The 144,179-nt window shown below is 45.2% G+C and overlaps 1 protein-coding gene across 2 annotated transcripts; it reads right to left on the bottom strand.

Annotated features, from left to right (window-relative positions):
- Window positions 1-62,105: 62,105 nt before the first annotated feature.
- On the bottom strand, window positions 62,106-121,009 carry HK2 (hexokinase 2). Of its 2 annotated transcripts, none has more exons than XM_032177065.2 (18): window positions 120,470-121,009; window positions 99,873-100,035; window positions 85,642-85,790; window positions 80,456-80,575; window positions 79,500-79,595; window positions 78,924-79,023; window positions 78,418-78,601; window positions 75,579-75,734; window positions 73,704-73,937; window positions 72,054-72,358; window positions 70,761-70,909; window positions 70,381-70,500; window positions 67,354-67,449; window positions 66,558-66,657; window positions 66,278-66,461; window positions 64,894-65,049; window positions 63,475-63,708; window positions 62,106-62,457 (listed from the first exon to the last, which is right to left on the bottom strand). In XM_032177065.2, the coding sequence occupies exons 1-18, from the start codon at window positions 120,530-120,532 to the stop codon at window positions 62,313-62,315; spliced, it is 2,754 nt and encodes a 917-aa protein (XP_032032956.1). In that variant the 5' UTR covers window positions 120,533-121,009; the 3' UTR covers window positions 62,106-62,312. The 2 variants fall into 2 exon arrangements, with proteins under 2 accessions (XP_032032956.1, XP_058284324.1); XM_058428341.1 differs by lacking the exon at window positions 120,470-121,009 and adding an exon at window positions 116,111-116,241.
- Between the last annotated feature and the right edge of the window lie 23,170 nt (window positions 121,010-144,179).

The following is a 144,179-nucleotide window of genomic DNA, read 5'->3' as shown; positions in this document are numbered from 1 at the left end:
TAAAGTTCCTAGTTAGAGGTGAGTTGGCAGTGATACAGAATGGCTGGCCTCTCATTTAAACCCCACCATTAAGCCTGGAACTACAACCCTAAGTGAAAACAGCTGACCCATTTTTCTACCTGAATGTTGCCTTTTTGGCCTGCCACACCCCTATCCTGTGCCCATAAAAAAACTTTAACTGGCAGAGCAATACAAGCAGCTGAGCGTCAGGGATACAAGCAGCTGAGCGTCAGGGACACAAACAGCTGAGCATTGAGGATACAAGCGGCTGAGCATCAGGGATACAAATGGCTGAGCAGAGAAGCAACTGAGCATCTGAGACTACAGATAGATGTGGCTAACTTCAGACAGTGCAGCTTCAGGCAAAGATCTCCTTCTTCTCGCACCATCCCCTTTCCAACTCCCCATTCTGCTGACAGGCACTTCCACTACCATCACCCAATAAAATCCTCTGTATACACTACCCTTCAATTCATTCATGTGACCTGATTCTTCCTGGACACTGGACAAGAACCCAAGTGCCAAGAGGACAAGGGCTGGGACACTCGTACGGGGCCCTGCACAGAGACTGCTCCCGCCAGAGAGGAGCAACCGGCCAGTTCCAGCATTAGTTCACTCTGGTTCCGCACTCTTCTTGCTCACATGCTCCCTCTCACGAGGAGTGGCCAGTGGCAGGCTGAATGAAATGAGCTACTCCAGTTCCCTCGCACAAGGTCAAGGAAAAAATTCCATCTCAACAGTTTCTGACTGGTTAAGCTTAAGCTTTGTTATCCTGCAATATGGCTGTTCACGCTGAGTTAGGTTTCAGTTTGGCTGTATAGAAACCCAAGACAGTGGAGCCATCCCAGCCTAATGGCCTCCCAATTATTTATTTTAACAGGGCATCGTTGTATCTATATTTGTGCATGAATCTATATGTGTACATAAATGTATACATATACAGACACATATTTGGAAGGTTAATGATTAAATAAATCATAGGGAAAATAGAGGGCATACTAGGGTAACAAAAAAGAAAAAAAAGTCACCAGACTATTTAAAAGGAAAAAACAAAGAGAACAAAAATAAAGTATCATAAGTTTGTCCATGGAAATCCTGGGATGCAGGAATTACTTAAGCACTTAAAAACTAATTACAAGGGGAAAGCATGTTGAGAAAAAGAAGAGAGAAACAAAAGATACAAAGGAAAATGTTACTCTTAATCAATTCAGTGTTTAAATAAATTCTTTAGACAGCAGTTCTCAAACTTTCTCAACTTTTTTTCCAGGTTTATTATATAGGTAAATTGCACGTCATGGGGGTTTCGTGTACAGATTATTTCATCACGCAGGTAATAATCATAGTACCCAATAGGCAGTTTTTTGATCCTCATGCTCCTCCCACCCTCCACCCTCAAGCAGGCCCCAGTTTCTGTTGTTCCCTTCTTTGTGTCCACGTATATTCAGTGTTTAGCTCCCATTTATAAGTGAGAATATGCAGTATTTGGTTTTCTGTTCCTATGTTAGTTCATTTAGGATAATGGCCTCCAGCTCCATCCACATTATTACAAAAGATATGATCTTGGTCTTTTTATGGCTGCGTTAGTATCCCATGGTGCATATGTACCACATTTTTTTAACCCAGTCCACCTCTGATGGACATCTGGATCGATTCCATGTCTTTGCTATTGTGAGTAGTGCATGCATGTGTCTTTATGATGGAACAATTTAGATTCCTTTGGGTGTATATCCAATAATGCGATTGCTGGGTAGAATTGTAATTCTGTTTAAAGTCCTTTGAGAAATCACAACACTGCTTTCCACATGGCTGAACTAATTTGCGTTCCCACCAGCAGTATATCAGTGTTCCCTATTCTCTGCAGCCTTATGAACATCTGTTATTCTTTAACTTTTTAATAATATCCTTTATGAGTGGTATGAGATGGTATCTCCTTGTAGTTCGATTTGCATTTCATTAATGATTAGTGATGTTGGACATTTTTTCACATGCTTGTTGGCTGTGTGTATGTTTCTTTTGAAAAGTGTCTGTTCATGTTCTTTGCCCACTTTTTAATAAGGTTGTGTGGTTTTTGGTTTAAGTTCCTTATAGATTCTGGATATTAGACCTTTGTCAGATGCACAGTTTGCAAATATTTTCTCCCATTCTGTAAGTTGTCTGTTTGGTTTGTTGATAGTTTCTTTCTCTTTTTATTTATTTTTTTTTTTTTTTAGATAAGAGACTTGCTCTGTCACCCAGGCTGAAGTGCAATGACATGATCTTGACTCACTGCAACCTCTACCTCCTGCGTTCAAGTAATTCTCATGCCCCAGCCACCTGAGTAGCTGGGATTACAGGTGCACGCCACCACACACCAGTTAATTTTTTTTTTTTTTTTTTTAGTGGAGATGGGGTTCAGACTGGACTTGAACTCCTGGCCTCGAACTCCTGGCCTCAAGTGATCCATCTGCCTCGGCCTCCCAAAGTGCTGGGATTACAACCATGAGCCACCATGCCTGGCCGGTAGTTTATTTTGCTGTGCAGTTCTTTCGTTTAATTGATCATTTGTCAATTTTTGGCTTTGTTGCAACTGCTTTTGGCATCTTCGTCATGAAATCTTTACCTGGTCCTATGTCCAGAATGATATTCCCTAGGTTGTCTCCCAGAGTTTTTATAGATTTAGATTTTACATTTAAGTCTTTAATCCATCTTGAGTTGATTTTTGTATATGATTCTGGTATATTGTCTCTTTCTCATTTGTTTCAAAGAACTTCTTGATTTCTGCCTTAATTTCCTTATCTACCCAAAGTCCTTCAGGAGCAGGTTGTTCAATTTCCATGTAATTGTGTGGTTTTGAGTGCATTTCTTAACCCTAAGTTCTAATTTGATTGCTCTATGGTCTGAGAGACTGTTTGTTATGATTTCAGTTCTTTTGCATTTGCTGAGAAGTGTTTCACTCCCAATTATGTGGTCGATTTTGGAATAAGTGTCATGTGGCACAGAGAGAATGTATATTCTGTTGATTTGGGGTGGAAAGTTCTGTAGACGTCTACTAGGTCCACTTGATCCAGAGCTGAGTTCAAGTCCTGAATATCCTTCCTAATTTTCAGTCTCATTGATCTGTCTAATACTGACAGTGGGGTGTTAAAGTTTCCCACTATTATTGTGTGGGAGTCTAAGTCTCCTTGAAGGTCTCTAAGAACTCGTTTTATGAATCTGGGAGCTCCTATATCAGGTGTATATATATTTAGAATAGTTAGCTCTTCTTGTTGAATTGTTCTCTTTACCGTTATGTAATGCCCTTTTTTGTCTTTTTTTATGTTTGTTGGTTTAAAGTCTGTTTTGTCTGAGACTAGGATTGCAACCCCACTTTTTTCTTTGTTTGTTTTGTTTTGTTTGCTTTCCATTTGCTTGGTAAATTTTCCTCCATCTTTTTATTTTGAGCCTATGTGTGTCTTTGCACATAAGATGGGTCTCCTGAATACAGCACACCAATGGGTCTTTACTCTTTATCCAATTTGCCAGTCTATGTCTTTTAATTTGGGTATTTACCCCATTTACATTTAAGGTTGGTATTGTTATGTGTGAATCTGATCCTGTCATTATGATGCTATTTGGTTATTTTACACACTAGTTGATGCAGTTTCTTCATAGTGTCATTGCTCTTTATATTTTGGTGTGTTTTTGCAGTGGCTAGTACTGGTTTTTCCTTAACATATTTAGTACTTCTTTCAGGAGCTCTTGCAGGGCAGGCCTGGTGGTAACGAAATCCCTCAGCATTTGCTTGTCTGGAAAGGATTTTATTTCTCCTTCACTTATGAAGCTTAGTTTACCTGGATATGAAATTCTAGGTAGAAAATTCTTTTCTTTAAGAAAGTTGAATATTGGCCCCCACTCTCTTCTGGCTTATAGAGTTTCTGCTGAGAGGTCTGCTGTTAGTCTGATGGGCTTCCGTTTGTAGGTGACCTGGCCTTTCTCTCTGGCTGCCCTTAACAGTTTTTCCTTCATTTTGACCTCGGAGAATCTGATGATTATGTGTCTTGGGGCTGATCTTCTCGTGGAGTATCTTAATGGTGTTCTCTGTATTTATTGAGTTTGCATGTTGGCCTATCTAGCTAGGTTAGGGAAGTTCTCCTGGATAATATCTTGAGGTGTGTTTTCCAGCTCGTTTCCATTCTCCTCATCTCCTTCTGGTACTCCAATCAATCAATTGCAGGTTCAGTCTTTTTAGGAAGTCCCATATTTCTTGGAGGCTTAGTTCATTCCTTTTCATTCTTTTCTCTATTCTTGTCTGCATGCCTTATTTCTGCAAGGTGGTCTTCAAACTCTGATATCCTTTCTTCTGCTTGGTCAATTCAGCTATCGATACTTGTATATGCTTCATGAGGTTCTCGTGCTGTTTTTCCCAGCTCCATCAGGTCGTTTATGTTCCTCTCTAAACTGGTTATTCTAGTTAGCAATTCTTCTAACCTTTTAGCAAGGCTCTTAGCTTCTTTGCATTGAGTTAGAACATGCCCCTTGAGCTCAGCGTAGTTTTTTATTACCCATCTTCTGAAGCCTACTTCTGTCAAGTCATCCATCTGATGCTCCGTCCAGTTCTGCACCCTTGATGGAGAGACATTGCAATCATTTGGAGGAGAAGAGGCACTCTGTCCTTTTGGGTTTTCAGCTTTTTTTTTACTCTTTCTCATCTTCCTGAATTTGTCTAGTTTCAGTCTTTGAGCCTGCTGACCCTTGGATGGGGTTTTTCTGGGGGCTTTTTGTTGTCATTGTTGATGCTCTTGTTGTTGCTTTCTGCTTGTTTGTTTTTCTTTCAATAGTCAGGTCTCTCTTCTGTAGGGCTGCTGCAGTTTGCTGGGGGTTCACTTCAGGTCCTATTCATCTAATTCACTCCCGTGTTTGGAGATGTCATTTAAGGAGGCTGGAGAACAGCAAAGATGGGTGCCTCCTCCTTCTTCTGAGACCTCTGACCTCGAGGGGCACCAACCTGATGCCAGTAGGATCGTTCCTGTATAGGGTGTCTGACAACCCCTGTTGGAGGGGGCTCCCCCAGTTGGGTGGCACGGGAAACAGCACCCATTTAAAGAAGCATTTTGTCCCTTGGTGGAGGGAGTGTGCTTCACTCGGGGGAAACCCATTCATCTAGCCTGCCCGGATTCCTCAGAACTACCAGGAGGAGAGGATAAGTCTGCTGGTCCACAGAGACTGCAGCCACCTCTTCCCCTAGGGGTTCAGGCCCAGGAAGATTCAGATTCTGTCCTTGAGCCTCTGGCTGGAGTTATTGGTGTTCCTGCAGGAAACCCCCACCTAATGGGGAAGGATGGGTCAGGCAGGGTCAGGCCTGAAGAGATACTCTGGCTGCAAAATACCACATCCAGTGTGTTGGGCTGTGGGGACAAGTCTTGGGATCAAGCCATCCAGCTTCCCTGGCTCTAGCAGGGGAAAAACGCAGACCAGAGCTATAGAAATGGGTTCCACCCTTCCCCCACCCAGGAAGCTTAGCGTATTAGGTAGTTGCCAGTCCCAGTGCTGGCTGCTGCCCCTCCCCCAAGGTGCTCAAACAGTTTAGACAGCAGGCAGCCACAGCCATGGTGCTGGTCACCCCTCCCCCTGGGAGTTTGGTAGGCTTAAGCCGATTCCAGCTGAGAGGTTGTAAGAATCTGCATGTTCTGGGGTTGGAACACTAGGCCCCAGTGGCATGGGTTCGCAAGTGGGATCTTCCAATCCGTAGGTTGCACAGTTCCATGGAAAAAGCAGTTTCCACGGCTGTGTAGCACTCCCACTCACTGCCACCCCTACCCCATGTGGTTCTCAGGTAGGCTGTCACACTGCACTGTTCTTCCCTCTCTCTGTGGGTAACGCCAGCCTTCTAGTAAATTTTGATGAGAGAACCTGGATACCTTGGTTGCCAGTGAAGCATTCACATGCTTATTATGGTTTTTTTCAATGGGAGCCTCGAACACTGCTGTTTCTAGTTGACCATCTTGGCCCCACCACCAGGGGGATTACATTTCAACATGAAATTTGGGTAGGGCAAATATCTAAACTATAACAAAAATCAATATGCAAAAAACAATTCTATTTCTATACAATGGCAATGAACAAGCCAAAAATCACATCAATAAAATAATTCCACTTATAATCACATCCAAAAAGTGAAATACACTTATGGTCAATTGACTTTCAACAAGGGCACCAAAACAATTCAATGGGAAAAGAAGAGTCCTTTCAACAGATTGTGCTAGGGAAACTTAATAGACACACGTGAAAGAACAAAGTTGAACTCACTATCTCACACCATAAATAAAAATTCACTCAAAATGGATCAAAAACCTACAAATAAGGGCAACAATTATAAAACTCAGAAGAAAACACAGAGTTAAATCTTCATGACCTTGGATTGGCAAAGAATTTTTAGATATGAGATCAAAAACATGAGCAACAAAAGAAAAAAAAACAGATAAATTGAACTTCATAAAAAAAATTTTAATAGAGATGAGGTCTCACTATGTTGCACAAGCTGGTCTTTAACTCCTGGCCTCAAGCAATCCTTCTACCTTGGCCTCCCGAAGTGCTGGGGTTACAGGCGTGAGCCACCACACTCAGCCAAACTTCATCAAAATATTTAAATTAATTGTGTCAAAGGACACACTATCAAGAAAGTGAAAAGACAAAGTATTTGCAAATCATACACCTGATAACCAGAATTGTACCTAGAATATATAAAGAACTTTTACAACTCAATAATAGAAAGACAAATGACCCAATTTAATAATAAGCAAAGAATTTGAATCTATATTTCTCCAAAGAAGATATGCAAATGGAAAATAAGCATATGCAAAGTTGCACATCAATATTTGTTAGGAAAATAGAAATACAAAACAAAATCACAATGAAATACCACTTCCCACTAGGATGGCAAATATCAAAACAGCAAAACAAATGTGGGCAAGATGTGGAGAAACTGGAAACTTCATACACTGCTGGTCAGAATGTAAATGATGCGGCGACTTTGGAAAACAGTTTGGCAGCTCCTCAAAAAAATTTAAACATATAATTACCATATGACCCAGAAATTCTGCCCATAGGTACATATCCAAAAGAAATGAAAATATATGTCCACATAAAAACGTGTACACAAATGTTCATAGTAGCAAAGTTCATGGTATCCAAAAAGCCAAGACAACCAAAATATCCATTGACTAATGAATGGATAAACAAAATGTGGTCTATTCATACAATACAATATTATTTGCCCATAAAAAATAATGAAGTGCTGACACATGCTGCCATGTGGCATGTATACTAAATGAAAGAAGTGAGACAAAAAAGGCTACATATGGTATGATTCTGTTTATATGAAGTGTCTAGATTAGACAAACCCATTGAGACAGAAAGGTTAGTGGTTGCCAGGGCCTGGGGAGAGGGAGAAATAGGAAGTGACTGCCAACACATAATGGAATTTCTTTTTGGAGTAATGGAAATATGCTAGAATTAGATAGCGGTGATGGTTGCACAACTTTGTGAATGTATTAAAACCACTGAATTGTACACTTCATTTATTTTGGTTATTTTTCATAAACACTAGATGACCAGGGAGAATTGTACAATTTAAAAGAGTAAATTTGCCAGCACAGTGGCTCACGCCTGTAATCCCAACACTTTGGGAGGCCAACGCGGGTGGATCGCTTGAGCCCAGGAGTTCAAGAGCAGCCTGGGAAACACGGCAAAACCTCATCTCTACAAAAAAAATTTTTTAAAATTAGCTGGTGTGGTGGCACATGCCTGTAGTCCCAGCTACTTGCGAAGCTGAGGTAAGAGGATCAATTGAGCCTGAGAGGTCAGAGCTGCAGTGAGTCATTATCATACCACTGCACTCCAGCCTGGACAACAGAATGAGACCCTATGTCCAAAAAAAAAAAAAAGTGGGGGTAAGTTTTACGGTATGAAAAAGCCTATTTTTAATAGAAGTATTGCTTCTTCCTCCTGTCTCTCCCTCTCTCCTTGCATCTATATACTACTTACTCCAGAAAAAGCTACCTGTCATGTCATAAGGACTCTCAAGTAGCCCTATGAAGTCATGCATGTGGTTAAAAATTGAGGCCTCCCACCAATGAGCAGCAAAGGAACTGAAACTTTCTACTAGCATCCTTGTGAATGAGCCTTCTAAGAAGTGTATCCTCCAACCCCAGTCAAGCCTTCAATGGCTGCAGCCTGATAATATCAGAACCACTTAGCTAAGCCACTCCCAAATTCCTGACCCACAGAAACTGTAAGATAATAAATGTATGTTGTTTTAAGCTGCTAAATTTTGGGGTAATTTGTTATGCAGCAACAAGATAACTAATACTTATAATCAGAAATAGCAGTGGGTCGCTCTTAAAGAATTTGTTGAAAACCCACGTATTCAGGCACTGTATTAGCCACTGGGATCCCTGGTAAATAAAAGTACCTACAACTCTTGGCCTTATATAGCTTAAAATATAGGATATGCATAAATATGTCATTATAAACTATTATAGGTGACAAAAGAAAACTATGGGTTATCATAAGAACATAGAGTAGGAAAACCTCAGATCTCAATTTGTATTCTTATTTTGGAAGGTATTATTCAAAGCCTCTCCATTTTCCAGTTCACTTTTGTTCCACCCATCACTCGCTGATAGTCAGGGAGAATGTATTGAATGGATCCTAAACCTGTAGTATTGCTGCTGCTCATTGAACAGATAGTGCACTTGCACTATCACCCTGTTGTTGCATCTGGAGGAGTCCATTCCACAACATCTGTGGCATCTTTCTGTATATCAGAGAACTCCCACCCTATAGCTGACCAGTACACGGAGGAACTAAAGGCAGCTAAAAGAATCAGTTGATCATCCTCTGGCATTCCAAGACTTACACTGATCACCACTAAGCACTGGGGAGAGCAGATGCTGTTTTTCTGTGTAAATGTAGTATCCATTCATAAAATTGGAAAGTGGCTATCTGAGGCCTCATGAAGTCACAAATGCCATTAATCCCTGGCATTCTCACTCTAATGACATCTGTCTATTTGGATTCACTTTGCCTTTCATCCTTCCTAGATTAACCCTGACCAAGACCTGGCTCTCCATGCCATACATGTGTTTACAGCAATCAAGAAAAGAATTGAAATAAACAGTGAGTGAGAGGGGTAGTAGAAAGAGTGCTGGCCTCCCACTAGCACGATGGTCACTCCAACATTTGGTTGCAATGGAAAGTAACAGTCCTGAAAATCAGTCATGGAATCTTGTTTTCTACCTCAAGAAAACCCTAGAGTACATCTGAACTTACACCTGAGACAACCAGGGAAGCCCCCAGAACAAACTCTTTTAGGGAAAGAGGTCTGGTGCATGAGTCATGCCATTCATCCAGACAGCCCATCCACCAGCCAGACACAGTTGTAGGCAAATTTACTGGGACCTTCACCATGAATACACAGACACACACACACACACACACACACACAGGTTTGTTCCAGTCACACACACATTTCACCTCAGTTCTATGAACCTAAATTTCCAGTTTTCTGCACCTACCCCAATATCTACTTTTACTCTATCAAGTTTTGTCAACACTTAAAACTCTCTCCTGGTTTTCTTAGAACTCAGATATCCCAATATCAGATTTTCAAAATAAAACAAAATTCACCAAGATTGTGACTGAGTAGTAGTTATCCACATTCAGATGATGAACTGGCCCACAAATATCTAACTCATCCCCAGTTTCTTTCCTTGTCTTTCATTAACTGCTTCCATTACCCCAATCCCAGCCTGAAGAGGTGTTATGGCCCAGTTAGCCTGAGACAGAAAGAGTAGACATAAAAGCCTCCCATTAATTCTCTGTCATAGATTTCTTAAGTTTGAATAATGTTTAAAAGATAAAACCTCCCATAAAAATCCTACTGTTGCTCTACATTATTTTTATTGTGTTACTTTAAAATGAACAGATATAAAACTAGATATAAATTTCCCATACATATAGCTCTTAAATTACTTCAAAACTCAAGCAAAGCTGCAAATTAAAAACAAACATGCAAAAGCCACTAGAGTTCATACAGAAAACATCAGTGTGATAAATGATGTTTTGCTGGAACTAAATTGCTGGCGTTGGGTTTAATAGACCTACTATTTGTATGTTTTATGCTTCGCTTTCTGTCCTCTTGATTCTTTTGACTTTGAACAATACTGGAAGCATATCTTAAGTCTTTCTTTAAGTTATTGCAGGATTAATCGTTTTTGGTAAATAAGCTTGTTTTAACTACTAATCCATTAGTTTGAGGGGCTGATAAATTTAATAGTGCACCACAATAAGTACATAATAATAAAAATACTGAAGATTAACATTAAAAATACTATTGAATAAAAATAACTGTATTCTTTCCTGCTATTGAATGACAGTTCAAGTTGGTATGTCTCACAATAACTGTTCTCAACATGATATGCCACTGCTATGACAGAAGGCCTTTTGAGCTAAGGATGTCTGTACTACCTTTGGGCCACAAAATTGATCAATTTTCCCACATCTTTCTCTATTAAAACTTAATGTAAAATCGACATTTCCATAGCATGCCATGATATTATTTGTTTGTCATTTGGCACCAAAGTCAGCCTTCAGCACTAAAAATAATGTAGTAGAACATTTTGATTTTATTTCTTTAAGATTATCTTCAAAACAAAAGCAGAAAATTTGAAAATTCTCATGAAACACTCACTCTCTCAAGAACACATCTACAGACCTACTTTGACAAACAGAGCTTTAATAGCACAACTGAGTTACAGAGGAAATATTTAGTGTTTTACTAATGCCTTAGGAGATATTCAGTGGTGAGAGAACCTTATCGGTCCATCTTTATCTTGAAGCCCCCAACGGGGCTGTCTTTCAGCCTCACCTCAAGTCAGACCTCTTAAGCAGGTCAAGACCCACAACAGAGAGCATTCCCTCTGCTGCTAGCCTGAGGACTGTTTTCCATCCCTTTTCCCATGAAGGGACTCATTACATACGGTCCCTGTGCTGGCCTCCTCCTGTGGTTCACTCTTGTCTCATTACCTGGGGTAAGAACCCTCTTGCCAGCTTTAATTATGAACAAGTTTATAGTCTTCCTAGACCATTAGCTCAAGGATCACAAATATGATTGCCTCCACTAATTGACAGATACAATAGTTCCAGTCCACTAGACCTTCCTCCCACAGCCCTGGGGATACCCTTGTTTTCTACCCACCTCAGACCCCTCCCTTCACCCCCGTGCCCCACCATGTGCCCAGGCCAACCAAAACAAAGATGCTGCAGGAAGTACTGGTAGTTCAGATATCTCCTTGGTCGATGTAGACATTATTTTCCTAGGCCTGAGGATCTACTGAATAACAAAGTCAAGGGGTTTTTGTGGAAGAAAATTCAACTTTGAGAAAAATGAGTGAATTAGTTGGGTTGCTGAAAAGTCCTCTTCAGGGAAAAGGTTTCCTCTTTATTTGGTCAAGGGCCCTCTTCACAATCTTCCCATATGTGGCTCCACTTTGCTGTCCCCTTATATAGTTGTGGTCAAAGCCAGATAAAATATTATGTGGAAATAAATGAAGTTAGTAAAAGGAGCTTACTGAAAATAAAATTACACCATTATCACAACAATAAGATAAAATAGCAGAAAAGAGAATAAGAAGCATGAACACCAAGAATAAATAATATAAAATATGAAAGATTAAAAACCAGGAGTTTAAAAGACAAAATTGGCAAAGAATAACACTAACTACATGAATTTATTAGGAAAACAAAAGAAGAGTCATGCACTAAATGGAAGGAAAAATTAAATATCAAAAATAGTGTGCAAAGGTTAACATCCTCCAATAGGGCAAACTGGGTGAGTCGTTTGAGCTGTGTGTGCTGCAAACTTCCTACTTGACTGACTTGCCAGGGTCAAGCATCATCGCTGCAGGCAGTCCTGAGGGGAGGGTCTGTTCTTAGGGGAGGTCTCCTCAAGTCAGCAAACTTCAGCACAGAGAAGGTCAGGGCAGTGAAGATCTCACCATTCAGCTCAAGCCTCCAGGCACTTTGAGGTAGCTTTCATTCCACGATTAAGAAGCTTTGCCAATAGGCATTAAATTGTTCTAGTTGAATTTCCAACCTAGCCCCTGTGCAAAACCATGGCCAGATTGGATGGTTTCTCCATAATCAGAAAGTGTGCCTTGCAGTATCTATTAATCGTATATTTTATCCTGGGATGCCACGCTAGAAATAAACAGGGTCTTCACGACGTCCTTGTTTATTGCCTCTGCAGTCCACTCTGTTCCGGGCTGATTCACGTTCGACTGGGGCTGCTTAGCTAATTCACAAAGTAGTAGATTCCAGGCCTCTGGTCAAAATACAGGCTTCTGTTGTTTTACTCTACTAATAGAAACAAATATTTGTTTCTATTTGGCACTTAATATATGCTGAAATCCTCACTGCCTACCTGCCCCAGTCTAGGGAGAACTGGCAGAGCTAAAGCCCACAGAAGCAGCCATCCCTGGTCGGAAGCTGTGGGAGGAGCTCTCACCTCTTTGGCTCTATTTTTACATTTTCAGGGTAATATGTTCTCAAGACCATTAAGTCAGTGCTGAAAAGGCTATAAAAATATAAATGGAAGATTCAGCATTCCATGGAGGTAGAAATGGAAGGGTGATTTGTCTTATCATTTTCTCCCCCTAATAATGAAGACTCCATCTCTGTAGCCACTTCCGACCCCTGGACGTACACCGTGTGTTTGAGTGGGTGTGTGTGTGCATGCACGTGTGTGTGTATGGGTGTGTGTGTAGGGAAATCATGAAGGAAGGAAGATGTGCAGAGGTACCAGGCTGTTAACATTTGCTATTACCTCAGGGGGATGGGAAGAGAGATGGTTATAGGAGGCCGAGATTATTAAGTTTTTCTCTGCAGATCTTGGCATTATCTCTCTGATTACAATAATATGCATTGCTCTTGTAATTTAAAAAAGTAATAAAATAAACTTGAAAAAGAGAGGAAATTTTTCCCATCAGAATAAGACTGCAACAAATGAATAAATAGTTTACAAAATGTGGCTGAGGGTGTAAATTTGCATTTGTGTACCTGGTGAATAAATATGCCTACCAAGATCAAAGCCCATAGAGAAGACATATCTCTTCTTCTTCCAGACCAGACTAGGTCCTGCAGGATGTTGATATTTCAAGTCATCACTCTAAGAGCAAATATTCATGCAAGATATGAATGAGGACATAATTACCTTAGCAGGGAGGGGTCTGTACAAACTCCTTTGACTTTAGAGCCCTAAAAATAGGATATGTTGGAGGCAAATTACCTCTACTACCCTTGAAAACACTGCTCTCTAAAACCAAAGTCCACAGTACTGAGTGGATTAGCCACTATAAATTACCTGTGCAGGACTGTATGTATGTGTGTATGTGTGTGTGTGCATATGTGTGTGTGTATGTGTGTGTAGAAATGTTGTGAATAATAAATATATTGAAATAGGAATTCTGTGTGCATTAATTTTGCTTTAATTCTACCTTCTGAAGATATCTCATTAGTAGAGATCATATTTGTCTTTTAAAAATCTCTTTGAAGATGTCCCATGGAAGTGGGGGAATGGATTATTCAAGATGGCCAACATTCTAATAAAAACTGGCTTCACTTTTCTGGCATCATAATCACTACCTCTATCAAAATAGTCTGCAAACAGAGTGTCAGAGTTCGGTCCAGGGACTCAGCCCAAAACCCAAATTTCTGGTAAGAGGGAAGATTCTGAGGGTCCTGATGTCTTATGGGAAAAGAGGACAGGTGCAGCTGATGAAGCTAAAAGTACAGAAGCCCACAGCACCGCCCACAGATACAGTCAGTAAGTGGAGCTGGAGAATGGGAACACAGCCCCTGGCACAGAGGAGCTAGACTTTATCTAGCAGGCCCTGATATTTGTGATTTGGAAAGATTTCCTTTCATGAACATTTGGCTTCCCTGGGAGTTAACCTTGGTGCTTGACTCAGATCCTGGCCTTCGGTAGAACTCAGTAGCTAAGTTCTGCCCTTGTTCCTAGAAAACTTCTTTTTTTTTTTTTTTTTGAGATGATGCCTCGCTCTGTCACCCAGGCTAGAGTGCAGTGGCGCGATCTCTGCTCACTGCAACCTCTGTCTCCTGGGTTGAGGCAATTCTCCTGCCTCAGCCTCCTGAGTAGCTGGGATTACAGGCACGTGCCACCATGCCCAGACAGTTTTTTGTATTTTTAGTAGAGACAGGGTTTCTCCATGTTAGCCAGGCTGGTTTCAAACTCCTGACCTCAAGTGATCCACCTAACTTGGCGTGCCAAAGTGCTGGAATTACAGGCATGAGCCACTGAGCCTGGCCTGGAATAATTTCTTACCAACTCTTTCTAACATTTTGGTTATGGCTCCTGCCTGGGTCATCCATGGCTGGTTACCTTCCGTCACCTGACCTTCACCTGCACAATCAACAATGTGGCTCCTGCCTAAATTCTTGCCCTCACCTGTCTTTCCTCCCAACTTACATCCCCTGCTGACCTGCCTCACTTTTCTGTTTTTTTAAGACATCAGACTTTAATAAGGGAAATCAAACAAACGTAATTAAGGATAAACACATAAATAACTGGTGGACAGGAATGAAATTAGCGGCTCTTTTTTCTTCGTGTCATGTTTCCACTGGCTTCTCCTAGCCATGTGACTTTCCATTCTCTTTCTATTTTTGGAAATCCTAATGGACTACAAGGTCCTAGGTTGTTCCTTGATTGCTTTGTGTATACCACTCAGGTTTTCCCCAAAACACTAAATTCCCTGAGGCAGAGATGATGTCCTATTTCTTTTGTGCTCCCACAGCACCTAACAGATAGATGGCTTCAAAGGAGTTGCTTAAAAAATGCTTACTGGTTGGTCAGTTGATTAATTTAGAATTCAACTGTTGTTTAGTCATTAAGCATGCCCATGGAAAGTGTAAGCTCAGCATTTAAATATCAGTGAGAAGATGCGCAGGAAAAAAACAGTGATATCAACAGGGAGGATTATTTATCAAATTGATGCAGGGTTTTTTTTTGTTTTGTTTTGTTTTGTTTTGTTGTTGTTTTGCCATAGTTAAGGGATGTCTTTTTACCTAAGAAGAGAGAGCAAACAAAATTGAGTACATTTATACTTTACATCAAACTCTAGGATATTACACCTCAATAGACACTAAAGATTTTCCTGATCCAACTCTACCTCCCTGATTTGAAGTGAGAAAGCAGAAGCCTAGGGAGGCGAAGGAATTACCCAATTTCCCAAGAGACAATTATCTCCTAGGTTCTCAAATTTTACTTTTTAGTAAATATTGCTCAATTTTTATTCTTACCACTACATTTACAAACCACTTATTATAATACATTTTTTTTAACTTTTTAGTATGAAAAGTTTCAAACATAGAGAAAAGCTGAAAGAATAGTAAAATAAGGGGAGGGAGAGCATTAGGACAAATACCTAAGGCATGCAAGGCTTAAAACCTAGATGATAGGTTAATAGGTGCAGCAAATCACCATGGCACATGAATACCTATGTAACAAACCTGCATGGTCTGCACATGTATCCCAGAACTTGAAGTAAAATTTTTAAAAAAATAGTAAAATAAATATTCATTTACTCTCCACCTAGATTTGACATTGCTAATATTTTGCCATGTTTACTTCTCTCTGTGTAGATAGATAGACATCGTTTGTTTGTTTTTGGCTGAATCATCTAACACTGAGTTTCAGACATTGTAACTCTTCAACCCTAAACACCCTACCTACATCTCTGGAGCATAGACAGTCCCCTACATTACCATTATTACACCAAATAAAATTAGCAATTGTTCATAATACCACTGAATAACACGTTCATATTTGAATCTCCACCTTTTTCCCAACAATATCTCTTATAGTTGCATTTATATTTTTAACCTGAACCCAATCATGTTTCATGCATTATATTTCATTATGATGACTCTTCACACTTGATCTTAGCCAAAAGGCCAAGAAGCGATGATGACTCTTTTAACAGAACAGTCCCCCCATTCTTTCTTGATACTAACATTTTGAAATATCCAACTGAGTTATCTTTTAGAGTGTCCCAGGTTATGGATCACATTGCCATTTACTCTTGAACAACATGGGTTTGAACTGCGTGGGTTCACTTATACACAGATTTTCTTCTTCCTCTGCTGCCCCTGAGACAGCAAGAACAACCTCTCCTCTTCCTCCTCTTCCTCAGCCTACTCAATGTGAAGACAATGAGGATGAAGATCTTTGTGATTATCTACTTCCACTCAATGAATAGTAAACATATTTTATCTTCCTTATGATTTTCTTAAAAACAGTTTCTTTTCTCTAGCTTATTTTACTGTAAGAATACAGTATATAGTACATATACCATACAAAATTACGTGTTAACCAACTCTGTCATGAGCCAAGCTTCTGGTCAACAGTAGACTACTGGTAGTTAAGTTTTGGAGAAGTCAAAAGTTATACATGGGTTTTCAACTGCATGGGGGGGAATGGCGCTCCTAACTCCTGCATTGTTCCAAGGTCTGTGGTACTCAATGAGCCAATTTCAAAAATCAACAAGTAGTAATTAAGTTGAAGATTATCTACAAATGGAGAAAGTGAGTGATTTGGGCGCAGTACAAAGATGAGACATAGAGTCTCTGGTAAGTGTTCTCAAGTATATCTTTCAAATAAAGTAAGATAGAACTACAAGAAGCCATCTATCTATTTGGCTATTAAGAATTTGGTGAGACCTTTCACAAAAATGAGTAAATTAAAGAAATAAGATTATCCTCTGAGAATTAAGTTCTACACAAAACAGATCAAAACCAACAGATAAAGTCATCTGAAATAGACACAATGTGTCTGAAAGCTTAGCAAGTAAAAAGACTAAAAGAGTCAGTCAAAGCAGGGTTAGTCAGCCATGAAAAGCATAAAAACAGGAGCATGAGGATGGTGAACATCAGCAGAGCCGGTGTAAGAAATGCCCACTAGAGATGGTGCCTCAGCCAATGGCTTTGAATAATCCAATACCTTTGGAAAGGCCGTTCCTACCGTAAACATGGCAGTATCGGCTCTCCTAGCTTAATGCCATTAAATGTTTGAATCGTCTAACTAGCTCGCTTTTTTGGATTCCACTCTCACTAAGCAACCTTCTGATAACTTGCCCTCCTTGGAGATCTGACTTCATTGAAAGAATGTGCAAGCTGTGTAGAGACAAGTGTTCCAGACACAGTGGCAGTTTTATCCCTCCTGTGAATCAATAAATTGACATGCTAGTTTCATGCATCAGCTCTCTGAGCTTAATTAATTAGAGTTGAAGCTGAGAGATGGATCCACACTCAGTGTGCTGACAGATCCAGTTTCTAAACCTGCAGGGCATAGACCAGACCCTGGACCGAGGCAGTGCCACCCTGTGAGGTCTCTCAGGAGACAGCAAATGCTCATGCTTTCATATCCCCACATTGCCTTTGGCAATTAAATGCCTCTAAGCTTTGTGTCTGTCTACCGATTCTGAGGGCATTGATTTACAGGGAGTGAACCAGAAGTGGACTGGCAAATCTCTAATCCCTTTACTGAGAGGACACTAGACTGAAATTGGAACAAATATGACCCTTCTCTTGGATCAGCTAAAGCAATCTTTAGTGTAGTTTGTGTCTGAAGATGTTATTTGATCCTGGCCCACGTTCAGCTAACTTTGGTTAAGGAAATGCCATTTGTGTCCCTAGGTTGTGAGTATTAAGCATCCTTTCATATCTGTCAATTTTCTCCACTTTAAAATGAGGATAATACTACCTATTATGTTATTGATTTACTAATCATTCATTCAACAAATATTTATTGAGTGTCTGCCATGTGAAAGCTACCATGCCAGGTACTGGTGGTATTTGGGAAATGGAGATGCTTGGTTTCTGCATTCTAATGGGGGAAATATAATTTAAATAAATTTCATTAGTCCAGTTGGGCTGCTATAACAAAATATCAGGCCGGGTGCGGTGGCTCATGCCTGTAATCCCAGCACTTTGGGAGGCCAAGGCGGGTGGATCACGAGGTCAGGAGATCGAGACCATCCTGGATAACACGGTGAAACCCCATCTCTACTAAAAATACAAAAAATTAGCCGGGCATGGTGGTGGGCGCCTGTAGTTCCAGCTACTCGGGAGGCTGAGGCAGGAGAACGGCATGAACCCGGGAAGCAGAGCTTGCGGTGAGCCGAGATCGCGCCACTGCACTCCAGCCTGGGCAACAGAGCGAGACTCAGTCTCAAAAAAAAAAAAAAAAACACCAGAGACTGGGTGGCTTAAACAGAAATTAATTTCTCGCAGTTCTGGAGGGGGAAGTCCAAGATCGAGGTGTCAGCCAATTTGATGAGGGTTGTTTTCCTGGCTTGTAGATGGCCACCTTCGGGCTCCATGCTCACATGACCTCTTCTTTGTGCATGTGCAAAAAGGAAGAGAGGAGACAGACAGAAAGAGAGAGAGAGAGAGAGAGAGAGAGCAGGAGCTCTCTGTTGTCTTTCTTATAAGAACACTAATCCTGTGGGATTAATGCCCTACCTGTATATCCTCATTTAACCTTAATTACTTCTGTAATGACCCTATCTCCAAACACAGTCATATTGGGGGTTAAGGCATCCACATATAAATTTAGGGCAGAGGGAGGGTACATAAATATCAACAAAGGCAAGTGATTGATTGATTGATTAATATTACAATATGGTCAGAGATGCAAAGAAGCCACAATAAGAAAAACCCTTTTGGGAGGATTAAATGAGTCACCTACCTGGTTCTTTGCCCCCTCTACTTCTTTCTTCCTATCTATATAACCTTATTTAATCTTTGTCTATGGTCAAAGACTAGAGGGCAAATGGCACAGTCTCCCACCAACTTGTCCAATGTGTCTCTCCTCATTTTCTTTCTTTCCTATGGAACCTAATCCTTCAACCTATCAACGGTGCTCCCCATTGGAATAAAAATTTGTAGCTGTGAAGATTGAAAAAAACATGCAGCATGAGCATCAGCAGAAGATGCTGGGTCTTTTTGACTCCAGAATCCACTATGCCTCTACTGCTGCCCCTGAAAAGGGTAACCTGGGCAACCTTGGCTACTGGAGCTTATATACCCACTGTTCTTGCTGCTGCTGGAAGCTGGCAGAGCACACCTTCAGTGATACACCCGTTTTTCTTTTTATCTTTCTCTTGTCTTGGGACCTTAGAATAAATTCACTCAATACTTGCACTGGATGAACTTCAGCTCTTTTCTACCCTAAAAGGAGTTCTTTATCTACTCAGAAGACTCCCCTCACCGCAGATGAAGGAGGAGGCTTTGATCACCCCTTGTTCTCAGGAATATTAATTCTAGTTTTTATGGGTTGAATGTTGTCTCCACAAAAATTCATGTTGTAGTTCTATCAGTACCTCAGAATGTGAGCTTATTTAGATAGAGGGCCTTTAGAGAGATCATTAAGTTAAAATGAAGTCATTAAGGAGTGAGCCTTAATCCAGTGTGACCGGTGTCCTTATATAAAGGAGAAATAGGGAGACAGACATACATACAGCAGGAATATGATATAAACAAGGAGATAGCCACCAATAAGCCAAGGAGAGAAGCCTGGAATGGATCCTTCCCTCACTGCCCTCAGAAGGAACCAATCCTGCCAATACCTTGACTTCAGAAGTCTAGCCTCCAGAGCTATGAGATAACAAATGTCATTGTTTAATCCACCCAGTTGTGGTATTTTGTTATGGCGGTTCTAGCAAATAAATACACTAGTGTTTAGGGCCCGGCCTCAGTCTCAATATCCTCTCTACCTATTTTATTTATGTCAACAGGACTCCTAAAGACCTGTCCTGATATGCCAGGACCTTGAAGTCCTCATATGGATCAGTCTTTCCCTCCCTCATGGCTGTCACTTCATTGACAATGTAGCCCCTTAGTGTCTTCTATATATGAAAGTCACTTCTTCAGCAATTAAGGATTAAATATGAGTAAGACTCAAAGTTTTGAAAGTCTAATGAAAACTTTTGTTGCTTTTCTTTATTCCTGGACCTGAGATGGTGCCAGGGAAAAGAGTGGGAGAGTGGTCACAGCCCTATCCAGGCCCTCAGCTGGCCTTTGCCTGTCTTTTCATTCCAGGTCCCAGGCCTAAGGAGCAGCCATACTGTGGGACATGTTCTTCTCATGGCAGAGAGCAGAAGCTCAAGAGGGATGAACCAAAATATGCCTTGTCTCATAACCTTGTGCTGAGAACTGGCACTTTGTCGCTTCCACCCATGTTCCATGGATCAGAGCAACAATTAAGGCCAAGCCCCACATCAGTGGAGCAGGGGTGCACATGTCCCTTCAGGGAGAATGGGCAAGTCACACCATGGGCAGGGCTGTGTCACCCTATTACAGGGGGAAACTAGGAGTTGGGAACAACAGTTCTTTCTACCACAGATTTAGAGTGTACTCTTTTGAGGAACTCGATGGCAAAAGTAAACAGTGCAGTAACTAAAGGAAGATAAGAAGCCAACTATGGCTTCCATTTTGTTTTATTTTTCAGGTAGGAGACATTTGAATAAGTTTATATATTACTGGGGAAGGAGACAGAAAGTAGGAGCAATAAAAATACAGAAATGAAAAGAAAGAAGTGATGAACATCACTTCAACAATTCTTCACTTTCAAAACCCAAACTGTATCACTCAGGGTCCAATTAAGACACAGAAACCACACTATAATTTGGTTGGGGAAAGTTTAATATAAAAAAAATTGGCGGCTAAGCAGTAACAAAAGAGAATTGGCTGCTAATGAGGTAACAAGAAGTCTAAAGAATAGAGGACTGACATGTACAGAAAGCGGCCACTATCCCCAGGGCTGAGGCAGAGCATACAAGGATGGAATGACTATGGAAGAGCAGCCCCCACTACCTGAGCTGAGATCCAGACCTTGATGGGAAGTACACAGCCATGACTTACTGGGCAGTGCAGTCACTGAGGGGCCTGCTGGCAGGACTCACTGGAAATTCACCTTCTGGGGTCCTGGGAGAAGATGCCTATGGAAACACATGCTGCTGGTCACTGGCCACTGTGCACTACAAAAGCCTGCCTAAAAAAAAAGAAAAGAAAAGAAAAACATTAAACTAGGAAATACTGTTCATCCTCCGGTGTCCCCTACTGATGAAGCATGTAACATCATACTAGCTAACCAAGGGGAAAGGTTCCAATATCACAAGCAAGCAATGAAGGTGGATTTGGAGCTGAGAGGCAAGAGGTGATAACCAGCACCCCAACCCTGGTGAAATCAAATTCTATGCCTATTCCACACTGGCCCCTATGCAGCTATATGCGGGCAGAGAAAACAACAACAATATCAACAACAACAACCCAACTGATTGGTCCAGCTGGTCTTGTCATTAGGTCTCAAATAGTCATTAGTGTGGCCAGCAATCCTATCACATTTTCGTGCTGCTCACTAATCTGCTCACCTGGATGATTATTTGACACCTTCTCCTCACTCCTCAAACATACAACACCTTTTCCCCAACCCACTCACTCTCTCCGTGTTGAACTTGGTTCCTATTTCACAAAGAAAATAGAAGCATTGGGAACTTTTGCAAGCTCGCACCACCACACCTGCACACCTACCAGTATCTGCACCCACATCCTTTGCCTTTCCACCAGCTGAGTGACTGAGATGTCAGGGCTCCTCTCTAAGGACATCCCCTCTACTTCTCCCATAGGACTCCCATCCCCTCTTGCCTGCTCAAGAAAATCACTGCTTCTCTCTCTTTCTCTCTCTCTCTCTCTCTCCTTTCCCCACAGCATCAATTTCTCCCCTCCACTTGACCATTCCTAACAGAATACATGAATGCATCTAAAAAATACACACACTCTTTACCCCACACCCCTCCAACTTCTGCCTCATTTCTTTGCTGTTATTTATAGAAAAAGTCCTTTTTATTAACTTGTCTATATTCATTGTCTCCAATTTTTCTCTTCTAACTCCCCTTGCACTTACTCCAGTGAGGTATTTATCACCACCAGACCACTGAGACAGTATTTTCAAGGTCACCAGTAACCAGGGCCACCCCTAGTATACAGAGCCCTGAAAAAATATTTTATAGGACCCTTGCCTATCTAAACAATTTAATTTGAAAAGGTATTTCAAAATGTATGGGCCTATGTGAGGTGTTGATATTTGTCAATGAAGATTTAGAATAATCCATAGAGAAGAGGTACTTAAAATGTGTTTATTGTTCTATCACTGCACGTGAGGATTCTTCATAGAGTCCAGATACCAGCTATTCCTGTTCAGGTCCGGGAAATATCTGCCCATGCTCTTTTGGTTAATGTTTTATTTCCTATTGTGAGAAAGAGGCAGCAACATTGTTGTCACTCACAGTGTCATGGCTTTTGGAACCTGTTTGTATTGAAACAACATAGTTTTGGGTTTTGGTTTTGGTTTTTTGCCTCTGTGGTTCTCTGATACCATTTGTCTAATGTTGGTTGCATCTTTACTGATGGTGCTGCGTCATTCATCATGGCACCTGCAAATACTGGCATCCATCCACTCTCTCAGAGGTTGTTTCTGTACTTCATTAATAATGACCAAAATGCAAGCCTTACCCAGAATATTCAGGAAAGTATGAATGATAATTTATTTTTCATTTGGAGTTTTATAGTGTTACCATAAAGTGACACATCTTCCAACCATGTATTCGCTTGAATTCTTCAGGCCATTATAACTACATTCTTAGAACGTGATCCCTTTCAACATTTCCTGCACCTCTGCTTCTGCACACTACCACCAAAAGAGAGGAAAGGCAAGGAGACGTGACTGGAGCAAGAAAAACAGTGTTTTTCACACAAGGATGTCCATTCCTTGTTGGGAATGGCTTAAGACCGACCTGGGAAAGCAAAACATTGCCATATCATTTGGAGACAAGGCACTCGTTGGAAGAGCCTGTTGGTGTGGCAAAGCCAAGGTCTTTAAAGTCCTCAGAGAAGGCAGGCACAGCCACCACTGGAGGACTTCCTGATGTGTGGTACAGAGACTGATGAGGGCATAGGGTGACAACCTTAAGTGCCAGCAGCAAGGGGATGGATATACAGGGTGAAGGAGGCTTGCTGCCATCCTACGCCTTTGAACGCCACAAATCAGAGATGGTAACATGGAGGAACATGGACAGGTGAGAGCTGAGGCATGGGTCCCCACACACAGCCCAAGCCCAGGTGCTAACAGTTGACCATCAGTAGCCCAGTGCCCCGAATTCATCTTGTGCCTGATGTGAGGATCACCCAAAAGCAGTGTGTCAGCACCATTCTGGTGACTCAATATCACACAATGGCACCAGCCAGCAGGAACAATCCAATTGCCAGGCTGCCCTCCTGGACAGGGCCCAAGCCACAGAGCCCTCAGATAACTCCGTTGATGCAAATCTTAGAGTTCCTCAAGGAAACAGGTCAACGCTGCACATGGAGTGGAGGTTCAGAAAGGCCACAAAAAGGAAAAAAACAAGGATCAGGGTCCATGTATGTCCCTGTATGGGGCTGCCATTTGTCCGAACCACCCTGGGGTCTGCCACAGCTGAGCCAGCCCTACTGGAAGAGGATAGTCAAATAACCTCACTTGTATTCTTTTGCCACTTACTGTGTTGCCCTAGCTTCCCTCCAGGGGGTCCTCATTTTGTCCTAGGCTCAATCTTACCTTTGATCACTTTAGGACTCAGGCACAAGATTTCACATTGCTGGGAATCCATTTTCAGTCTTTGAAAAGACCCAGTGATTCTTCAGGAAGTTTGTTATTCCAAAGATGCAACAGAGACAGAACTTCCCAGCTTGAAGGGATTTGAAACATCCATAAAGTTACAGAAATTCATATCTAGAGGAGCCTTAACGGTCATTCAGACCAACGTTTGCTCGGGTATCTATAACATCCAATGCCCTAGTTTCCCTGCTGTCTTTTTTGGCCACTCCTTTTCCATCTCCTTTGCAGGCTACCCTTTACAGGGCTCAGTCTCCACACTCTTTTGTTCTCTCTAGATTTTCCCCTGGTGACCTCACCCAGGCCTACGGCTTTAAATACCATCCATAGGCTGATAATTCTCAAATTTATATTTCCAGTCCCAAGCTCTCCACTGAGTTTCAGGCTCGTACATCCAAATGTCTACTTCTTGCCATCAGTATATCTTACTAACCTCTCAAGTTTGACGTGCCTAGAACAGGACTCTGGATTTTACCTTTTGCCCGTATCAACAAGTTCCTCTCTTAGCCTTCCAATCACAGAAAGGGCTCCCCCATCAAGATGGACACGAGCCTAAAACCCAAGAATTCTTCTTGTTTCCTGCCTTCCTTTCCTTCTCTCACATTCAGTCTCTTGGTAGACTTGTTCATTTACTTCCACCATTTCTATCTACTTCTCTTCATCTCCAGTGCCAACATTCTTGTCCAAGCCATCACTGTCTCTCCCCGAACCACTCCAATAGCATCCTAACTGGTTTTCCCTACTCTTATCTCACCTCGATCCATTCTTTGCATATTAGCTGGAGTGATCCTTTCAAGAAGTGAATACAAACCTTGAATCTTTCAACAGCCCTCACTGCATCCAGAATAAAATCCAAGCGCCTATAACTGCCTAATATGGCTTCTGTCCACCTCTAACCTCAAATCTTACCTTCTGCCCTTGCTGTGCTCAAGCCTCTCTGGCCTTTCATTTCCTTAAACACACGAAGCCTTTCCAGCATCAGAGACTTTACAATTCTTCCTGGAATGCTCTTCCGCTAATTTCTTTAGGTCATAGTTTGTGGTCATTTGAAAACATTTCCACAAACTCTTTTCTATCCTACAAAAAGGGGGAATCCAATTCCCCTCCTCTTGAACATGGACTAGCCTCAGTGGCTTGCTACTAATGAATTAAATGGTATAGAAGTGACTGTGTAACTTCTTAGACTAGGTAACCACAGATGGCACAGCCTCCACCTGGTTCTCTGTCTTGTGAGGCTCACACTTGGAACCCAGCCATCATACTGTGACAAAGCCATGTACCACATGCAGGTGTTTCAGGGAACAGACCTGTCAGAGGTCCTTGCCAACAGCCAACATCAGTCAGCATCAACCACTAGACATGTAAGTGAGGAAGCCTCCAGATGATTCCAGTTCCCACCTTCAGCTGATGTTAGGTGGAGCAGAGACATGCTGTCCCCACCTGCCTAAACTGCAGATTCATGAGTAATGTAATTTCTGTCATTGTTTTAAGCCATTAAGTTTTGGGGCAGTTTGTCACATAGCAATAGATAACTGGAACACAGCTCATATGCCCCTTCTCAGAACTGCCCTCCCTGATCATCCTAAGTGCCCATTGGCATTATCCATAACCTAAAAATTATTATGATTATAAAAATAATGTCCAGCCTGGTGCCTGGCACATACGAGATGCTCAGTGAATATTTGCAGAATGATTGAATACGGGAATGAATCCTCTTGTCACATTTGAAGTTATCAGTCGTCAATAAAATGGGGATTTGTTTCATCGTTTGCAGGGTGATGACATCAAATTCAATTCGGAGAGAGGAAAGGGTAGTTATGAAGCATGCTCCACTGGTGCTGCTGGACAGGGAGGGTGGGCAGACTTGACGACCACCAGTCCGGGACCTAGACAGCCTGAAGACATGGGGGCCTGAAAAGGTAGTTGGGGATGCCCAAAGAATGCTAGTCCTGGTGCCAATGCAGCAGACAGTCACCTTGTCTGTTGTTGAGTAAACAAGTGCCACCTCTTTGGCCTGTGATGCCTGCCAGCACATGTCTTTCTCAGAGCGGGGCATATTCTCTGTTTGGGAAACAATGGGTAGAGGGATTGAAGCAGGAGAAGTTTCAGAGAATCACTCTTGCAAGAGATGCTGCACTCTGGCAGACTCGATAATGACAAATATGTCAAGCAACTGAGTTTCAGCAGGATTCCTTGGGGCCCTGATCACCAACTTGTGGTTTCCGTGGTGACAAGACAGTTGCCGGGTAGATGGCGGCTTTGGGGCCACCTGACTGGCTCTGACGATAACTGGCTTTGACAGCTTTGATTGGAATGAAAAGATTTAGGGTCCCTACTGGCTTTCTTAAATTAAATCCTCCCTCCTGGAGTTAGCTTGTTTATCAACATTATCCTAGATTAGGGGACTTTCCTGTGATGAGGGAGTTCTTTTACCATGATGGTTCACTTGTTGGGGCCACTGGCAGGGTTTCTGAGATCAGGCTCCTTGGAGCAGCACAGCGAGGTAAGGTTACACCCTGATGTGCTTCTCAGGCAATGCCTCCAAGGGGCATGTTAACAGTCAGATCTAGTTGGGAAAGAAAACAGGAAAAGGACCTGTATTTTAACAGAAATAATTTAATCTAGGCAATTGAGTAAGGAGGTATTAGAGGCTGAAAGGCAAAAAGGAAGTATCAAGATAAACACAGGGATGGTAACTCCCAGAGGCAGCTCTACCTCTGGGGCTGAAGAACACAGGGAAGATACTGGGGTTGCAATAATTTAGAAGCTTGGAAGGGGAGACTTGAGGAGCTGGGACTTAGGCTTCCAAGGAGGGGTGACTGCATAGTATCTCTGAGGCTGAAGTTGAGAGTCCAGAAAATGTTAGAGACTGGAACCCATTGCTATTGAGGTAAACTGCCACTGCAAGGTGAAAAGTCATTGTTGGGGTGATGCTCACAAGGACAAGAAGCAATCCCAGGAAGAGGCAAGTCCCTGCTCTGCCAATTTGCCATCCCTCCTTACTGACAGACCCCCACATGGAGCCAGCTGGCCACAGAGCAGTGTGGTTTGCCAAGTCCCAGCCCCAGAATCACAGGGTAGAGTACAGACAGGTGGGTCTGTCCTTAGAGACATCAGCTTCATAACCAGCACAGGGAGTGTGAACAAGATGACAATGGTAGGCCCTGAGATAGAACAGTCAGGCCCAAAACAGCCACACCTACCCTTTCACTGGTAGAAATCACCTAATGCAGGTGGGCGCAGTGGCTCATGCCCATAATCCCAGCACTTTGGAAGACCAAGGCAGGCAGATTGCCTGAGGTCGGGAGTTCAAGACCAGCCTAACCAACATGGAGAGACCTGTCTCTACTAAAAAAAAAAAAAAAATACAGGGCCAGGCGCAGTGGCTCACACCTGTAATCCCAGCACTTTGAGAGGCTGAGGCAGGTGGATCACAAGGTCAGGAGATTGAGACCATCCTGGCCAACATGGTGAAACCCCGTCTCTACTAAAAATACAAAAAATTAGCTGGGCATGGTGATGGGCACCTGTAGTCCCAGCTACTCGGGAGGCTGAGGCAGGAGAATCACTTGAACCTGGGAGGTGGAGGTTGAAGCAAGCTGAGATCACGCCACTGCACTCCAGCCTGGGCAACAGGGTTAGACTCCGTCTCAAAAAAAAAAAAAAAAAAAAAAAAACAAAATTAACTAGGCATGCTGGCACATGCCTGTAATCCCAGCTACTGGGGAGGCAGAGGCAGGAGAATCGCTTGAACCCGGGAGGCAGAGGTTGCGGTGTGCCGAGATTGTGCCATTGCACTCCAGCCTGGGCAACAAGAGCAAAACTCCGTCTCAAAAAAAAAAAAAAAAAAAAAAGAAAGAAAGAAAGAAAAGAAAAGAAATCACCTAATGCATGCTCAGTTCTTTACACTTTACAAAGAGCTTCTTATGTTATCTTACTTAAAGGCAGAAAACCGGCACTGACCACCACGTGAGGAGAACAGGACACTGTCCCAAGCACCCAGCATTGGTGTCCTTTGCTTTCACTTTGTCCCTGAGCTCTTGAGGAACAGCCCTGATGCAGCCCGACCTGGGCATTTCCCGAGATGTGGAAGTTTTCAACTTGTTTCTTGGGCAAAGTAGGCAGGTCACCAAGCAGGACAGTAACCCTGCCCCCAACCCTGTTTTGGCCAGAATATCTCCACTAACATTTGTTTCTCATACTGGGTCTCCAGGTAAGCTTATGTTTGAAGAGGAGGCTCTTCAGTGAACAATAGCTTGGAAACCTTTGCCCTAGAAGGAGAAACCTTCAAGCTGCCAGCCACCAAATAAGCCCACAAGGCTCAATTCCGTTGTCTTCTCCTCTGCAATGCCCTTTGTCCCTACCAGCCTGAGGCAAATATCAGTCCCTATTGTCCCCTTTGGAGGTTAACCCTACCTCCAAAACCTCTTAAGAGTATCCTTTCAAAGCATGTTGGCAGAATGGCCTGCTGAGTGTCCGATTTCCGGTGTGTGGGTTGGGCCTGTTGTTTTGTATGTATAGTTTGGGGTGTTGATTTTTGTTCATTTGTTGGTTGGTGTGTTTTTCTGCAAAAAAAACCTGTTAATCCACCCTACAAGAAAGGAAGGGTAGGGAAAGGGGCGACACAGTTGGAAAAACAATAAAAGGCCCCTAGAGAATTAGATTCAGGAAGTTGTGGAAAGTGCCCACTTAGTTAGAATGGGAAGGAGCCTGCTCGTTGGTTCCTTCTCTACCTTCCGTCTTCTCTCTTGACATCTAGATCCAATCCCTGTACAGTTGAGGACAGCAGCCTCTGTGGGGACCCCTGAAGACAGATTCTCAGTCGTTGTCAACCACACCACCTGGTCCAGGTGACTTTCCCACTGTTGGGAACTCCAGGCTTTCTCCTCCACTCTAGAAAGCCTATGTGAATGCAAGTGAGGCTGCAGGGAATGTTGTCTGGGACTGGGATGGGATGGGATGGAATAGCTAAGGACAACCGTGGTGGCAGTCCACTTGGGAAGGCAGGGAAGACCACAAGTCTGAGACTTCAGGGTAATCAGATAGCCCTGGAAGCTCTGAGAAAGTGGGGGCTTTGGCCCAGCTCTTCAGGAGGCTATGACCCATGCATTCACACAGGCTTCATGCATAGAAAGGCCCTGAACTTGGTTTAACTGCTGTCTACTGTTGTCATCTTGAAATTCTTAAAATTTTTGAACAAGGGCCCCATGTGTTCATTTTATTTATTTGTTTGTTTGTTTTTTTACAGACAATAAAAAGTATGTTGTTAACAGACAGGGTCTCACTCTGTCACCAGGGTGAGAGTGCAGTGGTGCAATCGTAGCTCACTGCAACCTCAACCTCTTGGGCTCAAGCCTTCCTCCCATCCCAGCCTCCCGAGTAGCTGGTGCTACAGCCACGCACCACCATGCCTGGCTAATTTTTTTTTTAATTTTTGGCAGAGACAGGGTCTCACTATGTTGCACAGGCTAGTCTCAAACTCATGGTCTCAAGTGATCTTCCTGAGTTGCCTCTCAAAGTGCTGGGATTATAGATGTGAGTCACTGTGCCTGGCCCCACGTGTTTTTTACACTGGGGCCTGAAAATCATGTTCCCAAAACTGCCCAGCACCAACCTGCCAGCTCTGTGAATTCCTGCAGCATCCCTGAGCACCCCAGGTGAAGAAGTGGAGAAAGGAGGGGGTTTCTGGAGCAGGTGTTTACATGGAGACAGAAAAGTTGAGGGGCCAGCAAGAAAGTGGTTCAAGTGATCATCTAGGATGGGTGGAGTCAGCAAGGGACTGATGTATCAGAAGGAAAGAGTCTGGGATCTGGGGGTCTTACACATAGGCATCACTAGTTGGAGTAGAGGTGGAAGTGTGATTGCACCAGAAGGACAGGGAGCTGGCTAGTCTGGGGCCACAAAAATCAGTTTAGGGGAAGATCAGGCAAGCTGTGGCTGTTGATCATGGGACCAGGCTGAGGATGGGAACGGGTGGGAGGATGAGAGCAGTGTCTAAGCAGCAAGTGGAGCACAGTCCCTGATATTCAGAAATTTAGGCAGGCAGCACCAGAGAAGTGGGCACTAAGGACAAGGGTCCCAGCCACTGTGCAGGGATTCAAGGACAAGACTGGAGTGGGGACTGCCCGAGCCCTAGAGGGACTCGGGCCTGGACAGGTTCTCAGAACCAAGGCTAGAGCACCAGTGTCCCCACGCCTCCCCCAGAAAAGCCCATAACAACAATGGCACACAAGAAAAGGGCCAGGTAGGCTGTCTGGGAAGGCCAGCATCTCCTTTGCCACGGCTCCTCCCATGCATGCCCATTACTGTGTCCATCATTACCGTTTGGCACAACCCTCCCCCCCAACACTTTGTTCTCCCTTGATAGCCTGGAGGCTCCTGAAAGGGAGATACTTTCTCCCCTTTACCTCCTCACCCCCAACACTAAGCAAGGTGTTTGGCACATACTAGGTGCTTAATAAATGGTGTCTGGCTGGCTGAGCGCTGGTCGGCTGGAACACGGATGGTAGCCCTGCTGGACAGTGAGAGGGAGGCAGCGGTGCATAAAAGGGGCATCTGCCGGCGCTGGTATAGACCGCCTGGGTTCTAACCCTGCCTCTGCTACTGCTAAATGGACCATCTCGGCCAAGTTATCCAACCTCTGCGCCTATGTTTCCTCATTATAAAATAGAAATTTTTATTTTGTATTATGTACCTTTGAGTAAATGTGTGCATGGCACTTAGAATAGTGCTGGACAGCACTTTAGGAGGCCGAGGCAGGCGGATCACTAGGTCAGGAGATCGAGACCATCCTGGCCAACACGGTGAAACCCCGTCCCTACTAAAAATACAAAAAATTAGCCGGGCGTGGTGGCGGGCGCCTGTAATCCCAGCTACTTGAGAGGCTGAGGCAGGAGAATCGCTTGAACCCGGGAGGCGGGGGTTGCAGTGAACCCAGATCGCACCATTGCACTCCAGCCTGGGCGACAGAACGAGACTCCGTCTCAAAAAAAAAAAAAAAAAAAGGACTGGACATGCCACGCACTTGCTAACACTATCATTAATATGACAGGTAAATAACATTTTGTTTGTGGCGTGTTGCAGCTGTCACAGCCGCCAGCAGACAGCAGACAGCTTACACCAGTAAGCACCGCGGCTTAGGTGTTGCCCGTCGGGCACCGGAAGGCGGCCCCCTTCTCGCTCCCCAGTGAACATTCCTAAAACATCTGTGGGGTCCAAGAGCACAGGGAGAACAGCGCCTCTGACGCAGGCTGCGCACCCACCCGGAGGAGGCAGCGCGTCAGTCCTGAGGTCACCGCCACCTGCCCCGGGGAACGGCCGCCTGAGGCTGTGCGCTGGGCAGGTGAGGAGGCGACCACCTCCCAGACGCCTGCCGGAGCAGCTGCGCGCCCACTCCCTGCTTTTCCGAGCGGCGAGCGCCACCTGGAGGCTCCCTCTAGATCTGCATTTAGGAGGCGACGGGTCCTTTCGTCGTTCTATTCATTAAACATTTACCGAGGCCTGGAGCGATGGTTCACGCCTGTAATCCCAGCACTTTGGGAGACGGAGGCAGGCGGATCACTTGAGGTCAGGAGTTTGAGACCAGCCTGGCCAACATGGCGAAACCCCATCTCTACTAAAAATACAAAAATTAGCCGGGCATGGTGGCGCACACCTGTATTCCCAGCTACTCACGATGAGGCTGAGGCACAAGAATCGCTTGAACCCGAGAGGCAGAAGTTGCAGTGAGCCGAGATGGAGCCACTGTGTGTTAGGCTCTGGTGACGCGGGGAGAAATAAAGATAATGTCTTGTTTCCCACGGCATTAATAGCGTGATAGGGAAGACAGGCCATCAACAATCTGCAACACTAAGGGCTAGGAAACAGGTGGATACAAGGGAAGGAATAAGGAATGCAGTCATTCCTTAAGGTGTTTATTGGTGCCAGGTACTGTTCAAGGCACCAAAAAGAATGGAACTAAACAGAGGTCCCGCTCCCGAAGCGCTCATAGTGGAAGGACAGCCAGGCAAGCTTACAAGTACGGGACAGGCCTAAGAAGGAGCCAGCCTGGAGACCAGAGGTGTCCGAAGGGAAGTCCAGGAAGTACCTCAGGAAAACGTCATATATTAAATCTTAAAGAATGGGCAGGATTTTGCCAGGCTTGGTGACAAGACATCTTCTATAAAATCGTGGAACTGAAAAGAAAGGATATAGGTTGAAGAAGGGCTAGTTCTGTGTCTGAAATAGAAGGAACATGAAAGAGAAGTGCTGGGACATGGGGCAAAAAAAGGAGTTTGGGGCCAGATCGTGAAGGCCTTGGTTTAACAGGTGAAAAAGTTCAAATTTGATCCAGGTAGCTGGCAGAGTCAGAGGTTCTAAAGCAGAGACCAGCTCTATAGAAATTCACCATGACGTACAGCAGTGATGGTGGATGAAGATACCAACAGCTCAACCTCCTATGTGCCAGTGAAATGCTGAGCACTTAGCACCTGATATTTATCTTAATTCTCTAAATGGGCCTATGGGGTAAGCATATTATTATCCCGATTTTATTGGAATACTTCCCTGCTAGGGCCCCTAAACAGGTAGCCATCAAATGTCTGATAAATTTGAGCTAGCTTTAAATTCTAGTCACTACAGAACAGAGCCCTTCCATCGCACCGAGCTGAAGGAGCCGGATGGGTGTTACAAACAAGACCCACTCAGTAGGTGAAATCAACAGAGCCTAATGACTATCTAGATCTGCAAGATGAAGAATAGGAAAGAGTTGAAGACAAGATTACAATGAAAAGTTTGATTTTGAAATAATACATTTTTAAGAGCTGAGAAAACCTTATCCATCACCCAGAACAACCACCTATTCTACCCACACTCCCAGCACCACATCAGCGCACATGTGTCTGTACTCACCATTCTGCCTTGCCTCCTGCTGACATGGACAAGTGCTGCGTGTTCCTAAGTGCCGCCTTCTGCTTTGCACTGGATCCCATCCTCACGCCCACTCAAGAACATCACTTCATCAATTGGTCCTTCCCTCACATATGAAATTTTTGGTCTTTCTACTGAGTCATTCCCATAAATATACATGTGTACTACAATTTCTCTCATCTTAAAAAATAATAAAAATAAAAATATTTCCTTGACCTCAAATTTCATACCCCCGCCATTCAATTACACCAATCCTCTCCAAAAGAGTTATTTATATTCAAACTCCACTTTCTCTCCTCTCGTTCTTTCTCGAACCCACTTCAATCAGTTTCATTCTCACAACTTCACCACAATTACTCTTCAGGTCCACATTGCAAATCCAATGGTCAGTTGAGAGTCCTCATCTTAGATGACCTGTCAGCAGCCTTCCACACAGTTGAGCCTCTTCACTCGAGTGCCTAAGGCTACGCACATTCTTCTTTACTGACACTTCCTCGTGATCCTGCTTGGCCTCACGTTTACAACTCCGAATGCATTCTTTCCAGCCTGAACTCTCCTCTGAACTTCAGACCCATACATCCCCAACTGCTGACTCAACATCTGCACGTGGATGCCTAATGCGTTCAAATGTACCATGTCCGAAAGCAAATTCCTAATCCTCCCCCTTCAAACCTGTTGCTCCCATTTGCTCCCACAGCCTTTTCTATCTCAATAAATGAAAACTCTAATCTTCCAGTTGTTCAGAATAAATGCTTTCATCATGTTATCTGTATTTGTCAATATAAATTTGGTGATATTTCCATAGCAAAGAACCCCAAAAATCTCAGGGTCTTAACACCACAAATATTCGTGTTTTTGCTGATGTCCAGGCTGAGTTGACAGGAGACTTTACTCATCAGTTTCACTGAGGGACTAAGGCTGATGGAGGCTGTATCTTGACAAAATGTTTTCATGTTTTTTGAGACAGGGGAAGGGGCATGTTGCAGGGTCTTGCACTTGCAGTGAAATGCTTCTGCCCAGAAGCCCCATGCACCTCTTCTGCTTACATTTTATTGTCCAAAACAAGTCATATGGCCACACCTAACTTAAACGAGGGTTGGAAGCACAATCTTACTAAGTGCCCAAAAAAGAAAACAACTGGCAGGGCATGGTGGCTCACGCCTATAATCCCAGCGCTTTGGGAGGCCAAGGCGGGCGGATCACGAGGTCAGGAATTAGAGACCAGCCTGGCCGACATGGTGAAATCCCATCTCTAATAAAAACACAAAAATTAGCTGGGCTTGGTGACGGGCGCCTGTAATACCAGCTACTCTAGAGGCTGAGGCAGAGAATTGTTTGAACCTGGGAGGCAGAGGTTGCAGTGAGCTGAGATTGTGCCACTGCACTTCAACCTGGACGACAGAGCAAGACTCCATCTCAAAAAAAAAAAAAAAAAAACAACCAAAATATTTGTGAACAGCTCTAATGATGACCACATCATGCTCAACTCCTTTTTTGCCCCTCTCCTTGCACATGCAATCCACCAGCATGGTGGATAATTTCCAAAATTATCCAGAAATCTGACCTCTTCTACAGCTCATCCAAAGCACTGTCTTTCTCCTGGGTAATTACAATAGCTTTTATTGGACCCCCAGCTCCTGCCCTTGCATCCTCCCACCCCTACAGCCTGTTGTCCACACAGCACCAGAGCAATTATTTTAAACATGTAACTCCACTTCTCAGACGCCTCTAACATTTCCCATGTGACTGAGTATGAAAGCCAGAGACCTTCCAGTGACACATGATGCTACACAACCTGCCCACTTTGTCCCCACTTCTGGAAACTAATCTCCTGCCAGTTTCCTCTTCGGTCCCCCTTGTCCAGCCACAGAGAGCCCCAGTTCTTCCTGGGACATCAAGCGTGATCAGGCTCAAGGCCTTTGCACCCACCGTTTCTTCTGCCTGGAATGCTGTCCCCAGGTAACCATATGCCTTCCTTCTTCAGGCCTCTTCTCAAATATCTCCTCCTAGAAGCCTTCTCTGATCACCTTATGTAAAATCACACACATGCACACACACACTCCACTCACACCTCCCTGCCCCCTATCCTGTTTTATTTCCCTTCATAGACCTTGTCACTGTCTGGCACATTATATGTTTGATTTAATTTGCTTAATATCTGTTTCCCCACTAGAATATACCTTTTATGCAGGCAGGAATTTTCTTTTGTCACTACTGCATCTCCAATGCTTAGAACAAAAATGTGTCAAACGTGAAGAAGTGAGGCCCAAGGCTGGTCAGTGCAGAGCTTGAAGTAAACTGTAGCTCTCTGGACCCTCTGTCCAGGGCACCTCTCAATGGTGCCATGAGGCATTTGTGAAAGGATGTAGTGACACAGATCGCTTGGGGAATGAAGAGCTGGCGGGTTACCTAAGCCAGAGCTAATACCAGAGTGTGGGAAACTGGAGTGACTGCTCCACACTTTGCACTGAAAGCCCTCCCTGTGGGATGTGGCTGTGCACAGTGGCTGGGGGGAGACCCTCAGAGCTCCGTTCTGTGTGCTGAAGAAACCATATGCAGACAGCTCGGAAGGATGACTCAGTCTAGTGGTGATCCTTGTGATTGGTACCCAGGGGGCTACTAGGCTTATTATTAACATGGTGGAAATTAAATGAGACTTAATGCAGGGAGATGTTTGTGGGAAGAGACATTGTGTTGATCAAGCAACCAGCATTCTCCAGCTGCTCCATCTCAGCACCTGCTCTGCTCCCAGCTCCACCTCAGCCTTGCCTCTGGTCTCATCCTCAGAAAGCAGCATTTCGCCCTCCTGCCCCAGCAGAGCCTGGGCTGAGCACGGGCCCCAACACCAAACGCTGGCCCTTCCCCAGTGTGTGGTCTGCGTTGTCTGGCCTCACCTCACCATTTTGTCCTCAGTGATGGGCAGCCAGCCACAAGAAGTGGCAGAGCAAGAGCACAGGTGGAACTGTTGGGATCCTGCTGGAAACAGCAGGCACATGCTCCTGTTGGAACAAGGAGGCATCAGCTGCTTCTCAGTGCCAGCCAGTGAGTGAAAGGCGAGGGATTTACTAAGAATATGTACAAGTTGACCAAGAAAATGGCTCCAAGCGAGCTCAGCTAGGCTGACACTGCCTGTGCTGGCCTGTGAGCCCAACCCATCCCCTCAATGTGGACACGGATTCAGAATAGCCACATGAGCATCAAGGCTGCATCAGCACCTCCATGTGGTCCCTGGGAAGACCTGGACGTGGTATTCAGGCCTCTGACTGTGAAATATATGTGTCCTGACACCAAATGCATCAGAGTTGACCTTATTACAAACCTGTTTCAGGCCCACTGGGTGATCCAGGACATCTGGCTAGTAATTGTCCCCCTCTCACATCATCACTGATTACTGTTCTCTCTCAATCTCTCGCTCCCTCCCTCTCGCTCTCTCTGTCTCTCTTCTTCTCTCCCTCTACCTTCGTCACTTCCATCAGAATAAAACATGCTGTAATTTCTCTCATCTCTTAAAAAAAAAAAACCCATTGGCATCACATCCCACCCACACCTCTATCTGATTTCTCTGCTGATCTTTATTCTAAACTCCCCTAAAGTCTCAACAATGCTCATGGCTCTCATCTCCATCTCTGCCTTCAGTAATCCACACCAGGGTTTCTCTCCCTCAACTCTCCCAAAACTCCCCTAGTCCAGGTCAACACTTAACTCCTCTCTGCCTAATGCCCTGGTCAGCCCTCAGCTACATCCACTCCACCCTACCCACATTTGACACAGATGGTGGCGCATGCCCCTCTCCTTGATGACATGGTGTCTGACACATCGGTCCCCAGAACACCCCTTTCTTCTCTTCTCCCATTCTAGCTGCATCTGCGTGGCCCCTTTTCTGCCTCCTCTTTCCTACCTCTTAATTTTGGAAATCCCCAAGATTTAGTCGTACTAAATCTCTGTCTCTTACTCATATTCATTTTTAAGGTGATCTCACACACTTCTATGATTTTAATATTTATCAATTTAAGACTCCATAATTTTCAACTCTACCTTAATACTCTCCTGAACTTCAGTCCCTCCATGACTCAACTACCTATGCAACATTTCTGTGTGAACATGAAATTAGCAGCACAAACTTAACACACCCATAAGTTTCTCCTTGCTTTCCTTTCTTCCTCCCTCCTTCCTTTCTTCCTTGCCATCTTTTCTCCATTCCTTCCATCTTCCTATCCTTCCTCCTTTTTTTCCTTTTCCTTTTTTATCCTTTCTCTCTTTTTTTGCTTCTTATAATAGGGAATTTCTAACATCCACAAAAATAGAAAGACAGACTTGTATAGTGAATCCCCACATACCCATGACACATGTTCAGCAATTGCTAACTCATGGTCAATCTTGTCTCTTTTCCCTCCGGCCTGAATTATTTTGAAGCCAGTCCTATAGATGTTGTATCATTTCATCTGTATATATTTCAGTTTGCATCTCAAAAAGATAAGGCCTCGTTTCTAAACATAATTATCATACCATTATTATATTCATTTAAAAAATCTTAACATCTCTAATAAACACAGTGTTCAAATTTCTCATTGTCTCATAATTTTTGTAAGTTTGATTCAGAATCCAAATAAGGCCCACCCAGTGTAATGCATGATATGTCTTTTACATCTCTTTTAATCTATAGGTTCTGTCTCCATCTCTTTTTTCTTTTCAATGTGTTTGTTGAAACAAGGTCCTAGAGACTTTTCCTTACCTTACTTTTGCTGAATGCACCCCATGCTACAGTCTAACATGTCCCACCCCCTGCTCTAGTATCTGCAAATTGGTGTTTGGATTCTAGAGGTGGTGGTGTGGTCTCCCATCAAGAGGCACATATTGTCTGCTTTTCTCTCTTTCTGCCGTATTCTGAGCAGTTTATGTTCACTGCCTGGGCCTGTTACTTCATGAAGATTGCCAGATGGTGACATTCAAAACCTATCATTCTTCTTCATTCATTAACTGGGATCCTTCCATGCAAAGAAATGTCCCCTTATCTACTGCTTGGTTACCCTTAGGTAAAGTTTGTACAGGAAAGGCAGTACAAAATGGTTTTTCTTTCCATTTTTAACTAGTTTTTAAAATAATGAATTGATTCCCTGTCATTTTCCAAAAGATACCAATTACGAGACCAATGTTAATATCGCCATAAATTCATGGACCAAACACATTCGATGATGTTTCCATCCACTGTGGTTTTATCCTTTTGATGCTCACATTATCCCATTTTCAGCAAACGGGAGCCCCTCCTAGTTGGCTACTTAGTCCTGTTGACAGAACCCTAATCATCTTTGATAGTTTCCTTGCTATCTGGTACTTCAAGAAGCTCCAGGACATCTGGTCCATTTTCTGCCCCAGACTATGGATCCGCAAACCTGGCAAATGGCATTCAAGCCCACAATCAGGGTGCTAGAGTCACTGTTGCTCCTGGGTTGGTTCAAAATAAGACTCTTGATTTTCCCCTCAGAACTTGCACCTCTTTCAGTTTTCCCCATGTCTGTAGATGGCAGCTCCATTCTTTCATGGAATGGAGACCAAAAACCTTGGAGTCAGTCTTGAGTCTCTCTTTCCTTCACACATATATCCATTCTATCAGCAAATCTATTGGTTTCATCTTCAAAACACACCCAGACCCTGACCACTTCTTACGGCTGACGTCGCCACTCCCTGGTCTATCATCTCTCACCTGGCCTTCACAATCACCTCATGACTTGTTTTTCTGTGTCTCCCTGTTGTCTCCATAGCAGCTAATGTGCACTTTTTAAAATTTAACTCAGACTTTTGCATTCTTTTGCTCAAAACCATTCCCAGTGGCTTCTCATTTCACTTAAAAATCCAAAAGTCGGCCAGGTACAGTGGCTCACTCCCATAATCCCAGCACTTTAGGAGGTCAAGACAAGCAGATCACTTGAGCCCAGAAGTTCAAGACAAGCTTAGGCAACATGGCAAAACCCCGACTCTACAAAGGACCAAAAGATCAGCTGGGTATGGTTTTGCACGCTTGTAGTCCCAGCTACATGGGAGGCTGGGGCAGGAGGATCACCTCAGCCTGGGAGGTCAAGGCTGTAGTGAGCCATGTTTGCACCACTGCACTACAGCCTAAGCAACAGAGTGAGACCCTGTCTCAAAAAAAAAAACAAAACTCTGAACATGTCCTAGCGGTTTGTAAGGCCTTTCTCTTCCTGCCTATCTTCCTCACTCTCCCATATGCTCACTCTGCCCTGCCACACTGGCCCTTTCTGTTCCTCAACAGGCCTTGCCACTCCCTCTGCCTCAAAAGCTCTCCTCCCCCACAAAGCCACATGGCTCTCCCTCACCTCCTAAGATTTCAGTTCCATTTTCACTTTATCAGAAAGACCTTTCTTCACTCTGTATGAGATAGCCACACTGCCCCACACCATCTAGCCACTTACCTTGCTATATTATTCTTTATAGCGCTAAGCACATGTGACATAACACACGTCACGTGTTCATTCTGTCACTACTAGGATGCAGGGCAGAGGCTTGTGTGTTTTGTTCACTGCTGTATCCCCAGCATCTAAAACAGTGGTCCTAGTAACTGTTCATCCAATGTTTGTTAAATAACTGAATGAATAAGTGGATTCAGGCAAGGGAGAAAAGGGTACACATGGAAAGAAGGTTGAACATCTGGCATAATTTGCTAATAGTGGAGTTCCAGGAGGCACAGGGGAAGGGTTGAGAGGAAGAGAGGAGTAAAAGATTTGGTCCTCCAGGGAGGGGTGCTTGCAGCACTGACTAATAAGTCAGGTGTCATGTGAGGTGAGCTTCCCATTGGCCTTAAATAGAGCAGATACCAGAGCTAAAAGACAAGGGACTGGGCTCTTCTTAAGATGGCCTCTGCCCAGAGACAGTGGACTTTAGGCACCTGGCTTAGGACAGTGAGGGGCCTACAGACCTCTCATTTAGCCTTTGGAGGAGGTGGTGTTGACCCCTGAGTTCACTCTGCCTGGTGAGGTGTCACCAGTGGGAAATATTATGGAACCCTCCCCTGTCCAAGACTCTCCAATTAAAATGTTCCTTCCTAGTCTTCTACAAAAGTATACCTCGTCCAATCTGCAGACAAGCCAGGATTCATCACTAAATCATAAGCAAGAGTATTTATTCCAGAGAGTTGGAAGGGACAATGATAGAAAGATGAAGAAACAATGTAAAGGAGAGCGATAAGCACCCAGGGGCTTCCATAAATACAAGACAAGAGAACCCAGAAGTCTCTGTGTTTGGCTAGATGCCAAGCAAAGCTGAGCAAGGCCTCGGAAGCATCCCAGCGAAAGGTCAGGGATGTCCAGGCGCGTATTTCAGAACATGTGTCTTCACAACCAGCCTAATCTCTGCTGCCACCACAGCATTCAGTGAGAGCTTTTAAATTACTGCTTTACAATAAACCTAAGCAATTGCGGCTTTTCTTTTAGACTGTCCAGTGTGGACTGCTTACCTTGAGAAGTCTGGCCATCTTTTTAAGATAATCAGCTCACTCTGGCTGAAGATTCAGGCATTTGAGGGTGATCTATGCAGAAGGGGGCCCAAAGGCACTGGAGGTGACAGGAGTCAGTGGGTGTGGACAGTACCCTGACAAACCCTGCCTGCTCCTCCCACACCTCATCACCCTCACCTCTGCTTCCAATGCCCACTCTCTGGGATGGACAAGCCTTCCTAGCAACTTCCCCTTCGCCTCCTCCAACTCCTCCGCCCTTGATATGTTGTCTATACCTTAGGAAACAGAGAAAGCACACAGGATTTTAAACTAATCTGTTTGTTTGGAAGGATCTAAATGAAAGAGATCCAGCCAGTGTCTAAGCCTGGAGCAGCCTCCTGTCTTTCAGGGGTATCAGAGGCCCACCTTGGAGTTTTAGGAGAGGATAATCAGGATGTAAACTCCGGGATGGTTCCACACGAGGGCGCCTCTGAGGCGGAGCTGCTGATGACACAGAGATGGTCATTTGCCACGTGCAGTGTCCAGTGCTGCCTCCAGGGGTGCTATCTCTCAGCAGGGTCTGGGTCAGCGTCTGGTGCGAAGTGGGGTGAATACCCGAGCACAGGGGTCGCAGCTGATTGGCAGTTACTGGGAGCCCTCCAAGAGGCCACTTGAGCTCAGAAATCAGGGGACCACAATGGGCTGAAGACTGGAGGCTCTTTCTCAGGTGGCTCTGGCCTGTGTCATCCCCCAGGGACTCTCGCTCCATCCTGGGGAATACCTGATTTGGGACATCTGATCCCCCTGGTGAGGGAGAGCTCAGAACTAGATTTAATCTGATTTCAGTAGTATGACATTTCTTGCATCCCAGTGTTTGTGCAGCAATTTCATACTTGCTTCATGCATAATGTATATAAACTGAATAATAAACATGCACAAACCATTTTCCTGATATTTTCAACCTATGAAGCATAGGAAAATGGCCTTAGGGCAACATCAGGGGCTTAGAAATGTATAGAAAGTTGCCAAAGAAGGGGTCGCCTAATCCTGTTAGAAGTAGAATTCTGCTTATATAGAAGGCGGAGCTGGTTCCCTAGGATGATTCTGGAGCGCCAAGGCGAGTATATTCCTGGCACAACTGAGCTATCAGAGAAGAAAAACACAACTGGAGGCTGAGTGCTGCATCTCCTACTCCAGTCCCAGGGTCAGCAGGCAGCTGCAGGTGGTCCTGACATTTCCCACTGCTTATTAAAAAGGAAAACATTTAATAAAACAAAACACACGCTTGTCGCTCAGCAGGTCCAGGCACTGCCAAGGATACTGATTCCCACTTACTTCAATGCTCTGATTGGCGCTTCTTGTCTGCTTTCCCTGGAAATGGGCTTGCAGCCTGGAAAACAGAGTACAGTGAGAGAAAAAACCATGCTTATCCCAAAATGAAAGAAGGGGAAAGGCCACACCCTCTCCAGATAATACCATGAGAAAGGTCTCACCCCAGCCCCTTCACGCGTGAGATTCTGCACTCCCTCCAGGGATAGGTTTGTGGGATTCCCTGCGATGCCGACACCTGAGAGCCTGGACCACATCCCACAGTCCCAGGATTTTCAGGTATTCATGCCAGCAGCAGATGGAGCTTATAAATAACAGAATACAAATATTCAAGTTGAGTGGGAGCTTAAATATCCTCATTTTTTAATTATTTTTTATTTTTATTTATTTATTTTTTGAGATGGAGTCTCACTCAGTCATCCAGGCTGGAGTGCTGTGGCGTGATCTCAGCCCACTGCAACCTCCGTCTCCTGGGTTTAAGTGATTCTCCTGCCTCAGCCTCCCGAGTAGCTGGGACTACAGACGCATGCCACCAGCTATTTTTTGTATTTTTCGTAGAGATGGGGTTTCACCATGTTGGCCAGGCTGGTCTCAAACTCCTGGCCTCACGTGATCCACCCACCTCGGCCTTCCAAAGTGCTGGGATTACAGGTGTGAGCCACCGCACCCAGCCAAATATCCTCATTTCATGGAACAGGATGGCAGGCCCAGAAGGTCAAGTGAACCACCCAGATGATGGGCAATGGCAAATGTTCCCTCTTGTTCACACCATTGCTCTTACTCACCCACGGCAGTGGGAGGCCTATGAAATCTCTGACATTGTTTTCAAACATATTTGGAATCATAGGCAAGTAAAGACTACTGCTGTCCAAGAAGAAAACAAAGATCACCTGTAATTTTCCCATCCCAGAAATAACTTCTATGAATGCTGTGCAATATATCTGCCTCTGTGCTTGTCTCTCACCCTCACCTTCTAATTCTATGCTCAACGCTAGAGAAAGCACAGTTTTCAAGCACATATATAAGGGTTATGACATTGTCCGTATACCAGTCCACAAAAGATTACTTGATAAATTCCAAAGAATCAATGTCTGAGAACAGATCATGTTCTCAGACCAGAATGCCAAAAAATTAGAAATGAATAAGAGGGATAGTTTATAAAAACATATTACTGGAAACTAAATAATATATTTTAAAAGGCAAAAAAAAAGTATAGCAAATTGCTAGTTACTTAGAGTATCAATGAAATGGCAATGTATCAAAATGTGTAGGACTTACAGCAGCAGATAGAGAGAAATTATAACTTCAAACACAAGTAAAACTGTAAATTCAAGAAGTTGGAATAAGAGCAACAGATCCAAGAAACAAGAAGGAAAAGTCAGTAAAGAAAGGCAAAAATCAAGAAAATGGAGAAGGAAAAAACAGAAAGAAATTACCAAATCAAAAGCTAATTATTTGAAAAGATTAGTGAAATAAAATTCTGGCAAGGCTGATCAAGAAAAAGAGTGAGAAAGGCCAGACACGGTGGCTCACGCCTGTAATCCCAGCACTTTGGGAGACCAAGGCGGGTGGATCACAAGGTCAGGAGTTCAAAACCAGCCTGGCCAATATGGTGAAACCCCGTTTCTACTAAAAATACAAAAATTAGCTGGGCGTGGTTGTGCGTGCCTGTAATCCCAGCTACTCAGGAGGCTGAGCCAGGAGAATCGCTTGAACCTGGGAGGTGGAGGTTGCAGTGAGCCGAGATGACGCTATTACACTCCAGCCTGGGGCAATAGAGTGAGACTCCGTCTCAAAAAAAAAAAGTGAGAAAATGAAATTGCAATGAAAAAGGGGGAGAAACAATTACAGGCACAACAAAGATGAAAGAATAATGTAATTGCAGTAACCCTTCTGAAGTAGCGTTGTCAAAATATCAAACCTAAAGCTGATCATGGATTTGAGATGGGATAGTTCCTTTGACCCCCTTCATGGGCAGGAACTGGAGTGGCTCGTTTCACTCAGCCCGTCACTGGCCACTCCTCGCACGAGGGAGTGTAAGAGCAAGCGGGTGCAGGAACCCGAGCAAATGAACCCCAGAACCCACCTATCTCTCCTCTCTGAAGGGAGCAGGCTCTATGCATGCTACACAGCAGTGTCCATGCCTGTTTCAACCAGCGTTCTTCCAGTTCTGCCGTCCAGGTACGGCCAAGTGCCAACCAGCTCAGTGAAGAGTCAGGGTGGTAGCCCCCGCCCTCTTGGCACCTGAGTTCTCGTTTGGCGTCCAGGAAGAATCAGCTCACACGAACTGTTTGAAAGGTGTTGAATGCGGAAGACTTTATGGAGCGGTGGGTGGCTCTCAGCGGAAAGGGAGGCTGGAAAGGAGATGGGAATGTGATCTTTCTCTGAAACCCGGCAGTCTCCTGCCAGGTCCCTCTCCTAAGCCTCACCGTCTGAAGTTAGCCGCATCTATCCATTGTCTCTGACACTCAGCCGCGTGTATCCTCGCCGCTCAGCCGCGTCTATTACTCTGCCAGCTGAAGTCTTTTATGGGCACAGGATAGCGGCGGGGCAGGCCAAAAAGGAAACATTTGCTTGGAAAAAACAAGATCACCTGTTTTCACTTAGGGCCGTGGTTCCTGGCTTAGGGGTGGGGTTTAGCTGGGAGCCCAGCCCTTCTGTATCAGATTGAGATTTAACTACCAATTTACAGGAATACAGAGGACAAGGGAACGTGTCAAACTAGAGATGCAATCATGGGAAACTCTGGGAGGAAAACAGAAAGCTGAAAAGAAACAGAGGTTATGAGAAATTAAAAGGCAGGTCTGCCAAGTGCAGTGTGTAAACTTTGGATTCTGATTCAAATGACGAAGTTATCTCCCCCGCCAAAAAAAAAAAAAAAAAAAAAATTTGTGAGAAAATTGGAAGTTTAAACACTAATTGGGAGTTTCTTGATGTTGATAAATTATTATCTGGGGAGGACATTGTGAACAGGTTGAAAAAGAGTCTTTGTCTTTTGAAGACTTTTACCGGAGCATTTGCAGGTGTCATTATACAATGTCGGAGACTTACTTCAAAGAATTATGAGGGGATGTGGGTGGGGCTCTAGATGAAACAATATTGGCCATGAATTGATAACTGCTGAAGCACCAGAGGTTTATTAATCCACTTTTGAATGTATTCGAAATTTTCTAAAAAAAAAAAAAAAGTGTTTAGAGTATTATGGACAACCGTATACTAAATAATGTGAAACTTTAGATATTATAGACAACTTTGTGGGGAAATACTAAATGCCAAGATATAGTATACTTGAATAGACTAATAAGCATTAAAGAAATTGAAACGCTAATCATAGCTCCTCTTCCTAAAGCCCAGATAGCTTTACAAATGTGCTCTACCCGACTGTCAAGAGACAGATTTTTTTATCTCACAAATTGTTCCAGCAAGTGAAAAAAGAGAGAAAATTGTCCAGCCTTTTTTATGAAGCTAATGTAATCTTGATTCAAAACTAGATTGGGCCAATACAAAAAAAAAAAATTACAGGCTCATTGTATTTCTGAATAAGTGATACAGTTTGGCTGTGTCCCCACCCAAATCTCAAATTGAATTGTATCTCCCAGAATTCCCACATGTTGTGGGAGGGACCCAGGGAGAGGCAATTAAATCATGGGGGTTGGTCTTTTCTGTGCTATTCTCATGATAGTGAATAAGTCTCACGAGATCCGATGGGCTTATCAGGGGTTTCTGCTTTTGCTTCTTCCTCTTTTTTTTGAGACAGAGTCTTGCTTTGTCACCCAGGCTGGAGTGCAGTGGCTCAATCTTGGCTCACTGCAACCTCCACCTCCCAGGTTCAAGCAATTCTCCTGCCTCAGCCTCCTGAGTAGCTAGGATTACAAGCACCCGCCACCACATCTGGCCGATTTTTGCATTTTTAGTAGAGACAGAATTTCACAATGTTGGCCAGGCTGGTCTCTAACTCCTGACCTCATGATCCACTCGTCGTGGCCTCCCAAAGTGTTGGGATTACAGGCATGAGCCACCATGCCCAGCCACTTTTTCCTCATTTTTTCTTGCCATGTAAGAAGTACCTTTTGCCTCCTGCCATGATTCTGAGGCCTCCCCAGCCATGTGAAACTGTAAGTCTAACTAAACCTCTTTTTCTTCCCAGTGGGTAAGAAATACCAGGAGTGGGGTATTGCTGAAAAGATACCTGAAAATGTGGAAGTGACTTTGGAACTGGGTAACAGGCAGAGATTGGAACAGTTTGAAGGGCTCAGAAGAAGACAAGGAAAAGTGGAAAAGTTTGGAACTTCCTAGAGATGTGTTGAATGGCTTTGCCCAAAATGCTGATAGCGATATGGACAATAAGGTGCAAGCTGAGGTGGTCTCAGATGGAGATGAGGAACTTGTTGGGAATTGGAGTAAAGGCGACTCTTGTTATGTTTTAGCAAAGAGAATGGTGGAATTTTGCCCCTGGCCTAGAGATTTATGAAACTTTTAACTTGAGAAAGATGATTTAGGGTACCTGGTGGGAGAAATTTCTAAGCAGAATTCTAGATGTGACTTGGGTACTGTTAAAGGCATTCAGTTTTATAAGGGAAACAGCATAAGAGTCTGGAAAATTTGCAACCTGACTATGTGATAGAAAAGAAAAACCCATTTTTTCTGGGGAGAAATTCAAACCAGCTGTAGAAATTTGCATAAGTACAGCCATAAAAAATGATGAGTTCGTGTCCTTTGTAGGGACATGGATGAAACTGGAAACCATCATTCTCAGCAAACTATCGCAAGGACAAAAAAATCAAACACCGCATGTTCTCACTCATAGGTGGGAATTGAACAATGAGAACACATGGACACAGGAAGGGGAACATCACACTCTGAGGACTGTTGTGGGGTTGGGGGAGCGGGGAGGGATAGCATTAGGAGATATACCTAATGCTAAATGACGAGTTAATGGGTGCAGCACACCAACATGGCATATGTATACATATGTAACAAACCTGCACATTGTGCACATGTACCCCAAAACTTAAAGTATAATAATAATAAAATTTAAAAAAAAGAATTACTAAGATAAATAAATGTATATATATTAAAAAAAAAAGAAAGAAATTTGCATAAGTAGCAAGGAACCTAATGTTAATCCCCAAGACCATGGAGAGAAATGTCTCCAGGCCATGTCAGAGAACTTCACGGCAGCCCCTCCCACAGGCCCAGAGGCCCTGGAGGAAAAAGTGGTTTCATATACTGGGCCAAGAGTCCCCATACTGTGTGCAGCCTAGGGACTTGGTGCCCTATGTCCCAGCCACTCCAGCTGTGGCTGAAAGTGGCCAACATACAGCTTGGGCTGTGGCTTCAGAAGGTGCAAGCCCCAAGCCTTGGCAGCTTCCATGTGGTGTTGAGCCTGCGGGTGCTCAGAAGTCAAGAATTGAGGTTTAGGAACCTCTGCCTAGATTTCAGACAATGTATGGAAATGCCTGGATACCCAGGCAAAAGTTTGCTGCAGAGGCAGTGCCCTCACGGAGAACCTCTGCTAGGGCAGTGTGGAAGGGAAATGTGGGGTCAGAGCCCTCACACAGAGTCCCTACTGGGGCACTACCTAGTGGAGCTGTGAGAAGAGGGTCACCAACCTCCAGACCCCAGAATAGTAGATGCACCAACAGCTTGCACCATGCACATGGAAAAGCCACAGACACTCAACGCTAGCCCATGAAGGCAGCCAGGAGGGAGGCTGTGCCCTGAAAAGCCACAGGGGTGGAGCTGCCCAAGGCCATGGGAGCCCATCTCTTGCATCGCCATAACCTGGATGTGAGACCTGGAGTCAAAGGAGATCATTTTGGAGCTTTAAAATTTGACTGCCCCACTGGATTTTGGACTTGCATCGGCCCTGTAACCCCTTTGTTTTGGGCAATTTCTCCCATTTGGAAAGGCTGTATTTACCCAATACCTGTACCCCCATTGTATCTAGGAAGTAACTAGCTTGCTTTTGATTTTACAGGCTTATAGGCGGAAGGTACTTGCCTTGTCTCAGATGAGACTTTGGACTGTGGACTTTTGAGTTAAGACTTTGGGGGACTGCTGGGAAGGCATGACTGGTTTTGAAAAGTGAAGACATGGGATTTGGAGGGGCTGGGGACAAAATGATATGGTTTGGCTGCATCCCCACCCAAATCTCAACTTGAGTGGTATCTCCCAGAATTCCCACATGTGGGAGGGACTCAGGGGGAGGTAATTGAATCATGGGGCCAGTCTTTCCCTTGCTATTCTTGTGCTAGTGAATAAGTCTCATGAGATCTGATGGGTTTATCAGGGGTTTCCGCTTTTGCTTCTTCTTCATTTTCTCCTGCTGCCACCATGTAAGAAGTGCCTTTTGCCTCCTGCCGTGATTCTGAGGCCTCCCCAGCCACGTGAAACTGTTAAGTCCAATTAAACCTCCTTTTTCTTCCCAGTCTCAGGTATGTCTTTATCAGCAGTATGAAAACAGACTAATACAAGAAGTCTGCAAAAATAACAAATAAAATATTAACTGAACTAATCCAACAATGTAGTAAACAATAGATATGGTTTATCCCAGCAATATAAGGAAGACTTATCAGAGAATGCATCCATGTTATTCATCACAGTAAAGAGTAAACAAGGAAAAATGTACATTTATTTCAATAAATGCAGAAAAACCATTTAATAAAGTTCAACAGCTATTTTTTATAATTAAAAATCTTAGCAAACCGAGTCCTATAGATTGAATGTTTGTGACCCCCAAAATTCGTAGATTTAAACCTAATTTCCAATGTGATGGTTTTAGGAAGTAGGTTCTTTTGGAGGTGATTAAGTTATGAGGTGAAACCCTCATACATGGGATTAGTGCCCTTATAAGGGGCTGAAAAGACCATAGTTTCTTCATCCAACATGTAAGGATGAAGGGAGAAGATGCCTTCTGTGAACAAGCACCAAATCTGCCAGTGTCTTGATCTTGGATTTCCCAGCCTCCAGAGCTTTGAGAAATAAATTTCTGCCATTTATAAGTCACAGATTTATGGCATTTTGTTGGAGCAGCCTGAACAGACTAAGAAACTAAAAATGGGGAAGAAAACCCTTAAATTGCTACAAAAAAAATCTATAGCAAACATTTTTCATATAGAGAAAATTTAGGCACATTCCCTTTAAGATTGGAAATGGGACCAAAATGCCCTGTGACTTCTATTGTATGACTTGGTACTGGAGATCCTAACCATTACTGTAAGAAAAGAAAATATTTAAAGAATAAAAAGCAGGTTTAGCTACTTGAAGGAAAAGAAGAGATGAAACTGCCATTATGGTAGGATTATCTACATAGAAAAACCAACAGAGCAAAGAACCCATTATAATTAATAATAAAATTCAGCAAGGTTCTCAGGAATAAGATCAACTTATAGAAATGTCTAACATTTCTCTACACCAGTTGTTCTCAACCAGGAATGATTTTCTCCCTCAGGTACAGTTGACATATTTAGTAAATAAAAATATAGGATACCTGGTTAAATTTTAATTTCAGACAAACCATGAGTAATTATTTAGTATAATTTTGTCCCATGCAATATTTGAGACAAAACACTGGGTATCCTGTATTTTATCTGTCAATCCTATGGGAACATTTGGCATCTGAAGACATTTTGTCACAACTAGGTTTGGGGTGCTACTGGTACCTGATGTATATAAGCTAAGGATGCCACTAAATATCCTACCATGCACAGGACAGAACCTCCTTCCCACCCCAACAAAGAATTACCTGGCCTGAAATGTCGATAATACTGAGGTCGAAAAATTGTGTTGTAATCTGCAATAACCAACCAGAAAAAATAATAAAAATCAAAGACCATGCACAGCAGCTATGAACTGTCTGTGTAATAACTTAAATAATTCACAAAACTATAGAGAAAACTTTGAAACTGATAAAAAGGCAGAAAAGATTTTATAATTTTATGCAAGGAGATGTTCTATGCTCTTGCAAATATTGTAAAAGTCAATTCTACCCCCAGATCAGTACATCCATTACATCTCTAATCAAAACTTAAACTGAATTTTTTCAGAGACTAGATAAACTTATTCTAAAATTTACATGGAAGAATAAAGAGCCATGAATAGCAAAAGTCAGATTTGAAAAAGAAGAGGGGAGTCTAGCCCTGCTAGATATTAGGGCACGCTATCAAGCCCTGGTAATACAAACAGTATGTTACTGGCCCAAGAACAAGCAAAACAGATCAATGAGACAGAACAAAACACTCAGGAACAGACCCTTGCAAACTTAGAATATTTAAGAAAAGATGTCCCAGATCAGTAATAAAAAATCTAATAACTTGCTAATCATGTGAAAAAAATAAAATAAAACAAGAACCTACTTAATGTTGCATAAAAAGATGGATTCTCTGAGGGTTTTGTTAATCATTTAATTGATTGGAAACAGGGCCTTTAAGGTAAAAAGTAAACCTACAAATAAAATTAATAGAAGGCCATGTTAGTGGTCTAAGACTGAGAAAAGTCCAAAGTACAAGCCATAAAGCAAAAAAAAACTGGTGGAATTAATTACACCGAAAGAAAGGATTCCTGGTCATTAAATGACACCATGGACAACAGGTTAGGAGAGGATACATGCAATATCTACAGCCAATAAGGGACTAATCTAGATTAAACAAAAAACTCTAACACAACAGGAAGGAAAAAGAAAGAATCCTGGTTGAAAAATTAGCAGTGAATATGAAAAGGCAATTAAGGAAAATCCAAAAGCCTAAGAAACATATGAAGAGATGCTCAAGTTCATAGTAATTAGAGAAACGTAAATTAAAACACCCAAAAGATCTCACTTTCCACTCAACAGATTAACAGCAATTAGAAAGTGGATAATGCCAGTGTTAGTGGAGATTTGCTGCAGGTGGGATTACGGGCTGGGTAGGGCAGCCTTTCAGAAGAGTAATCTGGTAGTTCAGGGTCAAAAGAAACAAATGTACACACTGTGAGCCCCCTTATTGTACCCCTGTGTAGATGCCCAGCGAGATTATCACAAAGACAATTAAGAGAACATGTGCAAAGATGCTTATTACAATGATGTTTGTGTAGCTGGAGTTGAGCCAATGCACATATTTACCACTGAGGGAGTGAATAGAACACACAGTGCATCCAAACAATGGGACATTGTGCAGCAATTGGAAGTAATGGGTTAGATGTACACTGTCAGGCCTCTGAGCCCAAGCTAAGCCATTATATTCCCTGTGACCTGCACGTATACATCCAGATGGCCGGAAGCAACTGGAGATCCACAAAAGTGAAAATAGCCTTAACTGATGATATTCTACCATTTTGATTTGTTTCTGCCCCACCCTAACTGATCAATGTACTTTGTAATCTCCCCCACCCTTAAGAAGGTTCTTTGTAATCTCCTCCACCCTTAAGAAGGTTCTTTGTAATTCTCCCCACCCTTGAGAATGTACTTTGTGAGATCCACTTCCTGCCTCCAAAACATTGCTCCTAACTCCACCGCCTATCCCAAAACCTATAAGAACTAATGATAAGCCCACCACCCTTTGCTGACTCTCTTTTCAGACTCAGCCCACCTGCACCCAGGTGAAATAAACAGCCTTGTTTCTCACACAAAGCCTATTTGATGGCCTCGTCACATGGACGCATGAGACATACACATAGCAGCATCTGTGGATCTTTAAAAGTATGGTGCTTAGTGGATGGAAAAAAGAGACTTTTAGCCAATAGAATTTTGTAAATTTTGTGTGCATGTAAAATTTCATGCACACAATATATGCTTTATAAAAACACATACAAAAATAAGTTGCACATCAAACACAATAACACATTTGTTGATTGTAAGTAGAGAATGCAAAATGAGGATAAAAGGGAATAAGAAAATGAAAAAGCAAGAAAGGTTTATGCAAAGACTAGAAAAGGCTCTGAATAAAGCAGAAATATAAGTAATTTAGCTTTCTGCACCTGAGGCCCAAACTAAAGAAAACAAAGCAGAAAGGAAAGAAAGAAAAGGACCCAACAGGCTTGGAAGAAGGTGGAAAAGCAATTTCCAAGCCACAAACAACTTGGGCGCAGACCACCCATTTCTTTGAAGGTTTAAGATAAAGAGAAAAAGCTTTCCCCTTCACTCTCTGAAGGTTTGCGAAGATGAACTGACAAAAGCCAGATTAATTGGAGATAAAATGCATACAAATTTATTTTAACATGCATAAGCACAGGATAATCACAAGAGTATTACCCAATAACCCAATGAGGTCCAGATGCATATATACCCTTCTTCATAAAGGAAGAAGAGATGGGGAAAATGTGGCAATTTTTTTAAGGGATAGTAAATGGGTATTAGGGAGAATGAGTGGACTCAAAAGACAGAAATTAACTTGTAAATAATTCTCTTTGAAATTGAATGAGCCTAAGAGGCAGACATTATTTTGTGAAAAAGTCTGTCCAGGTGTGGTTGCATTCCCCAGGCTTCTTTTCTGAAATAGATAATGAAATATCAGGGAGAGATTAGAGGACAGTTGTGCTCTCCCAGTTGGGTCCAGTTCTTATGCAGATAAAGGGGTATTAGAGAAAAGCTTCATCCTATGCTTTGGACAGACAGAGGCTTGGGGCGGGATGGGAGTATAGAGAGCTCCTGAAGCTGCTTCTTTATTTGGCATGTCCATGCACCTTATACTGGGGTATTGTTTTCTGAGACCCAACATTCCCTGTCTGAAACTTTCCTAGAAGGTTTATATATTTAAAATTTTGTGAGTAGCTGTGGAGAGAAAAATCAAGTTAGTAGCTGAATGGCAACGGGTCCCATTCAACCAGCCTCACACTCTTGGTAACAGACCAGTTCAATAAATGGTTGGCATTGCAGATGGGATCTCAAAGGTAGGCCTCCATGTATGATTTGGCAAAAAGATCCTTAATAAGAGGCATTTCTATGGAAAAAAGAAAAACAAATGTCTGCAGTAGTCTATAAGCTGGTTTCTTTAGAGTCTAGAAGGCAGTCAGTTAAGAAGATTAGTGGCAATCTGACAGATTTTTTTTTTGTTTGTAGTTTGCATGCACAAAGTTTATCCAAATATAAATGTCAAGAGGCATTTGAACCAGAGCAACTTCATCTTGAATATAGGCTGGGTAAAATAAGGCTGAGACCTACTGGGCTACATTCCTAGGAGGTGAGACATTCTTAGTGACAGGATGAGATAGGAGGTCAGCACAAGATACAGGTCACAAAGACCTTGCTGATAAAACAGCGAGTGGTAAAGAAGCTGGCCAGAACCCACCAAAACCAAGATGGCGATGAAAGTGACCTCTGGTCGTCCTCATTGCTTATTATACGCTAATTATAATGCATTAACATGCTAACAGACACTCCCACCAGTGCCATGACAATTTAAAAATGCCATGGCAACATGAGTAAGTTACCGTATATGTCTAAAAGGAGGAGGAACCTCAGTTCCAGGAATTGCCTACCCCTTTTCTAGAAAACTCATGAATAATCCACCCCTTGTTTAGTATATATCAAGAAATAGGGCCAGGCGCGGTGGCTCACGCCTATAATACCAGCACTTTGGGAGGCCAAGGCGGGTGGATCACCTGAGGTCAGGAGTTCAAGACCAGCCTGACCAATATGGTGAAACCCCGTCTCTACTAAAAATACGAAAATTAGATGGGTATAGTGGCAGGCGCCTGTAATCCCAGCTACTCAATAGGCTGAGGCAGGAGAATTGCTTGAACCCAGGAGGCAGAGGTTACAGTGAGCCGAGATCGCACCATTGTACTCCAGCCTGGGTGACAGAGCAAGACTCTGTCTCAAAAAAAAAAAAAAATTTCAATAAGCAAAAATCTTTACTCTTTAATAGATACTTAGTTTTTCAAGTAATCAAAAGAACTAAGAAAGACAGCATGAGGCATACAGAATCTGTCTCTCTCTTCCCTTTTAAAATTTCTTTTGTACTTTGTGCAAAAGGTGAACAGTCTTTTATTATCTCTTATTGATGCAAGAAAATCTTATTTAAAAGGGAAAAACAAGTTTTACTTTTGTTTCATCAATACTAAAGCTAATTTTAATGAAACCTAATAAATCCGCTCAATCTCAGTTTTGACCACACAAAATAACATTTTCATAAACCTTTTATAATCTCTTACAACTTTTTTATTCTCTTTCTTTCCCCCCACTTTTTATATTCATTTAGTTTTATCTATATCATTTCTTCCTTTATTAATTTATTCTAAAATGAACTTTAAATAATTTCCCCCTAGACAAAAACATTTCTTTCCACAACAAAAAACCTATCTTCATACCTTATAACATCTTACTTTCCTCATATACTCTGTATACAGAATTGTTTCTTATAGATAGTAGTTTTAATTACACATATTAATTATAATTTTAACTCTTGGTAGCCATAATTTCTATTGAAAACTTAGGAAGTAAGTTATTTTGAATGTTTTTTTATTTTTTATTTTATTTTTTTTTTTTGAGATGGAGTCTCGCTCTGTCACCCAGGCTGGAGTGCAGTGGCGCAGTCTCAGCTCACTGCAAGCTCTGCCTCCCAGGTTCACACCATTCTCCTGCCTCAGCCTCCCAAGTAGCTGGGACTACAGGTGCCTGCCACCACGCCCAGCTAATTTTTTGTATTTTTAGTAGAGATGGGGTTTCACCATGTTAGCCAGGATGGTCTAGATCTCCTGACCTTGTGATCTGCCCTCCTCGGCCTCCCAAAGTGCTGGGATTACAGGCGTGAGCCACTGCGCCTGGCCTTGAATTGTTTTATATCAGTATTTGTGGATGAAAAACATTTTGTATTTTTTAGAAATATATGTTCCTGGCCAGACATGGTGGCTGACACCTGTTATCCCATCATTTTGGGAGGCTGAGGCAGGAGGAGTGCTTGAGGCCAGGGGCTTGAGAAATATATGTACCCTCAATTTTTTTTCTGTTGTTTATTAACAGATCCAGATCTGTTTAGCTTTTCTGTACCATGTACAATAATATGTCAAAATGTATAAACATAAATTTATGTTTAATAATTAATATTTCTGTATTTTAACTTACTGAGAAATGAGTGAGATATTTTATGATTATCTACTACTTAATCGAACATGACTTGACTTTAAGATTTTAAGTTACTAAAAGGATTTCTGAAATGATGGCCAGCTTATAAAAGCATTTATCCCATTTACACTTACCTAATTTGCTCATTCTTAACAATTATATTTGAAAATGAAAAAAAAACAATTATATTTGAATTGCTCATGTAAAAGTTAAATTTTATATGTTATTTTTTCTTTTGAAAAAGCAAATCCTGTATTAGCCAATCTCATCTTAACCAAGATCTTTAAGATACTGGACACAGGTACTCTCCTCAATGTGCCCCTCAGCCCCAGTCATCCTTGGTCCCAAATACCAATGTAGTACCCAGAGCAGTTATGAAGGGTAGGGCCTGTGTCCTGGATTTACATAGCAAGTGCAGAGCCCAAGACAGAGAATGGAGCTGTGAAGACAATGCCTGGAGAATCCAATGTCTCCCAGCATGGCCAGGAGGTAGAACTGAGCCAAGGAAGATGTGGTCATATTGGGCTTGGCTCTGCCCTGTGCTGTGCATGCACATATCTCAAGTACTCACCATGGCCACCTATCCAGACCCCAGAATTCAGCCACTCAAAACCAAAGATGTAAGCTTGCAGCAAGATGTGTGTAAGGTTTTGGGGGAGTCCAGAAGCCAGCCCTTACAGCTTTAGCTTACCAACAAAACAAGCAAGTATCAAAAATATCACAGAAGCGTTTTATGACCTTAATACATCTACAGAGACAGCATAAACCTGTCTAACCAGTAGACCCAGGCAAAAATGTCAGAATGAATGTTGAAATGACATTTCAAAATTGTCAACATTAATTCTGACGTTTTTGCCTGGTTAGACAGGTTTATTTTCCCAACAATTTTTGAACTAACTGTATCTACCAAAGATTTATTGAAGTGACATGAACTTGAATAGCATTTGGACTTAAGTAAGTGTAAGAACAGTGTAAGAACTTAGAAGAGCCAGTTTGGGGAGTTTTTAAGTTTCCCAGAAGGCCAATGAAGTTCTAGTTATCAGGGGTCCCAGAAAAAGAGGCCTAGTTGACTAAGAAGTTCCCATAGGAGAAATAGGACCTAAAAGATAACTTTTACAAAAATACCTGAATATCAGCTTTTAATTAAGCTGACTTCTGACTATATAGGTCTTAACAAAAATCCTTTTAAATATACAAGCAGCAAACTTTCTGCCCTGTGAGCAACCGACCTTCCCCGGAGCTGAGGAATGGTGGTAGTTATGGCAATAGTGGCTGTAGGAGCAGTATCTCCCCCTTCTGCCTGGGAGAGGCACCATGCTTGCTCATGGCTTTGGCTGTCCCGCCCAGAAAGTAAAATAAATGGGGTGGTGGCAGCGGGGAGGGGGAGGTGGGGAGTTGCCATCACACTCTAAAGACAAACCAAAGTTTTAAACCAAAGGCATAACTTCAAATGACTCAAAACTGAAACAAATTAACACATATGAGACTAAAACCATGAAGCCCTTTATGGCTTTAACCAAGGTCTCCAAAAGGGGAGCGAAAAGCTGCAACATTTCCAAGATCCAGACTACTCCCAACAACAACTTTAAAAAAGGAAAGTTTCACCAGCAAATGGGGTGCAACTCACACCTCCATCTGGACATATTCTCTAGGGTCCCAACCTCTCCGCTGGTCATCTGCATCAAAGACCCAACAACACATGTGACCCAATGGATGGAAAATAGAAGCAGGAAATCTAATGCTGTTCATGAGGGAAGAAACGATTACAAATGACTGGATACCTCCAAAAGTCAAGAGTCATACAAATGTAAATTCAAGACAAATAATTTAAACTCTCATAAATGCCTTTTTTCCCCCCTCCTGAGTCAAAGGACTTTTATTTCCAAGGAACTGGTTCCCTGACCAGGAATTGAATCTGGACTGGAGCACTGAAAACACTGAATTCTAACCACTAGACCACAGGCTAGAGTGCCTTGCTTATAAAATCCAAAGCAGACAGTTTGAGCATTTGAAGGATTTTAACTTTGTTTTAAACCTAATATCTGTTTTTCTTTTATTCTTGTCAAATAAGTCTCTAAGGCTATATTTCTTTTGTGTCTTTTCATGGGTGCTAAGAAGACAGTCATGGGAACCTAGGACTTGACAAACTGGCAAAACAGTTGTTTAAATACGGCTGATTTATTTATCCCATAAGTGACTCAAACCAATAAGCCTTCTTTATGGAAAGTCCCAAAGGTAACTTTCTAGATTTACAATAACATGGGGCATTCTTTAAATGGGTGCAAAAAATGTAGCCCCCATGATAAAAATATACCATGGTCACTAAACGTGTACAAATGCTTTTCTCCCCACTAACCTGAATTTGGAAAGGAAACAGAGACAGCGATTTTTACCATCTGCTCTATTGGATTCCACAGACCTGGGAATCTGACTGGTGAGAAATTCTTACCCTTTTTGCCAGTTTGTCAGGTCCTAGATTCCCTTGACTGTGGTTTCCAGAAGAGCAGAGTAGATTTGGTTTATCCTGCTCACAGCCTCAAATCTGCAGAAGCAAAGAGAGAAAGCTTCCCCCTCCACCCTCTGAAGGTTTTCTGAAGATGAACTGACAAAAGGCAGATTAATAGGATTGTTCTCCTATTGCAATTTGATTTTGCGTACAAATTTATTTTAACATACATAACATGGAAGAATCACAGAATGACTACCCAATAATGCAGTGAAGTCCAGATGCTTATATACCCTTCTTCATAGGGGAAGGAGAGATAGGGGAAATGTGATGGCTTTTTCAAGGGGCGGTAAATGTTTATTAGAGAGAACGAATGTGCCAGGTAGACAGAAATTAACGTAAATGATTCTCTTTGGAATTTGAATGATATGCTGGAATCCACAAACATTATCTTGTGAAAAAATCCATCCAGCTGTGGTTGAATTCCTCAGTCCTCCCTTCTGCAATAGATAATAAAATTTCAGAGAGAGGATAGAGGACAATTGTGTTCTTCTAGGTCGGTCCGGTCCTTAAGAGATTTCAGGGAAAGGACAGAAGGCAGTTGTGTTCTCCTTGTGAGGAGGGGGTTCAGTCTTTACACAGATCAGGGAATATCAGAGAAAAGCCTTATCCTTTGCTTTGGGAGAAACAGAGTTGAGGGTGGGGCAGGGGATATAAAGACCTTGAGGTTGCCTCTTTATTCAGCATGTCAAAGCACCATTATTTTGCAATATTGTTTTCTGAGTCCCAATAAAAGACATGGCTTTCTCCTGTGGTGAGGAATCCCACAGAGCAGGTGGGAGTTGAGCAGAGAGGCAGCCCAAGGGAAGCCATGAGCATGGGGAATCCAGGGCTTGGAGGGCATTCTAGTGCAAATACCTGTGTTAAATTATACACTAAAAAAAGTGTGTTCATCCATCCTTCCATTGCTACAAAGAACTACCTGAGATTGGGTAATTTATAAGAAAAGAGGTTTAATTGACTAACAGTTCTGCAAGATGCACAGGAAGCATGGCTGGGGAGGCCTCAGGAAACTTACAATCGTGGCAGAAGGTAAGGGGAAGCAAGCACATCTTCACATGGCCAACAAGAGGAAGAGAGAGAAGGGGGAGGTGCTATACAGTTTCAAACAACCAGATCTCCTAAGAACTGTATCATGAGAACAGCAAGGGGGAAGTCCGTCCCCATGATTCTATCACCCCTCAACCAGACCCCTCCTCCAACACTGGGAATTACAATTTGACATGAGATATGGGCAGGAAGAGAGAGCCAAACCATCTCAAAAAGTACCTTCTGAATGTTTTGTCCAGTATTATGGTCTGTGGAGAATGTGTCTATGTCCACTTTGAGCCCCCAGTGGGATATGGGAGTGAAGCTCTTCCCTGAGGCTGTGAAGTGGGGGCAGCAGTGGCCTAGGGAGGGTAGGTGGCACCAAAACTGCACTGAGCAGCAGCCTGGCTAAGGCTGGTGAACACCACCAAGCTGAACTGCAGCACGCAGACTCCCAGAGGGGTGAGTCATTTGAGGGAGAGCTGCTGAGGAAGGGGGCTGAGGCCTCTACCACAGTTCAGCAAGGCAGAGGAGGCACTCAGGGAAACCCATTACAACTCTTATGTCATATATCGTAATTTTTAACAAGTATTTTTTTAACAAAAACAGGATCATAATACACTGTTCTGAAATATTCTATGGCATGAAGCAGCATACTGGCAACGTTTTCTATATTACTAAATATTCTCCTATAACCCTGCTCAATAATATTCTATAAAACCATAGTGGCTTTATAAGTCGCATGCCGGTTACTTTCCTAACTGCCCCATATCACAGGAGGCTCCATTTCCCAGGCTCCCTGTGCCAACACACTCCCTGCTAGGTTCAGCCAATGGAAACACTGCAGAAAATGAGTGGGTGGGAGGGAGAGAAGGCAGAGAATTTCTTCATCTCCCACCCCATTCCACAGTCCCAGTCCTTGCCCCCTTACCCCAGCTTTGGGACTCGGATCCAGCCAGTGGGATTGAAGCTGCTTTTCTTGATGTTGCTAATCCTTGGGTTGCTTCTCTATACTGCTTGGCTTCTCAGCATTGCCATCACCTATGTAACCAAGTCACAGTATTAAAATGTTTACAATGACTGGAATGGATTGTTTTCCTGACTGTACCCTCATAAAGGGTGAGTGGATCTATTATATAGAGACAGTTTCTTTCTTTAGCTATTATAAGCCATATGATAGTCAATATCCTTAAAGTTAAATCTTAGTCTTCAACTGTATTTCCTTAGCACAAATTTCTAGAAAATTACACAAAACCTGCTGTGAGGCGTATTGCCTGTTTTCCCCACAGAAGGGCTATACCAATCATACTTCCACCAACGGTGTATAAGAATGCTCCCATAATCTCACCAATTTGATATCAGAAAAAATAGGGTCTAATTTTAATCTCTCCCTCACCCATTGGCTGTCTCCATTATCCTCTTAGCCGTGGTCATCTTCTTCTCGGCTATTGTCAAACAGGGCCATGTGAATGTTAATGGGTATCACTAGGGACTTTTGATAAATTTACTCCCCAGACCTGTGCTCTGCTTACTGGGGAGAAGGGAAAGCTTGGTAGGGAGAGGACAGAGGCAAGTGCTTTTTGGATGTTCACATAAGAGCTATATATCCTGAATATGAATCACATTTGCCAACCAAGACCAGCCAGAGGCCCTCAGGGCGGTGCTAATTTCAGCCAAGCTATTTAAACAGTAGACCGCAGGACTAGCCATAGCTCTTCAGTGGCTTGAAATCTAAGGGGTCAAAGGCAGTCCAGGAAAAGCTGCCTTCTAGTTCCACTGGGACTGAGTTTCTGGAAAAGCCACATGCCTCTCAAACACACACACTCAAAATCAAGACACCCATAAATTACTCATCGGGCTGGCCAGGAAGTATTGATATGACCGGAAGATGACTACACTCTTAAAAACACTCATGAATCACACATTTGATTATTTTGGAAAATGTTAAAATTTATTAATAATAGTTAACATCACATAGTTAAACTAGTTATGTATTGTACATAATGACAACATCTTCATTAGACTGAGTGCTCAAGGATTTGAGATGATTCGCTATTCATCACACCCTGAAGATTGAGATCCACTGTATTTACACAAAGCAAAGCCATGTCAGCAAGGGACTGTCAACCTGATTCTGAGAACACAAACATTCAAAATTTATTTTCCAGTGTTCCTTTTTGGAAACCAACAACACATCTTTAATACCTACACACACACACATCTCTACCTTTAAAAAAAAAAGTGTAACTTCATAGATAGTACCTAATCATCAAGCTTAAAATTTAAGTTAACATTAATCTCTATTTTGTGGGCACACTTTAGTGAACTAAAATCTACATGAAAGCTTTTGGCTTTTGTGTAGCAGGAAACACCCACATTTTGGGTCAATTAGTGCAGATGGGAGCAGCAGAGGAGCTACACCAGACAGCAAAGTGAGACTACAGCAAACGAGAAGGACCAGCCCCTCGCCCCTCTGTGCTCCCAGGAGGAGCTGGGCCGTTTTCACCTAATTACACCCAACTTTGCTTAAAAGTCGTATAATCAGACACTATTCTCAGCACAAATTTGATAAATATACAAAAACCGGGTGCAATTTCATCATGAGTTTCTTTCCATTCTGATCCTTGTATCCAATTCAATAGTTACATCCCTCTTTATTATATAGTATCCAGGTTTAATGTCTGTGCTTGTGTGTATTTTAGGGCAGAGGCGGGCTTTCAGATTCAGAATCAACTGCACTCTTGAAAAGTAGGGATGGAAGTTTTTAAGCCACTCTCATCCCTCCCAATAGTTTGAAACAAATGTTGTGTATAAAAAAAAGAAAAACACAAAAACAGGTCAGCAGACCAATGCCAGCTCAGCCTAGGGAAGCACATGGACAACAATTCTTGCAAAACATTTAAAATACAAACCCAAGGTGAAACTTGCTGGTAGGGCTCAAATACACCAAAAATGTTGTCCCTGAGGTTTTATTTGGTTGTTTAATTGTTCTGTTTTGGTTTGTTGTTGAGGATTAGATACAATTTAAAAAAAGAAATTTTGGTGACTTCCTTGATCTTGTCAGAAAGCTTTAGAATACTACTGACTGCCCTAAGAATAAAGATTTCTAAGCCATGAGTCCATTTGAAATGATTCCGTTGGCTTCCTTTGCTTAACATCCCATGGAATATTGCCAAGAAAATCTCTGGATGGAGGAGCCAATTGCTGTCTCTGCCTCCATCTCTGTCCCTGCCTTCCACACTCTTCCAAGACCACAGGGGAAGGAGGAGCCAGAAGCAACCGCTTTGCCATTCACTCACCCTGAAGAGGCTTCCCTTCTCTTCCCACAGGGGAATGAGGTATTTCTATGACTAGTCAGTATCTTCCCCTTCTGCCCTTTAACTACACTGAGGCCAATTCTGACAAGACTTGCCTATCTATATACATAACAAATTAACATATAAATACATTACGTACAACTGACCATTACATGTCAAGATGAAGAAGCGGAACTACTTCAAGGACTAAATAAAATTTCAAATATAAATTAAAATGAAAATACAGTGTTTCCACTTTTGCAGGAAAAATCTGTAAAACAAACTAAAAACTCCCCCTTCCCCAAAGGTCCATTGCTCGTGGATAACATGTGCACCCCGCTGAGATGCGACGGCTGACCCGACTGCAGGATGCGTCAATTCCTGGCTTTGGTTTCATTGCCCAGACTCAGGATTCCTTGATTCCAGGAATAGCAAATGCTGGAATCCACAGGGCAAATGCTTGTAGATGAGGTTAAAGAGGGGCTGCTGCATGGATATCCATGGATTTCCCTCCACTGTCGCCCCTCCACCCTCCCCACGTCTGCCTGTAGGACAATCAGGCTAGAATCCTCAGTGGAGACCTCCCAGATCTCTGACAGGAGAATCAATAACAACATCAGTGCTGGGGGATGCACCCCACCTAGAAATGTCATGTTCAGGATCCAAGGTGAAGCAACCATATCTTCATTAGTGTCCCCATCCTGTAGAATTATACAGGGACATGGAATTTGGCAAGGGGGATTACTAAGGGTGACAATTTTCATGTCTTAAGAGAAGCAATGGGAATGGTTGTGATGCATGTGAACAAATCCTTATTTGGAACTGTATTTATTTAATAGGGCCAAGCTCAGCCACCAAGTTCTAAGATGAGATGCAGAGACAAAACCCAGTCCAGTGGGGTCCTCTCTGCCAAGGAAAAGCCAAGGGGTCTGTCTCTGACACAAAGGGATGACATCTTATAATTTAAAACAGGGAAGAGGGAGAGAAAGAGGAAGTCCCTTCCAATTTCAGGGGTTCTATCGCTGTCCAGCCTCACGGATGCGGCAGGCCACAGCAGTGATGAGCGCCGCCCCCTTCCCGCTGCCATCCTCTGACTGCAGGAAAGACACATCACATTTCGGAGCCAGGTCCTTCACTGTCTCATGCATGACTTTGGCAAAGCTGGAAAAGGTGGGAGGAAGACACAGGAAAAACCATCTTAGTCATGATTGGTTTGTATTTCCACTTAGAAATGAAAGCTAAGAAGTGATGCTGGAAACACAGAAATAATTAAGAAGAGGAGAAGGATGACAGCTATAATGTATTAAACATTTACTATATATTATTAAGCACCAGAAAACCGTGGCTTGGAGATACTAGTACTATGCCCAATTTCCACATCACATCAGCCATTAGGAGAGCTAGGATTCAATTCTGGGACAAATGTCTGAGATCCTGGCAAATTGTGTTCTTAAAACTAATAGTCAGTAAAAGAGAAGTTCAACAACCATGGAAGCCACAAGTGTGCCTAACAGAGGAGCACAACCTGTTCACAAACTCTGGAGGGGGCACCAGGACTCATGAATGTGATTTTCTATTTTCCAGGCACATAGCCTCATATCAGAGCCACATCTGCTTCAAAATGTCATTGGAGGCAAAAGAAGCAGACTTAGAGTCACTGCTAGGATATCGCAGTGATCACAGATCCTTCCTATATGGACCAGAGAAAGAGAGAGTTGTGATCTGCCCCAGTACAGCAGGGTCAGGACACCCTCCCCATCTACAAAGCTGAGGATGCCATGTCCCAAACACTGTGTGAGAAAAGCCAGCCACAGAAGAGATACCATGTGATTCTATTTGTCGCAGGTTCAAAAATAAGTAAAACTAAACAACATGGATGCATACCTAGATATATGAGGGCGGAAAAGAAAAGCAAGGGACTGAGTCAGCACAACACTTACCCCTGGCAAGGGAGAGTGAGGACACAATTGTGGAGGGGCTCAGAGGGGGCTTCCCACAGTGGGGGGTGAAACACAAGCCTACTTCTGATTATGAATCTTTAAACTATAATACATGTATTATATACACTATTTGGGATGGCTGATAATTCACTATAAAGTAACAAAGGAAAGAGAGAAAGAAAAGGGAAAGAACAAAGAGAAAGAAGGTAGGCAGGGAGGGTTGGGGTCAGGCACTCACTGAGGATGTAGCTTGTAGAGGGTCCCATCCACACCCACTGTCACTTTGAGAGCATCCAGCCCACGGTTTTCTCGTATCTTGTCCACCACAGCGGCCATGCCTGCGCCACAGAGCTGGGCTGCCCGCCGGGCCACCACGGTGCACACCTCCTTAACAATGATGCTGTCATCACAGGTGCTCTCAAGCCCTAAGTGTTGCAGGATGGCTCGGACTTGCAGCAGGGCCAGGCAGTCACTGGGGTGGGAGGGAGACAGCAAGTGTTCAGTCATGCACCAAGAAGGCTGGTAGCCTACCACACCAGGGCCTGAGTCCTTATAGGGGAGGCTCTGTGGGGATCTAGCTCTCCAGGAGATGGCCCCTCGAGGTGGTTCCCATTCCTAAATTCAGACCACTGCTCATCCTACTGGACTACACTGATTCTTCCTGAGGGTGACAGGAATACAAACAGTTCCTCATTCCACTCTCCTTACTCCAGGTAGACCATTATTACTACAAAGTAGATACTCAAAACAAAGCAAATTCACTGTTTATCACAGTGGTCAGTTACAAAGCTCTTTCATGTCCATTCTCTCGCTGCTGTTCATGGGTTTGCAGGGCAGGAACTAACCAAGCAGCACTAGACTCGTGCTTTATTTCTGCTCTGCTGCTCTGGGTGGTCTGAACTGTATTTATATGCTATTTACGAAGGAAGTGTAAATAAAGTTATAGAAAGAAAATAAACCCTCCTAAAGAACACTATTTTAGAAGCCTGGAATCACCTCCCTGAACATAACAGACCTATTAGCTAGAACATATCTTTCTATTCACTGGTGCAGATGCCCGGGGGTCTACTCACATCAGTTGTCTAGTTCCTGTTCTTCTCTGCCCTGAGAGTAATGGCACAGCACTAATTTTTAAAGGGCTCTGAAATTCATTGTTCTCATTTGGAGCAGATTTTCCACCATTTGGCTGTAGGAGGGAGGCTTTGCTCTAATGAGCCACTGTGTGGCATGTGTCTGCGCTGCCTGAGGTTCCAACCTTTACTCAATCCTGGCTGCCTGATTACTGCAGCCAGCAGTTAGGAAGGGCTTTCAAGCCAAGTGCGGATGATTTAATAGGTTATCTTCCTCTGTGCGTTTCAATTTACATGCTACGAGCAGGTATCTTTCTACCTCTGATACATGGTCTAAAACCCAACAATATCACTTTGCATGACCTCAGGCCAGGCTTAGCACAAACTTTCATGAGAATGTTCTATATTTGCCCTTAAAATGACAACCGTCCATAATGTGCTTTTAGTAAACACTATAGACATGAATGTGTTTGCCACTAAACTGATTTTTGTATGAGTCATGCCCTGAGCTGTGGAAATCCTTCAGTTTGTCTGCCAGTGAGAAAAAAGGACATGGCCCCCGGCTACCCTGAGCCCTAAGCTCTCACCTCTCAATCTGAGATAAGAACTTGGTTTCAAAGATGCCCCTTGTCTTGAGCCGCTCTGAGATGCGGCCTCGGAAGAGCAGCCCACGCTTGGTGAAATCGATGAGAATGTTACGGACAATCTCACCCAGGTACATTCCACTGATCATTTTCTCGAACCTGCAATGCGAGTAACATTCATGGAGGTTAAGTAGGAAGGTGGAGGGATGTGTTGAGACAGGACAGGCCAGCTTAGTCACCCCCAGTGCATCGGAAGTGGCAGACAGGCAGACTCCCCTGATGGGAAAGGAATTGCTACTTGATTCACTTGGGCTGGATCCCTGGTGTCTTTGCATGCTAATTCACAACCTTCAGCAACACTGACCACAGTGCCGAGGCCTGTGGGGCTCCTGGGGAAAATAAGCCTTGGAAAGGAACCCACAGGGAAAGGAACTCATTTCCTTTCCAAGGCTTATTTGGAAACTTCAAGAAGCAACTCAAGAAGGAACACACCATAACCCCACTGGACTTCTCGGAGCAGGGGAGAATGCTGAGTCTTAATCTTTAACCTCACTAGGCATTCAGCATACATTCTCTTGGACCTAATCATCATTACTTAAGTAACTACTGCCAGCTGTAGGGCCCCCGTCCTGGCCACTGGAACTAAACATGATTATACAGTGGCTTGAGGGTCTTTTGGTCCTGAATCCTGCCTTGAAAAAAAATCGAGGTCCCTAGTTTCAACCAATACCCCATCACCACCCCATCTTGTCTTGGCCCAGCCTGCTTCCTTCATTAATGTTGCCTGCCTGGCCCCTAGAGGCATTTTAGTCTGTAACTTCTACTCTAAACACATGTTTTGCAAAGTGTATTCTGCAGAACTAGGGTGTTTGATTAATCTAGTTAGGAAACACTTCAGACAACATCTTAATGAGAAGTGTGTTAGATCTTAAGCTATTGTCTCTCAGCTCAGACCCCGCTCCCCTACCATGCACAGCGCCTTGTGACACTAGGGCTGGCCCCTTGCTCAATTCTGACAGTAGGTGGTGCTCGGCACTGGAAGATGGAGGAGGGAGAGGATTTGCTCCTGTCTGCATCACCCAAGAGATGCTCTTCAGCCTGGCAGCAGCAGGTGCTTCAACTTTCTACTTGTTTCTCCTTAGAGTGCCAGACCTAGGTTCTAGTATTCTCCCACCTGTTCTCCTAGGCTTTCGGGTGGGAGATGCTTCTTACATTTACTAACTCAGAACTTTCCAGGTGCATTTGACAAGAAACCCTTTCCAAGGAAACCTCCTTTATTAACACCTCACAAGAACGAGCATCCTGGGAGATGCCATTGTGGAAGCTCTGATCACTTGTTGCCAGCCAGTCCTGGAGACACTTAACAGGGCCCCAGCTGGGTGCCTACCTCTGCTTGCCAGGGTTGAGTGAAAGCTCATCCACAGCCACATCAAATTCTGTGCGGAAGTCATCTAGGCATCCATTGTCCCCGAAGGCCCCCCATTCCATGTTCACACACATCCGCCCCTCTTCTCCTTCCACCAGTTCCACATTGCGCATCTCCTCCATGTAGCAGGCATTGCTGCCCGTGCCTGCCAATCACAGGATACCAGGGCCTCACTCAGCACCATCCCCCCCACACCCGAGGCTATGCATCCCCATGTGGAAAGGACAGCCTGGGTCCTTACCAACGATGAGGCCAACTTCACAGTGAGGGTCTTCAAAGCCACAGGTCATCATAGTTCCAACTGTGTCGTTCACCACAGCAACCACATCCAGGTCAAACTCCTGAGAGGGCAGAAGCAGATGCCCAGTTCACAGGTGAACCCCAATATTCTCCTTTCAGACATTTGCATGGGAGATTTATAGGTATATAAAATATATCTCATACACCATGGCTGACCCTGATTCCATTCAGGTCTGTGCTTAAATGTCACCTCTTTGGCGAGACCCTCCCAAGTTGTGCTATTTAACAGTGCCCCTTTCCAGCACACTTGCTCCATCTGCTCTCCTCACCCCACTTCACTCCTTTTCTTTCTTTTTTTTTTTTTTAACTCTATATGGCCTAAAAAGGGAAGGCATGTATAATACACCCTTTGTTTAGCATATAATCAAGAAATAACCATAAAAATGGGCAACCAGCAGCCCTCATGGCTGCTCTGCTTATGGAGTAGCCGTTCTTTTATTCCTTTGTGTGTGTGTGTGTGTGTGTGTGTGTGTGTGTGTGTGTGTGTGTGTTTTACAGATCTTAACAGCACCTGCCACTAGGTCATGGGCTTATTTGTTTATAGAACAAAGCTTTGCTGTGGTCACTCCTAAATCGCCAGTGCTGACACACAGTGCACACTCAACAATTGCTGAATGACTTAATCTTCCTCCCAACCCATGCAGCCACACTTACTGTTGCCCTCACTTTCTGAACACACAGACCAGGTCAATCAACAAGGAGCTGATACATCGGGCCTCGTGCCATGTGTCTCCTACCTCTCGCCGGTGGATCGCTTCCTTCAGCAGGGTCACCACATCCTCGCCCTCGCAGCCAGATGCCTTGAAGCCTTTTGTCCACTTGAGGAGGATGCTCTAAAAATCACACACGAGCATGGAGAGGACATCAGGGAAGGGCTCCCGGGTCAGACGGATCCCACAAATTAAACTGTTCCTAAGGTACTTACTTGGATTTATAGAGCACCTACTGTGTAGCAAGTACTGGGCTAAGCATAGATCATGCATTACACCATTTAATCCTCACAGCACCCTTGTGGAACATCTATCATGTTTATGGCCACTTTATAAGAAACTGAGGCTCTGGAGTGACTTGCTCAAGGCCTACAGCTTGGAAGAGAGAAGCAGGATGCACTTCTAGGCCCTCCAACCCCAGTGAATGGGCTCATAAGCACCATGCAGCTGCCCCTGCTGTGCAACTTCTTCCTATGTGCTTGGTTCGCTCACTGGGCAAAGCAGTTTGCTCTGTCCCTACCGTTTACATGGGAAGGGTCAGTGTATGTCTCCTAATTTTCAAACTCCAGCATCTGGCAAACAAGTGCTTTGCCCACAGCTGGGTGACAGCTAGGCTTCACCACCACCCCACGTCTTTCAGTGAGGAAAACAACTCCGGGCTCCTCCTCAGCACCCTCAGTGGCCCCTTGCCTTCAATGTGGTTCTCTGGGAGCAGATGCATGATGGCTTTGAACCTGGGAGAAATGCTTTGGGTTTTATTCCCTGATGCCCTCTCTGCTGCCACAGCCCACCAGGAAACAAGCCTCAGGGCTTCAGACTCCTTACCCAAGAGCTCGGCTTCCATAAATGAGCTGTGTGCTCATAACCCACCCACTTGCATGATTTCTCCAGGCCTTGCTCAGGGATTCATGCCCATCAGCTTGGCATTTCACTCACATCAACCTGGAGGTGTCACACTGTGTTCAGACCCCAGGAGATTCAGAAAAACAAAGCACATACCCTCAGAGAGCTGGCTGACGAGTGTGTGCTGATCTCTACCCAGCTCTCTACAAGTTAGCTTCCCATCGCTGATGCAAGTTTGTGTTTACGGGATGTTCAAATAACATAATTTCAGGTGATCATTATTTCAGGTGATCCTTACGGATAAGGCAAGTGGAGGCCCCACAGCTGGGAAACACGGCTGGGGGCCACTGAGCCCCGGGGCCTCTAACCCCAGGGGCCTCTGCACTGGCAGGATTTCCCCATCACAGGAGGATCTTGCCAGAGCCCACAGGAATAAATGACTTCTGCTTTATTTGCTCCTCACAGAAACCTGGAACACAGAATAAAACCTAATCCAATGGCCTGGAATCTCACAATTCAGACAGAAACAGTTAACATACCTTCTGGTTTCCCTGGCAAATATATAAATACATAACCTGTTGGCATGAAAAGATAGTATCTACTTGAAAATATTTTGGTAGGAAGTCTAGAAGAAGGATATACAGTGGAGTGTTACGTTTTTATCATCCCGTTAGTTGTATTTTATATTTTTCTATAAAGAGATTACGATTTCTAAAGAAAAAGTTTTAAAACTTTTTAGTCATACCACCAGTATTTTTTCATGTGATTAAAATTTATTACAAATAACTAGTGGCTGATACTAGCTAATAAGTGGGTCATAATTTATTTAACTATTATCTCACTATTGAACAAGTTTGTTTCTAATATCTTTGTTATAATAAGTAATGGTCCATTAAATAGTACGTAAGTATTTGTCCACATGAGGCATAAAGCAATGCTGGTCTGGTTAACACTAGATGAATGTTAATAGGTGTTGAGAAATATCAGACTAAGCTGAGTTTTTATTGCAGAACTTCCAAAAACCTTAATTATACTAGTGCACATGGGGAATTCTCTCAGATAAGGAGGAGAAGGCGGCATTTACAAAACTCAGTGAAGCAAGTTGAGGGCCACTGTTGCAGGGACCCTGTGGGAAATGCTGGTCTTTCCTTGTCACTGGGGTAGGCTCTTCTGTGCTGGCCCAGGTCTTTCTGTCACTTGCTCCCATCTACATGCCCCTCTCCACACTGGGCAGCCTGCTCACCTTTCTCTCCCATCAACTCATTCTTCTGACTTGTTCCAAGTCCTCCTGACATCCCCCAGGTATGCACTCGGATTAACATCTGTCTCACTACCTGTCCTGGGGGCTTCAGTATCCATCTCATTAGGGCCACATTCCAAACAGCAGCTCTTCCTTTTCTGAGCTTGCTTCATCAGCCCAGCTTGTTTGTAAGCATCTAAAGGTAGGAGCCATGCCTTTTATACCTAGCAGTGGCATCTGCAACATACCACACACCAGCAGCGTGCACATGCGCTCCTACATGACTGGGACAGAGACACAACTGCTTAAAAACAGTCTCCAGATACCTAATGCTTAGGGCTACCAGTCATCAGCAGATCCAGCACTGCCTTACTCAGTTCTCCTCCACTTCTCGGGGCACTCATGTCCAGAACATCCGGAAGTGCCTCACGCACCTACTTCATTCACCCAAGGTAAGTTGAAGAGGAGTGAGAAGCAAGCAAGATGAGACCAGAGAAGAGCCAGGGCATCCAAACAACAGGAGATGGCATGAAACTGCCCTGAGCCCATAACAAGGGCCTCAGGAGCCCCACAGCATAACTGACAGCACGGGCTCAGGCATCAGGAACCGAGAATCCAAATCTTGGCTTGGCCAGTCCCAAGCTATTATGACCTGGAGCAAGATACCCAGCACCTCTGTGGGGCTTATTTTCCTTTCTGTAGAATGGGTATTCAAACACATTTCTTATATGGTTGCTGTGAGGGTTAAACGAGATAATGCACATAAGAAACCTAACATACCTGTAAGTGCTTAACCTACTTAACCTCCACCAGCCTCAACTTACTCATTTCCATCAAGGGGACCTTCCCCACTACTGGTCACTCACGTCGTTCTTTCCTTAATCTTAGCTCAACTTTCTCCCCTGCTCCATGCCTGGCTGGTTTAGAGTCAATAAAGCCCACAGGAGAGCCCTCCAGGAAGGTGTTGTTACCTCGTTCAGGCTGTTCTGCTGGCAAGGGAAGGAGAAGGTAAAACCCAGAGGCAGGGACACGCCCTTCATGCCCATGTACTCGAGGAAGTCTGCGATGCACTGGACAATGTGGTCAAAGAGCTGCAGGGAGAAGTTAGGACACTGAGGGAGGGGCCCTGTGCAGGGCAGGCTGCCCCCAGTAGGGCCTGCGCATGACATCAATGTTTCTTTCCACCCAGAAGAAATGCAAGCTCAGGCACAAACCTGAGTCAAGACCAGGCTGGAGCCCTGGGTCCAGCTAGCCCTCCCCAGGGTCACAGATGAGCAGAGAAAGCACTATCCTCGAAGGCAAGAGGTGACATCCACCAGGGGCTCCCTCCGGGAGGCGCCACCCTGCTCACCTCGTCCCCGGTACCGTGCATGACCTCCTGCGGGATGGCGTAGATCTTGTTGTGCATCTCCACTCCACCCCACTTCCCATTCCGAACACGGACCAGCAGGACCCGGAAATTTGTTCCTCCAAGGTCCAAGGCCAAGAAGTCCCCTTTCTCTGGAAAATAAGGCCAGGGAAGTGTTAAGTTGGGGCAGAACATGGGGAATGCGGAGACAGTACACTTAAAACTATCCAAATACACCATTCCTGTTCCATCAAATGCCATCTTATATTACATTCTAGAACACAGAAGGAACAGAAGAGTCCAGCTCCCTGAAGGAAGCTGAAGGGAAATCTTTTAAAATGAGAAAACCCTCCCTTGTTGGACAATTACAGTGTGCCACGTGCCTCACACACAGTCCTCGTTCAACCCCTAGGCAGCCCTGCGAGGGAGACACTGCATTCCTCTCTTAAGGATGATTGGGATCTGGCTGATAGTTAAATCACTTGCCCAGGGCCATACAACCAGGACAGGGTAGGGCAGGGACCAAATCCCAGTCTCTGTCTCTGGAACCTGTAACAACTGTGCTACGCAGGCCCGCTCATCGATTGTCTTCTCTGAATTGGAATAAGACCACCATTTCTGAGGTTACAAGACTTACGGCAGGGGTCAGAAATCTTTTTCTGTAAAGGCCCAGACAGCAAACATTTTAGGCTCTGTGGGTCATGCAGTCTTTGCTGCCACCACTCATCTTTGCCAAGACAGTGCAAAACAACCATAAGCAATGTGCAGACGCATGGGCATGGCTGTGTAATAATAAAACCTTATGTACAAAAACAGGTGGTGGGCCAGATTCAGCCCATGGGCCATAGTTTGCCAACCCTGACTCAGACCAATGTGGTGATTGCCAAGAGCAGATTCTAGAACCTGAATTCCTGGGTTTGAACCCCAGCTCTGACATTTTCTAGTTGTGTGAATTTAGGCAGGTGTCTTAACTTCTCTGCGCCTCAGTTTTCTGTCAAACATAGGTTAATACATAAAATTAACTGCTAATATTTTTTAACAGTTAACAAAGATTAAATGAATTCATACACATAAAGTGCCTTGACACACAGTAAGCATTCAATTATGTGTTGACCATTATTACTGTTTGCAGAGGAGCACATTGAGTTTATCAAATACTAGAACTCCCTAGTAATACAGCTGAAGAAACGTGTTCTGGTTCAAATGCCCAATGCTAATGCTAAGGGAGCCCTCCCAGGGCATCAACACCAGGACAAAGGCCCACCATGTGAGCCAGGTGGCAACCCTGCCACGTACCTGTGCCATCAGGGGTGGCACACACATAGGTGGGCAGCATCTTGACGGGGGCACTGGAGTGAGTCTCCTTGCTCAGACCTCGCTCCATTTCTATCTTCATCCTCCTCTTGACCTCCAACAGCTGGTCATGGCTCAGCTGCAGAGGCTCTAGTGTCTTCTGGCGGGCACGGTGTTGATCGGCCAGCCGGTAAGCCACTGCTGTCACCATGGCTGCACCTTTGCCACTGCCATCTTCGGAGCGGAGGAAGCGGACATCGCAGTCGGGCACCAGCCGCCGCACGGTCTTATGTAGACGCTTGGCAAAACTGCAGTTCCCCAGGGCGGGTAAGAGACAGGTGTCCATGGTTAGGGTCAGTGGTGCAAATGGTTACACAGTTGCCCACCGCCTTAACCCAAATGCCAAAAGGCACCTGCAGGAGTGGGTACTGCCCTAAACATCCTCTCTCCACTCTCCCAAGTTAGGAACCACTTCAAGAACCATATCAACTATGACCACCCAGGATTGGTTCACCCCTACCACTGAAAGGAAAAGATCTTCTAATAAGCCACTGTCCCCTACATGCAGTCACACAAGACCTCCTCTTCCTCACTGAAGAAGGCCCCCTGGCCACTGCTCCTCTGCGCAACATGGTACCATCAGCCTCTCTTTGCTGGAGCAGCCCTGTGGTATTAGGTGGTTCTGATGCCACCTACCTGTCTTGTTCCATCACACACTTTACTAGCTGCTGTCTGGGAAAGACCCAAAATTAAAAGCTAGAGATGCTCTTCTGGACTCTAGCCTCTCTTTTGCCAGTTTCTGCCAATGATCCCAAAGGTGTCTGCACAGCTAAAGAGAACGTGTTCAGCCAGGAACTCTCTGGGTAGTGGCCACTTGGAGCCATGGTGTCCAGGGCCTTCCTACTCCAAGTGTAGGAGTAGGCTTCAGCCTACTGGGGGCTGTTAGAGATGCGGGATCTCAGGCTCACCCCAGACCTTCCGATCAGAATCTGCCTCTCAACAAGATCCCCATGTGATTCACGTGCACACTCAAGTTTTTGCATCACTGGGTAGGAACAGGGAATCTCAGGGCTGAGGCCTCCTGCGCCGAACAGTTAAGAAAACAAAGGCACATTGACCTGGCATTCTTATTAGGTGAAAATGATGGGGAAATAAGTAGGCACAATAAAGAGACATCTTCCAGGTCTCAGCTGAAATGTGAACATTCTGGTACCTATGACCTGAGGGATCAAAATGTGGACAGGGCAGGATCAATTTAATACCAAGGTCAGCCAGAGAAGCTGGTAACTCCCACTGGGCTGGGGTGGCCCCTGGCAGAGGACATAGCACCTGCAGGAATCACCAAGAATTCTAAGAGTAAAGACAGGAATAATAACGCATACAAGAGGGTGGCAAAGACAGTGTCCAGCAGCCAGAGGAGCTCTGCGGAGAGCCCGAGTCATTGGTAGCCTTCAGAAATCACCTCCACCCACGCCAGATATGACTTCCTCCCATTCCCCCTTGCCCAGGTGGGAACTTTTATTCCACCAACACCCTCAGCTCTATGGTCCCTCCACACCACCCCTGAAATGCAAAATGGAGCTGGCATGAGGAGTCACTCAGCCCCAGGTACTCCAGGAACACCGCGTCTCCAGGCCATGCACACTGACTCACTGGGGGTGTTTCTTGTAGACGGAGCCGTCGACCCCAACAGTAGAGCGCAGCCGCTCTTCGCCTTTGTTCTCCTTGATGCGCTGCAGCACGGCGGCCAGGGTGGCTGCGCACAGGCTGGCGGAGCGTGTGGACACGATCTGGCAGATCCGGTGAGTGGCCACGCAGTCCTCCTGAGTCGGGTCCAGGCCCAACCGCATCAGGACCTCACGGGCCTTCCGGATGCCATCCTTCTCCCTGGGAAACAGAAAGACAGCATGTGGGCCCGTGTCTGACCCACTATGGCCAGTGTGTGTGTCGGGGGGTGGCCAGGAAGCCCTTTAGCTCCAGCAAATTCACTGCCCAGTGGGGACAGAATCCCTCTTCATTGCTCAGTCCACCTGTGCGGGGGCAGGAGGAGGAGGAAGGGGGTGCAAAATATAGCACAGCCACCCTGAGGCTCCTCTCCTAGACACCCCACACACACGCATGCACACACACACATACACACACACACGGAGACACGGAGTTGAGAAAAACAAGTATTTCTTATGCATGTGCTATGTAAAAACAAGGCCCTGTTCTTGGTGCTTTACCACCAAGTTGTGTGTGTGAGAGTTTGTGTTACATCTGCTTGTGTTAGGGAAGACAGACAATGTCTCTGCTGTCAGCCACTCTCAACATGTGAACCCTGCGGTGATGCCCACCTGGTTTCTCTCTCTAAAGCAGTAGGAGTCTATTGCATTTCACCATGGACTTGGCACTGCTTTAGCTTGTGTCTAAAGACGGTTGGTAAGGGGCTAGTGCTATAACCTTAGCACCCTTCTCAAGGGAACTAAATCTTGCATCACCTTGGGGTATAGCAACAAGTAGGCCCCAACCTTCAAGAGTTTCCCCTTAAAACAAAGTCATTTGCACTGTTCCACTGCTCCATTTGGCTCCGAAGACACCTCCTCTCCACCATCTGGTCCCTGAAACACCAGGACTTGTTTTTTTTTTTTTTTTTTGAGACGGAGTCTTGCTCTGTCGCCCAGGCTGGAGTGCAGTGGCACAATCTCGGCTTACTGCAAGCTCCGCCTCCCGTGTTCATGCCATTCTCCTGCCTCAGCCTCTCCGAGTAGCTGGGACTACAGGCGCCCGCCACCACGCCCGGCTAATTTTTTTTTGTATTTTTAGTAGAGACGGGGTTTCACCATGGTCTCGATCTCCTGACCTCGTGATCCGCCCGCCTTGGCCTACCAAGTGCTGGGATTACACGCGTGAGCCACCGTGCCCGGCAACACCAGGACTTCTTCAATCTACAAGTGGAAATCTCAAGAACAGCAAACGAGGCCCGCCTGACTCTTGGGATATTGTTAACAACAACAACAACAAAAAAAATCAATCCATCCTCACTCTTGCCCCTGCTGAGCTGTGAAAATGCAGGCCCCAGCTCTGCTTATTAGAATTAATTGGGTAGCTATATCTCTGGCCAATCCAAAGACCTAGCTTTCTATTATGAAGCAGGGGTCATGATAGAGTCCTTTTTGAGAATCGCCAATAGGGAGTTAGATGTCAGAGCTTCAGGAGAAGGAAAAGGAGACAGATACAGGTAAGTCTTTCAGAGGCCCTCTAGGATCCTCCAGCTTTAAACCCAGTGCAACAGCCCAAGTCCCTGCATACGGAGGCCAACCACTGTTCCCAGTACCATGAGTCACTGGTAGCAATCACACTCGAAATCGACAAGAGTGGAGACTGGTAAGTGAAGTGAAGCCACAGGCCCGCCATGGTCCACATCGTGTGAGACCCTCTTGCAGTCTATACTTGAAGAGTCAAAAGGTACAGCCCCCTCCTCATTCCCCAACTACCCGTCTACTCGTGTGGTGATCCAGCGAATAGGGGGACTGGCCAGAAGCTCACCCTTCAATGTCTGAGATGTCTTTGGTCTCAAAGCGACCGGTGTTGAGAAGCTCTGGGCTGAGCTTCCCCCCAAAGAGCAGCTCCTCCTTGGCCATCTTCACCAGGATAAGCCTCACCAGCTCCCCCATGTACATCCCACTGATCATCTTCTCAAACCTGCCGGAAGACACAAACCAAAAACATAAAGTCCCCACTGTCCATGTACTCACAGCTTCCCTGTTGAAGCAAGATGCGCACACATGCAACTTCACAACTAAGGGTTAATGTGTGCAGCACGGCCCAGAAGTAAGATACGTGGAGAGGTGACAGCTCAGAGGGGCTGGCTTGGGCTGTCCCTGCAGGCTGGTGGGCCTTGACCTATGGAGAAGAATAAATGAACCTTAAGCAGCCAAATGAAACACACAGGGAGTATGGAACATTCTGGAACAGCCTGTATTTTAGGTAAAGTTATGCATAGGGTGGTAATCTTTAAAATTCTTCTCTAGCCAGGAAATCATTTTTAAAATTAAAATCTTACATAGCCCAATATTTACTTACAAGAGAAAAAGGTGATCTAATTAAATATGTAGCACAGGCCTAGAAACTCATAAACTCATACTGTCCGCCCCTGCAAGCCATTCATGGGCTCCAGAGAAAATGGTGTGAAAACTACCTGGGACAGGGGATGATGGCGCAACATTATAAAGGCAGGTTGGGATAGAGGAATCCGCATTGGGCTCTGAGCTCTAAATGACAGGTCTCAGGGGTCTGGGAGTGAAACAGGCTTCTGAGCAGGCAGGTGACAAGATGTTTCAGAAAGGCAGGGGACGGCCGGCCCCCAAACCGGCAGTGCAGTCCGGTGATTTAATTTTTCAACACTAGGGGGCACTGTTTTCTTTGGTAATTGGTCTTTCTGGCTAGAACTGAGAGGAAACCAAGCCCTGCTGATGATTCTTTTTGACAAAAGGCCCATTTCTGGGTGTTTGAGAAAGAACCTGTGTCTTAGAGGAGGCACCTGGGCCTGCTGCCACTAACTAGGATGAGCCCCAGTGAGGAGGAGGCCCAGGACTGAGATGTGGAAGGGATTCCAAGGTTACCTTTCCAAGAGGGAAACCCAGGCCTCTAGGAAGCAGCCTGCTCAAGACCCAGGGCCAAGTACAGCAGCATCAGGGCTAACTGAGAGCTGGCAAAATTGTGAAGATGACAGTGCGCATTTTAAATGTTAGTGCACCCACACAGGCAGAGCTTCAGGAGAAGGAAACCAGCGTGGATGCGAGCCTGGCTTCAACAGTAAGGAACTCCGTGTTGCTAAGTTTTTATTCTAGTTTTTAAAAACACTTTGTTCCAGTCAACATTTGGAAGATACTTACTTGGAAATATATTAGAGGGGACAAAAATTGTCTATAGTGACTTCAGGGCTACCATGGATGACAATTTGGTGGGTGTCTAAGGATAAGCCGGGGGTGTGTTGTCATGGTCTGGCTGGCAAATTTGTCTTTTGACACTTGAAAGGGCCTTAGTTCCTCGGAATGACTTGGGTGTGCCTCATTCATGGAGGCAGACACTAAGTGACTTTTCAGCTCATAAACCTCTCATCAGCCATGGCAGACACAACCAGTACGATCCTCAGAAAGTTCAAGTAAAGGACCCATTTCAACATGTGAAACAAGCTTGTGACTTAGATAAATAAACCATGCTTTGGCAAAGCAAGGACTCTCAGGCCGGGCGCGGTGGCTCACGCCTGTAATCCCAGCACTTTGGGAGGCCGAGGCGGGCGGACCGCCTGAGGTCGGGAGTTTGAGACCAGTCTGGCCAGCATGGTGAAACCCTGTCTCTAATAAAAATACAAAAATTAGCCAGGCGTGGTGGCAGGCACCTGTAATCCCAGCTACTCAGGAAGCTGAGGCAGGAGAATCGCTTGAACCCGGGAGGCAGAGGTTGCGGTGAGCCGAGATCGCACCATTGCACACCAGCCTGGGCAACAGAGCGAGACTCTGTCTCAAAAAAAAAAAAAGAAAGCAAGGACTCTCCTGGAAAGAAAAAGGTTACCCACCACTGACTTGATTTATAGGGTTCAATTTTCCTCTCCAAGTAGAGATCTGCACGAAAAGCTTTTCTACAAGTCACAAGACCAGAGATGATCTGTATTGCTCAAAATATTTTGCAACTGCTTCAGACCTTGAAGCAATCCCTGTTTCAAGATCTTTCACACACACATTTGGCAAATGTTTGTGAGGGTGAAATAAGGTTTTGTAAGAGATAAAAGCAACTAAAAACAAAGGCAGGCCAGGCTGGAGAATACAATATTCCGGATCCAAAATGCTAGACGCCCCTCCTTCAATCCATCCCAGGACATAGTTAGGCCAAGGTCCAAGTGAAGGAGGCCAAGGAAACTCCTCAGCCAATGTCTCCAGAGGTCATGGGTCTGCCTGCAGCTGCGGCAGCTGTCAGCCTGTCCTCTGGGTGGTGATGGAGTTGGAGCTATGAAACGAGCTTTCAGAGACCCCAATCTTGGCCACCTCAATACAACTTTTCTTAGGTGGCTCACAGTTCCCACAGACAATTTACAAATAGAAGGCGGAACGAAAGAGCAGGGCCACCCACTTACACTAAGAATAGAAGCTTCCAACATGACTCCTGTGAAGGAAACACATTATTAGCTATAATCTGGTGTGTCCGCTTGCTCTCTGTTTTAGATCCTCTCAGCAATTTATAGTCACAGACATTCCTATGACCAGTGGCCACCTGGGCAACCTTTGGGGATTTAAGTCTGTAAAGAAACAACCTCCTGGCCCCGACCAGACCCAGACTTAGCTCCAGGCCCCCTCCAAGCCCATTCACACAGGAATGGCCTACTCACAGTTGCTTCCCCGGGTTCAGTGAGCCCATGTCAATCTCCTGGTCAAACTCAGTGCGAATGTCATTGAGCGAGCCATCGTCCCCGAAGGCCCCCCACTCCATATTGATACACATCCGCCCCTCATCGCCTTCCACCATGTCGATGTGGCGCATCTCTTCCATGTAGCAGGCGTTGCTGCCCGTGCCTGCCAAAACAAGGGACGGTTATGCACATGCCTGCTCCGGCCCCTTCCCACCCCTCTTCCCTCTTATATTACTGTCCCGAGACTGCCTGGCCAGGGTGGCTGGGATTTCTCACTGCAGACTCTGGGGGCATCGCAATACATGGTCTAATCTTCTGCCACCCCCAACTCCATGAGTCCCTCCTCGGCTCTCCAAAGTGACTGGACCATTATCGTCTAATATGAACTACAAAGGAACACCCAGCCCGTGGGCCCCTTCTCCCTTTCCAGCCCACACCCCCATCCCTTGGCCAGCATGGGCCCTTCATGCACGGTGTTCACTCACCCACAATGAGACCAATCTCACAGTTGTGGTCATCATAACCACAGGTCATCATGGTCCCAACTGTGTCATTCACCACAGCCACAATGTCGATATCAAAGTCCTGTGGAGACAAACGGGAGGGCTCTGACCTTCATCATCACAGAGGGTGACTTTCCTAACACCAGCTGTACATCCCTCCTCCTCCTCCTCCTTCTTCTCTCTCTCTCTCTCTTCCCCCTCCCTCCCCATAACTCCTCCTGTGATAGACTTTTAATTCATTCTCTCTCTGAGCCTTTCCACTCCCATGTCAACATCATTCCAACTTTCTTACTTGAAAATCACATTCAAGTCTTCTTCAGGTTAAGAACTAAAAGAGTTTTTCTTGTGCCAAGGCTAAGATTATTTATCGATTGTGATAATCTAAAAACCCCCAGAGCAGTGGATCACATACAAAATTATTGAGTACATGTGTCAGAGAAAAGAGAACTCTCCTTAAGCTCCACACAAGCAAACCATGATGAGTCAAGGACACTCAGGGAGTCTTCAGGGTGGGCCCGGAAAAGCCCACAGACCCCAAGCTCCTGCCACCCCACTCACCCCTCTCCTCTGGATAGCCTTCCGGATCAGAGTCACAACATCTCTGCCTTCCACTCCACTGGACTTGAATCCCTTGGTCCATGAGACCAGGAAACTCTGGAAAAGGACCAAGAAGTGAATACTGATTTCCCACTAAAACTGAAACTTACACCACACCCCTCAAACCTCCGTCATTAGCAGAGACCTCTGCCACTGGGGTAGTCATGATTGAATTTGTGTATTACTTCCTGGCTAGCCTAGGCAAAAGAAACTCAGGACAACTGTCACTATAAGACACAGTCATGTTGCTGCATAACAATGTTTCAGTCAATGGCAGATTGTGTATACTGCGGTGGTAACAAGATTATAATAGAGCTGAAAAGTTCCTATTGCCTAGTTTAGATACACAGATATCACTGTGTTACAATTGCCTACAGCATTCAGTACAGTAACATGCTATACAGATTTATGGCCTAGCAGGAACAGGCTTTCCCATACAGCCTAGGTGTGTAGTAGTCTATACCATCTAGGTTTGTGTTAAGTACACTCTCCCATGTTTATACATAAGTGAAATCACCTAATAAAGCATTTCTCGGAAAATATCCCCATTGTTAAGCAATACATGACTGAACTTGTGTCCTTACATCATTAACTCTCCAAGCATCTTTCTTCCAAGGGTCTTTATCACAACACTTTAGACTGGGGAGTTCCTGATTTCTCATTCCTGTTTCCGTGGATGGGATAAGGATACTGTGCAATGTGTGTGGGAGACAGGGTGAAAAAGAGCACTCCCAACCCCCCAGATATTTCTTCACCAGCCCCCACATCGACATACACAGTCACCCAGAAAGGCAGAACTTCATCTCCACAATCCTCCAGTGCTACCACCAACACCACAGCAGGTGGCTCAGAAGTCCCTCTCAGCCCTCCCAGCCCCAAGAGTGAAGCAATAAAAGTGTCTGAAGAGCCCATCTTACCTCGTCTAGTTTAGTCTGGTGGCAGGGGAATGAGAAGGTAAAACCCAATGGGAGCTTCTTGTCTTTGATTTGTAGCTTATCCATGAAGTTAGCCAGGCATTCGGCAATGTGGTCAAACAGCTGAGGACACATGACACAGGGTGGTGAGCAGAGAGTTCGAACAGCATAGAGACTAAGGGCATGCACTTCTGGCTCAGCACGTAACTAGCTGAATGTGTGCAAAACCCGTATCTCCTCTGATACCTTCATTTGCTCATCTACAAAAAGGGAATTATAACTGGACCTGTCCTCATGGAGTTATGAAAAGGAGTACATGAGTCACTACATACAAAGGCTTAACATTAGTTTTTGCCCACTAAATATTGTCGTCTACTTAAGCCATTTCTCTATACTGCTGTCAAGATAACCCTGTGAGGTAGGGCAAATCATGGCCAACATTAATCAGAAAGTTGCTTCATGCCCGGGGAACAGAACATTCCTTGGTGGCCCTGTCAGAAACCCATTGACATGGAAGCCCAGTTGACAATCATACCAGAAAGGCCAGCCCATCTTGCTGCCAAGAAGTAATTTAGTATCCCTGTCTCTGGTGATGGGGTGGGAGGTGGTTTGCAGGGACAGCATTCTCTGTTGGCATTCTATGAACCAACTTAACAAAAACAAGTAATTTTTATATTTTTTTCTCCATTCTAGAAAACTAATCTCCTGAGGGCAATTCAAAGAAGTTATCTTTGTTTTCTAACTTTCTAAACAGAACATCCAGTAAGTCCATGAAGGGCACTGAGAAATAAATAGCATTTTGTGGGTGAGCAGCCTCACAAACGTGACCACACACACTCACTGTGCAGGACCCAGAGCTCCTAAGCCTTAGAAAAACTGTATTCTTAAGAAGCCAGGCTTTCGATCCCTTTCAGCCCCAAAGCCCACAATCCCCTGGCTTCCTTCTTGCCCCACCGTACACCCTCAAAGAGAAGCCGCTGATCCTTTAAGTGAAGGCTGAGACCAGAGGCATTCTGGTGTAAAAAGTAAGCAGAGGCCAAAGAGGCTAGGCAGATTCCAAGGGCCAGGTTGACTAAGTGGCAAAATCTAAGAGCCAAGGTGGGTAAGAGGTCAACTATCCTTTTCCTATCCAGGAAGGTGCAAGAAGATTCGACTAAACCATGGCTTTTCAAAGTGTGCTCCTGGAGCAGCAACCTCAGCCCCATCACCTGGGAACATGTTAGAAATGTACATTCTAGGGTCTAGGGCCCCCCTAGACCGACTATAGCAGAAACTCTGGGGGTGGGGCCCAGCCATCTGTTAGCAAGGCTTCCGCCCTCCAGGTGATCCTGGAGCAGTAGTTTGAGAACCACTATGCCAAACCACAGAAAGTATTTACATTTATAAAGGAACCGAGAGGTTGGGAGAGGGAAGTTGACAGACCTGTTGGATCTCCTGATGACTTGAGTCAGGAGATCCCTTCCAGGAGGGACCCAGGAAGACAAGGCACCCCAATCTGGAAGATGGCCAGATCTAACTAAACTTCCCACATCCATTCTGTCTGTCCCTCTGTCTGATCCCATGCAAAGTTAACAACAGCTGAGGCTGAACCTTCGACCTCCAAACCAAAACATTTTCAAGAGCAAAGGCTGCAGAGGACAAGGCTCTCTTGCCATGGGGATCACCAGTGCAGGTGAGCCAGCTCCCTTGAACAGAGTTCAAGTATTTTAACATGAAAATAGGGAAATATTCAGCAAATTCTGTTCTGTCGGGAAGGTGACTAGAGATGAATTATATGATACGTATATTAAACAAATTCCCAGCACCTTCTTCCTGGTACTCTAGTCAAAATGATCTTTGGTACAAATAGTTTTTATCCAGAAAAAAAAAAAAAAAAAAGTTGCAGAAGTTGTGCAAAGAGATAAGGCCAGTCATCAAAGACTGGAGTGGGGGTTAGAAGGGGGGAAAGCAAAATGGTTTCTCCCCGCCCAGCTCTGATCACTGCTTTCTTTCCAGTTGCACTCTTAACATAGGAAGGCAGAGAAAAATAGACTGTGAGGAAGCATTAAATACTGCCCTGCCCAATACAGTAGCCACTGGCCATCTGTGGCTATGCCAATTAATTAGAATTTTTAAAAACAGGCCGGTGCAGTGGCTCCTGCCTGTAATCCCAGCACTTTGGGAGGCCAAGGCGGGCAGATCACTTGAGGTCAGAAGCTCAAAGCCAACATGGTGATTCAAAAAATTAGCTGTCTCTACTAAAAATTCAAAAAATTAGCCAGGCCTGGTGGTGCACACCTGTAGTCCCAGCTACTCGGGAGCCTGAGGAAGGAGAATCGCTTGAACCTGGGGGGCGGAAATTGCAGTGAGCTGGGATGGTGCCACTGCACTCCAGCTTGGGTGACAGAGTGAGACTGTCTCAAAAAAAGAAAAAGAAAGAAAAAAGAAAAGACCTTAAAAATTCAGTTCCTCAGTCACACCAGCCACACTTCAAGGGCTCAATGCCACAGGGTCAGTGCCTATCGTATTGCACAGGGAAGATAGGAGACACCTCCATTGCTGCAAGAAGTTCCACTGGCTAGTGCTGGGTTCAAAGAACCTACATCTTTTCTCAAGTGGGAAGAGGAGACCTTCTGCTTCCTTGAATTGGAAGGCTATCTCGTTCTCTTTGAGGAGGATCTATGGGTAAGATGCAGAGAAAGAGCTAACACCTAGCTGTCATAAAAAGGCTCAAAGGGCATCGTTTTATGAAGTTAAAATGGTTTCCTTTTCCTTACTGGTCTGAAAATCTGCTCACTTCCCTTTCCACGAGATATACTTTTAAAATCTTAAGTGGCTGCTATTCAGGTTTGCAACCCACTGCTCTTCAGGAGAAGTTAACGTGCCGGAAGACAGACTTTGTATCGAAAGAGCCCCGTTGCCCAGGTTCACAATTCTTCAAAAACCTTTGCAAGTTTGGGATTTCAAGATTTGTTCTTAATTAAATTGTATTTTTACAATCCATTTGTTTTCCTTTAAGTAAAATACTGATACCGAATACCAAAAAAGGGGGAAAATATGGAGAAAACAGCATGAATGAACTTCCTTTCAGCCTTTTTTCCAAGTGTTTTCTGTTGCTTTTAGGTACACAGTAGTCTTTCTATTCCTCACGATCAAAGATACCTATATTTTCTTCTAGTTTTCTTTCTGTTTCATTTTTAAATAGCATTTTTCCACTTACTTAAAATCTTTCTAATATCCCAACAGTCTTAATGTTCTTCAAGGTGAGTCTCATAGTTGGTTTTTTTTTTTAATCTGGACTATAATGTTTTTCTTCTATATTGCATGGAGAGTAGATTTTCTTGATACCCTCTAACTAGGTGGTCTGAGCGATTTTAAGGTTTTTTCAAGAAAAACTTCACTCACATCTTGAATGTTTAAAATGGATTCTTTTTCTCAACTGGCAGAGACGCACTTCATAGTCCTTGCCAGGCTCTAGGGATGATGCCGCACGGACTGCAAGGGGCCTGGGCCCTGCATGTTGTCAGGTTACAAGCAACAGGGAGGGTGTTGTTGTAAAACTTAAAGATCCACCTAACACATCACCATCACGTTACAAGTCTTTTACATAATCAGGGCCAAACTCTAGATGTTATTTTGTTTGTTTTGTTTTATTTTGTTTACTTGGTTCTTTTTTTTTCCTCTGAATATTTTATTCAGAAAAAAACACAAAAAGAAACAAAAATCCCAAAAGATGACATTCCAGAAGAAGACCAAGGAAATGTAAAACAATGTGAAATCAATTGTGTAAAGAAATTTCAGAGTTTCTGCCGGGCGCAGTGGCTCACGCCTGTAATCCCAGCACTTTGGGAGGCCGAGGCGGACGGATCACAAGGTCAGGAGGTCGAGACCATCCTGGCTAATACGATGAAACCCCGTCTCTACTAAAAATACAAAAAAATTAGCCGGGCGTGATGGCGGGCGCCTGTAGTTCCAGCTACTAGGAGAGGCTGAGACAGGAGAATGGCGTGAACCCGGGAGGCGGAGCTTGCAGTGAGCCGAGATTGTGCCACTGCACTCCAGCCTGGGCGACAGAGCGAGACTCCGTCTCAAAAAAAAAAAGAAAAGAAATTTCAGAGCTTCCAAGACCACAAACTTAAAATAAGTAAAGAAGACAGTAAAATTCTTTAAAAGGCTCAGAAAGATGGATTTTTGCATGAGACGCTTCTGGACAGGAGAGCCAAATTGAAAGCCGACAGATACTGCAAGTGACTGGGATTTTTACTTGGTTCTTAAATATTTATCATCTGGGGAATGTGGCCCAAGGCAGGAGATTGAGGCAATGGGAAGAAAAGGCAACCACATCCCCCACAACAGGGAACAATGCAATTACTAGCCACAGAAAGTGACAGCACAAGAAGCAATTAGATAAACAGACAAAAGCTCCTGTGAAAAAAAACAGTAAGAGTACTAGATTATGCACCAGCACTATGCCAAATACTTAACAGGTATCATCTCTAATTTACACCACAACCTGTATACTATCATCCCTTTTTACAGATGAAGCCCTAGCACTTGCTCAGAATCACATAGCTAGAGTGCCTGAATACAGGGCCCAACCTCTTTAATACCTCAGCTTGGTGCAGGCATAGGAGTGGCAGTGGAAGGGCGTCTACCCTCTGTGTCCCTCCTGACGTTATACTGGAGCCACGTGACAACTTCGGTAAAGCTCAAATGCCCACAGCCCTAGGGATGCAGCCTCCCTTCTCCAACCCCAGCATGATAACAAGGAAAGCAGATTTACCTCAAGGCCACCCCAAAGACAAATAATGAGTCTAAAAATATCTCCCCAGCGTGTTCTACTCATGGTCAGAAATTCCTTTCCCAGGAGGGAGCCTTGTGTGGGAGAGAGAACAGCAGACCGGGAATCAGAGGGCTTGACCTCTTCCAAGCCCTGAGGCCCGAGATGTGACAACACTGAACAGCGTCTTACTTGGATTTCATACTTCTTCTCTAGTCACTCCTTTTAATACTGAGTACATGTTGGGTATAAAATACAACCAGAACAGCCTGAGCTCCGGCCGAGAGGGAGCCCTTACAGCTGTGCTGGCATCCATGAGTGTCTTGGATGACTGCCTATCCACACGCTGGGAGCGGCTGAAGAAAGTACAGAAAGAACATGCCAAGGAAGTTTTTTGTCACCAGGGGCCGCCCTGAGAGATGGGTCATACCTGGGTGCCACTGCCTCGCATGATGTCCTCAGGGATGGCATAGATCTGATTCTCCATCTCCACCTTCTGGAGCCCATTGTCCGTTACTTTCACCCAAAGCACACGGAAGTTGGTCCCTCCAAGGTCCAGAGCCAGGAACTCTCCGTGTTCTGCAGAGAAAGGAAGGGCCACTATTAATTTTGGACAAAACTCTTCCAGGAACCAACCGAGACTTAAAACTCCAAGTCCCTCCAGGAATATCTGTGGGTAAGGGGTGGCCAGTGGGATTCACTTCTCTACAGACATTACATATAGTCTAATTTCATGCTATACACCTTTACATTATTTTTTTAATTCTCAGAGCTTTATTAAAACTGGAAACTCACAGGGTTGTTTTTTTTTAATCCCTCACTCACTTCCTATCCTTTCCTGTGAGTCTCCAAAGTCCACTGTATTATTCTTATGCTTTTGCATCCTCACAGCTTAGTTCCCAATTATGAGTGAGAACATACGATGTTTGGTTTTCCATTCCAGAGTTACCTCACTTAGAATAATGGTCTCCAATCCCATCCAGGTTGCTAGGAATGCCATTAATTTGTTCCTTTTTATGGCTGAGTAGTATTCCATCGCATATACATTACTTTTATAATTCAATCAACAGTAAGACAGTTTCGCATCCAACAATGTGCTCACCCCCTCCTGAGAGCCGACTACCTCCTCAGTGCTTTCAGCAAGCCCCATGCCAGGGGTCCATGCCTCCATCCTTTTCCTCATACCCCCAGAACACCAAATTGCAAGCACAGTATTAAATTTACTTTCTAATGTTTGCATATTATGTTTGTGTATTGCAATTGCAGTACTAAATTTACTTTCTAATGTTTGCATATTATGAGGGCCATGTCCTGCAGCAAGATCAGAGGGGTCATGTGATGGAGTGGAATGAGGTCCAACTCATTGAGGCCTGGTGAATAAGCCAAGCAGGTGCCCCCTCAAAGGATCTCAGGCTTATCAGAATGCAAGAGAATGCTGACCCCAGAGCGTGTATGTACAACAAGAGTCAGGCCACTCAAGCCACAGAAAAGCTGTGAGGGAGCAGGAGAGAGGATGAGTGAGACTCCAGAAAGGAGCCACAGACACAGATGGGTGAAGACTGTCATGTGTCACTGGGAAGGTGCAGTTCCTACCCTCCAGGAAACAGCAGTGTAGACAGGAAACATCCAGATCCTGGATGATAATACCACCGACTATGGGGAAGGGCCCCATTATGTGACACAGAATGAAAGTGCTGAAGAGGCACGGAGCCTGCAGTGGGGCAGGGGCTCGCGGAGCAGGCAAGGCGCATCCGCAGGTGACCGCCCCAACCGCGAGCAGCACCACCAGTCTTCTGCTGCCCTGCCACAACCTTCTCAAACAATACAAGGATACAAGGCAATTTCCTGGGGGGTTCACTTATTGGCATGTTTGTCAACACTCAACCCCTTTCCCAGTGGGAGAACAGCACTCAAGTGAAGCGGAATGGGTCAGAGGTCAGGGAGATGCTCTGACTCGATAACCCAAGAATGTTTGTTTTACACCCAGGTCCACTCAGCACCTCCAGCACTTAGGCCCTGAGAAAAGTCACATCTGCCCAGCTCCCTCAGAGCACCACCCACAGTCCCTAGGGTCCCAAGGGGGAAAACGGTAGACATCATCCACCAGAGACCACACAACCAGAAGTGTGTCAGGCAATGTGACACACGGAGACTGGCTCTGGAGCCCACATGACCTGCTCCAGAACCCCGGCCACTTTTTAGCGGAAGCAAGTTCCTGAGCCTCTGAGCCTCAGCTGCTTCATCTCTAAAATGGGAACATTGCATCTCATTGGGTTGCTGTGAGGGGAAAAATTAGACACACAAGTGTGGTGAGGGACCAAGAACTCAGGACACACTCACTAAGTACTAGGTACTCTCTCTCCGGGCTCTAGGCAGACCCTGTCCCACAGCCTTACTTGACTCTCCCAGGCCAATGAAAGCAGAAGGGATTGCAGAAACCTGTCCAAGAAAAGTCACTGGAACTGGCTCCAGTGACGGCAGCATTCCTCCTTAGGGGCACTAATTTTCCATTTCCTGCCCAGTGACTAGAGGTGGCCCCACCACTAGCTACAGCTGCGGGCTAGCTACAGCAACATCGCCCTCATCTGGGGTTAGCCTGCCTGCCTCATGGCCATGGGTGGCTTTCCCAGACAATCCAGCTCTGAGCCTTCCCTGGTAGTGGGAACCCAGCCAAATTCTAGGAAACAAAACGTGGTGGCTGTCATGAGGGATGAAAGGGATATCAAAGATGAACTGCCTCATCAGCACTCTCAAGTCCAGGATACATGCGGTCCGCTGAATCAGTGACCACAGGGGACTGAGGTGGCAAGGCTGCCCCTGGTGGGTCATCATCCGAGGCCAGCCCAGCTGGACTCACCAGAGGCCACAGCTCCACCAAGAACGGGTGGTGTGCAGGATTTTCTGATGGACTGAAGGGAAAACGCAAATAATAAAGTACTGCTGATGACCCTATTCCCAGGAAGGAGGTCCTCTCTTGCTTTGCTTACAGGACTCCTCTGGAACACACACTCCCTGACATCCCTCCTCCCTGCGGCCCTCCTCCACACACATAGGAAGCCACAACCACCATAGCCAATGACTGCATTCCTTCCAAGTCCGGAATCTGAGGCAGGCCTAGCACTGTAACTCAGCAATCCTGAGACGGCCCCTCTCCTAATGCCCACGCATGAGAGGCCCCCGCAGAGCAGTGGTTAGGCACTGGACCTCAGACAGGTGGGCAGGCCTCATTGTGAATTCCAGCTCAGCGGCTTCGCTACCTGTGTGGTGTGGGCACATCACAGAGCTCTCTGAGCATGTCACCTCGCCTGTAGAACAGGATTCATAATGCCGACATCTCCCAGCGGTTGTGATGCTTACGTGAAACATGGACTATGTTGTATGCGAACATATAGAAACACACAGGCTGGGTGTGGTGGCTCATGCTTGTAATCCCAGCACTTTGGGAGGCCAAGGCGGGCAGATTACTTGAGCTCAGGAGTTTGAGACCAGCCTGGTCAACATGGTGAAATCCTGTCTCTACTAATACAAAAATTTGCCGGGCATGGTGGCGTAGCCCTGTAATCCCAGTTACTCGGGAGGCTGAGGCAAGAGAATCACTTGAACCCAGGAGGTGGAGGTTGCAGTGAACTGAAATCTCGCCTCTATACCCCAGCCTGGGCAACAGAGCCAGACTCTGTCTCAAAAAAAACAACAACAACAACAAAGAAGAAACACAGTAAATTATTCCTCCGTTAATAGATCCTATCAAGGTACTTGTTCCCTTTCTCCCTGTCAAGGCCATGGAGGTTTGTGGCACGCTCTGGTGTCCAGTAAGGCAGGACAGAGGTTTGGTATAACTACAAGTTAGCACTACTTTGTGGGTGCCAAAAAATGGCATGTCCAGAGTAGCTACAACATAGGGCTCAAGTGACATGGCTATAAACACACAGCAAATACCATTGCCAAGGACTTTCTTTTGTTCTTAAGAAGATCAGATCTGTTTCCAAAAGGGCTCTAGTGGCTCTAATGGCACTGTGGAGGGCAGGGATAGCACAAGGAGGCAGCTCAAGGGCTGCTGCCATAGTTGAGCTGAGCAGCAGTGAGGGCATCAGCTCCAGGGCCATGTAGGGTGGCCAACCATCCCAGTTTGCCCAGGATGGAGGGGTTTCCTATGACATGGGACTTTCAATGCCAAAACTGGGAGAGGCTCAGGCAAATCAGAACACTGGACTGTATTTGATCCAACCTTAGAGCCTCTGGCTCTTCCTTGTCACTCAATGCCTGAGGCATGCAGCCGTAAACTTGGAGGTGGGTCAAAGACACACACGCATACTTTCACATTCGGTTCCTGAACCAGCCCTACATTTATAACTTAATGCCCCTAAAGGGACCTGCCCTTTCTGCCCTACAATATCATTTCCAGTGGCTCCAGGTAACTGCACTGAACATTCCAATCATCCTCTATGGGGTGACTCTGGGTTGAGGGGATCTTGTTTTTTTCCTTTAGTTTTCAAGCACCTGCTAGCACACAACAGTGGACTGCTCTGAGAATGTATGGCATATACTCCAAATGAAATGAGAACCGAAAAGATACATCTCCAAGTCCTAAGCAGGTAATGTGGCAAGACACAGGTCTCAAGGCACGTATTTTCCATGTACCCGGAATCGCCATGATCACTACCACACCTGGCAGCCTCTTTTTAAACCCCAGGATTCCAACTACTCCATTACAATGCAATGCTGGCCATCATTCAAGAGCTCAGCCATACAGAAGTATTCAATACTCCGTGTCATTAAAGGCATTGAATCACAGTTAATGCTGGTGTCTGGTACACACTAGGAATGGAGTGATCTGATCTTCTACATCATTTGTTTTCAAACCATTTTAAGCAACAGAATGCTTATTTCCAAATAAAGTTGGTGGGCCAAATGCCACAACGTAAAATAGAGAAAAACAGAGCTGCTCCAACTGAAGGGAGGGATGTGGAACACGTAAAACACATGACTGGCACCCTAAAGCTCCTAGGACACCTCTTGGAAAGCACCACTCTGGTGCTCTTTTTACCCAGGAAGTGTTTCTTTTTCTTTTTCTTTTTTTTTTATTAATTTTTTTTGCACACAAAACAATAAACATTTTCTAAAAATACATACAAACAAAAAGATGCGTATCAAACATATTAGGAAGGTTGCACATGGGAAGATGGGGAATAGAAATGGGGAGTGGGAATTAAAGAAAATAAATGAGAGAGGGACTTTATATGGATCAGTGATAATAACTCAATCCTCTATTTGACAAAGAAGAAGGAGAAGGAAGAGGAAGAAAAAGAAAGTGGGATAAAGGATCAGAAAGGGAGGAAAATAGAAAAAATTAGAGTATGGCTCCAGGGTAGACCTGTTTTGTTGTCACTGGGTTGGTTGCTTGGTTTGTCTGTTGTATTTTTCATATGTTTTGACATGTTGGCCAGACTGGTCTCGAACCCCTAGCCTGAAGTGATCAACCCGCCTAGGCCTCCCAGAGTGCTGGGACTACAGGCGTGAGCCACCACGTCCAGCCCCCACATTGCTTCTGGCCTCCGTGGTAGACCTCCCAGACGGGGTGGTCGGGCAGAGGCGCTCCCCACATCCCAGACGGGGCGGCCAGGCAGAGGCGCTCCTCACTTCCCAGACAGGGTGGCCGGGCAGACGCGCTCCTCACTTCTTCCCAGACGGGGCGGCCGGGCAGAGGCGCTCCTCACTTCTTCCCAGACAGGGTGTTTCTTAAGCTCAAAATACGTGCCAGTCACAGAGAGGTGTAATTAGCCCTACAGATGTGAAACCACTCTTCAAAGGGTGAAAACATGATTATGTTTCAATATTGTGTAGGCTTTGAGCATGTTCAGCTTTTCAGGCAGGCAGACCTGGGTTCAAATCCCACTCTAACATGCATTAGCCATGTGGCTTTGGGCAATTTATTAGAAATTTGACACTCAGATTTCATCATCTGTTTTAAAAGGGTAACGATAACCTCCTTCTAGTCAGCACCTCCCTCCACAACCCAGAACAAGAACACAGGAAAACACACACATATACATGCACACATACACACACGCACCTTGTCAAGATTCAGTGCAAGGAAGTATAAGGCGTTTGGCACAACGCCTGACAATGTAAGTGCCATCTGCTGTACCAAGGCTATCTATCTGTACAATCTTCAATTTATATTGCCTGGACTACGTAAGTCCACTAATTAGCTTGCTGTGTGCTAGCTCTGGATGTATGTCTCCACTGCACAGTTGTTAATATAATGCAGAGCAACCAAGATAAGGGCTTCCTTCGGGTTTAACCAGCTTCCATGCAACGTATCACCAGCCTGGTCTCCCTTTATCATATCATGTGCTTGCATTATATGGCCCAATATCTCTAATTGTTTTGTCTACATGGGCCTTATCTCCCCAGCACAACTTTCACTCTTCAAAGGCAGGGCACGAGGCAGCTTAGCACACTGCTGCTGCACGGAGGACCAAGCCTCGGAGAGGACTGTTCAATGAACTGAACAGCTAGGCCTGGGTTAGTAAGAGAAGAATCCACACATTATGCTAGCAGCGTGGAAGGTACATAAACATAAAATGTGCCACTGGTGGTGTGCTTAAAAGCCCAGGTACTACCAATTCGGCTGGCCAAGTTCCAATCCTGATGCTGCCACTTGCTCACTATGTGACTTTGGGCAAGTTGCCTAATTGCTTCAAATCTATTTTCTTTTTCTGTAAAGTGAAGTTCAGCGTACCTACCATTGGATGACTGTAAGAAATGATGAGATAGCTCAAACACAGCGTTTAGCACAGTACCTGGCACAAAAGATGTCTACAATTTTTATCATCATCATCATCATCACCGTCACCATCAGCATCATGGTTCCCTCCTCTCTAGAGGGGTTAAGTCTGGCTAGAGGATGGAGGTATACTTACCTGTGAAAATAATTCACAATTCAGAGGTGAAGAAGAGTCAAATGATTGATTTGACACTGCCTTACCCTCACTCTCTCATAAGGCATAGTTAAATCCAAATGGTCTTGCCAAGACAAGGGTGATAAAGACACCACAAAGTTACTTCATTTCTAAGTTAGAACATGCAGCTGGCACATTTTCAGTTGGGTTGTACTTGAGCTTCTTATTTTAATGATACAAAGCCAAGTCATATCTAGGATCCATTTAAAAAGATAATCATCTGATTTTCCCTAGAAACTTTTGTTCAGCAGTACAAGCCAATGTAAACTGTGAATCTTATGGCCATGGAGTCAGGACTATCTATGCTTATACCCCCAGCTGTCACCATCTGACCACAGGTGACCTTGGCAACCATCAATCCTTTTTTAGCCTCAGTTGCCTCATTTTTAAAGTGAGAATGACTCTCTTGTAAAGTTTTTGTGGAGAGTAAAACAGATTTATGTAAATGACCTAGTACAGACACCATGGGTGCTCATTAAATGCTATCAATTCTTCCTGAATTCCCTCTTTTTTTTTTTTTTCGGAGTCTCATTCTGTCGCCTAGGCTGGAGTGCAGCAGCATGATCTCAGCTCACTGCAACCTCTGCCTCCCAGATTCAAGCGATTCTCCTGTCTCAGCCCCCCAGTAGCTGGGATTACAGGCCCACTCCACCACACCCGGCTAATTTTTTGTATTTTTAGTAGAGGTGGGATTTCACCATGTTGGCCAGGCTGGTCCTGACCTCAAGTGATCCACCCACCTTGGCCTCCCAAAGTGCTAGGATTACAGGCGTAAGCCACCGTGCCCGACCCCTGCATTCCCTTTTAAGATGGAACTGTCCTCTGAAAGCCAGGCCCCTATGTGTGGCCCCTATGTGTGTGGTGGGGCCCCTGACAGAACTGTGTTAGGGCTGGTACCACAGTCACACGCAGGGTTGTGGCACAGATTAGGGCTGCCTACAGAGAGGTCAAGATGGTGTGATTCCTGGCAAATACAAATGAATGCTTTCTTTAATCAACTCTCCACTGAAAAAAAAGAAACAAGGGCATACAGACAACAAATGCTGTTGAGGATACGGAGCAGGCAGAGCTCTCATACATTATTGGTGGGAGTATAAATGGTTTAGCAATTTGGGGGAAATGTCTGGCAGTTTCTAAAAATTAAACATATATCAAACTCTATGAATGACCCAGTAATTCCAGTCCTAGTTGTTTATACAAGGAACTAAAAACATGTCCAAAAAAGGGCTTGTGCAGTAATGTTCGTAGCAGCTTTACTCAAATAGCCAAAAACTGGAAACTGCCCAGGTGTCCATCAATATTCATATCAGATTCTAATCATACCATGGAATCAGCAACCAAAAGGAACGAGACACTGATAGACACAACACAGATAAATCCCACATTATGACAAATAAAATAAGACTTGCATAAAAAACAAATACTGTATGAGTTGATTTATATGTGAAGTTCTGGAACAGGCAAAACTCACATATGTGGAAAACAGTAGAATGTGATTGCCTCTCGGGGGGTCAGGTACAGGGATTGACTGGGAAGGGGCTCAAAGTGATGGTAATATTCTGTATCTTGATGGAAGATTTTTTTTAGTTGTATAAATTTATAAGGTATAAATGTAATTTTGTTACGTGGATATACTGCACAATGGTGAAGTCAGGGCTTTTAGTGTATCCAACACCCACTATATCCGTGAAGTAATTTCTCATCATCCACACCACCCCCCACCCTCCTACCCTCACCCTTCCAAGTCTCCATGGTCTATCATTCCACTTTCTATGTCCATGTGGACACATTTTTTAGCTCCCACTTATAAGTGAAAACATGCAGTATTTGTCTGTTTTGGAGCTGTTTCACTTAAAATAACAGCCTCCAGTTCCATCCATGATGCTGCAAAATACATTATTTCATTCTATTTTAAGACTGAACGGTATTCTATTATGTATATATACCACAGTTTCTTTATCCAATCATCTGTCCATTGATGGGCATCGACTCCACATCTTTGCTATTGTGAATAGTGCTGTGATAAACATACAAGTGCAGGCATCTTTTTGGTATGATTTCTTTTCCTTTGGATAGATACTCAATAGCGAGATTGCTGGATGGAATAGTAGTTCTATTTTTAGTTCTTTGAGAAATCTCCATACTGTTTTCCATAGAGGCTGTACTTATTTACATTCCCACCAACAGTGTATAAGCATTCCCTTTTCTGATGGAGGTTGTGCTAAATAGGTGTATTTGTCAATTCATCAGATAATACTCTTTTTTTTTTTTTTTTTTTGAGATGGGGGTCTCGCTCTGTGGCCCAGGCTGGAATGCAGTGGCGCAATCTTGGCTCACTGCAAGCTCTGCCTCCCAGGTTCACACCATTCTTCCTGCTTCAGCCGCCCGCCAGCACGCCTGGCTAATTTTTTGTATTTTTAGTAGAGACAGGGTTTCACCGTGTTAGCCAGGATGATCTCGATCTCCTGACCTCGTGATCCGCCCGCCTCAGCCTCCCAAAGTGCTGGGATTGCAGGCGTGAGCCACCATGCCCGGCCTTCTATTTATTTTTTTATCAGATAATACTCTTAAGATTTATTTCACTTCATCTAGATCTTACATCAAAAGAAAATACAGCAAATGTTGAACTCTAGTTACTATGTAAGTATATGTCTGAACCCTAAAACTTCAGCATACATAGTAACTAGAGTTCAGTATTAGTATTTACTTACTTTCTCAGCAATTTATGTTTTGTAATGCATCAATTATAACAAGATGGACTGATGGATAGAAGGATGGGGGGTTGATAAAGCAAACCGCGTAAAATATAGATGACCACTATAGAATTCTTTCAACTTCTTAAAACTGTTTGGGAAAGAAGCAAAACAACAAATAGAGACCATTTTTTATATATTCTGGCTGACACCAAATTCAGTCATTAAGACATTCCTGGACCATTTTTGTCTATTGCACTTTTAATTATGCCAACTGTGTTTCTTCACACTGTGTAGGCCACACAACCTATGAAGCACAGGTACTTCACGATTTACCTTGAACATTTCACCCCTACAGGGTTCAGTGGCTACTGACATTCCCTGCCTTCTCACACAAGAGCCCATAAGCCATGATGGGGAGGCCTCCACCACAAATGGCCTGAAAACTTTCTGGTTTCTCTACATTTTCTAAAAGGACTTTGATTACAATTAGATAATTGGAGCTGGTATAAGAGCTGGGGCCTGGTCTTCACTCCAAAATGCAGGGCCCCTGGTGATGGGGATGAACCCTCACACCTGCTCCCTTAAAGCCAGTCTCTTCCAAAATTAAAACCTGGGAGTCTCGCACACCTTTTCTTAGTAAATTTGGCAATGAGAGTGCCTTTTGCAGTGGTGGTTTGCGGCTGCAGGAGTGTTTGTAGCACATGTGAGAAAGTCACATATCTGATTCTCCCTTAATTCTCAGAAAACCGATCCCCCTGAAGTTTCCCCTTTTCACAAATGAGGAAATAGAGGATCACAGCATAAATTGCTCTGAAGCACACAGCTTGAATTCAAACCCATTTGAACCTATAATTCTGATTCTCACCTCTCACCCTACACTGTCCTGAAACTACATATCATGCCAAGCCAGCGAGAAATGAAATGCTCATCTAGAACCAAACTGGGCCAAGGATCATTTAAGGCAGTGGCTTTCAAACTGCAAGGTGAAAAACATTTAGTAGGTTCTGACTAGCAACTTTCTTGAAGAATAGAAGACAAACCCAACTTCATCATGTTTAAGAACAAATTCTGGCCCCCAAATTTATTTCGTTTCATATAAATACTTCTATGCATGTGTTTCTTGTTGTGAAGATACAGTCCAGAAAAGTTAGAAAGCTATGGATTTAAAGATTGGCTCCCTCTAGATCTGGGGTTTGGTTTCTCAGATTTGAAAAGAATACTAGCCATGAACGGTCTGAGAAACGAATGTTCTGAGAAAGGTGGCACTGAACAGGTGCCCCTGGAGCAAAGGCCTCGAGCCTTCTGTGGGAGAGGGATGCAGCTTCACCCCCAGCAGCAGCAGCAGGCACCCAGGCTGTGTGCGACCACATGGGGGGAATCGCTAACACAACTTCACCTCGGCCTTTCCTCGCAGTACTTCACTGAGGTGCTGACAACAGAGAATTTTCATTTTTGATAGTCTGTATCAAATTAGGAGTCACCTATTTTCACTGCCATATTCCATAACTCATACCCCTAACTGACAAAACAAAACTTGAAAGCCCTGATGCTGACCACTTTATTTTTTTTTAATTTATCTATTTTTGTTTGTTTTTTGAGACAGAGTCTCATTCTGTCACCCAGGCTGGAGTGCAGTTGCGCAATTTCGGCTCACTGCAACCTCCATCTCCCAGGTTCAGGTGAGTCTCTCTGCCTCGGCCTCCTGAGTAGCTGGGATTATAGGTGCGATTATAGTAGGTGGGATTATAGTAGAGATGGGGTCTCACTATGTGAAACCGGGTGTGGTGGTGGGTGCCTGTAATCCCAGTTACTCGGGAGGCTGAGACAGGAGAATCGATTGAACCTGGACAGAGGTTGCAGTGAGCTGAGATCACACCACTGAGTGACAGAGCAAAACTCCATCTTAAAAAAAAAAAAAAAACAAACTCCAATCCACTGCCATTATAAGCAACACTGTAATGAACATTATTCGGCCATGTCTCCTTGGATTCATACAGGAGTCTGTTCAGGGCATACAGTTGGAAGTGGAATTGCTGAGTTGTCATATATACATATGTTCCACTTTACAGCAACACAAAAATGAACTAAGACACCATCCAATGAACACCAAGGGTTTATCTCCCATTACAGGATCTCAGAAGTGTTTGTGTGAATAGACTAGCACAATAGTTCTAGTAGATGTGCAGAACAGACTGAAACTGCTGGGTCCAACCTCTTTACTTTACAAAAGCAAAGGCTGAGTCCCAGAGAGTATGGAGGTGAGGAGCTAACTTATGGACCCCCTGCAAATGGGGAGGGAGGGATTAGGTGTGGGTTTCCTGCAATCTGGTCTCCATTATTCCAGGGGCCACTTCCTTTGTTTCAGTGAGTAAGACATTCCAGTATGTGCTGCAAACAGTGCAAGCTTCAAGGTGCATGGGAGGTCTTGGAGCCTCCAGCTTCAGGAAAGCAATGAGAATTCTGAAAACTTGCCCCATAATTAGTTCTCCCCAAAAAACTTAATTCACCTGCCTATAATATAGTCCAAACAATCAGTCCCAACTCCATTCCAAAAAAATTTTAGTTGAGCATTTGCAGTGTGCTCCAGCGCCAAGTGCACAGGCTAACACATACATGAACACATAGAAACACATCACGTGCAGTACCGATGCCTGAACTTCGGCTTACGCAAGCTTGATTCCTAACTCAGCCTCTCACTGGCTGTATGATTTTGGACAATTTGTTTGACATTCGAGCCTCGAATTCCTCATCTAAAAATTGTGGATAAAATTTGTACTTACCATAGAGGTTTTTGAAAAGTAAATGAGTTAATACATTGAGGTGCCCAAAAGAGTCCTTAGCCCATATGTATTTAGAAAAGATTTAGGGTACTTACTTAGTGCTAGTGCTGGGTGAAATAAAGACAAGGCCCTGGCCTTCAGGAGTGTGTACATTTATCCGAATGTCAAATAAAAATCTCAGAAATGGGTGTGGTTTCCAGTCAGAGGGAGTGGTAGGTAAACACGCCAATCTAGAGGACATGGAAGAGATAAGAGGCCCCTCACCTCGAGGGGCTCTTTGAAGGGCCAAGAAACACACTCAGGAAACAATCCTAAGCAAGGTCATACCCTCAGCACTGGGTCCAGGCTGGGTCCCAAGGCTTCAGCAAACACTTATTTTGGGAATGATACAGTCTCATTAGATGAACCAGGTCCCTAGAGGCACTTAGGGAGCTGAGCCTCAAGGACACACATGTGCTGGAAATAGCACAGGCACGTGGCATTAACAAGCCCTGACCCACACCCTGCCCCTACTCCCCTCCCAACAACGCCCCTGTAGATGCCTCACCAGCGACCTGCCAGCTTCCTGGAGATCTCGTCTCCCTTAGATTCTTGGACACTGTGCCTCCTGGTTCTTCCTCTGCCCTGGCAGCTGCCCGTTGGGCTCTCTCTCCTGTCCTCTAGACGTGAGTACCTACCCCCCACCCACCACCCCTCATGGGCCTCACAAGTACCTCATCTCTAAAATGGAGGCACCTATTATGAGGATTAAATAAAAGCTCTGATACAACTTTGTTCTGTCTGCTTCTCTGGGATGTTGCCATTCCCAGGCAGCTGGGCTCAACAGCCGGGCCCCACCCTTGAATCCTCTTTTTGCCCACCCACCACCCACCAGGGCCATGTCTTGTGCTCTACCAGCCAGGCCTCACTCCCCCTCCACTCTGCCTATACTGCCAATGACGTAACATTACCAAGACACCCCTCAAAACCTTGCATTTACTCCCCAATGCTACTGCAGAGACTAAATGTTTTAGGCTTGCATTCAAGGCCTTCAGTGACCTAGCCCTAATCCACTGGACTTTTCCAACTTGAATCTGAACCATGATCCTTTTTCCTCTACCTGATTAAATCACTTGCTGGGTGGTGCACCATAAAACAAAGATTCTGGGCCCGGTGCAGTAGCCCACACCTGTAATCCCAGCACTTTGGGAGGCCGAGGTGGGCGGATACGAGGTCAGGAGATCGAGACCATTCTGGCTAATGGAGATGGCGCCACTGCGCTCCAGCCTGGGTGACAGAGCGAGACTCCGTCTCAAAAAAAAGGATTCTGTATCCTAATAAGATGATTAAACAAAGCTCAATAGGTTCGTATTGCAGGACTTCTGAGCCTTTCCTTAATATGCACTGTGGCAGCGGGCGCAGTGGCTGTAATCCTGGCACTTTGGGAGGCTGAGGCGGGCGGATCACCTGAGGTCGGGAGTTCGAGACCAGCCTGACCAACATGGAGAAACCCCATCTCTACTAAAAATACAAAATTAGCCGGGCGTGGTGGCACATGCCTTTAATCCCAGCTACTCTGGAGGGTGAGACAGGAGAATCGCTTGAACCCAGGAGGCGGAGGCTGTGGTGAGCCAAGATCACATTATTGCCCTCCAGCCTGGGCAACAAGAGTGAAACTCTGTCTCAAAAAATATATATATATGCACTGTGGCTCTCCATACTTTCCCCAAGTCTATTTGGATTTCTAGTACTTTTTACATGGGGCTCAAGAAAAAAATCTAGGTCAATCTGCACTACACTGTCCCTCCCACATGCCTACACGGCGTCCGGCGTCCCAGTTACAGCATGCACAGGTGAGCCAGAGAGCGGCTCCCATGTCCTACAGTTGTGGCCACGTGAGGTACGTTTGTTGTAGTTCATCACCATCACTGCATGCAATCTCAGTGGTACCGTAAAATGCCAAACTGAGCCAAGCAGCCTTCCTCAGCACACAGGTGGAAAACAAATGGCCAACAGTGATGCCACAGTAGGGGTGACAAAGGCGCCCTCCCTTGACTGCCAGGACTGCCAGCTTTTCCCAAGCTTCCTGTCCATCCGTCACACAGCCTTCCATTCAATTCCCTGGATGCTTCCCTTAGCCAGGGTTGGTTTCTGAGGCTTTTGAGTTATTTGGGTCCCTGAGCAAAGCCAACTAAATCAACCCCGAATAGCGCAGCAGCCAGAGCCATCCCCCAGATGCAGTACCTGTCCCATCTGGAGTGGACCTCACAAAGGTGGGCAGCATCTTCACTGCTGCAGTGGGGTGAGTGGTGGCTCCAAGCCCTTTCTCCATCTCCTTGCGGAACCGCTTAGAGATCTCCAAGAGGGTCTCATCAGAGAGGCGCATGTGGTAGAGATACTGGTCAACCTGAAAAAGGAGGAAGACAAGAGCAGAGACCACTGGTTAAATAAATTATGGCATAGGTGTATGTCATGGAACACCACTCAGCCCTTCAAAAGAACAAAATCTGTTATGTACAGAAAGTTATTATTAAAGACCATTAGTAGGAACCGATTTGACAGGACTTTGTCTTAAAAAAAAAAAATTAAAATTATAAAAATAGACCTAATTTTTGGAGAACTGGTGCATACCTGAGGAAAGGCCTATTAGGACAGAGGAGAGTACTTTTCAGAATGGTTGAGTCGGAAGGCCTGTGACAACATCACTGGAGCCAGGGTTCATTACCCTCATATCTCTTGTTCTCCCAGCACCTGACACAGCCAGTCACATCAATCCCATTGCCCCTCACCCTAGGCCAGGTAGCCATTACCTTTTTCCTGGACTCCTACAATCCCCAGTTCCTCTTTTACCTCTTCCATACACTTTCCACACCCAGCCAGACTCCGCTGATCCCCGGCTTTCAGGGCTTTCCATTGGAACAAAGCTCAAAATCCTTTCAGGGCCCCACATGATTGGGCCTCTAGCCGCCTCCTAATCTTTTTACCTTTTTTTTTTTTTTTGACAGTGTATCGCTCCGGTTGTCCAGGCTGGAGTGCAGTGATGAGATCTCAGCCAGCCTCAGGTGATCCTCCCACCTCAGCCTCCTGAGTAGCTGGGACTTTCAGGCACGTGCCACCATGTCTGGCTAATTTTGTTGTTGTTGCTGTGTGTTGTTGTTGCTGTGTGTTTTTTGTTGTTGTTGTTGTTGTTGTTGTTTTGAGGCTGAGTCTCACCCTGTCGCCCAGGCTGGAGTAGAGTGGCGCAATCTCAGCTCACTGCAACCTCTGCCTCCCGGGTTCAAGCAATTCTAGTGCCTCAGCCTCCCTAGTAGCTGGGACTACAGCGGTGCACCACCACACCCAGCTAATTTTTGTATTTTAGCAGAGGCAGGGTTTCACCATGTTTTCTAGGCTGGTTCTCAAACTCCCGGACTCAAGCTATCCCCCAACCTTGGCCTCTCAAAGTGCTGGGATTAAAGGAGAGCCACTGCACCTGGCCCCACCTCCTAATCTTATGGTAAGGTCTGCACTCTTTGTGTAGATTCTCTCCCTGGTTCAGTTCCCCAACTTCCCCAACTTGCCCATCCCTGCCTTAGCTCTCACGCACACAGGCCCTCCAGGTATATGCCCTGCCAATCTGCTACCACTCCTTCAGGCCTCTCTCCGTAGAGGCCTCTTCTCCTCCTCCAGATCACAACAGTCAGGCCTCCCTGTTATTCTAAGAACTTGAGCTTTTCCCTTCACAACACTTTCCACAATTTGGAACTAAATATTTATTAGGGTCCAAATCATAAGCACCAAAGGCTAGAAGAACAATGTCTACTTGTTCACCTTTGCATACCTGGAGGCTGGCACAGTGCCTGGCACAATGGAGAGGCTCTATGTAAATGATAATGCAGCCTCCGTGCTCATGTGGAGGCAACTCTCCCTAGTTCTTTCACTGATCCTGTTTCCCACATAAATTCACACGAACTTTTCCCAGACTTAATACCAGGAGAATGAGAAGCATCAGATAACTCTCAATTGTTTTTTGGTTTTTTTTTTTAATCTTTTATTTATTATTTTTGAGACAGTCTTGCTATATTGCCCAGCTTGTTTCCAACTCCTGGAATCTACCTCAGCCTCCAGGGCTGTGGGACACTAGCCCCCCACCCTCCATCCCACAAGCTGGGTCTCTGACCTCTAGTTCCTACAATATCTGGGAGCCAAGGTGCTCCTGAGGAGGGCTGGGCCTCCCCCACAAGGACATTTGAGGCTCCCTAGGAGGAAAAAGGGTGCAGCTTCAGCCTGACACTAGACAAGCCCCCTTTCTTTTCAGTGAAGTGTAAGACAAGTCTCTAGCCACCTCCAGTGACCCTAGTTCAAGGGTAACTGTGACCACCCCGGAGGCTTCCCACTCCAGATCCAATGACACATTACCTGGCCCAGGAATGCTACGTCACAACTTTCACATCTCAGGGCTAATGTACAAAGTCTGGGGCTACCCAGACCAGAAGCCAATGCGAGGCCACATCCAGGAAAAGCCTGAGATGCCCTCATGGGCAACTGTAATAATGGCAAGCCCTCACGTGGCTCCTGCTTTGTGCCAGATCCTATTCTCCGGGTTTGCTCCCATTGGTTCATTTCATCCTTAGAACAGCCCTCTGAGGTAGGAAGTGCCAGCACCTCTATTCTACAGAGAGGGCAAGTCACACAGACATGAGGGGCCATGTTTGGCTTGATAGAGAAGCCTGGCTGGTCTGTGCTCTTGTCCACTCTACTAGATGACTGCCCCCGCCTGCCTGGATACAGCAGGGTCTATACAGGTCAAACAGAATTGCAGGGAATGCAGGCTGGCCAGATCCATTAAAAGGCCATCTTCTATTCCAGTCACCTCCCAATGCAGACATGAACGGCACACAGTGGAGAGTGAGGCCCACAGAGGTGACTGAGCAGGTCTGGGGCAGCAGACATGTCTCTGAACATTGTCATGAGGGTGACACCTGACAAAGACACTCCCACCTCACTACTTTCCCAAAGAGAAGAGAGGCCCAGAAGCTTCACTGATGCCCCCGCCTCCACCCCACCTCCACTCTCTATAAGGCTTCAGGTGTTTGCAAAGGGCACAGGAATTCCTGCACTGAGGAACTGAGCCTGTTCCACCTCATTAAATGGTCCTATCATCATGTCCAGAAGCATGAGGTTATGCACACAAAAGAGCAAATTCTACAGCAGCCAATCCTCGTTTATCTTCGATGTTTAAACTGCTTCAAGACTTGTTGGAAATCCAGTCAGACACTTCTCATCCTCAACCCTTGAAGAATCGAGTTAAAACAGTCACCCTTTATCCACGTTGCCTTTTGCCCCATAGATAAGCATCTTCCACATGTTCAGTGACAGATGAAAACAGTAGTGGGGTGATAGTTACAGCGGCTAAGCATTCCTCAAGCATTTCTCACCTGTCAGGCACATCCGGCTTTCCTGATCTGTTCTCTGTTGTCTTTGTAAAACTTCTGCACCTCTGTTTTATAGATCACTTGGGTAATGAGGGGCAGAGACAGGATTCCACAGAGGTCTGACTGGCCCCATTGCCAGGCTGTCAGGACAGCCACCCTCACCTGTCCTGATGGATGGGCACTCCCTGCCTGCCCTGTGGTTTCTTGGATGACCCCGGGACCTTACTTTCCTCTCCATCACATAAGGAGACTAAGAGAGAGGACGTGAAACAGCTATGGATATGAAACAGTGAAAAATGTCCAGGCCAGAAGCTTGGCCCAAACTTTCCCTCTTTCACATCGGAGCTTTTTGAACTCTCAAAACTTGAGAATAGATGGCACCAGGGCATGACGATGTGTCCACTCAGCTTATTAGGGCCACTCAGGAAGGGATAATTAATAATTAATCACTTAATGCCACAGTTTCCTAAACACACCAGTGGAGCCCACCCAGCCCTGGTGGGCAGTGCTGTGTTGGTGGGCACTGCTGTGTTGGTAGCCAAAGGAAGCGGAAGTCAGAAACAAGAAGCAGCCACCATACAAAGATGATTTTCCTGGATTGAGAAGGAGATGAATGCAATTTTCAGAATCTTGCCAACTTTCACCCACCGTGCCATCAGTGGGAGGGAGCACCAGGCCCAAAGTCAAGGGAGAAAGCCAAGCAGGTGACAGCAGATGTACACACAGCAGTGGGACTGCAGCTGAAAAGTATTCACCCTTAGAAAGAAAGGCCCTTAGGGTAACTAGTTCAAAAATCCCACTAAACATAGTATTCAAGTTTATCTAGTTTGTCTCTCTCCACCCAATTGATAGTCATGTGGCCTAGGTTTGAATACTTCCAAGCCCGAGAGGCTCACTATTTCTCTAAATTCCATTATTGAACAGCTCTACTTGTTTCAAAGAGTTTCCTCAATCAAAGATAAATCTGCTTTCTGATACTTCTGCCTAATCTCCATTCTGTCACTTGTGATAAGAGTTTCCAAACTTGCTGCACATCAGAATCACATGAGGAGCTTTTAAAAAAACAGTAAGAATTCCAAGGATCCATTCCAGACTAACCAAATGACACCTCTAGGGCTGGGGCTCAAACACCTTCCCCTCTCCTCTGGCAGGTTTCCAATATGCCAATAACGTGATCGTGGTTGGCCGTGTTCTGATCGACACTGCATACCACTTTTCTGCCTGGGATATTTGAGAGTGGGTGGTTAAGATATTAGGCCAGGTGTGACCCTGTGAAGTAATCCTGTGTGGATCCAGCCTGCTGAGAGTTGGGAAGACAAACTCTGCATGTGTTGTTAAGACATGTAAGTTTCTGGATACTATCAAAGCAGACTCAATCAGGTCAACCCTTGATTTGTGGCTGGTGGTGGTGAAGGGAGTGCTCTGGCATCAGAAACAACAGTATGCAAATCCTAGTGGTAGCATTCGTACAGGTGTGCGACATTAGAGGACTCTTCATCTGAACCCCAGCTTCCTCGCTGCAAAACAGGATGAATAGCCCCACGTGACAGAGTCATTAGCATAACTGTGGGGACAAAAGAGTTCTCTATCACCCCCCCTTTCCTTCCACCCCTTCTTTCTTCTAAGGCTTCTCTCCACCCAGGGGCACTTTCAGGCAATCACAGACATTTCTCAACCCTCCTTAGTCACAACGCAGGGCTGTTTCCCCAAACTGTTCCTTCTCTTTGTGTGATGGGCGTGGATGAGGCTGTTTCTCTTTAAATCTCTATCTGGGAGAGGAGGAAAGGAGGAGGGGGCATTCCAGGCTGGGGAATCAGAGGCAGGCCAGAGCAAAGCCTGGCTGAGGAACAGGTTACCTTCCCGTCTGCCTGCCAAGCTGCCAGCCCAGGAAGTGAGGGTGTGTTAGACAGAAAGAGATAGCACTGTTAGTTGATATCTCTTCAGCAAGGGTTAGATTAGAGCTTCCTCACTGCATAATTTTGGTCAGTTTCAGTTTTTCCCATAACATACCAGTCTGACATGCCCACTTCCTCTACAGAATTGAGGTTGGTGTCAGGGGAAGCCCTAAAGACAAATTAACCCCATACTCTCTAGGAAATAAGATAATACCCAAAATGGGAAGCCATTAACACCCATCCCCTTAAGTACCTGCATTTTCCTCCAGACCAGCACTTTAAAAAGGAGAGGAAATTGTGTCACTGTCACAAAGCAACAAATGGAGAGAACAAAAGGGGACACTCATGGAGGCTCCACTTCGAAGTATGCAGTGTGCAGGGTGGGCCATACACAGTCCTGGCCAGGTATGGGGAAGCCCAGGAAGGAAAAGCCTGGAGGTGAGTGTAAGAAAGGGATCTCAGAGAAACCAAGGCCCATTGGGGAGCAGCCTCGACCCAGGTCACACATTTGAAACTAGAATCTGGATCACCCAGATGAATGTCAACCCTTCTGGTCCAGAAGCGCCCATCTCATTCTGCAGGCCCAATGCAACTGAAAGACTGGTGCCACTGCCTGGATCCTGAGCCCACCCCATCTGGTCCCTGTGGGAACCTGGCCTTGATCAAATTATTTACATCCAGAAGACAGCAATATTCCAATTTTGACAGTTTTCATATGAAGTACTACAGATCCTACCTTGAGTAAGGTACTCAAGGGGTTTAAAAGGGAAGTGTAGAGGAAACGAAACCTTAAATTTCAATGTCTGAGTCTGTAAGATCCATATCATTCAATCCCTGAATCCTGACTACTGCTGCAACCCCAGCATCTTCCATGTTATGGCATTTATGGAACAGTTATTATATACAAAGCACTAGTGTACAGAAACATAATTTTATAAGAAATTAATTCTGGAAATGAATAGTGGTGGTAGTTGCACAGCAATGTGAATAATACACTTAATGCCACTAAATTGTACACTTAAAATGGTTAAAATGGTAAATTTTGTGATTAATATTTTATTACAATTTTTAAAAATTTTAAGAAATCAATAGCCCTGCTCTCTAGGACTTTATATCAAAGAAGCTGGCTCATATTATAGACCAATGAGTGTCTCTAGAATGCGTGGAGAGATGAATCTTGTCTAATAAGAATGTTGGGCACAATACAAGGCAGCTCATGGGAAGTGTCACAGATTTAAGTGGCCTGAGAGACTGGCAATCAAAGGGGATACTTTTGGAGCTCAGCCATCTCAGCAGATAAATGCTCACCTAGAGACAGCAGTGTGAAAAGGCTCAGGAGGTGTGGGCAAGCCCCCCAAGACCCTAGGAAATTACCAATTCCAGGAACAGAAAGCTCCTCACCTTCACAACCTTACATTAGCTCCCCATGAAATGCTTCATAGGTTTAATTCTATCATTTTTAATCAAGGGCTCACAGGAAAGACTATAAAGACCACCGCACTATGTAAAGCTGCTGTGTCTTTCACTAATGCTTCCCTAGCCATTCAGCCCCCAGTAGGGTTTAGTGTCAGGAGAAAGTCTGGCTGCCCAGACACACTGTGCTACCTGTTATAGGCGGATGGGATGAAAACGACTGACTCAAAGAGAACTAACTATCCTTTTTGCCTTGACTGTCAGGAAGCTTGGAGCTCCGTCAAGTTTGTTTAACTTTTTTTTTTTTTTTTTTTTTTTTTGAGACGGAGTCTCCCTCTGTCACCCAGGCTGGAGTGCAGTGGCGCGATCTCAGCTCACTGCAAGCTCCGCCTCCCGGGTTCACGCCATTCTCCTGCCTCAGCCTCTCCGAGTAGCTAGGACTACAGGCGCCTGCCACCATGCCTGGCTAATTTTTTTTTGTATTTTTAGTAGAGACGGGGTTTCACCATGGTCTCGATCTCCTGACCTGGTGATCCGCCCGCCTCAGCCTCCCAAAGTGCTGGGATTACAAGCGTGAGCCACCGCGCCCGGCCTAAGTTTGTTTAACTTTAGAGACAGAGTCTTGCTCTGTTGCCCAGGCTGGATTGCAGTGACATAATCATGGTTCACTGCAGCCTCAAACTCCTAGGCTGCAGCCTTAAACTCCTGGGCTCGTGATCCTTCCACTGCAGCCTCCCAAGTAGCCAAGACTATAGGTACGCACCCTCATACCCAGCTGATTTTTTTAATTTTATTTTTTCTGTAGAGACAGAGTCTCACTGTGTTGTCCAGACTGGTCTCAAACTCCTAGCCTTAAGCAATCCTTCCATCTTGGCCTCCCAAAGTGCTGGGATCACAAGCATGAGCCACCACACCTGGCCTGTCAAGTTTTTCAGTAATCATCTCGCCAGTCTGATGACTCTTGTTCTAGAAATCTTTTTATGAAAGCTGAACCAAATCACCAAATCCTTTTAGTAAGCAAGCAGAAAATACATAATACATGAATAAGCAAATATTCATCACTTGTGTCTGCAGGGCACACCCTCCTGGTAGAGGGCTGAATTCAAGTAATCAAATAGGATAAGAAAGTTACTCCACATGCATAGAAGCATCAAAGCAAAGGATGCAGGATGCCTGTGGCACAGCTGAACTTTGTCTCTCCAGTCTTGTGATATTTCTAATTGATTATCTAGAACCGTCTCTCCAGGCGCCCTAGATGACCACGCTAAAAATCCTACCTTTTAGTTTCTAGACCCTAGAAGACCAACTGATTGAACTTCACCTTTCTTAACATGCATGTTCTTGTCCTGAAGATACAATCAGGTCATCTATATATTAGGTCAACACTCCTATTTGGCCCCTTTGACAGAAACTTAGAAAGGACCGTACCTTCTGGAAGTCAGGGACCTTATTATGACTACTTTTGTCTGCTTTAAATCAACCACAGTCAAAACAGGGTGGTGGGATGGGCACAGTAGCTCACACCAGTAATCCTAATACTTTGGGAGGCTGAGGAGGGAGGATCATTTGAAGCCAGGAGGTCAAAGCTGTAGTGAGCCATGATCACACTGCTGCACTCAGCCTGGGCAACAGTGCAAGACCCTGTCTCTTAAAAACAAACAAACAAGCCAGAGTGGTGCAAGAGATAGTATACAGCAACAAGAATGCACCACCTACCACCACATGCAACCACATAGGTGAATCTCAAAATACAGTAAACCACTGGGTGAAAAATGCCAGACACAAAAGGCGTCTTTTATATCCTGTATGAGTCTATTTATATCAAGTACAAAAACAGACCTATGCTGTTAGTCAGGACGGTGATTACACTTGATGGTGGTGGTGGGTAGGAGAACATGGATGGGGCTGGTTCAGGTAATCATCTGTTACTGGATCTGGATGGTGGTTACCTGCTGCTTTCAGTTTCCCATGTGCATTATACTTCAATTCAAAAGACGCTGGGGGAAAAAAGGCAGGTGGCACTGACTTGGCCCAAGTTTACCCACTATACACGGTCAAGGAGCCAAAGAAGATTAAAGAGGTCAAAAGAGGCCAAACAAAGAGAGATCCATCATTTAAATCTGGCCACACAAAGCCTTCCAGTGACTCTGTGCTGACACATGCTTGTAACTTAATTTCAAAAGAATTTCATATTTTTGCATTATTCCTTTGCCAGTGTTTTACCACAAATCTCTGACAAGGAAACCAAGGCTTGGAGAAGCCTCCCCAAATCACAGGCCTAGTCCCTGAAGGCCGATAGCATCCAGTGACCAGCCGAGTGCCCTAACCTAGGGCACAGGTGTGCCCATCCTGGGAAAGCCAAGCAACTGCTGTCAGTGACCTCATCAATAATAATGCCCTCACAGACTCCTCCTGGGAAGGCTGAGGCTGTACAAACAGCAGCAAGTTTATTCTACAAAGTTGCCAGGGCAGGGCCAGATGTTTCTGATATAAGGAAAAAAGATGAGCCGGGGGAAAGATACACAGCAGAACATGGATTCTGTAAGTCTCCTGTCCTCTGAAAGCCCACGGACCAAAACTGACAGATCTCCTATGCCACTTCTTCAGATGGGACAAGGAACTTGTCCTCGCCAGGGCAGCCATGCCACCTCAGGCCAATGCCAGCTCTGACACACTGCAGACTCACAAACCCGAGGCGGTGGGTAAGCGCAGAGCTGACCAGGGAGGCATACGGGCCACTCCTCCAGGATCCTGTTGCAGCGTTGTGAGTCACAGGGCTTCCTGTTCTTCCAGTTCTCACTCTCAGCTGCATCAAGTTACAGCCAGACAGACCTTAGACAGCAGCACCTGTCCAGGGTCCAGGAGATGAGCATTTGGGACACCCGGCCCGGGGTCCTCCTGTCCTCAGACATTCTGTTCTGACTGCGGAGCAGCAGTGCAAAGGGGGATTATGTCCCAGATGCACGTGACCCTGGCACAGTTCACCTGCCAACAGATACTGACTGAGTGCCAAGTTAAGTGTGCCAGGGCTGGGCACTGAGGATACTGGGATAAAGGAGACACCAGCCTCTGCCAGGAAGGGGCTCAGTCTATTGGCAGAAGACATCTGATATATTAACAAGTAATTACAAACTGACGGGAAGGGCCGAACAGTGGGCAGTTTCTTTTACATTAATAAAATATGGATTTACAATCACTGAAATCACATACATCAACGTGAATCTGAGGAGTTTGTCTTGAAATGGTTAGAAATGTGTATGTGTTGGCCTCACTGCCCAGAATGTCCCCTCCCCTTGTCTAACAAACTCCCACTGACCCTCCATACCCAGCACAACTGGCCTCTCTGCAGTCATAGCAGCAGCTAGCTCAATACTAGGATATAATAGGTGCTCAAGAAACCTTTGTTATAGTTATACACAAGGGGCTATGGGAACACCAAAGAGAAAAGCTGGACAAGTAACTTGGTGAAGGGGAAGAGCTGGCTACTCCCGACTGACCAGGTGCTCTATGTCAGACCTTGCTCTTCAGGCCTGCACCCACATTGCATGGGATCCCCGCAGCAGCATGGTTTCCTCTCAGTCTACCTGTCTGCCCCCCTAAGATGCTAGGTCCCTAGAAGTCAGACTCTGCCTACCCCTCGACAGCCCCACGCCAGGGACCAGAATCTGCCTCTGAGCCTCTTGCCTCACAGTGGCATCTGAACTCCCCACTCCTGTCTGCTGCCAGCGGTCCACTTGCTGGATCAAATACCTCTGGGTCTGTCCCAGTCTGCTCCATCCACCCCAAGATCACACCCACCACAGGCAAGGCACCCACACTTCCCTGCTTACCCAAGACAATCTCAGTTAACACCTGTGGTCATGGCATAACTACTGATAGTGCTTTCTTCCATTCTCAAAAGGGCCTAGTTTGGACAATTAGGGCATCCCCCTAGATACAGCTAAGTAAATCCTGCCTTTGATCTTGGGAAACTGACACCTAAAATGATAAGAGTTCATGCTGCACAAATGGTGTTTTAAAAAAACATGACGGGGGCCAGGCGCGGTGGCTCACGCCTGTAATCCCAGCACTTTGGGAGGCCGAGACGGGTGGATCATGAGGTCAGGAGATCAAGACCATCCTGGCTAACACAGTGAAACCCCGTCTCTACTAAAAATACAAAAAATTAGCCGGGCATGGTGACACGTGCCTGTAGTCCCAGCTACTCGGGAGGCTGAGGCAGGAGAATGGCGTGAACCTAGGAGGCGGAGCTTGCAGTGAGCTGAGATCGCACCACTGCACTCCAACCTGGGGGACACAGCAAGACTCCATCTCAAAAAAAAAAAAAAAAAAAATGATGGGGATCAAGAAACTGGGTTCCAGATCTGGGGCTTATCCTATGTGAGCTTGGGCTGGTCCCTTAGTACACAACATCTGGTTTCCTTAACTGTAAAATGAAGAGTTTGTTTAGACTACATGGTCCCAAAGGTCCCTTCCCAGCTGATACCTGACTCATAACCCCATGAAACTGAAACATAGTTGTCCCAGCAGCTTTGTGCTAGGGGTTAAGGGCACTGGCTCTGGAGTCACATTGCCTAGGTCTGGATTCTGGCTTGCCCTGAGGCAAGGTACTATCCTATTCTGTGCCTGGTCTCTTCATTTGAATAATAGATAATAACAGGACCTACCTGGAGGGCAGCTGGAGGGTGGCCTGAGTTACTACACATAGAGCTGATGGGAAGAGGCTACAGGACTTCGTGGAGGGGACTGAGACAGAAAAGTTTGGGAGGAAACAGGAAGCAGGAAGAGGAAGTCCCTCAAATGGCAAAGAGGGAAAAGTGGCAGCTTCAAATGCCCTCATTTAACCATAATTAAAGCTGTCAGATGGTTCATCTGGCTTTATTCCTTCAGACAATATGGAGATGCCAGAAGGAAGGGATTGGGAAAAAGGCCTTTTAAGAACATGGACCACCTCCAAGCATCCAGGGCAGAAATGGTGGAAAGGCAGGAAGGCTGAGTGGGCGGGAGGTGGGTGGGCCCCAAGGGCTTCCAGAGCCAGTTTCTCCGAGCCTGACTCACTCTCCTGGTTAACGCTGAGATAAGATTTAACCAAGGCAGGAAAGAATGTCCGGGAAATGCTTAGAGATCCATCTGCAAACAAAATGAGTAACCACCCCTAAAAGAGGGCAGCATTTTAGGGGAAATGAGATTCTCTGTTCACAGGAACAGGGCCAAGACTCCTGACTCCTGACGTGGATAAGGCAACGGCTGTTCAAGAGGTGGGATAGAGGGTATGGGTTCCACATGCAGAATCCCCCTGGGCTTCGTGAAGAACCCAGGGCACCCCGGGCTCAGCAGGAGGGAACACACTCAACAGCCCAGGGTCTGTATATGAGGGGCAAAGAGCTGTCTGCCAAAGCCCAGGATGTCCAGGGAACCTCACCCAATCTGCCAAAAGAATGTGAGAATGGCCATTCCCTTCTGTGAAATTCCAGGGGTCGGTGGGGCCAAACCTATCATGGCGGGTCCTGTGACTCTTCAGCACAGGGCACTGCAAATGATTTCCCCTGTGGAAAGCCAGGGTCTGGGAGACATGTGAGGATGAGTGAGCAAGTATTTAACTGACAAACTCCACAGCAGAAGACTATGAAATCCCAAGTAAGCAGCCTCCGCAATGCCCTCTGAAGCCTCTGCTCTTCTCTGGGTTAGTTACTGGGGAGAGAGAGGTTAGGCTTCTCCAGGGAAAAGGAGCTGGAACTAACCCTGTGATCATTCAGCACAGCTATGTCTCCTGCGGCATCACAAGGATGCTTCAACCTGAAGTGCACTAATGTTCCAGGCATCCCAGAAACCTCGAATCGGGGAGCCACCTCTGTAGAGGACCAGAAGAAACGCAATTTAGAGGAAGAGCTTAAGGATGGATCTCCTACGCCCAGGAAAGAGAAGGTTTTAGAAGCAAGGTGGACGCATCCTTCCCTGGCTTCAGGAACTTTCCATCCTTCTGACTTCTCTGTCCCCCGATTCAATCCAATGTCACAGAGAGACACAAATGGACCTGAAACCACTTATTCTAAAAGAAGCTCTTGGGAATTATCCAGGGTAAAGCAGGGCCTCTTTTTGCTCCTGTCCAGGCGGACGGTGCAGTGGGACATCTAAGACTGTGTCTCTCCCTATGTACAGATGCTCCGACTTACAATGAGGTTATGTTCCGATTAGTAAGTCAAAAATGCATTTCATACACCTAACCTACCATCAAACACAAAGCCTATTTTACAATAAAGTGTTGAATATCTCATGTAATTTATTGAATACTGTACTGAAAGTGCAAAACATAATGGTTATATGAATACTGAAACTACAGGTTCTACTGAACGCGTATCACTTTTACACCATTGTGAAGTCAAAAAAAATCATTAAGTTGAACCATTGTTAAGTACCAATACTTAATACATAAAGCATTGACTATATGTCAGGCACAGTTCTCAGAGCTTCACACCTGTTAACCCTCTTTCTCTTTCATTCTTAAAACTACTCAGTTAAAGTGTTATCCAATCTTTGCATTTTATAAGGAAAAGAAACTGAGGCCTAGACAGGTAGAATAACTGACCCAAGCTCACACTGCGTGTTATGCAGAAAGCCAGAGTTCAACCCCAGGGAGCCTGACTCCAGCTCATCAAACAGCCTCTCCCAGTAACTGTCAGGCTGTCCCTCAGTGGATGTCACTGGCCTATCTCCTCTGCTCCCCAGCTCAAGTGCCTTCTGAGCTCCCATTACACCAGCTCACATGCCTGCCTTGTTGGGAAGCCTGGCTCACGCCCGGCCTCCATGGAAACTACGGCAGCACCAGGGTGAGCATCTTCCAAGGACAACTGAGTAAACTTCTCCTGCTGGCTTTCTGGAGCACTTGTATTGCCCACATTTCTCTGGTTGAGAATACAGAAACAGCAACTAGCTCCCGTCCCCTGGAAATCTGCCCCCCAGCAAGGGACTGTGGGCATCTGCAGACTGCTGTGAACTGTAGACCTCATCTTAAGTTCATCTTTTGTAGAAGCCCATTTCAAACTATGATGGTCCCATGACATGGCACACTGTTGAGAACTCAGGCCTCTGGTCCCAACTAGGGCTACTAACTTGCTGTATGACCATCAGTAATACACCTGAAAACTGAAGGGGTGGGGGGATGGACCATGTTCTTCTAAAGCAGTTTCTCAAACTTGACACTGTAGACATTTTGGGTCAGGTAATTTTTTGTTGTGGGGAGCTATCTTGTGCATGGTGGAATATTCAGCAACATTCCTAGCCTCTGCTTACCAGATATCAGTAACACACGCTCACCCAAACCTGCCTCTGCTTACTAGATGTCAGTAACACACACTCACTCAAACCTTTGTGACAACTAAAAATGTCTCCAGACATTGCCAAAGTCCACTGGGGGGCAAAATCACTCCTAGTTGAAAACTACTGCTCTAAATGAAGAATTTTAAAAAGATAGGCTTTGTCACTGGAAATTTGAGTAAGGTGGAAATTCTTGCTCTTTATGATAGGCTGGGATAGCCCCTCACAAAAAACATATCTGTCCCAAAATGTCAATAGCACCAAGGCTGAGAAAACTGCTTTAAAGATAAGCACAAAGAGCCACTCCAGCACAAGGAAGCGTGGTGCGTGATCCACAGAGTGTGATATGAAGATGTGTCCAGTGAGCTGTGGGATTTAATTTGCCACATCCCAACCCCTACAGCTGTTTTTTTTTTTTTTTGAGATGGAGTCTTGCTCTGTTGCCCAGGCTGGAGTGCAGTGGCGCGATCTCAGCTCACTGCAAGCTCCACTTCCCAGGTTCAACTGATTCTCCTGCCTCAGCCTCCCAAGTAGCTGGGACTACAGGCGCCTGCCACCACGCCCGGCTAATTTTTTTTTTTTTTTTTTTTTTTTGTATTTTTAGTAGAGACGGGGTTTCACCGTGTTAGCCAGGATGGTCTCGATCTTCTGACCTCGTGATCCGCCCGCCTCGGCCTCCCAAAGTGCTGGGATTACAGGCGTGAGCCACCGCGCCCGGTGTAACCCCCACAGCTTTGAAAAGGCAAAGACAGACAACATACAGTGTTGGAAAACAAACCAAACCTGCTGACTTCAAAGCTCAACGATGATAATGAGGAACCTCTTATCAAGATCTGGTCTTTTAAACCAGAAGTATCTGAACAAAGGAAGACAGTTTTCTGGGGCTCCAAGTTCTTTCAGTTCATCAGATCTCCTTACTCCCACTGCCAACTGTGGTTTGTGCTGCTCTGATTCCCCCCGGAAAAGGACCTCCAATTGCCCCAAACTCCCCAGAGTACTGGAAAAGTTCAACTTTGAAAAGGAATGTTTAAAAAAAGAAAAGGCCTGGCGCGGTGGCTCATGCCTGTAATCCCAGTACTTTGGGAGGCCGAGGCGGGCAGATCATGAGGTCAGGAGATCAAGACCATCCTGGCTAACACAGTGAAAAACCCCATCTCTACTAAAATTATAAAAAAATTAACCGGACGTGGTGGCGGGCACCTGTAGTCCCAGCTACTCGGGAGGCTGAGGCAGGAGAACCACATGAACCTGGGAGGCAGAGGTTGCAGTGAGCTGAGATCACAACACTGCACTCCAGCCTGGGCAACCAAGTGAGACTCTGTCTCAAAAAAAAAAAGGTCAGGTGCAGTGGCTCACACCTGTAATCCCAGCACTTTGGGAGGCCAACGTGGGCAGATCACGAGGTCAAAAGACCGAGATCATCCTGGTCAACATGGTGAAACCCCGTCTCTACCAAAAATACAAAAATTAGCTGGGCATGGTGGTGCGCACCTATAGTCCCAGCTACTCGGGAGACTGAGGTAGGAGAAGCACTTGAACCCAGGAGGCGGAGGTTGCAGTGAGCCAAGATTGTGCCACTGCACTCCAGCCTGTTTGTTTCACAAAATAAATAAATAAATAAATGGCTTTGGCTGAGCTCAGGGGAGTTAATTCATTTAAAGGTAGAGGAGAAAGTGCTTCTTAGCTCTCTCTGAAATATAAGTTTGGCAATGTAAAACAAACGGATGGTTAACAAAAGCTACAAAGTATTCCTACTACCATCAGTTGTCTTCTGAGCAGAGAAAGGGACAGAGTTAGGTTACCAAGATGTTACAAATTGAACAAATGGAGTGAATTGTACCTGTCAATGTCAGTTTGCCCAATCAAAATTAACACAGACAAAAATAATATTATTAAGGTTTCAATCAGCAATTTACTCTTGATACTGTAATCCCGTATGTGTGGACTAATGGCACACGGTAGGTGTCCAAAATGTGCCAAGGTTCCTTGAGGCCTCTAACTCCAGCCCCACCCATGGTAATTCACTCTTTTGACTTAGTGGCCATAAATTATCTCTTCCTGGAGCCTTCTCTCTCTAGACAACTGAAAAGTGTCTGGGTTTCTGTCTCCCACATCACACTCAGAGGGCCTTGCACTCACTGTAGGTTCTTAAAAAAACATTAAAATTCTTGGCTTTCTTGACTCTTGGGGTCTCTGTTCAATCTTTTCACTTCCAAGATATTCCTCCCAAGCCCAGCATTGAAGGTCACCCCTTGCTCATACAACAAGGAATCTACACGAGCTATGTCTATTACAGGATTCCAGTGCAAATGTCACCAGTCTATGTGTATTAAAACAATTTGGTCAATGGCCAGAGGAAGGACAATATACTTCATTTTATCTCTATGGTTAACCCTGATTCTCCATTCTTAAAAGACAAAATCCTGCATCTTGTATACTAACTTACCTCAATTAATAGAATCAGCCGGGCGCGGTGGCTCACGCCTGTAATCCCACCACTTTGGGAGGCATGGGGATCACGAGGTCAGGAGATTAAGACCATCCTGGATAACACGATGAAACCCCGTCTCTACTAAAAATACAAAAAAAAATAGCCGGGTGTGGTGGCAGGCACACTCCAGCCTGGGCGACAGAGCGAGACTCTGTCTCAAAAAAAAAAAAAAAAATAGAAAGAATCTTCTATCTCTCCATAGGCAGGACACACAGTCTTGATTGCTGAAGGACAGGAAACTCTCCTCTCTTTCTCTCTCCCTCCTCAGGACTGGCCTCAGGTCATGCTTTGGATGAAGAGATAACTGAGAACTGCCCCTTCCTCTAATCGTCCACCCATATACCATCCCTTTAGCCTACGACTAGCTGCCCCTGCCCAGCTCCTCCACTTCCTGCAGCCCTGGTTTAGCTTCTTTCTCCAGAAAGTTCTCCTCCTTTACTCTTGTACTCACTGAGCACCTCACCAGTGGCCAAGAACTGCAGCGACAAACCTAACAGCCAAGATTCTCCCTGCCCTGAGGAAGGAACCCAAACTAAAACCATCAACTCTAACAGATGGTGGAATGAAACAAATGTCATGCAAGGTTCAAACACACTAATGTTGGCACACAGGACGGAGAGAAGGAGGCAGAAAGAAAATTAAGAGCGTAAACCGCATTTGAGCTGGAAGGGGTTAAGTGGAAAGAAGCCAAGCAGAGTTCAGGACCACAAAAATGGCAAGGGCAGGCCGGGCGCGGTGGCTCACGCCTGTAATCCCAGCACTACGGGAGGCTGAGGCAGGCGGATCACAAGGTCAGGAGATGGAGACCATCCTGGCCAACATGATGAAACTCTGTCTCTACTAAAAATACAAAAAATAACTGGGCATGGTGGTGCATGCCTGTAGTCCCAGCTACTCGGGAGGCTGAGGCAGGAGAATCACTTGAATCTGGGAGACAGAGTTTGCACTAACCCAAGATAGCGCCACTGCACTCCAGCCTGGTGACAGAGTGAGACTGTGTCTCAAAAAAAAAAAAAGGCAAGGGCAAAAGGACCTAGTGTGAACAGGCAGGACAGAGGAATGAAAGGATGGGGAGAAAGATGAGGCTAAGCTGGGGGGTAGAAGCAGGAGGCAATTAAGAGCTGTAGAGAGCTCCTGAAATGATCCAGTCTGGCTCCAGAAAGAGTTTTAGGGACACCCTTAGCAGGCCTCCAAAGTAACGCAGAGACCAGTTGACAAAGTTAGAGAGTTGATGAAAATGAATCCAGAGCCGGGCGCGGTAGCTCACGCTTGTAATCCCAGCACTTTGGGAGGCTGAGGCGGGCGGATCACGAGGTCAGGAGATCGAGACCACGGTGAAACCCCGTCTCTACTAAAAATACAAAAAATTAGCCGGGCGTGGTGGCGGGCGCCTGTAGTCCCAGCTACTCAGAGAGGCTGAGGCAGAATGGCGTGAACCCAGGAGGCGGAGCTTGCAGTAAGCCGAGATTGCGCCACTGCACTCCAGCCTGGGCGACAGAGCGAGACTCCGTCTCAAAAAAAAAAAAAATGAATCCAGGACTCCCAGCTGGAATAGCCAGAGGGTACTGGTGCCACTGATCAAACCAACAGAAGAGCTAGTTCCATCTGTGGTCATGATGGGTGGGGGTGCTACCAGCAGCCAGGAGTGGGCACAGGCCCAGGCCAGAAGCCTGCTCACGTTCCCCAGAAACAGGCGAGTATGTGCTCAAGAGCGTGGTGCTCTAAAGCCAAATGCATAGCTTCGATTCCCAGCTCGTACAGAAAAGCTGGTGACCTTGGGCAAGTTACCCCTGGGCCTCAGTTAAACAAGGATGCTAATAACAATCAGTCTTCATCTCACGGGATTGATTTGAATGTTAATATGCTGACATACCTAAAGAGCTTAGAACAGTGCCAGGTACACAGTAGGTGCTCTGCAGTCACTCCTGAGTTCCAAAGTGTCAACTGGCAAAAGTGAGCAAATAACCCTTATTCCCAAAACACTGGGCTTGTCCATCAGGAGACGACAACTGACCTCACTGGGCAGGTCACTTCCTTGTCCTTCCATGTCCTCAGACTACAACCCAGAATATGTAAGATTATCTTATCACAAGGGGATTTCAGAAGGGTCCAAATCAAAAGGTCTTTTCAAAAGACTCTAAAGTTATACTAAATTTTCATTCTTCTCTCTTAATTCTTCTCTCCAGTGGCAGCTCAGAAAGATGGTTCCAAGATACTCTCTGAGTCTTTCTCTGCTTTCTATGTAACTGCCACTGGAATCAAACAGCTTTGCTCACCTAAGCTGGGAGTCAAATCCCAGGTTCTGACAACTGAGTTAAAGGCCTGATTCAATTCTGCCCCTATTGGTAGTTTAGAGGAAATACACCCAAGCGTCCTCAGGGACACTTCTCAAACTGACAGGTGGCTGCAAGGGTAAAGAAAAGAAGCCTACAGGAATGACAGTTGCACACTGCAGTGCTTAATCATCGCAACTCCATAAAGTGGACAAGCCTACTGTTATTATTGCATTTTACAAAAAGAAATGGGCTGTCCAAAGAGGCTCAGGGTGCTATGGTTAATAAACCACAATTCAGGGATTACAACTCATTTCCAGATACTCTGGTTAATTCCCGTTCCATTCTGGGGGCAGAGAGATGACCCCCATTCCAAGATTGAGAGTGGTATTAACTCCAACGGGGTTCCAACCCTAGTGCCCTCCTCTGGATTGAGGAAGAGTAAATTTATGCAAGGATTCAAATGTCCTGGGGTAATACCCAAAGGAGAAGAACTCCCTGAGATTAACGATGCTCCACTGTGTATTTTAGGACTTGCCAAGAGATGATAGCCTTCCCCAAGAGTTCTTAGAAATTTAGAAGTTACCAAGATCCTGCCAGCTCAAAGGCACGTTTTTAAGTAAACTGAATCAAGGTACATAGCCACATCCTAGGAATTAGAGAATAACCGCCATTTACAAACAGTAAAACCCAAGTAAACCAACCGCCTCTGCTCGCTCCTCCAGACTTGAGGCTGGGTAACTCCTGCTTTTCTTGGAGGTTCACGCGCCATCACTACATTAATATGTCTCCTATGCCCTCGGGACCGCCAGAATGGGAATATGAGCAGGTTGTCGCACAGAACGGTAATGGCAAGACATTTTCCCAAAAATGTGTTCCCAACAGATATTGAAATTCCAAGTATGTAATTGAACAACGCTCAGTTGCCTCACAGCTCTAAAACAACCTCCCTCCCGCTAATCCCTTCCCAACTTGTCCCCTACCTCAAATCGTAGCCCAGGCCTGGGCCAAGGAGCCAATCCCCTAATCCCGGGCATTTCAGAACTCAATTCTGAGTGTGCCCCTGGCCCTGCCCGGCCCCATCCCCACCCCCATACCCCGAGGCGGGGAATGAGAGACTCCCGGCTTGGCCCGAGGCTCTTTCTTATGTAAATGACCCGGCCGCGGTGAGCGTTCAGCCGTAGGGAGCTGCGGAGAGCGAGGTGGGGACAGGTCGAGGCTTAAGGGAAAAAAAGCTCGTTTTCGGAAGGGCATAAATCTCAAGAATCTCAAGTAATCCAGAAACGCGGCGGGTTGTCCCTCTCCGAGTAACTTTTGGGGCAAACCAGAAAGTAACAACCAAAGTCCTCCCCTTACTCGGAGGCAGACCCTGAGGACACGAGGCTGGGCGTTCCCGAGGCTGATTTGGAGGGGCGGGGGTTAATGGGGGACGCCCCTCGCCGAGCCTCAGTTCCGGGCGCCACAGTTCCGGGAAGGGGGCGCGGCGGGCGGAGTTCCTCTGCCCCTTTCCTACTCCTTCCCGGGTCAGCTTCTCCCCGAGCCCACCCCCGCAAGGCCGCGGGGAAGGAGAAGGGAACCGCTCGTCTCCTACGCGCGGTCCGCGAGCGCGGACGGCCCCCGGCGGCCCCACGCGGCAGCGGAGCAGCCTCCCGCAGCCACGATTCTCTCCACGTGCTCTCGCCGGAACTCGCGCTGCAGAAGGGGGCTCCCTCCCACGTGGGTGCAGCAATCCCCGACTACCTGCGGGGTGACCTGCCACTCCAGTAACAGGGAAAAAGGGGCTGGGAGAGACAGCGTGAGCGCGTGCCGGAGCTCAGGGAGGGAGGGCGCCAGGCGGAGCGCGACCTCGGCTCCCCGCCCGCGCGCACTCGCCGGCTGTGCCTAGCGGACGTGGCTCCTGGCGCCCGGCTGCCCAAACTTTTTCCGCGTCCCAGGCCCCGAGTAGGGAGGAAGCGGGTCCCCGCAGGGTCGAGGAAGAGACTGCTGGAGGCCACGCCACTTTGCCAGAGCCCAGCCTGCCGCCCCGCCCGCGCTGACTTACCTTCTGCACTTGGTCATGGTTGAGCTCCGTGAAGAAGTAGGCAAGCAGATGCGAGGCAATCATCCTGCCGCGGCCCGACGGCGCAGAGTTGGGAAACCGAGGCGGGGGCGCGAGCGGGGAGGCGAGCGGCGCGGTCCGACTGCTTTGTGCTGGGGCTCGGCTGCCCGGCCGGGAGCTGGGAGTCCGGACGGCGCACAAAGAAGGCTACCGGCGAGAGTGCGCCCGGCTGGCGGAGGGCGCGGGTCTCCAGAGACGTGATTTTGGCGTCACAACTGCTAGAAGGCGCCTCAGTTCTCTCCTGGCGACGTGTCCGGTTGTCCCACGTCAAGGCGCTAACTTCGGCCACAGGATCACTGAGGCTCAACTTGAGAAGAATCTCAGCCCGGCTCCACTCGGGCAGTGGGACCTCTCCGATTCACAGGGCGTGGCTCCGGCCCGCGGATTTTCTTAGCTGGGTGACACGATGTTGCCAGCGGCAGCCCGGGACTCCTGCGCCGGAGTTTCATGCAACAATGTGGCTTATTGAGGGGCTGCCGGCCCGCGGGCCTCCGGGCCAGTGACGTGCGTACGCCCATTGGCTGCGCGGGGAGGGTGTGTGCGCCCGCGGGCCGCCCGCCGCGGCGGCGCAGCCAATCATCGCTCACGGCTCGCGGGCGCGGCCGCTCAGACACCGGAGCCGGCAGCCTGGGGAGGCGCGCCGGAGGCGGGGGCGGGGGCGGGGGAGGGGCGGGGCGCCTGAGATGGGACGTGTGGTCCGTGGCTAAAGGCTGGGACGGAAAGGCGCATGAGCCACCGCCGCGTCAGGCTCGGCTATGGGTAGGGGGAGCGTGATCGCGGACCCGGGGTGTGGGGCGACTGGAAAAACGGGCCAGTGGACCAGCACACACCCTGTGCGGAGAGACACCGTCTGGCATCTCGGGATCACGTGAGGAGCTCCCACTGCCCAGTCACACGTCTAAAGCATCCTAGTTCTTACCTATTGTAGCACGTCCAGAAAGTGAGCCGCCTTAGCTGCTGGTTGTACTAGAGCAGGCAGTACAAGAGTCGGCCCATCCTTCACACCACTGATAGGATGTGAGTTTAACTAACCCCGTTTTACAGATGAGGAAATTGAGGCAAGGCCAGGGCTCACAGCTGTAATCCCAGCACTTTGGGAGCCCAAGGTTGGAGGGTTGCTGGAGACCAGGAGTTCATGACCAGCCTGGGCGACATAGTGAGACCCCCATCTTCCCAAATAAAAATAACTAAATCAGCCGGGCATAGTGACGTGTGCCTGTAGGCCCTGCTGCTCAGAAGGCTAAGGTGGAAGGATAGCTTGATCCCAGGAGTTCGAGGCTGCAGTGAGCTATGATCATACCACTGTACTCCAGCCTAGGTGACAGAGGGAGACCCTGTCTCAAAAAGAGACTTTCACGAGGTCACATAGCTAATAAGTGGCAGATAGGGAAGAGAACCCCTGTCCCTCTACTTTAAGGCCCTATTCGCTTGCCCCATTATCCCATGCTGCCTCTCTAAGAGCCAGAGAAGTAGGAGGTAGAAAAAGAGCAGCTCTGGGACTGATGATGTGAATGAACTGGGTAGATGGTAAGTGTGTAACTGGATGATTGAACATGGGATGGGGTGGGTGAGGGGGCTTACCAATGCTGAGAGGAGTGGAAGCCCCAACCCCAGCTAATGCTAGACACCAGACTCCAAATTTAAACACACAGTGGAAACTGGCAAGAATGAAATACTGATTTTAAGAGACATGACATTAGCGCTGGTGGCGAATGGCAAGCCTAAGGTTGGAAAAGGTTCAGGGAAGGAATATGAAGGTCTGCCATGTTCTACTGAGGAGGAGTTTTTCTCTCAAACAGTGGAGTGCTGTCTGCAATGTGTACAGGCTTAAAATTATTATATAAGTAATCAATACTCATTGTTGAAAAATAATATATGGATAAACAGGAAAAATAAAAATCATGATCCATCTAGCCTCTCAGCTAAACTTCCTTTTTTTTTTTTTTTTTAAAGCAAGGACTCGATATGTTGCTCAGGCTGGTCTTGAACTCCTGGGCTCAAGCAGTCCTCCCACTTCAGCGTCCCAAATAGCTGGGGTTACAGATGTGCTCAGCAAAACTTCTTGAGAACTATGTACCCTTCAAAATGCACGTCCTCAACCCTCCTTCCCTATACTCCAGACAGAATTGAGCTCAAACTGCTTTTGTCATAGTCATCGTAATGACCTACATGTTGCCAAATCTTGCATTCTCTTCTCTTCCCTGCCCTTGTGTTACTCCTCCTCTCGGGATGTTGAGGACAGTTAATCACATCCTCCATCTGGACACACCTTCCTCGCTCAGTAAGAGCACCAGTTCTCCACTCTGCTGGTTTCCGGCTAACCTCACTCCCCAGGCTCCGGCTCCTGAGTCTCTGTTTGCTCTATTGGTAAATGCTGGGGTATTCGGGGCTTCCCTCCACCCTCTTCTCTGAACTAGTTACAGTTTCAAACTCCCTGAGGAGAAACTAACTTCCTAGCCCCATGACTGTTATATCATCTGCATGCTGATGACTCACAATAGTAAATCTACAGTGAGGACCTCTCCTGGAGTTGCAGGCTTATTTCTCCAGCTTGCCATTTGTCATCTCCACTGAAGTAACTAGCATATCACACTTAACATGTCCAAAGCTGAACTCAACGTTTTTTCCCAAATCTTTTTCTTTCCCAGTTGTCTCAGCAAATGGCATCGCCATCCACCCTAACTCATCTTCGATTCCTTCTTGCCACTCACCCTCACAGCCAGTCAATCTATCAGCAAGCAGTTAATTCCACCTATAAAACAGACCCTGCATCTGACCACTTCTCTCCATGCCCTTAGACACCTCCTGAGATCTTCCCACAGAACACTGCTTGGCATTCACACTAGCATGCTTTCCTCAAAAATGCAAACTCTTTCTCACCCAAGGGTCTTTGCTCTTCCTTTTCCTTCTATCTAGAATATTCTTCTCCAGGCCTATCTCCAACTCATTCTTCCACCTCATTGAGGTTCCACTCAGATACCTCCTCGTGATGCAGGGCAGGCAGGCCCCAAAATTTGGACTTAGCCTGGGAAGATTCTTGGCTTCACCCAGTAAAGAATTCAACGGAAGCCGGGCGCGGTGGCTCACGCCTGTAATCCCAGCACTTTGGGAGGCCAAGGCAGACGGATCACGAGGTCAGGAGATCAAGACCATCCTAGCTAACACGGTGAAACACCGTCTCTACTAAAAAAAATACAAAAAATTTGCCAGGCGTGGTGGCGGGCTCCTGTAGTTCCAGCTACTCGGGAGGCTGAGGCAGGAGAATGGCGTGAACCCAGGAGGCAGAGCTTGCAGTGAGCCAAGATCGCACCACTGCACTCCAGCCTGGGCAACAGAAAGAGACTCCACCTCAAAAAAAAAAAAAAAAAATTAAAGGGCAAGCGGGTGGCATTAGACAGCAGCTTATATTGAAGTGGCAGTGTACATCAGGAGCAGAGGCACTGGTCTTTGCAGAGCAGGGCTACCCCATAGGCCGTGTGCCCAGAGTAGCAGCTCAGAGGCAGTTCTGCACTCATATGTCTACCCACTTTTAGTTAACATGCAAATTAAGGGGCAGTTTATACAGAAATTTCTAGAAAAAGGTTGGTAATGGGTTGTTGAGTCATTGCCATGGAAAGGGGCAGTGACTTCCAGGTGTTAAATCTGGAACTCTAATCTAGAGTCTGGTCCCGAGTCTTAGCCCCCACCTCCAGAGTCAAGTCCCCACCTTCTACCTCATCAGAAGGCTTTCCTTGACCAGTTTATCTCAAATAGTTCCCCCAAGTCACTATCACTTGGCCCTAGTTGATTTCCTATTTATTTCCGCTATGTTCTTCCTCTCCTCAATAGATGATAAGCTAAAAGATGGCAGGGTCTGTGTCTATGTCATTCCTTCATGTTTGCAGTGCCTAAAATGGTGCCTGATGCATGGCAGACATGCAATAAACATTTATTGAATGAATTCATAGAAGAATCTTAGAGATGACTACTGTTCACATGTTGTGTAACAACACACACACACATAGAGTTTATAGTTTTATATATTACTTCCCAAATCTTTTCCCATTTCTCTCTCTACCGTAGATCATACACCCAATATCTCTCACCTGACTGGAACAGCCTCATAACTGGGCTTCCCTCTTCAGATATAGACACACCATAAATATATAGACTTAGATATTTAACAAAGATTCTTTGTTTGTTTGTTGTTTGTTGTTTGTTTTTTTTAGATGGGGTCTTGCTCTATCGCCCAGGCTGGGGTGCAGTGGCACAATCTCGGCTCACTGCCACCTCCGCCTCCTGGGTTCAAGCAATTCTCCTGCCTCAGCCTCCCAAGTAGCTGAAATTACAGGCACTCACCATCATGCCCAGCTAATTTTTATATTTTTAGTAGAGACAGGTTTTGCCATGTTGGCCAGGCTGGTCTCAAACTCCTGACCTCAAATGATCGCCCATCTCAGCTTCCCAAAGTGCTGGGATTATAGACATGAGCCACCACACCCGGCCCAAAGATTCTCAAAGCAGGAAATTATACAATTGCGTTTGCTTTTTCAGGGCCATAACTGCCCTCCATGTGGATGGGGAGGGAAAGGGGTCAGAGACCAAAGGCAGAAAGAGGCAGAAGCTATAAGGTAAGACTAGGACCTAAGCCAAGATGAGAGTGGGGCAGGGAGGAAGGTTATGGGTTTAGGTATTGTGAAGTCAGAGGTAGAACTGATGGCTTTGGCTGGGATGGGTGGAGGGAAATGAAGAGGAAGATGCCTGCTGCCTAAAATTAGATGAAAATTCAATAGCCTGGTGCTACGAAATGCATTGTCTCCAGGCAGGTAGAACCAAAGCCAGTGGAGTTGGGTCAGCTATGATCCTTTCTTCACACACTAATTTTAATGCCTCTTCTCCACTCCCCTCTGTGGTCCCATTTCATGTGAACCAGATAATAATCATAAAGAACTTTAAGTACATGTTATCTCTTACAAAGTTCCCAGGAATCCTGGGAGGTGGTTGGAATAAGTATTGTTATAGGCCAGGCACAGTGGCTCACGCCTGTAATCCCAGCACTTTGGGAGGCCGTGGCGGGCGGATCATGAGGTCAGGAGATCAAGACCATCCTGGCTAACACGGTGAAACCCCATCTCTACTAAAAATACAAAAAAATTAGCCGGGCATGGTGGTGGGCGCCCGTAGTCACAGCTACTCAGGAGGCTGAGGCAGGAGAATGGCGTGAACCCGGGAGGCGGAGCTTGCAGTGAGCCGAGATCACACCACTGCACTTCAGCCTAGGGCACAGAGCGAGACAGGTCTCAAAAAAATATATATATATTGTTATAAACCCCAGTTGATACACGACAAACTGAGGGGAGGCTACCCACATAAGGCTGACTTGTTTCTGTGGTTCTTCTGCCTCCAAACTCCATTCCTCAAGTTTATTATTTATTGAATCTCATATCTCTCTCTCTCTCTCTCTCTCTCACATACATACATGCACGTGTATACACATGCACACACAGAGATGTTGAAAATTGAAGAGATAGACGGTCATGTAATTTATATTCCACAGCCCTAGGAAGGAAGTCAATCAGCAAAGATTAGTAAACCCTTACAGTGTTCAGGATACTCTCCTCAAAGTGAAATACAAAAAGAAACACAAAATGTGGGTCTTGCACCTGAGGGATTAACTGTTTAGTCAGAGATATAAATGAACACATGAAACAAATATTACAGAATAGAAAAGCCTATCATTAGGAGCCAAACATGTATCTGTCTTTATACATGGTGGAGTTCTGAAGGAGGAAGATACACAGCCACAGGCTAGAGTTGGCCAAGGGTGGTCTGACAGATGCAAATGCAGCTTCCTGATCTTACACAAGGCTACTGCTGGTGCTGGTTCCACACATGACTGACCTGAGCCTAGCCATCAGGCTTCAGGGAGCTATGTCCTGGGAAGAGACCACTTAGGATTTATCAAGTTTGCAGCATATCATAAGTGATGGTATTAAGTAGAAAATTTTAAGACTGAGGGTGGGCCTGCCCTGCATGTAAATACTCATGAGTCTATGCATCCTATTACATTTAATACTGTGCCCTATGTTTCATGGTTCAGCTATAATGTATGTATTTGAGGGATTGGGAAAGAAAGACTTTGGAAAGCAGTTAAAATAGAAAAGTGGAAGCCACATAGATACACAACACCCCACTTTATCTGTCACAGTTGCAGACAAAACCCATTCAAGCTAATTTATACTGAAAATGAGTTTACTGAAGAATATTTAAGTCCCTTGCAGGCTCTTCAGGAGGGCCAGAGGATCAGGCTCAGAGGCTAACTGAGCCAAGAGTGATGCTCGAGTTATACCACTAAACTCTGCCAGGGGAGATGCTATTGCTATGGCTACTGGGCTAGCATCTCTGCCCACACTCGTGACACTGAACATGGGATGCTATTTAGCCTGGAGGTGCCACAGCCACCTTTGACAGCTGAATATCTGTCTCTCAGCACCCTTGATAAAAGGAATTCTGCATGGCACCTCCTTTTTTATGGTATTTATTTCCAAATTGGCACTTTACAGCTGGTTGGCAGAGCTTGGATCACATTCCCAGGCCCTCGCTGCAGGAGAATCTGGGAAAATGGGCTCAGGGGGTGAGGAGCCATAATGCAGAAAAGTTCCAAAACATAAGAAAGATGTTCAAAGGGGCTGGCCAGTCCCAAAGCCTGACAAACCTCCACCACTCACAACAGTCACTGAATGTGCTAAGTTTAAAATGCCCTTAGACAAACTGGCTTTATGGCATCCAAAATATATCAGAAAGATTAAAAAATAAGACATCTGTACTTGATTGAAGTTAAATTCAGGGGAAAAGTAGTCAGGAGGCAAATCAGCACCAGGAAATCTGACTATAAATCAGTTGACACGGAGCTGGATGATTTATCCTCTCCACACACAAGGTGTAATCCAGCACCTGTTCACAGATGCCGTCAGTGTCACAGAAGATAAGGAAAAGGCCACTGTGAAATATTTCCAGGGGGTCCCATCCAAGGCCATCCCAAACGTGAGGGCTGTCATGCCTGATCTTCTCATCCTAATGGACATAGAGCCATAGGTATACCCCTCCAACAATCTGCATGAGAAGGGCATGGTGGCATGCTGAGGCTGGCATGGAAACACTGTGGTCTTGGGCTTTTCTGTGCCCTAGTTTCCTCATCAGCACAGTGAATATCATGATGTAGAACGGGCAAAATCTTTAGTTCAGAGCCTGGTACCTAGTAGATCCTGAATCTAGTTTTCTAAACACACTGCTTGTAATATCAAGTCCCCTATTCTATAAGAACTCAGTGATTAAAAGCCCAGGTGTCTGGATCACTTGAGGTCAGGAGTTCAAGACCAGCCTGGCCAACATGGTGTAACGCCATCTCTACTAAAAATACAAAAATTAGCCAGGCATGGTGGTGGGTGCCTGTAATCCCAGCTCCTTGGGAGGCTGAGGCAGAAGAATTGCTTGAGCCCAGGAGGCAGAAGTTGCAGTGAGCTGAGATCACGCCACTGCATTCTAGCCTGAGCAACAGAGGGAGACTCTGTCTCAAAAAAAATAGAAGAAAAAAAAGTCCAGGTGTCAAGACTAGCAAATGTGGAGTCTCAGGTACATGGGAGAGACCGGTTTGTTCCAAATGGAAATGCAGTGCTCTGGTCTAGAGAGATAATTTTAGTGGGGAATGGCAGGAAGGATGCTGGGCAAGTAGACAGGGCTCAGCTGAAAGGATGGGAGGTAATAGAATCCCATCAGTGCTTAAAGACACAGTATCTTGGCTGGAAGCAATGTGGAAGATAGATTAGTAGAGAGTGAAACCAGAGTCCTGCAAAAAGATGCTGGAGGCCTCTACTAGACTCATGGCAGAAGGACAGAGAAGAGGGGAAAGAAGTGAAGAAAATGTAAGAGGTAGCCTGAACAGGACACATGAAGTGATTGAATGTGGAGAGACGTGGGAGAGAGTTGGAAGACTCCAAGACAATGCTTTTCAACCTTGACTGCTCTTTGGAACAGGCTGTACCAAGGGGAGTGAGTGGTTGGCCCTGGGTACAGGCAATGATGGGTGCCTTGCTGCAGAGAATTTATAAACAATAATAAAATCTTTACCCTGTCTGGTTTTTTTAATTATCACCATAGGCTGGCAATTTTAAACAATATCAGTGACAAAATACTTCTTCCTGGATTACAGCCAGCTGACCCAGAGTATCCCTCACTTCCTTTTTTTTTTTTTTTTTTTGTGACAGAGTCTCACTCTGTCACCCAGGCTGGAGTGCAGTGGCGCGATCTCGGCTCACTGCAAGCTCCGCCTCCCAGGTTCATGCCATTCTCCTGCCTCAGCCTCCCGAGTAGCTGGGATTACAGGTGCCTGCCACCACGCCCAGCTAATTTTTTGTTTTTTTGGTATTTTTAGTAGAGACGGGGTTTCACCATGTTAGCCAGGATGGTCTTGATCTCCTGACCTTGTGATCCACCCGCCTCGGCCTCCCAAAGTGCTGGGATTACAGGCTTGAGCCACCACGGCCAGCTTATCCCTCCCTTCCTGCTCCTTGTCCACTCACTGTATCAGAATCACCTGAAGAGCTTTTAATAATCCTGATGCCAAATTAATAATCAAAAGATGTTAATGAGGGCTGGGTGCAGTTGCTCATGTTTACAATCTCAGCATTTTGGGAGGCCGAGGTGGGAGGACAACTTGAGGCCAATTGTTCAAGATCAGCCTGGACAACATAGCAATACTCCCATCTCTACACAAAATTTAAAAATTAGCCAGGCATGGCGGTGTGCATCTGTAGTCCCAGCTACTCTAGAGGCTGAGGCCTCTGGGAGGATCGCGTGAGCCCAGGAGTTCAAGGCTGCAGTGAGCTATGATGGAGGCGCTGCACACCAGACTGGGTGCTAGAGTGAGACCCTGTCTTTAAAAAAAAATTTTTTTTCAGACGTTAATGGCATCTTTTCTCCTATTATAATAGTGGGAAAAAAATATTAAATTCCTGGGGACTTCAACTGTGCAATGAACTCAGAAGAAAACTAGGACAAATAGGGAGTCCCAACAGTACTTCATGAATTTCACCTCCTCTTAGGTTAATCTGTAAATTTTAAATGCAATCCACGTAAAAATAATGAACTTAAAAAGAAACCAGGCTGATTATCATGTTCCTATGGAAAAGTAAACAAGTAGGACTACCCCCAAAATTTCTGCAAACCATAGCAAGAAGCTTGTTCATTTGCTTTTTAAATATTATTTTATCAAAAAAATAATAAATAATTGGCCGGGCGCGGTGGCTCACGCCTGTAATCCCAGCACTTTGGGAGGCCGAGGCGGGTGGATCACGAGGTCAGGAGATGGAGACCATCCTGGCTATCACGGTGAAACCCCGTCTCTACTAAAAATACAAAAAATTAACTGGGTGTGGTGGTGGGCGCCTGTAGTCCCAGCTACTCGGAGAGGCTGAGGCAGGAGAATGGTGTGAACCTGGGAGGTGGAGCTTGCAGTGAGCCGAGATTGCGCCATTGCACTCCACCCTGGGTGACACAGTGAGACTCCGTCTCAAAAAAAATAATAATAATAAATAAATAAAAAATATTAGACTGGTGAAGCCATTTCTAAGACTAAAAACCTAAGTGTCATAAAAGACCCACAAAAGAGTCTCTATTAAGCAATGTCAAAAAACAACCTAGACAGAAATATATATCAGAAACAAAAGGCTCATTTTCCTGCTATATAAAAGAGCTTTTTCAAATTACTAAGAAAAAGAAATCCAACCCTTAAGTAAGGGACACATTACAGAGTTAACAGGAAAGGAACAAATGACTATTTGATATATGAAAAGATAATTAACATCACCCAGAATAATGATGAATGCAAATTTAAACCATATTGACTTACCATTTTTTGCCCATCAGCTGAACAAAAATCAAATAATGACAACATACCTTACCACAGGGAAACAGGCACTCTTTAAAGTAAACAGATTTCCCTAAGAGGAAATGAAATTCGCGAAGCACTGTTAACCTTCTCTACTTATTCTAGCCTTCTGAGTTCCTTGTACAGTTTAAGTTCCCAAGCATTGTGTCTTGTTCACTATTATAATGGAAGAATACATTGTAGGTGGGAGAACACAGCCTCCATGAGGTCAGTTTGACACTATCAATTACAAGTACACCTGCCCTTTGACCCAGCAATCCCATTTTTCTTTCTTCTTTTTCTTTTTTTTTTTTTTTTAGACAGAATTTTGCTCTTATTGCCCAGGCTGGAGTATAGTGGGGCAATCTTGGCTCACTGTAACCTTTGCCTTCCAGGTTCAAGCAATTCTCCTGCCTCAGCCTCCCTAGTAGCTAGGATTACAGGCATGTGCCACCACGCCCGGCTAATTTTTTATTTTTAGTAAAGATGGGGTTTCACCAGGTTGGCCAGGCTGGTCTTGAACTCCTGACCTCAGGTGATCCACCTGCCTCGGCCTCCCAAAGTGCTGGGATTACAGGCATGAGCCACCGTGCCCGGCCAAATAAGAGAATTTATTTTGTAGACTCTTGTGCACTTGAACCTCAGAAGCTTCTTCTTTTTTTTTTTTTTTTTTCTTGAGACAGAGTCTCGCTCTGTCACCTAGGCTGGAGTGCAGTGGCGCGATCTTGGTTCACTGCAAGCTCCGCCTCCCGGGTTCACACCATTCTCCTGCCTCAGTCTCCCGAGTAGCTGGGACTACAGGCGCCCACCACCACACCTGGCTAATTTTTTTATATTTTTAGTAGAGACAAGGTTTCACCGTGTTAGCCAGGATGGTCTCGATCTCCTGACCTCGTGATCTGCCTGCCTTGGCCTCCCAAAGTGCTGGGATTACAGGCATGAGCCACTGCGCCCGGCCTCCATTTTTCTTATGGGTACACCCATACATGCTGTGTAAGGTTATTCATTGCAACATCCTTTGCCATAGAAAGACTGAGACCATGCTAAATGCTATCATTTGGGGACTGGTTAGATAGCTTACAGCATACTCACAAAATTAACTTGCCATCACATTAAATAAAAAGAAGCTCTCAAAATATTAATATAGAATGATCTATAAAATACAGTTAAGTTTAAAAAGGGGATGTAGAACAATGTGCATAGGAAGTCACCATTGGTATATACAGAGTAACTGAAAATAAAATAAACATATACCTGTGTATAGTCATAAACTATCTTCTAGGTGGAAGAATTAGGGGACTGGGAGACAGGCATGGGAGAGAGATCTTATCGTATAGTCTTGTACGAGTCACAAGTATTATCTCTTCACGTACACACACACAAAATTGAAGTAAATTAAGAAAAGGACCTACTGGTGTGAAGACAGCACAATTGAGTAGAAAGGACAAGAGTAGTAGAGACATCTGAATCCACAAAAAATTATAATTTAAAAATTAAAAACATTATATCCAGGCCACACCCCAGTCCAATACATAAGTAACTCTGTGGGTGGGACCAAGGCGTCAATATTTTTAAAGCTCACCAGGCAATTCCAAAGTGCAGCCAGTGGTAAAAACCAGGACTCTCACATGACTGCGAGTGTTTTGGTTTCAGAGTTTGGGAGATCTGTTGAGTTAGTGTCAGTCTTAGCATCTAAATCTGACTCCTCCACCCCCTAAGCACTAGTTTGATCCCTTTGCATTTCTCTGAGCTGGTATCTCTTCCTGCATAAGTAGCATCTGCTTCTTATCTTCGTAGCTGCCTCATTCCTCCCCTCCAGACAGTGGGAGCTCAGTTTCCTTCTTATGAACTTGCCAAAACCCAAGTTAATTTCCTAACCTCCTGTCACTTTAGAGATGAGCAATGTATTGCTTCTAATTAGGAAGGCACTTGTCCCACCAGGAATGAGCCAGGGCCCTGTTTCTGGCAGCTCCAGCAGGACCGCTCTCTGTGACACTTCTTTTCAATGACTTCAGTTAGAATGTCAATTCTCATGCAAGTAACAGGACACTCTGCCTCTAACAATAAGGATATTTGTTGTTTTAAATAAAAAACTGCCCAGCAGTGGGCCAGGCTCCAGGCCAGGCTCCAGGCTGGTGCATCAGAGCTCTGGCCCTGCTTCTCGGAGAATCTCTTGGCTCTGCCTCCCTCTGAGTTGGCTTAATCTTCAAACTGGTGCTAAGGTGACTGTAGTGTGACCAGGTTTCGAATGTAAACAACAAGATCCAGAGAAAGAGAAGGACACCATCTCCTCCTGAGTCTGTTTCTTATAAGGAAAAAAAAAAATGTTTCCTGAAACCCCTCAGCAGCTTTCTTTCCCCTTAATCTCATTAGCCAAATTGTCACATACCCATTTTTAAACCAGTTACCTGGAAAGAGGAAAAGGATTACCATGGTGGGCTTATACCATGGCTCTCAACTGGGTGAGAGTTTGACTCCTAGGAACATTTGACAATATCTGGAGGCATTTGGGGCTGTTAAACTGCACTGGGGCATGCCCCTGGCAGGGATGCTATTAAACATCCTCTAATAACCTACTATAGCCCCCACAACAAAGAATTATCCAGCTCAGAATGTCAACAGTGCTGAGACTGAAACACCCTGGCTTAGACTAATCAGGACCTACCCCGAGAGCTGAGGATGGGGTCACCTTCCCCTTAGTGATCTGATGGATCCCAAACAATATTAGGGTTTTTAGAGAGAAGAAGAGGTGTAGTAGACAGCCAGCAATGTCCCCCATGTCAGTGCTTCACAGTTACTGAGGTTCAGCATCTGCCTCCTTCAGGGTAACCCAGACAGACAATTTAGAAATTGGTGGTTAATTACAATAGATTATATGGCTCTATCATCCCAGAACCCAGTGAGGCTAGCATTCTTTATTTAATATTTATACTTCTGCAGAACCAGAAGGCTGTCACTCAAAATGGCCTTGAGACACTTACTTATTGGCCAGTCTGAGAACATTACAAAATTGCTTCTCTAAATCTTATCAGAGAGCAAAGCATGACATCACTATTGGTAGAATTTAGCCAGCAAGGAAAATGTGGGGTTGGCTGCTCCCATTTGCGACATTGTTTGGTATCCCAAGGGGACATGGGAGCTCAGGGAGTTAAGATTAAAGTATCAGCTGAAACACCCAAAAGAACAATATGTCCCTGTTTTTTTTTTTTTTCTGCAACAGTTACTTATCCACTATCTCTTTAGACTGAAAACAAAATCATTTATTATAGAAACCAGCTTTTTAGGGCAAAGATCAGGGTTGACATGCCATCCCAGGAATTGTGTACGCATGTGTGTATTACTGATTGCTAAGCCTTGGCGAGGCCTTGAGGACTAACTCATGCCTATAGAACAGGTACAGACAGCTGGTGTCACCAGGACTCAACCACTCCCCAGTGGACATCAGCTGATTCTGAGCCAACATGACTTCATCCCAGAGTTCTGTCCTAACAGTTAAAGTCAGGTTAATTCACCCTATGTCTCATATCCCTAAAAGCTATAGTCACTACCTGTAGTAATCATTAGTTCTAGTTCTATTCACCAAATATTTCTAGTCTTCTGTCTAAGTTCATGGTAGGATTGCATAATCATATCCCTTTATAGTTAGATACAGGCATGTGACTTGCTTTGGCCAATGAAAAATTGAGCAAGTGCACACAAAAAGCTGAGCTTTGGCTATCGTGGAAGCACAGAGACAGAGCCTTTGTCATCCTGGATCCCTAAGTGAGGACAACATGGAAGAGAGTCCCCATCCACCTGCAATGGACAAGTAGCAAGAATCCCTTTTAATTTTAAGCCACTGAGATTTGAGGTCATTTGTTAACTCAGTATAACCTATTTTATCCTGACTGATACAATACCTGAAATGCTGGTTCTCCTCCAGCCATCTGCCTCCTCCTACATCTCCTCCCTGTATTGCCCCATTTTTGCTCTCCTCTATCTAATTTCCTACTTCTCTTTTCATATCCCAACATTTGGAGTTTTACGTTTTGACTTTCAATTTTTTAAAAGTCCTCGGAGGTAAGTGGTTCACTATTCTTTAATGCATAGCACACTGTCATCTGCCCAGGGAGGGCCTCTCTATTTGTAGTTTATTTCTTTTCTTTTTTTTTCTTTTTACCCTTCAACCCTGATACCTGTACCCTTTTCTCTTCCTAGCCCTTGTCATAGGCTAGAATTCTAATATGTTTCAAGTAGGTCTTTAAATAGACATCTATTCAGGCTGGGTGCAGTGGCTCACACCTGTAACCCCAGCACTTTGGGAGGGTGAGGTAGGTAGATTGCTTGAGCCCAGGCTAGTTTCAGACATAGAAAGATCCTATTTCTACAAAAAATACAAAAATTGGCAGGACATGGTGGTGCATGCCTGTAATCCCAGCTACTCAGGAGGCTGAGGTGGGAGGACCACTTGAGCCAGGGAGGTTGAGGCTGCAGAGAGAAGTGATCACACCACTGCACTCCAGCCTGGGTGAGAGCCAGACTCTGTCTCAAAATTGTGTTCAAGGCTGGGCACGTCGGCTCATGCCTGTAATCCCAGCACTTTGGGAGGCCAAGGCGAGCAGATCACTTGAGGCCAAAAGTTCGAGACCAGCCTGGCCAACATGGTGAAACCCCGTCTCTGCTAAAAATACACAAATTAACTGGGTGTGGTGGTGCGTGCCTGTAATCTCAGCTACTCGGAAGGCTGAGGCAGGAGAATAGCTTGAACCTAGGAGGCAGAAGTTGCAGTGAGCCAAGATCAGGCCACTGCACTCCAGCCTGAGAGACAGAGGAAGATTCCATCTCAAAAAACAAACAAACAAAAAAACTGTATTCAAGTATTCAAGCTCATAAAATAAAAATAAATAAATAAATAAATAAATAAATAAATAAAAGAGAGACATTCCTGTGAGGTCTTGTGACATGGCTTCTAATGAAATGGCTGAGATTCATGTCTCCCATATACACATATCAGTATAATATCTCTTAGTATTTGAACCAGCCTCAGTGAGTCTGTTTCTTGAAACTAAAATAATCCAAAGAACACACTACCTCATAGGATGGTTGTGGGGCTTAACTGAGAGCAGGATGTGGTGTCTAGACATCTCAGACCAGTGTTCCTTAAAAGTATCAGGACCTGTTTTATAGTAGTTGGCAATGAGCTGAATGAAGAGTTATTTAGGCCAGAATTAAGGATTCAGTCTCCATATAGCCCCCTGTTAGCTTTGCCAGATACCAATACCACCCCCAACGCTAGCCTAAAAACTGTTGTAACCCGTTTGACATAATAATAGAGGTTAAAGAGTTTAAAACATGACACCAGACATGATTAGACAGACTAGTGGACAGAATAAAAAGCCCAGAGCCATGTAGTGGCTTAGTATATGATAAAGTTTTGGTTTTTCAAGTCATCAGGGAAAAGATGGATTAACCAGTAAATGGTGTTGGAACATCAGGGTGTTGGAACATTAGGAACATCAGGGAGACCATCTGGGAAGAAAAATTTATTTTGGATTCCTATCTTATTGGTTACAACAAGATAAATTACAGATGGAGCAAAGATTTATGTGTAAAAAGTCAAATTATTAGAAAAAATCATGGGAGAATGTATGTAATACCCTCCAATTAAAGCTTTCCTAAGTATCACACAAAAACCCAGATGCCTTAAAAGAAAGCTGAATTGAATTACATTACAATTTTTTTAATTACTCAAGTCCACCATAAACAAATTTCCTGAAAATATAAATAACTTCTACAAATCAATAAGGAAAAAATTATTGTTCCATTTGAAAAAATAGGCAGAATATGAAGTGTTCATAGAAAAGGAAATATAAATGCTCAGAATCAATCTTGTCCAACTCACGGCTCACAAGCCACATGCAGCCTAGGACAGCTTTAAATGTGGTCCAACACAAATTCATAAACTGTCTTAGAACATTATGAGATTTTTTTGTGATTTTTGTTTTGTTTTGTTTTTCAGTTCCTCAGCTATTGTTGGTGTTAGCGTATTTTCTGTGTGGCCCAAGACAATTCTTCTTCCAATGTGGCCCAGGGAAGCCAAAAGATTGGACAACCCTGCTTTAAACATACAAATATATGCTTGAAGTCAAATAAGAAAATGCAGCCGGGTGCAGTGGCTCATGCCTGTAATACCAGCACTTTGGGAGGCCGAGGTGGGAGGATCACAAAGTCAGGAGATCGAGACCATCCTGGCTAACACAATGAAACCCCGTCTCTACTAAAAATACAAAAAAAAATTAGCCTGGTGTGGTGGCAGTTGCCTGTAGTCCCAGCTACTCAGGAGGCTGAGGTAGGAGAATGGCATGAACCCAGAAGGCAGAGCTTGCAGTGAGCTGAGATCACGCCACTGCACTCCAGCCTGGGAGACAGAGCCAGACTCCATCTCAAAAAAAAAAAGAAAAGAAAATGCAAATTAAAATTATAATAACTGCATTTTTCAGCTCACAGATTAGCCAAATAGAAAAATTTTGTAAACTATACTGACAAAGATGTATAGAACAGGCATGGTCATAAATTACTCCAGATGGCAATTCAACAATCTCTATCAATTAAAAATGAATGTATTTATACCCCTTGATTTTGAGGAATTTATTCATAAATATATTGTAATATATGTGTGAAATTTCATGCCATTTTCTTAATGTAAATTATGATTTGTCCAAAAAATGAAATACTATGTAGCTATAAAAAGTTAGAACAGGCCGGGCGCGGTGGCTCACGCTTGTAATCCCAGCACTTTGGGAGGCCGAGGCGGGCGGATCACGAGGTCAGGAGATCGAGACCACGGTGAAACCCCGTCTCTACTAAAAATACAAAAAATTAGCCGGGCGCGGTGGCGGGCGCCTGTAGTCCCAGCTACTCGGAGAGGCTGAGGCAGGAGAATGGCGTGAACCCGGGAGGCGGAGCTTGCAGTGAGCCGAGATTGCGCCACTGCACTCCAGCCTGGGTGACAGAGCGAGACTCCGTCTCAAAAAAAAAAAAAAAAAAAAAAAAAAAAAAAAAAAAAAAAAAGTTAGAACACTTTTTTGAGGCCGGGCACAGTGGCTCAGTCCTGTAATCCCAGCACTTTGGGAGGCTGAGGCAGGCAGATCACTTGAGGCCAGGAGTTCGAGACCAGCCTGGCCAACATGGTGAAACTTCATCTCTACTAAAAATACAAAAATTAGCTGGGCATGGTGGCACGTGCCCATAGTTCCAGCTACTCAAGAGGCTGAGGCAGGAGAATCGCTTGGACCCGGGAGGCAGAGGTTGCAGTAAACCGAGATTGAGCCACTGCACTCTAGCCTGGGTGACAGAGAAAGACTCCATCTTTAAAAAAAAAAAAAAGTTAGAACACTTTTGGATTCCTGATGCAGAACATATTGTTCAGAGAACAGAGCAAGGTGCAGAACAATGGAAGAGTGGGAGGAGGGGAAGGAAAGTGCAGCTATATGCATGTTTGTAAATGCACAGGGATCTTCAGAATGTTATGCAAGAAACTTGCTAAGGGGAAGTGGGGCAGTGTGGACACAGAAGGGAAATTTAACATTTCATGTCTACCTTTCACACCCATTGAAGTTTATAGTATGTGCATCATGATAACATGTAATGACATTTTCAATAAAAGTATATACACATAATGCTACCAGTAGTTTTTCCAATAGTAACTTGATATCCACTGACCTATGGTTTTAATTTCTTTTTTTTTTTTTTTTTTTTTTTTTGAGACGGAGTCTGGCTCTGTCGCCCAGGCTGGAGTGCAGTGGCACAATCTCGGCTCACTGCAAGCTCCGCCTCCTGGGTTCACGCCATTCTCCTGACTCAGCCTCTCCGAGTAGCTGGGACTACAGGCGCCCGCCACCACGCCCGGCTAACTTTTTGTATTTTTAGTAGAGACGGGGTTTCACCGTGGTCTCGATCTCCTGACCTCGTGATCTGCCCGCCTCGGCCTCCCAAAGTGCTGGGATTACAAGTGTGAGCCACCGCGCCCGGCCTATGGTTTTAATTTCTGTTGACTATATGTACAACCAAAAAAAGAGAAGTTTAAAAAGGAAGCAGAAAGAGACCACAGAGAAAGGGATCTGTTTTTATTCTGGGCTATGGTTTTTCTGGGCACTTTGTGATAAAGTAATGCCTGCCTTTTTAAATCACAGGAGTATGAGAAATGGCTTTCCCTCCCTCTCGAGAGAGAAGTACGTGCAGCCTCAGAGAGTGAGGATCAGGGAGCAAAGATAACAGACTGATCGGTGGGAGCCTGTGCTTGTCAGCAGGGGCAGGCAGGTGGCTGGGGCTCTCTAGCCAAGACTGCCCGAAAGACCAGAAGGAAAGACATGAGAATGGGGCGGTTGATTCAGCAGTGGTGACCCAAGTCAAGGGCCACAATGCTTGAGATCCCTCTGGAATACAGGGGCCAAAAAGAAAGGGCAGCCTCCTGGGCATGGAGAAAGGAGAAGCAAAAGAATAAATAAAATAGTGAAGGCAGAGCACAGAAGCTTGAAAGGGCAAAGAATACCAGAATATGGAGTGGAAGTGTGGGAGGAGGGAGAGAAGCAGAGAATACTGATCTCTCTTCATTTGTGTCTGGTGATCGTAGCAAGAGATAAGGCCTTTAACTCGGACCACATAAGTTGAGTTCACAGTTGGGGTAATCCTGGTGTGTTAATATTTACCCTCACTTAAAGAGCTATCAGCACACAGTTCTAAGAGACTTGGCAGATGGGACTCTCAGAGAAGCACCAGCATGCCATGCCCTCAAGCCTAGAGTTTGCTCGGTATTGGTGTCATATTGTTGCTTAATTCACTCTCACCCAGCCCTGTTAGACCCTGTTCCCCTTGCCCTGTGGGTTTTCCTTCCTTCATTCATTCCACAAGAATTTACAGAACACCGATTTACACCAAGCACTGTATCAAGCCCACAGATATACAGTGGTTAACATATCAAGTGTGATCCTTACCTGAAGGAGGCTTACAGTCTAAGGAGGCATGAGAGATTTAAAAAGTAAATACCCAAATAAATATGTATTACAAGTTGTGTTACAGGCTATGAGGGGAAAAAAAATGTAGTGCTCTGAGAGTGAGAAGCTGGCAGCTGATTTTAGGTTGTGTGGTCAGGAAAGAGGGCTGCCTTGATGGACAGCTCTAAGGGACATTGCTCATGAAAATACAACGTGCATGACATGCCTCAGTGCCAGGCAGAGTGGGGGCCAAAAAGCCTTGCAGGAGAGGGAACCACATGCTCACAGCCACTGGAGCAGGAAAGATCTTGGCAAGAACATGCCGCTGGGAGAAGTGGAGTGGGGCCAGCACAGATGAAGGGGGCGTGAGACGAACCTCAGCTCCAGGGAGAATCTGAAAGGCTATGAGAGGAAGGTGGGATTTTTCTTCTAAGTTCAATGGGAAGCCTCTAAATGGTACTAAGCAGGTCAGTGGCATGGTTCAGTGTGTGTGTGTGTGTGTGTGTGTGTGTATACATGTCATGTGCCACATAATGATATTTCAGTCAACAGTAGACCGCATATACAACAGCAGTCTCATAAGATTATAATATCATATTTTTACTGTACCTTGTCTATGTTTAGATATACAAATACTACTGTACTCCAATTGCCTACAGTATTCAATAGAGTACCATGCTGTACAGGTTTGTAGCCTAGGAGCAATAGGCTATACCATACGGCCTAGGTGTGTAGTAGGCTCTACCATCTAGGTTTGTGTAAGAACACTCAATGATGGTCCCGTAATGACAAAATCACCTAATGACACATTTCTCAGGACATATTTTCATTGTTAGGAGCCACGTTGACTGTGTATATATACAGCATTCCTAGGTATCTTCAAGGAATTGTTTCCAGAACTCCCCAGGGACACCAAAATACTCAAATTCGTGATATAAAATGGCATATTTTGGCATATAACCTACACACATCTTCCTATATACTTTAAATCATCCCTAGATTACTCCTAATACCTAATACAATGTAAATGCTATGCAAACAGTTGTACTATATTGGTTTTTAAATTTGCATTATTTTTATTGTCATATTTTTATTTTTAATTTTTTTCAAATATTTCTGATCCGCAGTTGGTTGAATTTCTGAATGCAGAATCTGCAGATACAGAGGGGTGATATTTTAATCACTCAGGCTGTTGTCTGGAACATGGATTGGGAAAGAGCAGAAGGGGAACTGGTCAACCAGTTAGGAGGCCACTGAGCCAACCAGGCAAAAGATGATTGTGGTCTGGCAAAGGACGATGGCTATAGAGAGGGAGAAATGCGGGTGGAGTCAAGACATGTTTTGGAGATAGAACTGACAGCACTTGCTGGTGGATTGGATATGAAGGATGAGGAGCGACTCTAGGTTCCTGACTTAAGCAAGTGGGAAGTACCATTTATTAAGACAGAAATACGGGGAAGAATGGATTTGATGGGTAGATCCGGAGTTCCATTTCGGACATGCTAAACTGAAATGCCTGTGATAACTCAGGTGGAGATCACAAGTGGACAGTTACATGAGTTTCTGTTCATATCAGAAATCTGGCTGCAGGTAAAATTTGGGAGTTGTCAAGTTAACTTATATTTAGAGGCATGGGAAGGGATGTGATCCTCTATTGAGGGGGTATGGACAAAGAAGCTTTCATTCCTAATGTGCTTGAACTTCTTTAGTCTCTCATATATTGTGGACCACACTACAGAATGTTTTCCTGGAGCAGCTGGGAGCAAGTCTTCACCTTTGTCTTTGGCAGTACCGACAGCGAAGCTACCTTTCTCTCCTCACCAGCAGATGTTTGCCTAACTTGATGCTTATAGAGTGCTGGGCTAGAGCACAGTGCCTCTTTGCCAGGGTCTCAGATCTTCTGCATGTGGGATTTACTTTCCACCTCTTTAACTCTAATCCTAGGTCTGTTTACACATTGATTAAAAGGCCCTTAAATTGTTTTAGGACATAACGATGTTTTTCTATTTCAAGGATGGCTTGGAAATAGAGATGAGCATACAAGGGAATGTGAGAGCATGCGGGATCTGTTTATTCTTCTTAACTCTTCTGTTTGTCTGAGTTCCAGTGTATCCTAGGTTTGATGACCAGGACTCAATGAGAACTGAACCGCCGACAGCTTTGTTTACTAAGAGTATGCCAATATCCCTCTGTGGATCTGACATTTATATGCCTTATAGAGAAGATTTGGTTGGGTTTTCCTGTTCCATCCAATGTGGGTCACCTGTACTAAGAGCTAAATTTTTCTCCAAGCCACCTCACAATGGGTTGAGCTCCATAATGTCCAATCTATACCCAGTCACCTGTGGTTTGGGTAATGATCCCTGGTTCAACCAGTTATTGTAGCAGAAGCAAAGTTAGTTTCACTTGATATACAAGGTGGGTCCACTGCAGTAAGATGCGGCCTCTGCTGGAGACCTCTAGACTCAGAAGCGGGTAAAGGGATCCCCTTTAGAGATCTGACTCAAAGGAACTACAGTTCCTTGTCCCATCTGCAGAGCTGTTTTGACAAAACTCATCATATCTGTAGGTGCCAGAGTGTGACTCTTCAGTGTGGTGAGATTATACAGTAAGAAGACTGGTAGCTTAGAAGAACCCACAAGATATGGAAGTACTTTGTTCAATTGCCTCATTAAATCTTTCACCACGATGTGTTGGCTGCTCTATTTTACAACTGCTTTCTGCAAAGCTCTATATGCATTTTATTTCTTTCGAACTTGAGAAAATTATTTAGGAGAGTTTCTGAACGTTCCTCATAGACCTCTTAATTTTGAGTTTAGCAATTTGGTCCAAGTAAATAGGATCAATTCAGTTTTACAAAATTTCAAGCTACTAAAGAAGCTAAGAGCTTTGAGGTAAGAAGAATCAAAGTAACTTAAAGGCATGGTCAGTGAAAAATCATTAAACTAGCCGTGCATAGACAAGTAGAACTTCCCTTTAGGGTAGAACTTCAGATACCTAGTGGTCAGATATCTGAGATGCTTCAAATAATTCCAGTGTGAGAGAAGACTTGACCTTTTAGGTCAACTGGAAAAGTCATCTAGTAGTATGGGTTCCATGGAGGAAAAAGATAAGGAGTGAAAGAAATGTGTCTTCTCTTCAGCTCAGCATTATCAGAGCCTTGTCATGTCAGGAGACAATTCTTCACAGGTCTCTGGCATTCGCGCATATCTTAGAGTCGGAGCACTCCCTGCCTTTATTTCAGACTATCTTTTCAAGGATGTCTGTGCAGCTAACAGCCCTGGAAGGTATAGTGTCTCCGTCCAGGGCAGGGTCAGGTTTGTTATGCCCGGTATAACAAAGATAGTATCTTTTTTCAGGGCAAAGTTCAGATAGGCTTATTGTCTGTCACAAAAGATTCTGTTTTTCCGAGGCAGGGTCTCCCTCTGTCACCCAGGCTGGAGTGCAGTGGTGCAATCTCAGCTAACTGCAACCTCGACCTCCCTGGCTCAAGCCATCCTCCTACCTTAGCCACCCAGGTAGCTGGGACCATAGGTGCATGCTACCACCCCTGACTATTTTTTGTAGAGATGGGGTTTCACCATGTTGCCCAGGCTGGTCTCCAACTTCTGGGCTCAAACGATTCTCCCACCTCAGCCTCCCAAAGTGCTGGGATTCCAGTTGTGAGCCACCGCACCTGGCCCATCACAAAAGATTTGAGTCCACTAAGCTTGGAATTCCTCTCTTGTAATGTAACCCACAACAAGTGCAAGAATTACCTGGGTCTTTTGTCACCCTGTGGAAATTGGGGTTTGAGGAACCAATGCAAAAATAGGGATACTAGGCTGCTGCTATTACTTAAGTACTAAGCTGTTCTTTGCCTCTGACCCAAGAGTCTTCTGTCTTCTGTTGGCATTTGTGAGTCAGGCTTGTTAGCTTGCAAGTACAGCAAAATCTCAAATCCTTCACAATTCTCGATAGTCAGGGATCTGTATAGGTCATTTTAGCCCAGGACTCAAGATTATTGTTGTTAGCAATACCAAGAACTATGTCACATAGACACATGGACACACAGAGGGGAACAATGCACACTGGGGCCTACTGGAGGGCAGAGGGTGGGAGAAGGGAGAGGATCAGGAAAAATAGCTAATGGATACTAGGCTCAATACCTAGCCAATGACATAATCTGTACAACAAACTCCCTTAACACACATTTACCTATGTAAGAAGCCTGCACATCCTGCACATGTACCCCTGAACTTAAAATAAAAATTTTTTAAAAAGGCACTGTGTTTGAACTTTCAAACAAAATTTTTCTGACAGCCCAAATAGAAGAGTTGTTTTACTTCTGATTCTCAGACTGCATGAACATATGCACAGTATTGTACTTTTTGTAAGACTCAAAATTCAAATCTTCTTCCAAAAGTTCCTCCAAAAAGTCTCAGCACTGAACAAAGTTTAGGCGACAGGCAGTACTGTCCATCCGTAGCAGAGGCCACACAACTGGACCAGATATTTTCAAATTCTCCTCCCTGATGGCAGCCAAGAACCTCACCCTACAACCACCATCAAGGGCTCTGCTTTCTCTTTCCTGGCTGGGATTGGGCTCTTCCCCTCTCCTCCCTGTTGCTTCTCCCTCCTAAACCCTTCAAGTCCATCTTGCTCCCTTCTTCTCCACCATCCACACCTTCATCATCTCTTTCTAACCTGCCTCTAGCTTTCAGCTTCTCTCCTGTCAATCAGATCCTACACTGCCATCAGAGTTTACAACTTCCTTGAATCCCCATTGCTTTCAGCA

Source organism: Hylobates moloch, unplaced genomic scaffold, assembly GCF_009828535.3.
Source record: "Hylobates moloch isolate HMO894 unplaced genomic scaffold, HMol_V3 SCAFFOLD_15, whole genome shotgun sequence".
In the NCBI taxonomy this organism is placed as follows: domain Eukaryota; kingdom Metazoa; phylum Chordata; class Mammalia; order Primates; family Hylobatidae; genus Hylobates; species Hylobates moloch.
The sequence above is the reverse complement of the archived record's forward strand: the minus strand, read 5'-3'. Positions and strand labels throughout refer to the sequence as shown.

What these genes read in the sequence shown, in the direction of transcription:
- HK2 (XM_032177065.2), bottom strand. Translation starts at nt 120,532, where the DNA reads ATGATTGCCTCGCATCTGCTTGCCTACTTCTTCACGGAGCTCAACCAT. An exon ending in ACCAGACTAAACTAGACGAG is followed by an intron (nt 79,596 to 80,455) that starts GTAAGATGGGCT and finishes GTCCTTTTCCAG; the next exon opens with AGTTTCCTGGTCTCATGGAC. An exon ending in TGAGATTGGTCTCATTGTGG is followed by an intron (nt 78,602 to 78,923) that starts GTGAGTGAACAC and finishes TTGTTTTGGCAG; the next exon opens with GCACGGGCAGCAACGCCTGC.